Raw genomic sequence first — 143,558 nt, forward strand, 5'->3', positions numbered from 1 at the left:
GAACACTTATCTCCGATGCCCGGAATCTGCTCTTCCTTGCTTAAAAAATTTCAAGCCATCCCCCAAAGCTCACCTCTCCCATGAAACCTTCTCATAACACATACAACGTGTACACACAGAGTTAATGAACACACGGACATATTCTTCTCTGTCTGATGTGTGCTGACCTTTTCTTCCCCCCCAAATAGATGATAAAGCCCTTGAGAACAGAACGACATCTTCGGCTTCTTGACACCACATACCTGTTTCTATGATTTGGCAGTGAGTGCAGCTGGGAACACCTGAGGCGCTCAGAGCGTCTCTATGGTCTGGGGAATTTAAGGAGCCCTAAGCTGGTTTCTCAAGAGGATGGCATCAAATTGGCCTTGCTGTTGGGCCTCCACCAACCTTTCCCCTGGTTCTAGGAGCTGGCCGCACGCCTGGAGATTAAGTCCCTTTTCTGCGACCCTGGCTCCATCTCATTTGTTCTGGATTGGGTATGTGCTCTCCTTCTGTCAATCCGCCCCAAGAACGCAAATCCCACCTATGAACCATGCTTTCTGAGGCGCAGTCCCTGCTACCCACTATCCAGAGTAGCTAATTAGAATTTCAGAATGCCCAGACCTATGTGGGTTGTGCTCCACCCACCTGTAGCTCATCGCTCACCCTCCCTGGCACTAACCAGCTAGCCCATCTCTCCATCTGCCTCTTTCTGCCAAGACCTTCTGGAAATGCCTGCCTTGCTGCGGGGTTTCTGGCTGGCCTCTGAGTCCTTTCCACTCTGCCATCAACTGAGCCATCATTCCGAGGCTTCACAAAAATATTCACCTCAAAGTCGGAGACAAACACACACACACCCACATTCACAAATTCATTTATCAGTTGAGAAGATTTCCACTACCTCCCTAAATTAATACTCTCCGTCTTCTGGCATTTCTCATCATTGCTAAGTCTTCCAACATCCAGCTTGGAATTTTCTTTAAATCAAAGGAGATCATTTACTCCAACCCTCTTATTTTATTCCCAGTCTCTATTTTGCTACCCTACATTTATGCTTATTTAGAAGCCAGTGGCATAAGATTTTTGCTAATGATGACTTTAGCAAGGCATTCTCTTTGTCTGTTAGTAAATTGCCATGGGGCTAGAAGGCTTTATAGGAGGTCTCAACTTGGTAATCAGTTTCCGTCAAAATGCATTTATCCATTGCTAAAATGAGATAATTTTCTTCTCAGCTTCAGAAAGGAGACACACACAAGTTCTCTCTCCCTCCCTCCCTCCCTCTCTCTCTCTCTTTCCCCCCCTCCCCCCCCCCCCCATGCAGATCAGCCAGCTCTCTGTCTGGAACAATCAAAATACCTCCCAGCTGGAATGACAGCATCATTTTATTGACACCGAAATAGGAGAGTGATAAAGCAAGTTGCAGCAGGCACAGCAGAAATGCACCGCTTCTATGATTTGTATTTCAGAAATGATGCCATGAGACCAAAGATGCAAAACAGAGTTTGCTATGTGTTGGCAAAAAATGTAGTTAAGGGCAGTCACCTCAGCCGAACCTTTCACACTCTGGAGAAAGCAATACCACTAAGGATCTCCGCCCTCACTTCGAGGTTGCAACGGTCCCTCACTGTTCTCTGTGCTGGGAGCTGGCTAAGAAAATTGCGGTGTTTCCTAGGTGGTGATCTGGCTACAGCTTCGGAGGTACTAAAGAGAATCACAATGGAAGCATCACCAGGATTATGTCTCGCCCAGCCCCACCTCTTGACCAGGGGCTGTCTTTGTCCACACTCTGCAAACCCAGAATCCACAGCGGGGGGGCGGGGGGGGTTGCATCTCTCTCTGCTTTCCCCACTGTAGAAAACTCCTGGGAATTCCCTCCCCCTGCAGGTTTCTACACCTTTTTTCCCCACTTCTTACTCTGACATGTCTTCTCTCAGACCCAAGTAAGGAAAATGATGCTGGGTTGACATTTTATGAGCCCTGTAACTATAGGATGGCGCCGTTGGCAGGGAAACAGGCAGGATAGACTCACAAAAGACGGACCAGAGTCCTGGGACATTAGTCAGATCTTTGTCAGGGTCTTACAAACCCTCCTTCTTAGCTCCCAGCATCTATGGAGCACTTAGACTTCCTTGGATAGAAGCTGCTCTTGCCTGTAAACCTCACTGCCTCTGAAGTCTTATTCCTGGACATTGGTTATGAGTCAGTGAAAAACCCCAAATGATCTACGTATCAGGTGCTCTCCTGCACTTTCAGTTTATGTCACAAACAAGAAAAAGGACTGAGCTCAATTTGCTGGAATCTCCCTCACAACAGTTCATTTTTATTTTGAAACAAGTGTTGGAAAATGTTAACGCTAAGGGAGAGGCTTACAACACATAAGTAAAAATGAAAGCAGAAATGAGGCAGTTCACATGGTCTCCATTTCCATGACTCTAAAAACGTTGATCAGTCAGCAACGCAGCTCAACCAGGAAAACGAAAAGACTTTGTTATGGGCAGAATTCTCATGCGCTCACCAAGATGTCTGGCCCCTGGCATGCTCAAGCCTTCTCCTAGCTAGTTGGCCAAACACTTACCTTGGTCCTGCTGTGAAGAAATTTTGCAGATGTAATTAAGTGCCCAAATCAGGTGACCTTATGATAGGGAGATTGTTTGGGTGGTCTTGACCTAATCACCTGGCCTTTTTTTTTTTTAAAGATTTTATTTATTTATTTGACAGAGAGAGAGCACAAGTAGGCAGAGTGGCAGGCAGATGGAGAGGGAGAAGCAGGCTCTCTGCTGAGCAGGGAGCCAGATGTGGGGCTCGATCCCAAGACCCCAGGATCATGACCTGAGCCGAAGGCAGCCCCTTAATGGACTGAGCCACCCAGGCGCCCCTCACCTGGCCCTTTATATCTGGATCTAGAGATCAGAGACAGAAAAAGTCCCAGAGATTTGAAGTCTGAGAAGGATTCAACGAAAGGGAGACACGCCATTACTGGTTTTGAAGATGGAAGGGCCAGGAAGTAAGAAAGGCAGCAGTCTCTAGGACTGTTGAGAGCAGGCTCCCGGGTGAAAGCCAGTCAGGAAACAGGGACCTCAGTCCTCCAGCTGCAAGACACTGAATTTCATGACAACACGAATGTATGTAGACAAGAGCCCTGAAATCCAGATGAGAACACAACCCGGATGACACCTTGATCCAGCCTTGTGAGAATCTGAGCGGAGAGTCATGCTGTTCCCAGACACCTGCCCCATGGAATCTGTGAGACAATACTGGCTATTGTTTTAAGGTGTTAAATTTGTGACAATTTGTTACTCAGCATAGAAAACAAATACATACTCATAAATGGGTTAAAAGCTTTTTATCCAAGACCAAAATTCAACATCCTCTGGCGAGAAACCTATCAGCGGTGAACCAAATCCATCATGCAAGCCCCTTGCTGCTCAAAGTGTGATTCATGGGCCAACAGCATCCACATAGCCCGGGAGCTGGTTAGAAATGCAGCATCTCAGGCTCCATCCAGATTTTCTGAGTCAAATCTTCATTTTAAGAAATCCCCGGTGACTCACATGCATTTTAAAGTGTGAGAGGCACTGGTTAGCAGCCTAATTCAGAGCTGGAAATCTGGCATCAGCAAAACCTGGGTTCTCCACATGGCTCCACAGTTTTACTGGCTGTGTGGCCTTGGACCAGTTGCTTAGCCTCTCTGAATCTCTATTAATCTATAAAATGGAGCAAACAATAGTACCAACTTGTTAGGATTGTGGTGAAGATGAAATGGGACAGTATATAAAATGCGTTAGCACGGTGCCTCCTGGCACACAGTAAGGGCTTAATAAATGTTGGTCATTATTGGATTGGGCACTAAGAGCGAGCTGAGTCAAATCTAAAGGGGGCAAACCCCATCAATTGGAAACTGGCAGGACCACTGTGGCAAACGTCGTCCTCTGATGAAATACATTGGCAGAGACTCCTTAGAGGCTGCAGAAGGTCGTAACCTTACTTTTCTACCCCGGTAAGCATCCCCTAACCCCAGGCTTGGTCAGTCACGTCCTCCCATCACAAGCATGGACTCTTGTAACCACCTGTGTCTCCCAGCCCCTGCCCCTGAGAGGTCTCCCCTACCAGCGTTAACCTCTTAACCCCACTGGGCTCCACCTCACTTAGCTAATGAGATCTGGCCAGAAACCATGGAGACGGTGGTGTCCTGGATATCAATGACAGCTCACCCCACAGAAAAGATGAATGGATATGCTAACAATAGAGCACGAGCCATGTGGCTGGTTTAATAGAAATCTAAGGTTCTTTTCACTTCTGCTGAAGGGGGAATGGTGACAATGATAGCAGCATTGAGTGTGAGGACAAATGAGCATATTGACAATTGCAAATGGCCAGAACAGGAGAGAAGGCATCTGCCATAGGCCCTGAGAGGTCCGGCCCCCCCTCCTGGTTTCTCTGTTCCTGGCAAACGCTCCTCTCCCTTGCTTTATATCTTCTGAGCCTGAGCTGAAGAAATCTCTACAGTTCAATATAAACAATGAGGATGGTATTGATAATAATAATAGCCCTCATTTGTCGAAGTGCCAAGCACTTCTCATGAATTATTTATACTCCTTATAACAACTCTGTGGATAAGACATTATTATGTTTCTTTTTCGTCAAGGAAACAGGCTCAGAGAGGTTAGGTGGCTTGCCTAAGTTTACACAGCAGATAAATAGTTGCCCTTGGAGTCAAACCTGGGTATGCTTGGGGCGCCTGGGTGGCTCAGTCGTTAACCGTCTGCCTTTGACTCAGGTCATGATCCCAGGGTCCTGGGATCCAGCCCCACATCGGGTTCCCTGCTCAGTGGGAAGCCTGCTTCTCTCTCTCCCTCTCCCACTCCCCCTGCTTGTGTTCCCTCTCTCGCTGTGTCTCCCTCTGTCAAAGAAATAAATAAAAAATCTTAAAAACAGAAACAAAAACAAAAAAACCTGGGTATGCTTGACTCAGAAGCCTATGCTCCCTTCACTTTCTTTGTCTCCACAACTCTGCTGTTGCCCTGACTCCTCAAACAGGCTCTTGACCCTCTGCGCGAACCCCATCCTTGGGTCTTTGATGCTAGGGCCAGTCAGCTCCTGAAGTGCCTTTCTCCGTCCTTCCCAAGTGCACACCGCTTTTGGATCCTGTCTTCTCTGCTCAGATGCTCCCCCATCTGGCCCCTGGACAAACCTATTTCTTGTTATCTACATGGTTCTGCTCTCGGGGGTTCCTCATCTCACTGCTCACAGGGGTGCTGGCTGGGCCTGCCCAATAAGGGACTGGATTGACACTCCTAGGCTCTGGATAACTGTCCCTCCCCCTGCACCTCACCTCAGAAGTAGAGTCTCCTATATCCTCGAGCCTGGCTCATGATAACAGAAGAGTGTTTCCGGAATGTTCCAGGTGTTAAAGTAATTAAATAAGGAGTCCATTAGGTTGAAGTGACCCTAATGCTTTGGCAGCCTACATAAGGAAACCAAAATCTAAGCCAGAGTTGATGCGCTCATTCCCAAGAAAATGAAACTTAAGAACAACCAATTGCTAACAGCCAACCGGGCTTCCCCAAATAAGGCAAATGCTTAAGCTATAGCCAATCAAGTAATATCCTTGCTTTGCTTCTTCATCTTCTCTATAAAAACCTTTCCCCTAGCTTCTGTCAGTGGAGTGCTCATGACCATCCTTCGTTTGGTTCCCAGTTCGAAAGGATGTATGTTCAAATAAACTCTTGAAAATTTTAATATGCCTCAGTTTACTTTTTAACACAGGGAAACCTCTCCACTTAGGTTCTGCTTTCTGCTCCTGATCTGCCCTGTCTTGAATATTCTTTTTTTCTTCCAAAACCACATTCTATAGTTTAGTTCATACCCGATGCAAAATCCACTCTACTGTTCACAGAATAACTCCTTGATCTGGAATCATATCCCTTCACAATCTGGCCTCAATGACCCTTCCAAGTACCAATGCTATTTTCCAGCCAGCTGTTCACTGTCCGTTCTCTGTTATTTTCTGCTGGGCCTTTGCCCTTGCTCTACTCTGCTAGGAATGCTCATTTTCTTCTCACCATTTCTGTATTCTCCAAGATCTAGCTCAAAAGCCATCTTCAGCACAAAAATGGCTCTAATCCCCCCAGCCGGAAATAATCCCTTCCTTTTGTTGATCCACTATGGCACTTTATTCGCACTTCTCTGGTGACACAATAATTTTTATACATTTCACCATAAGTAAGTATGTATATAGTTTTTCTATCCCTTTAGGCTATCAGGTCTCTGAGACCTGAGCATCCAATTTTTTTTTTTTCATTTTGGTAGCCTTACAATGCCTAGGAAATGCCTTGATAAGTGCTTGCTATAAATCTATTGGTTCATCAGCTGGATGGTGGATGAATGGGTAGATGGATGAATGGATGAATGGATGGATGGGTGGATGGATGGATGGATGGATGGATGGATGGATGGATGGATGGATGGATGGGTGGATGGGTGGATGGGTGGGTGGATGGATGGATGGATGGATGGATGGATGGATGGGTGGATGGGTGGATGGATGGATGGATGGATGGGTGGATGGGTGGGTGGGTGGATGGGTGGATGGATGGGTGGATGGAAGGGAGGTTACAGGTATTGGGACTCTGGCTGGGGCTTTTCACCAGGCTGCTATGACAGGAGAAAGGCTGTGTCTGTCAGGTAAGCAGACCATCACAATTATGGAAGAGGAAGAAAAACTTGAACAAATGAACCATGCTGCGGTAAAGTCGGACCATACATATTCACTGTTTTGGTTTTTTTTTTTTTTTTAAATCTTTACCAGGCTGTAACAGTAAGATAATTTAAAATATGAATAAAAGAAAACCCAACTCTTCAACCTAGCTTCCATGGTCAATACATTTATTGGAATGAATACAGGAAGTCAAAGATAAGGGGAGGGATCCAGATTGGTGGCTTCAGTTGTAAATTTTATTTTATTTTTTTTTTTATCTGAGAGAGAATGGGAGACAGAGAGCATGAGAGGGGGAGGATCAGAGGGAGAAGCAGACTCCCTGCCGAGCAGGGAGCCCGATGCAGGACTCGATCCCGGGACTCCAGGATCATGACCTGAGCCGAAGGCAGTCGCTTAACCAACTGAGCCACCCAGGCGCCCTGCTTTTTGTTTTTATTTTTTTTTATTTAATTTAATTAATTTATTTATTTTTAAAGATTTATTTATTTTTTTGAGAGAGCGAGAATGAGAGAAAGTACATGAGAGGGGGGAGGGTCAGCGGGAGAAGCAGACTCCCCGCCGAGCAGGGAGCCCGATGCGGGACTCGATGCGGGACTCGATCCCGGGACTCCAGGATCACGACCTGAGCCGAAGGCAGTCGCTCAACCAACTGAGCCACCCAGGCGCCCCCAGATTGGTGACTTCAAAGCCTTTTTCCATTTCTCTGCTGTCCTGTCCTCATCCTAAACTTCATCCTAAGATAAGTTCGCTGGCATGGGGAAATCTTCTAGTAGTTATTGGGCTAACTGTCTCCCTTTTTATATTCTGCTAACTTTCTATGGCTCTTTTTTAAGAATAAGGAAGCATATTCTCCAGAAGTGCCTATAAAACCTCTCTTCGTGACTCATTGGCCCAAACGGGCCCCAGCCGGCTTCATCCAGACCCATTCACTGGTAGTGGGGATGAGGATGGGGCTTCGACCACTGAGGGCCCACTTGGAGCTGTGGTAGAACCCGTGATGGAGAGTCACTCCAAGACCCATTACACAGCAGACAGTTTTATGGGTGCTACTCCCATTAAGGACTGGTTCTTGTGAACTTATCATTTTAGACAAGCAGTAAACAATGGAAAATGTGTCCTCCAAAAGATCTCATTGCCCCAGATATTACAATATATCTGCTGGCCTAAGAATCCTTCAGAGCTTCTCCTGCAAATCCATGGTTAGTCAGTAGGGTTAATTGAACACATACTGTTTGGATAGTGCTATTCCAAGCACTGTGCAACGTTAGAAAAAGGATACAATGGAATGAATTTTTTAAAAAATAGAATGAGGGTTGAGAAAGAAGCTCTCTTTTAAAGGCAGTGTTAATTCTACTCATTTATTTTCCAGAATGTAGAAACTACTGAGGTCTCTTCAACGCACCTTTCTTCGTCCTCTCTCATTTAACTCTCTCTTTTCTTGTTACTACTTTTCTCCTCTTATTCTTTGCTCAATTCAGGAAAGCAACATAGTAGAGATTAAGAGTGTAGAATCTGGAGTCAAGCTTCCTGGGTGGGAATGCTGACTTTGAGCCCAAGCTATGACTTTGTAGCCAATGACATCATTGCTCCAAGCTTCCATGTTTCATTGGTGAATCATACCTAATTATTACACCTCCTTGGATGATGCACATGGAAAGTGGTTAATAAAGGTTAACTATTTTAATTTTCTTCCTCATTCATTCTCTTTTGATTGTGCCACGTTTTTGTATCCTCTTCTTCCCTGCTATATCCCAGAGTAATAGATGGTTCAGAAATAGAGTTAAGGTTAGCGTTATAGAATCACCTTTCTAGGGAGGAATAGAATGGAACCATTTCATTTGTCTCTTCTCCTCATTATAATCAGGGTATTTAAAGAGTGAATATAATTAAGGCAAGGATGAACATGTGCAAAACCAGTTGAAAGGCACACATATGTGCTACATATACGAGCAGGAGAAGAATGTCCTAGTCTGTGCAAGAATCTCCCAGCTGACAATTTCAAATTCATCTAGACCTAGTTTGCTCAACTGGTGAGGGCACTTTCTTATGAAACCAAGATGACGGCTTTACTTCCAGAATGTGGTGACCCTACTTTATCTATTTTATGGCTGCGGACTGCTCCCCTGGCCCTGGCCAGCCATCTGTAAATACATCCATTGTTTAGAAGATGATCAACTGGAAGAGTCTGATTAAAGCAGTGCAGATCGATCATCTCGGTAGAAAGCAACAACTACAACTGAAAGCGCACGCTATCCTTGTGGCGGGTTAGTGGGATGGTTGCGCATGAAGAGAACACAGACTGTCGTCATCCTAGAGGTCATAGAAGACCAATCAGTTGGAAGCCATAGATTCCACAGCAGTTGACAGCCCACAGCAAAGACTACTCCTGTGTCCCTTGCCTTCGGTGCCCCAGCTCTGCCCAGAGACCATTTGGAGAATGACCATCTACTGAGACCAGAACGTTGTAGACTATTAACCTTTCCTCTCCACGCCAGCCACCAATGTTTCTCCACCGACTGTTACCTCTGCCTGGAATATTCTTCCTCTAGATACCCCTAGGATTAGAACCATCACTTCTTTCAGGGTTTTACTCAAAGGTCACCTTCTCAGGGAGGCTGTCTAGCCTCCTGAGAAATTTCTATTTGAAATTTGCCACCCCTCCAACATTTAAAGGGCCGCTTCCCTGCTTTATTCTTTTTTCCTTGGGCTTTACAAGTATCTACCGCACAATATAGTTAACATATTTATCTTATTTATTTTCTACCTTCCCTAATAGAATATAAATGCCCTGAAGGAGGGCTTTGGGTGTCTTTTGTCGATTATATTATCCCCAGTGCCTAGCATAATGCCTGGCACATACTTCGCTCTTAATGAATATTTGCTGAAGAATGAATTTGGGTGATTAATTGATCAGTGTATCTGACTCCTCTCCGAGAATGTGAGCTCCATGAGACCAGAGACCAAGCTGTTTTTTTTTTTTTTTCTTCACTTCTGTATTCCTAGAGCTAATCACAGGGCCTAGCGGGTAGTAGATACTCAGTATGTATTTTTAAAATAAATAATTGAAAAATACCAATTATGCCAGAATCGACAGAAGGAATGTATTGGAGGGAACACGATCATGCAGATGTCCTCACAGCTATGAGGCTGCCTAAACAGTCTCCAAATTAACCTGAGAGCAATATTGGGGATCGTTAGGAGTCACTTTTCCTGTACACTTAGGGTCCAACAACTGGAAACGACACATGCTAGCCTGGGGCAGTGCCGCTGCCCCACGCTAGGGGCTGGGGTTCTAAAATCATATATAGAAAAAAATTACGTTAAAAACCTCTTTAATCACCCCTATGGTACAGATTACAGCGCTCCATGCGTTCGGTGCCATCTCCAGTGAGTTCAACAAGCCAGTTTTTCCCCAGAGTTGGAACAGATGGCCACGGCTGTTTCTTTGGTTAAGCACCAGATGAAGTAGTTGGCGTGAATTTAAGGGCCATATTGTTGGGGAGGAAATGACATATATGTATGTTCATCTGTATTCTTTTCTTTTACTGAACATATAGGTGACTTTGAGCAACTTACCTGTGTACATAACTCCACTGGACTATTTGGTCCTCAGTGGCGTCAGATGCTCTTTCCTATTTATCATGGAGATAGGGGTGAAGGAGGTGAGAAACAACCCTTTGGAGGCATTGCTGTAGTTGGTGTGACCCATAGGAAAATGTCAACCATCATGATTTTCCAAATTAAAAAGAAAAAAGTCTTCTATCGAAATTGTATACAGAGTCTAAATCCCTACAAAAAATAACAAAGAGCATGTATGAAGTGCTTCCTAAGTACTGGGTACTAGCTTCTTTATGTATATTGTCTCATTGACCTGCCTCATAGCAACCCTTTGAAGAAGGTATTATAATCCCCGTGACCCTGCTGTGATTCTTCAGATCAGCGAGACAGGTATGCAGGCGTGGCCTTATCTCAAAAGAACACATTTAGCTGTAGCCAATGATGGAGACACTCTGAATCCTGGGTATGATACAAACAGTTCTGTCCTTTTCTCTTGAGTTGTCTTTCCATCCACACCAAGTCTGCCTTACAGGGGTGCTTAGATACCTCTTCTCCACTTCATGAAATTAACTGGGGTAGGGGCACCTGGATGGTTCAGTTGGTGAAGTATCTGACTCTTGATCTCAGGGTCATGAGCTCAAGCCCCGAGTTGAGCTCCATGCTGGATGTGGAGCCCACTTAAAAAAAAAAAAAAAAGTGGGCGCCTGGGTGGCTCAGTTGGTTAAGCGACTGCCAGGTCATGATCCTGGAGTCCCTGGATCGAGTCCCGCATCGGGCTCCCTGCTCAGCGAGGAGCCTGCTTCTCCCTCTAACCCTCCCCCCTCTCATGTACTCTCTCTCTCTCATTCTCGCTCTCTCAAATAACTAAATAAATAAATCTTAAAAAAAAAAAGGTAACTGGGGTATTATCTATTAAAAAAAAGTAGTAAGAGTAAATCAACTTGTTCTAAGAGTTCTGCATGACTGGTAGGGTTGGAAAAGAAAAAAAATTCTATGTTGATCAGAACTTATCAGTTATTTATAAACCAACTCATTTGAGGGGTGGGAAAAAATGATGGTCATTTCCTGTGTTCCTTTTTTGAACATGTTCTCTACTCGGTGTCCTATTTTCTACATTGGATACATTTTTTCTTCAATCTGCTTTCAGTGAAAAGACCACTCACAGAGCACCATTGCTTCGGACATGCAGCACTGGACGATTCCACCCTGCTCATTTGTTATACCTCCTCTTACGTTTTTTCCCTTAGCTTCTTCAGGGATCAGAGTTTCTTCCACACCGTCTAAAAACACTCAATATCGATCATAAGTATAGTCCATGTTGTCAATATGTCTAAAATTTCTATCATTTTCCTCTCCCCTCTTCCTCAGGAGCCTGGCTTCGTCCAGCCACCAGACATCGTCTTCAAAGAACTCTACTTGGTCACACTGGTGAAGATGGGGAAGGAGCAAGGGGGAAGAGGAAGAGATGTGGTGATTCTGCATCTCACATTTACAGATGATGACAGTGGTTCTCAGGGACTTTGTGTAGCTTTCCCCTTGTTACTCAACTAGTAAGTAGCCGAGACAGGGATTGAACCTGGGTCAGTAAGGCTCCAAAACACCTACTGTGTCCATTCTAACACACTGCTTCCCAGAGGCAGCAAAACCCCATTAAATGCAAGTTTGGGGCAACAATAATGGCCAGACTTTGTGTGAATGGATAGAATCTTGTATGATTCACTAAATGGGTCTGGCAGTGTGACCTTGGAAAGAGGGACCAGGGAGGGAAGGACTTTTCTGAAATCATCAATGGCACGAATGACCAGTGTTTACTCTGTCCACGGGACCATCCTAGATGTTTTGAAGGAGACACAGGGCATCCTATAAGGTTGCACTCAAGAGGCAGTCTAGCTGAAGGGAAAAGTTATGACTTATAATAGTCAGGGCATTTCCTGGGAACACAGAACACATTCAAACTTCACAATTAAGAAGAATTTAAGGGACTGATATATTTATGAAGGTGCAGGTGAGGTTTAGGGAATTGGAAAAGGAACATGCAGCGCCCTGCGACCGGCAGCGGGGAGTTCTGTTACCTATCCCTCCACACATGCAACGGCAAAGGGAAGGAGCAGAGCACAGCTGCATGAAGAGGAAGGGATACTCTCCTATCCCAGGAGCTATGACCTCCAGTAGGGAGAAACAGCCAGTCTGCAGTACTCCATTGGGGAGGGGGCCACAGTAATAAATACCTCAACCTCGCTCTTCAATATCCTGGGGATGCTTCCCCTTAGCCAACCCCAACCAGAAGCTAGAGGGTAGGCATTGATTCTATTCATGGAGACCAGTCTCCCAGGCACAGCAAGGAGTGAAAAAGGGTAAACAGTGAATCTTAAAGGCCAAATGAAAGATAATTTTATTAAAAAACCAGCATACCATTTAAGTGTCTTATAGAGGTCGCTAATTACAGGAGTGTTACTTTAAATTATTTTGTGAAGTGATACACTCTTTACGCACCTTTATGTGCCATTTTCATATATCCTGTTGTTCTCTTACTAGGTTAGTTTTTTAAAAAGATTTTATTTATTTATATATTTATTTTGAGAGAGAGAGCACGAGTTGGGGGAGAGGCAGAGGACGAAGAAGAGGGAGAAGCAGACTCCCCGCCGAGCAGGGAGCCCAACTCGGGGCTCAATCCCAGAACCTTGGGATCATGACCTGAGCCAAAGGCTTAACCAACTGAGCCACCCAGGCACCCCTCTTATTAGGTTAGTTTCAAGTAAGAATGGCCCAAGTTAAATATTGAACTAAACTGGCTTTCTGGCTCACGCCAAGTGAAAGGCAAGGTGAGCCTAAGCCTTCTGAAGGAGCACATTTCAATTGCGTTGCATGAACAATGTTTTTGCTCAGTCCTTTTCCCATTCACTCAGATTTTTCTCCATTATTTAAAAACTCTTTCTTTCTTACATTTTTTGCCCTCTCCTTTCCTCCAATAAGAAAGGCTGCTTGGCTCACACCTCCATCAATAGATGCTTGAAAATAATGCACCATGGCAGCTTTTCAAGGATTTTCCTCTTTCCTCCCTCCAGAGAGAAAAACAAAAGGGTGAGGATAGCTCGAGGGATTGGATCGGAACGTTGGTTTACTGGAATTTGCAGCTGTTTCTGGATTGCAGAAATCACTGGAGGGAAACAATGTGCTTGGGGACTGAAGGAAATGGTTTGGCTCCAATCTGTCCCAAGTCATCTGGGGAGGAATTTTCTCATTGTTATGGAGGTTGCTACTCAACAAAGAGTTTGCATCTTTTGACGCAGAGTGCGTGGTGAGGGCAAGGGAAGAGAAATCCACGTATGACGTATGACAGGAGCAAAGGCAAAGAAATAACTGACCTTTGGTCAGTGTACAAACCATTCTGTAGGCTCTGGCTTAAATGTGTGGCTGACGAAAGGGTCACCGTTTCTTTCTGTCTTGTTTTTTGGTTTTTGTTTTTTTAAGATTTTATTTATCCATGAGAGAGCGAGAGACTGAGAGAGCAAGAGAAGGAGAGAGTATGTGTCTGCATGCAAATGGGGGGAGGGGCAGAGGGAGAGAATCTTCAAACAGATCCCCCCTGATGAGTGGGGAGCCCCATACAGGGCTCCATCCTGCCACCCGTGAAATCATGACCTGAGCCGAAAGCAAGAGTCTCACGCTCAAACGACTGAGCCACCAAGGCGCCCCTCGACATTTATTTCTAAGAGCTTGAGTCAATGAGATTTCCATTTTCACCCCACAGGCAAAGTAAAAATGGGGTTCATACAGGCAGGTGGATCTAGTTGATGAATGAATGAATAAAAACAGTCCAGTGGCAGATTTTCAAACAATATTTACATAAGAGAGTCATTGGCTTCTCATCAAGTGTGAAAGGCTAGATTTATATGCTTGAGTATTACTGACTCTAATAGATATATAGGACAAACAAATCCATATATATCTTTGTATTCATGTGTATGTATTTCTGGTACTATTTGAGGAAGCTTCTGAAACTCTGTTTTCCTCCTGGGTACTATACCTGCAATAGATCCTGTAATCTCTATGAAGGAGCCTGCAAAAACTTTTTAAGTTAGGCAAAGATCAGACTAGGTGGACAGCTATGGAGACCTACCCATCATTCATTCCAACTTCTCTTGGTAGATATTTCAGTTTACTTTTGGGTTCGCATATATTCCCCCTTATTGATTTTTGACAAAGTTAGTGCTATAAACTGAATGCGTCTCCCTAAAAACATGTGGAAGTCCTAACCTTTGAAAGTGACCTTATTGGAAATAGGATCTTTGTAGATGATCAAGTTAGACGAAGTAATCCATGGGTCTTATGTCCTCATGAAAAGGGCAAATTTGGACAGAGACAGATATAAAGGGAAGACAATGTGAAGATACAGGAAGACAGCACAAGCCAAGGAAAGCCTGTAGCTTCCAGAAGCTAGAAGAGAGACAAGGAATAGATTCTCCCTTAGAGCCCCAACCCTTCCAACTCCTTGATAAGCCACCCTTTTTGTGATGCTTTGTTCCGGCAGTCTAAGGAAATCAATACGGATTAGGTCTGATGAGATTTTCTGGCACAATCTTTTGATTTCTTCAATGAAGAACCTGAAGCTTAAAAAGTAAAATGACTTAGGAGTCACAGAGCCAGTCAGGGATAGCACACTAAATTCCCACATCATCCCTCTACCCATTGCTATAACTGGTCTGATTTGGATAAATGACAACAGGCTTCCACGGCTGCTCAAGACAACTGAGAAATGACATCCCTATCTTCTAGTACAGTTGCTACTAGACTTTAACAGTTGAAACAAGACTTTGGCATTATTAACATGGAGTAGAAATGTTTATTCTGTGATTCTCAGTGTCAGTGGATTTCATTCAATGCTCACTGACACATCATTTTAAAAGCTAAAGAAGCTTGAAGAGATTGTTAATGGGTTATACATTCAGATTACACCTTATATATGAAAGGAGGTAACTATGGGGGCACTTCTTGGGAAAGTCAAGGACAATTTCACCTACATCTGGTGGCTTCTCTTTTTTTTTTTTTTTTGGTGGCTTCTCTTATAAGAATCTAAAGCTCTGGGGAAGCTGCTGGAGCTCCTGAGCCAGGCAAAGTTGTGAATGGTGGGAGGCACAGAATAGGAAGGAGCTCAGCCTACCTGCCCCATTCCCCTTCAGCTTCTCCTGGGCCCCCAACATCCTGCCCAGTGCCACCCTTCCTTGGTGGTGGGGGATGGGAAGCTCCACTAATCTCTCCACACCTGACTCTCTGGTCCTTACTCAGTGCTCTCAGCGGCCTGTCCCCAAGTGCCCATTGGACAAGGGAGAGTCAATCCTTTTGCTTTTTCACTCTCTGGATGCCAACACAGCACAATGCTAGGAACACCAGTGAGGCCCTGCTGAAGAACAAAAATTCAGCTGAGTGAATTTGAAGATCTCATTGGCTTTATTTAAGTCCATGAACCCGGCAGCATCTCACCTTGCAAATAGAAGGGAGCTCCTAGCAGCTGTACAAAGCGGAAAGATTTTAGGAGTGGGGATGGGTTAAATGGGTGATGGGCATTAAGGAGGGCACTTGTGATGAGCACTGGGTGTTGTCAGTAATGGATCACTAAATTCAATTCCTGAAACTAATATTCCACTGTATTTTTGTTAACTAACTGGAATTTAAATAAAAACTTGGGGGAAAAAAGGGAAAAAACAAAACTGGAAAGATTTTATAGGCAGAAATGGGGCAAGACAAGGAGGTTATTAGCAAAAGAAAGGAAAGGATTATTTCAGGCAAGGTCACCTTCCTATGGGGGACCAAGAGAGGGTCTCATCATGCAGGTGACCTCACTCGTGCTGACCAGGAAATTTCAGACTGATTGGTTTCAAATTCCATTCCCAGGAATTGCCGAAACTGCAGTTAGGTTAGGTGTTCAGTGTTGTTGGGACTTAGCCAAATGACTCCATCTGGGGCCTGTTGTTTCTTTTTCATGGGATGGTGGAATTAAGGGCCACAGCTGGGATATAGGAGAAGGGCTGGGGGTAAACCTCTATCTTGGTCAGCTGGACAGAGCCAAAGGCATACATATGTGTCCATGGATGGGCAGACTCATGGACATGAGCCACCCAGGAAGATTCCTCTAAAGGTGAAGCAGTAAGAGCTCGAAGAGCTGGGGTTTTGTGTGCAGTTATGACATTCACCAGAAAAAAGAAAGAGGGAGGGAATAAAGAGAAAGACGGAAGAGAACGAGAGAAGGTCAACGGGGGGCTGGTCAGACATAGGGAAGACAAGTTTAGATCTGGTCTGCTTAATGCAGACATTATTTTTATTTTTAATGGGTTTGGTAGACAAGCTGACTCTTATATTTGCAATTTTCCTAATCTTTTATATGAGTGGTGCCATTGCCTTTCAGGTTCTGATGGAAAATTAGCTTCAGTTAGATTTTGTTAAATGAACTAGCTTCAGTGAGCTCTGTGAAGTCGGCCTAATAAATCAGCTGCTTCTTTCTTTAATCATTTCTTCTGCTCTTTCCTGGATTCTCCCCCACTTATCTTTTCCCAGCGTGGAGGGAGCCACGACCCAACACGGTGTCCTTGATCAGAGCTCCGACTCTAATTGCCGGTTCTCCTTCCTATCATCCCGCAGTCCTTTCTCCTCGTTCCTCCTCTTCAAGGCCTTTCCTCCAGTGGAATGTGTCTCTGTGGCAGACACTACTTTGTTCTCAACTCTGCCCCCAGACAAGACTCCAGGCCAGATCTTATCTAGGTACTTCTGTGGGTGTCTCTGTCTCTGCCTACAAACTTGGCAAGCATCTTCAGGCAAGAGTCACAGATGGTGCACTCCTGTGACAAGAAACTCCCACAGAAAGTGTCATGAAATGGGGGTTCTCAGAAGCTCCGGGGGCTGGAACTCAGTGCTAATGGTGAGAAAACTGTTAGGGAGGTCACAAGGCCAAACTTTCAAACTTAGACAAAACTGCGAAGCTGGCAGAATTTATCCTCAGCCCTGCCACTCTCCTTACAACTCCTTCCCCCCACGTGCCAAGTTTTCAATGTCACATACTTTTCCTGGATGCTCTGGTCTCCTTTCCCAGCCTGCCAACGCGGACAGCCGGTAAGATTCAGAATCGAATGTTCCATGCCTCTGCTTAATCGAATTTACATTTAATTAGCGCTCAATCAGTGATTAAGAGGGCAAAAGATTTGAACAGATACTTCACTAAAGAAGATATAAGGACGGCAAATAAGTACATGAAAAAGTGAGCTACATCATGAGCCATGAGGCAGATGCAGCTTAAAACCACAGTGAGCTACGACTACACAGTCACCCGAATGGCAAGTTAAATCACTGTCAAAAAACTGAATTTTTTTTTAATTAAAAAGAGTAAACATACTAAGTATTGGAAGGAATGTAGAGCGATTGGAAGTCCCATGCGCTGCTGGTGTATGTGCAAAATGGTGTATAGCCCCCGTGGAAAACTGTGTCAACGATTTTTTTTTTTAAGATTTTATTTATTGGGCGCCTGGGTGGCTCAGTTGGTTAAGCGACTGCCTTCGGCTCAGGTCATGATCCTGGAGTCCCTGGATCGAGTCCCGCATCGGGCTTCCTGCTCAGCGGGGAGCCTGCTTCTCCCTCTGACCCTCCCCCCTCTCATGTGCTCTCTCTCATTCTCTCTCTCAAATAAATGAATAAAATCTTTTAAAAAAAAAGATTTTATTTATTTATTTGACAGAGAGATAGAGAGAGCGTGCACATACAAGCAGGGGGTGCGGCAGGCAGAGACAGAGGAAGAAGCAGGCTCCCTGCAGAGCGGGGAGCCTAATGTGGGACTTGATCCCAGGGATCATGACCTGAACTGAAGACAGTCGCTTAACCAACTGAGCCACCCAGGCACCTGAGTGTCGATGGTTTCTTAGAAGCATAAATGTACGCATACCATATGACCCAGATACTCCCCTTCTAGATATTTACCCAAGAGAAACGAAAGCAGATATCCACACAATGATGTATGCAAACCTTCATAGCAGCTTCATTTACAACAGCGCCAAATTGTAAACAACCTATATGAGTCTAATCTAGCTGCCATAACAAAATCCCACAGACTGCACTGCTTTCACCACAGAAATTCATTTTCTCACAGTTCTCAGGTGGGAAAGTCCAAGATCAGGGTTCCAATAGGGTTTAGGTTTTGGTAAGGGCTCTCTTCCTGACTTACAGATGGCCACTTTATCCTCACGGCCTTTCCTCTAATGGTGCTTGGAAAGATGAGAAAGAGAGAGAGCTTTCTAGTGTTCCTTCTCATAAGGACAGTAATCCTATCCAATCAGGGCCCCACCCTTATGACTTCATTTTACCTTGATTATTTCCTAAAGATCCTAGTTCCAAATACAGTCACAATGGGGGTTAGGATCTCCCCATATTAACTGGGGAGAGGGGGAGTCACATGTCAGTACCTAGCACAACCCCAATATCCATCAACAGAGGACTGGCTAAACAATGGAATGCTCTTTAGCAATTCAAAGGAATAAACTATTGACGTACTCCACACTATAGATAGAACTCAAAATGATCATGCAGAGTGAGAGAAGCCAGACGAAAAAGAGAATACATACTAGGTGATCCCATTTATATAAAATCTTAGAGGGCCACCTGGGTGGCTCAGTCGGTTAAGCGTCCAACTCTTGCGTTCAGCTCAGGTCATGATCTCAGGGTCGTGAGATCGAGCCGGGCGTCGGGCTCCCTCCTGAGCGTGGAACCTGTTTAAGACTCTCTCCCCCTCTGCCCGTCCCCCTGCTTGGGTGTGTGTGTGTGCACCTGCATGCACTCTCTCTCTCTCTTAAAAGAAAAGTCTTAGAAATGCGAAGTTATCAATAGCAACAGGAAGCAGAATTGGTGGTGCTCTGGGAATGGGGAAAGGTGAGAGGAAGAGGCGGGAGGGATTACCAAGTGGCACAGAGCATCTGTGGAGTTGTACGTTCATTATCCTGATTCTACTGATGGCTTTGTTGTACTGACCTGCTGTTATCACAGTGTCCGCCCCTGGGCAGCTCACCGTTTCAGCCATACCTCAATGAGGCTGCGAAACTACGTGCATTTCATAAGCCCTCACCTGGGCAGGTTTAATTCATTTGTAGCGATATTGGCCCCTCTTCCCTACCCCGTGCAGAACTATTTCTGGCCCTTTCCTCACTCTCCGGGTGGCCGCCTTGCCTGAGCCAGGATTTTCCTGTGCGCCACCAAATATTGCGAACAACAGTCAAGGGTAGCAAAGTATTTTCTTCTAAAACATATTTTGAAATCTGAGGAAAAGGACTAAGCACGTTTAATACAGTTTTACTTATCACTGTGTATTAACGGGCCTTTGGAGGAATGATGGGCCATGCCCGGGGATGCCAGGATAGCACCTGAGGAATCACAGGCCCATGAAGGCGTGATGCCTGATCCGTGTACCTGTGCACTAACGTGTTTCTATATGCCGTTGTCAGGGGGTGAAAAGTTTAGCTACATATTTAGAGAGTGGGTCTGTTTTGATAGCTTTGGCTAATAAGATTTCTCTGTTGAGGCTGTCCTTAAATAGAATTAATGTCAGGCTGTTCTGGTTTTACTAGCAGACATTCTTCAGACTACTGATTACTGCCTCCTCCTTCTTGTCTACTCCCACTCCCCTTCTCCCCACCCCATGCCCTTCTTTGTCATCTTTGGGGCAGGAAACCTGGGATGGAGTTAGTGGTCTTTTATCCTTTTCATTTAGAACAGACTGTATCTTTTTTTTTTTTTTTAAAGATTTATTTACTTGAGAAAGAGCGAGTGCGCAAGCATGGGGGCGGGAGGCAGAGGGAAAGGGAGAGAGAAGCCCAAGCAGACTCCACACTGAGTGTGGAGCCCAATGTGGGGCTCAATCCCAGGCCTCTGAGATCATGACCTGAGCCGAAACCAAGAGTCAGACGCTTAACCGACGGTGCCACGCAGCTGCCCCTAGGACAGACTGTATCTTATTTCTACCTCTTGCTCCTAGCACAGTGCCCTAAATGTAATGAGTGCTCACTATTTGTTGAATGATGACACTATTAAACTGCCAATGCTTGGGTAGGAAGGCCCAAGGAAGGCAAAAACTTCATTATTTGATTATAAAGGGAAACTGCCTTTTAAAAGAGGCACCTGCCAAAACCCATGTTTGCATGGCTACAACACAGGACTTGGGGCAGATCCTGGTATGCAAGAATTGTCTTGAATTGGCTTTTTGGTTTCTTAAGACAAAATCAGTGGTGACTCATTTTCCTGGAGGAAGAAAGCAAATAGGATGAGTTTCCTGGCTAGGGCTTGGTCTAATCCCTCGTATGTGTTGACTTTTGGGGACAGGTTGGAGAAATATGCATTGAAGCCCAGGGACCCTACTTGAATGAGAGGGATCTATACTCAGACTACATTTCTTTGGGGTTTAATAGTATTCAACACTTCTGAAGCCTCAGATGGGCCCAGCTAAGGTCAACAGGCAGAAGGGGACACCAAGCCTCCCCAAAGGGCAACTTAAATCGGTGGTGAGGGGAACCTGGAATGGCAATTTGGACTCAACGCCAGCACTGAGATTGTCATATTGGGAAGGCGCATGTGGGCAGAGTGTGTGTAAGCCTGGAAGCCTTTCCTAACCTAGTCACCTGGGACTTGGAGTAAGCTTCGGAAACAATAACTGTGCATACCTGTGAAACACACAATGAAACTTGAGGTGCCCCAGCCTTTAGAGGTGTGGCAAGACCCTGATAACACCCGGAGTTTAAGCTCTGGCCCAGTGTACCAGTGAACGAAGAGATGACGTCTTCCTCTACCCCTTACGCCCTGACAACTATTCTCTCTCTGATTAAGGGTATGGGGTGCGGAGCTGAAGTCTCTGGGTTCAGGCCTCAGTCCTACCGATACTGCTTATAGGTTCTATATTAAATGAGGTGCATGTAACTTGCTTAGAACAATACTTGATGCAGGGTGAAAGGTCAATAAATGTTGGTCATGTGCTTTCACAGGTGCAGGCAAGGATGGTGCAGGGGTGTGCAGAATGTCTTTTTTTTTTCTTTTTTTTAAAGATTGTATTTATTTATTTGACAGAGAGAGACACAGCGAGAGAGAGGGAACACAAGCAGGGGGAGTGGGAGAGGGAGAAGCAGGCTTCCTACTTAGCAGCGAGCCCAATGCGGGGCTCAATCCCAGGACCCTGGGATCATGCCCTGAGCCGAAGGCAGACGCTTAACCGACTGAGCCACCCAGGCACCCCTGGAATGTCTTTTCTTCTTTTTCTTTTTTTTTGAGGGGAGGGGGGAGGGGCAGAGAGAGAGGGAGAGAGAGAATCTCTGCACTGGGTGTGGAGCCCAACACGGGTCTCGGGGCTCCATTTCACGACCCTGAGATCATAGCCTGAGCCGAATTCAAGAGTCTGACACTTAACCGACTGAGCCACCCAGGCGCCCCCAAAATGTCCTTCTTCTTCTTTTTTTTTTTTAAGGACTTCATCCATTTATTTGACAGAGAGAGAGAGAGTGAGAGAGAGAACATAAGCAAGGGGAGTGGGACAGGGAGAAGCAGGCCTCCCGCTGAGCAGGAGCCCGATGCGGGGCTTGATTCCAGGACCCTGGGATCATGACCTGAGCCGAAGGCAGACACCTAACGACTGAGCCATCCAGGCACCCCAATGTCCTTCTTTCATTTGTGGTCCCATAGGCAGCAATTGCAGATTCTCGCGCTTGCCCTCTGTCAGGCACTTGGAATGAGTGAGGACTGGCGTTTTGTCATGAGACCATCAACAGCTTGTTCCATTGTCTGTGGTGCTGTTTTCAGAGGGATATCATGTCCCAGGTGTGAGTTTGACACATCTCCGGCAGCCGATCCTAAAAAACTAGCCACTAGGGGCACTTTAGGTGTCCTTCAGCGTCAAGGTGGCTCATTTTGTTTCAGCTTCGAGGTGAGCACAGGAAAGAACGCATAGGATTTAGGACTATCACCAAAGGTAGCTCACATGGCAAAACTGGATGCAAGCTGTCTGATGGGACATTACAGAGAAATGTGACCTTGCTTTGGGTAGCTCAACTGGAGCGAAGTGGCTCATCTCAGTTACTTCTGAATTCCCTCTCCCACAGCGGCTCTCAAAGTGTGGTACTGGATGAGCAGCGTCGGCGTTATCTGGGTCCTGGGTAGACATGCAAAACATCAAGCCCCATCCCAGACTTCCTGGATCAGAAACTCTGGGGTGAGCCCCAGCAATCTGTTTTAAGAAGCTCTCAGGAAGGCTCTGGTGCTTATGAAATAATTGGAGTGCTCTATCCCTGACAAATGGTTGTTTGCCCAGCCTCTGCTGGACCTCTTGTGATGGAGAACTCAGCACCTCTGAGAAGTCCCCCTAAACACCTCCTGCCAATCAAACTCCTGCTCATTTCCTTTCCTTGGTTCTAAGTCTACCATGTAACCGAGTCACTTAGAGGAGTTAAAATACATACACACATACATACATTAAGTATCAGGTAACTTACTTTGTTTACATTATATTTAATTAAGAGTTGGACATGTTCAAATTGTGCTATTTGGATTCTGTATCCTTACTGCCATAATTTGTATAATTTATAGATCTCAAACCGTAGTGGAAGCAAATACTTTAGGATTTCTTTTTTTCTTTTTTTAAAGATTTTATTTATTTATTTGACACAGAGAGAGAGATAGTGAGAGCAGGAACACAAGCAGGGAGAGTGGGAGAGGGAGAAGCAGGCTTCCCACCGAGCAGGGAGCCCGAAGCGGGGCTCCATCCCAGGACCCCCGGATCATGACCTGAGCCGAAGGCAGATGCTTAAATGACTGAGCCACCCAGGTGCCCTAATACTTTAACATTTCTCTATCTAGATTCTTTGTCAAGTATTTATTGCCCAATGAAACATTTATACAGAGAGATCAAGAAAATTCTTATTCTTAAAGAAAGTGAATTGCAATGTGGAAGGAGACATGAAGTTGTGGAAAGGACTCTGGTGAGGTGCTGATAAGACCTGAACTCTCTCTTAGATCTGCTGCTTGTTAGCTCCCTGTTATTGAGTATTCCACTTACTTTCCCTGCACCTGAGTTTCCCAATCTGTAAAATAAGGTGGTTGGATTATGGTCTGTTATTAGGGGTTCTATGAGTCTTACTTTGGGAGACAACCTTTATGATATAAGGAATGCATTTTCTTTTTTTTAAAGATTTTTTTTTTATTTATTTGACAGAGAGAGACACAGCAAGAGAGGGAACACAAGTGGGGGGAGCGGGAGAGGGAGAAGCAGGCTTCCCGCGGAGCAGGGAGCCCGATGTGGGGCTCGATCCCAGGACCCTGGGATCATGACCTGGGCCGAAGGCAGACACTTAACGACTGAGCCACCCAGGCGCCCCAAAGGAATGCATTTTCACGAGGGATCTGTGTTGACTGGAAAGAATACAGAATGTCCATTAAGAACATTTATGACAGGGCGCCTGGCTGGCTCAGTTGGAAGAGCACTCGACTCTTGATCTCTAGTTTGAGGCCCACATTGTGGGTAGAGATTACTAAATAAATAAATAAACTTAAAAATGGTGAGGGGGAGCCTAGGTGGCTCAGTCAGCTGAGCATCTGACTGTTGATCTCAGCTCAGGTCTTGATCTCAGGGTCATGAGTTTGAACCCTGCCATGGAGCCTCCAAAAAAGAAAAAAAGAACATTTATGACAAAAATCACAGGCCTATCTCTTCAAGCATCACTGGTATCCTGCTCTGGAATCTGGGTCCTGATGCTTATTCTTTGTTTTGGAAATGAGCAATAGGTGGCTTGGCAGAATGGGGAACAGGTGTGAAAGGAGCTCACAGGGGCTTTGGAGAAACGACAGATTTGCTTTCCTGAAATAAGTTTGAGCCTTCAGCCACACGACATGTGTAGATTTCCATAAATAAAAAAAACTCATGGTAAATATAGATTCATTAAAGGGTCTTAAAAATTGGATCTAGGCTTGGGCTGTAGGCTTGGGTACGGAACACAATGCAACCCTTGTCTCTCTGCCCTTTCCTTGTCTTTTCTTCACTCACCCATGAGCTTTTATCTGAAAAGATGTCAGGACTCTGGTTATAAATACCCAATCGGCTAATTTAGTTCAAAAGATATTATTTTTTGAGTGATGGCTACTGGAGTGGCTACATCTTTAAAGGGACAACTGAACAATTGAGTGTAGGGCACGGGCTGCCCTGAGCTCAGCAGGGCAGCTGGGGATCTTTTCTATGTGGTACTGTAGGAGATGAACCTCTGTGTTTGTCTCAGCTCAAAATTCAGATTTCCCAGGAAGAGATTCTGATTGCCCAGCTTAGGTCCTATGTCCACCCTGTGATCAGGGGAGGGGTCTGGGATTAGCAACCTCACCAGCAGAGCGTGGGCTAGGGTGGGAAAGCCCCCCAAAGGTCTGTGTGTGGTAGGAGTGCAGTCTAGCAGATGCTGCCAGAAGGGGGAATGGGAGGGGCAGACAAACATCATAGTGTCTAAGACTCCAAAACTTCTGTGGGATAACTGCAAGTGACAACAAGTTCAGGCAACGCCAACATGTTCCCAGGGCACAACTGGGTAATTTCAGGAGCTTGGAGGGCTGGCCAGCCAGAAGGCTGACATCCAGTGGTAGTTTAAATCATAGAGGGTATAGCCAACTCTTTCTTCTTAGGAGGCCTGTTACGGATGGCATTCAAAAATATTCATTAACTGATTGGCTGACTGACTGAATGAATGATGCAACTCTTACATGGGCTAAGGGAGGACTTCTGTTTGACACTAGCCTGAGTTGAATTCGTTTAGAAACTGCTTAATTATGCATCTTTCAGTTGCAAGTGATTGAAGCCCATCAGAGCTATCTTTAGCAAAAGATGGTCCTTGTTGGGATAACATTGCTGGCAGGGACCGACTTGAACCTCGTCCTGAGTATCAGGGAGCCTCTGCCTCTTGTCTTCCCTCCTCTCTGAGCCTCTGCTCCCCTCTCCCACTCAAATGTGGCAGCTTGGCATTCTTTCATTTTCAGTCTACCTTGTCAGCAGATAGTGGTCCGTGCCTCCAGGACTTGTATCTCCTCTTCTCAAAGCCCCGGGTGACTAAGACCGACTTACCTTCATTCCCATTCCAAACCCAGAACAGGGACTCTCCGTGGCCCACCTTGGGCCAGGGGTCTGCCCCTGACTCAATCAACCAAAACGGCCCACGGTGCTTGGTGGAGGTGCAGCGGGGAGGGAGTGCCATTACATTATGAATTTGGCTCTAGGAGCAGTTCTTGGAAAGGAAGGGGGATGTGAGCAGACAACCCAACTGATGTCTCCTGCAGAAGCCAAATAGTGTAATCTTTGCTTATATTTGTATAGTGCTTTAAGAATACTCGATTCTTGACCTAACTGTGTGAGGGAGGCAAATCAGGTAATAGTCTTTCTTTCACATCTCCTTGATTTCACTCTGCCGTGGTGTCTGTTTTTCAATTCTTGTCTTTGACACTTGATTTTACATTTATTGAGGGCAGAGACCATGTCCTGTTCATCTTTGCTTCTCTATCCCCAGTACCTAGCTCTGGTCTCTGTACTGGATGGCATCTAATTGATGCTTATTCAGTTGAATTCCTATTTTTACAGGTGAGAAACCTGAGGTGCACAGTATTACAACACAGACGAGCCCTCAAGAGCTCCCAGTTATGCTGTGGCTTAGCCCAGCTTGCCAGCTGAACGAGAGGGTCGGCAACAGCTCAGAAAGATCAGATTTTAGGGCAGAGGGCCCAGGGCCTGATGCTGGATGCCTCCAGAACAGTCTCAGCTCTCCAGAAAGGGTCTTTGCCAGAGGAGGTGGACAAGCAAGTAAAAAAGGCAGGTTATTAACACTTTCATTTCCTTGGGACTTGACTCAGCTATCTTAGCTGTCTGACATTTGAGCTTGATGGGACAGAAAGGAGAAAGAAGCTGAGGGGGACACTACTGTTCTGGAATGCTCTCTACTAGATGACAGGAAGCAGTCAGGGACACCGACAAGGGTTTTATAGTCTCTGAACTGGGCTAGATCTTCCAGTTCTGCCACTCAGCAAATGACCAAGTCACCTCACCTCTTTGTGTCCATCCTCCCCGGGCTGTGTGAGGGCTCAACAAGAAAATGTAGGGGAAAGCCCTTTATAGATGGAAGATCATCATATCAATACTAATATCCCTCTCCATTCAAGGAGGACATACAAAAATTGTGCCGCACAAAGGTAAAGAGGCCAATCTTCTCTCTCAAAGGTCTGATGGTCCAGGATGGGGAGCAGACGGCAGTGCAAAATGCTGGGGGCTCTGAGTGTGGGTCAGTCCTGTGTGACCCCGAGAGGAAGCCTCCTGTGTGTCTTTAGCATACCCAGGAAAGGGTTCCCAGTGTGGGAAGCTTTGGAGCTCGGGGTGAAAGGAATTCGCTAGGCAGGAAGCGGTGGGATTATAGCAAGGTGATTATGAAGGGACGGAATTACCAAAGGGTCCCGAGGCTGATTATTACTATCGGACACTGTTGGGGCCCTACATTTATGCTGCATAGGCTACCTTTGGCAGTCTGCTTTCAGGGGTACCAACCAAGAAGGCTCTTCGAAATCCCAGGCTCTTGATTCCTCCTCCCCAGCTTTCTGGTAGCCTCCATTCCTCTGTTCAGCTTCGTTTCTTCAGTGCAGGGAGAGATCTTGAGAAACAATCTGGTATCGTCCTCTGCACCAAGGTAAGTATGGGTTGTGATCCTTGTTTTATGGAAAAGGCAGCTGTGGGCGAGAGAGGCTCCAGGTGCTAACTAGGGACATAGAAGCCAGGACGGTTTCTCCTCAAGTTCTTGGTCTCCTCTATCAAGATGCTTCTTTTCTTTGGTTCCTTTTAAGTTTCAAATCCCCATTTCAGGTAATACTTGGGTATTCCTTATTTACATGTAATGTTTCAAGTCCTTTCTTGGGCACAGGTTATAGAAAGGAGAGAAGCTGACCGGAGGGAGCAAACAGAAGGCGGGGTACTGGAGGCTCCACGGACAGAAAGAGAAACTTCCTGGGCTGTCAGTGGATTTGGTACATATAGCAATCCTACCCAGCGGAAAGGCTCCTTATCCAAACCACAGATCTTGGGAGCCCTGAGAACCAGGACCACTATTTTCATAGCTAATGAGGTGAAGGAGCCCAGGGGTATAATTTTAAGAGTTTCAAGGTTTATCAAAATAAATTGCTATTATTTTATTTTCCTCTTTCCTTCTCACCTAGCCCTGTTAGTGACTTAGTGTCACGGCCCCCAAAGAGAGGAAAGGAGTCAAACTGGAGGGCATGCGCAGGCCCAGCTACAGCTCATAAGGTGCCCGGATGGCTCAGCCTGTGCATGCAGAGCTGTTGGGGGGGGGAGGCAGGGAAGAGAGGGGGTCACGGTTGCTGTAATTGGAGTAACAGGAGATAAGTGTGCTGACTGTGGGTTATTAATAGGCACCAAGACCTATATTTACAACCGGTGGCTTAAATTAGGAGAAGAGTCTCACCTAGCCAAATCCTCACCCCACACCAAAGACACCTGAATTGTGCAAAGTGATTATTCTGAACCCAGCTCACCCAGTTCAATAAGCAGGTGGCCTCAGGTAGGAGTAGGAGATCTTGGAGATCTTCCGAGATCTTCTGTTGCCTGCTCAAGATGTCTATTGCAATTCTGCCCTTGGGGCGCATGCGGCAGAGCACAGAGCACCATTCTCTTTAAAGGAAGGGAGGAAGACAGGTAGGAGGGGAGGGAGGGAGGAATGGAGGTAAGAAGGAAGGGAGGGTTAAGAGAGAGAGGAAAAACAAGACATCAGGTTGCTCAAGTCAAAACCTAAGCTCAGGCCAAGCCTCTTGGAGGTTTTCTATTCCTCCTCCTCCAGCCCACGTCTGAATGGGGAAATTGTTCCATTTCACCATGAGAGAAAGCTTCTACTCACCGCCTGCCAGAGGCCCAGAGGTGGAATATGAGAATTTCAATGTCCAGAGGCCAGGGATAACCAACCCCCAACGCTGGCGCAGGAAGGTGGCTCGGAGGGCTGCGAGGACCCAGTCCAAACCTGACTACCTCTGCACTCTCCTCGGGCCCAAAAGGACGTCCCCAGTCGGCCCTCCGCGCTGGGTCAGAACCTCTGCCCTCGGGATGCTCTGAGGGGGAGGCTGCGCTGCATCTGCGGGGGTGGGGTTTGCACCCCAGGGCCCAGCCTCTGAGTTTGGGAGGAAGAAAGGGAAGGGGGGCTGAAGGGTGAGTGGGCTGCCCCAGGTGTCAACCTGGGGGAGATAGATTCCGAGTGGGAAAAGCTTGGGAGTCGAAGGGAATACTCATGACTGGGTCTAGTGTTTCTGCTACTTCCTACTGCATTATCACACTGAACAGCCTCTCTGAGCCTCAGTTTCCTTATTAGTGAAGTTGGCTAAAAAGAATATCCACCTTACAGGATTTATTTTGAGAGCCCAAATAGGTAATATAATCACTTCTGCCTTTATTGAGGGCTGCTTATGTCCCAGGCGTTGATTTTATTTTTAAAAGATTTTATTTGAGAGAGAGTGCGCATGCGTGAGCGCACAAGCGGGGAGAGGGGCAGAGGGAGAAGCAGGCTCCCCGCTGAGCAGGGCCCAGGGGGGCTCCATCCCAGGACCCCGGGATCATGACCTGAGCCAAAGGCAGACGCTTAACCCACTGAGCCACCCAGGTGCCCCTCGGGCATTGATTTTAATGTTTCCCATGTATGACCTCACTTAATCCTTAAAATCACCTTAGACCTCAGGTGTTTGCATATATCCAAACTGATCAAATTGTACACATTGAATGTATGCAGTTCTCTGTATATTAATTATACCTCAATGAAGCTCTTAAAAAAAAAAAAAACACTTAAGGGGGTAGGTATGATTTTTTTTAATCCCCATTTGGCAGTTGAAGAAACTGAGGCTTAGCAGAGAGTTTAATTGTCGTAGACCAACAGCCAGTCATAGCAGAAGTGGGATTCAAACCCAGGCCGACTGGCTTCAGAGTCTCTATTTTTAATCAGTGCGCCAGGGCTTATATGTAAAAGGGTCTTTGCAACTGCAAACCACCGTTTAAAGGTCAGTTGTGGTTATGATCAGTGGCACGGTTAGTAGGTCACACCCGCCAACTGTATACTGAGTGAGGGCATATGGATCAGTTCCTAAACTACTGCCCAGTGCTCAGTGAGCACTCAGTCACTCTGCCACCCCTTGACCCTGTCCCCAAGAGAGGACACGATGCAAAAGAAGGAAAGTCAATTCCACCATGTATGGAGTTATTGGGGATGGGTGTGAAGTGCAAGTAATAAAATAATAAAGAGATCACACAGCGGAAAGCAATTGCGCCTGACCTGGGCATCAGCAAAATCCAAGGAAGCAAAGAACGGAGGTCCTCAGACTGGGGTCTCCTTTACCTTTAAGATTTAATCTCTCTTTTTTTTTTTTTTAAGATTTTATTTATTTATTTGACAGAGAGAGAATGAGAGAGAGAGCACATGAGAGGGGAGAGGGTCAGAGGGAGAAGCAGACTCCCTACCGAGCAGGGAGCCTGATGCGGGACTCGATCCAGGGACTCCAGGATCATGACCTGAGCCGAAGGCAGTCGCTTAACCAACTGAGCCACCCAAGCGCCCCTCCTTTACCTTTAGTAAGACAGGAAGCCCAGGGCAGTTTCCCTGATGTTCCATAGGCCCGGGGGGCTGCCCTCTGGGGCTCCCACTGACCTCATGCAGGCTCCACCCCATAACCCAGGAAACATGCAGCCATCCTCCTGGCCTAACCAGTGTCAGGAGACTCATGTCTCATGTCTGTGAGCAAAAGGTTAACAGCTTTCCCCTATGCAAGGCAGAGCCACTTTAAAAGGTTTCTTTGGGTAGGAATCAGGAAAGCCCAATACTAAAACAGGAAGTATTTTATCATTGGGGCCTGGATGTTTTCTAGTCATTATGGTGCTCTTAGTCACTGGATGGAATGACTGACTGTTACTATTACTATTTAATGGGCCTTGGCTGAACTCCAGACCTATACAATCAACTGTGGGCCTGACATCTCCACTGCGGTGTGGACTCATGAGCCCACACTTAGCAGGTCTAACAGTAAGCTGCGGAGGCGCTCCTCTGTCTCCAGTTGGTAATGCTACGCTTCTAGATGCTCAGGCCAAAAACCTTGGTATCCCCCTTGTCTCCTCTCTTTCATACTCCTGGTCCATCAGCAAAGCTAGTTGCTCTACCCACGAAATAGATTTTTAAATGGGGCCACATTTTGCCATACCCACTGTCATCTCCCTGCTGGGTTGCCAGGGTCACCAAAGAGCCTCCTCGTCTGTCTCTACCCTTGTTTTCTGCAGCCCGTTGTGAGGCCCGGCAGCCTGAGTGTTTCTGTCCTTAAGTCTGACCATACCACCCCTCTGCTGAAAACTCCCAAATGGCTCCCACGTCACTCAAAGGAAAAGCCCAAGTCCTTCTTTGACCCAAAAGTCCCACATGACCTGCCCCCCCCCCCCCCCCATGACCTCTCCTACTTATAACTAGCCTGGAACTCTCATTCCTGCTAGGTTGTCTCCTCTGCCTGAATGTTCTCCCCCGTATCTGTCTGGCTGGTTTCAATTCCTTCAGATCTTTATTTCAAAAGTCATCTTGTGAAAGAGACCTGCTCCAGCCTGAAATGTGACCCCTTCTAGTCCTTCACCTCTCTCTCCCCCCAACCAGCACCACACCTTTTTTTCTTCTTAGCATTGAGCCCTCTTGAATACTGTATTATGTATTTTACTTGTTTGTTTGTCTGTCTCCCTGTTAGAAGATGTATGAAAGGATTTTTGTCTACTTTGCTCACTACTGTATCTCCAGGGCCTTGAACAGCACCTGACACATAGTAGACACATGTCTAAATACTTGGTAAGTAAATGAATGGAATAATAAACAAGGGACACAACATTAGCTGTGGATCCTCTAGCAAATCATTTAGCCCCTCTAGGCTTTGATTTCCTTGGAGGTAAAACTGAGTTTTTGCCTTAGATGGCTCTGAGCTCCCCTGCAGCTGACATGCAGACTTTCCTGGGTTAACACCTATGGAAGCAGCTGTGTGGCAAGAAAGGGTCTGAAGAGGGCCTGAAGATTTGGGCTCAAGGCCCCCGTTGGAAACACTTGTCTGGGTCTCCGTTTCCACAACAAATAGAAAGAGCTCCACCCAGTGGCCACTAAGGTTACTTTCGGCACTTAAAGTGTAAAATTTGCCTCCCTACCCCTCAACACCACACGGTGGCGCAGTTGTCTACCGCTGTCTCTAAGAGGGCGTTGCCAAGCCGAGTCTGACTAAACAGCCCGCCTTTTGGAAGTTATATTTTTCAGGGACACCTGTGAGAGCTGCTCATTCATCACATTTCTCTGGTTTGTTTCAGTAACAAATAACAAAAATCATTAAATTTTTTTTTTTTTTCAGGTAAGAAGGCATAAATCTCAAAAGCAAGTGAGTGGAAATTTCAGTTAAATCTTGGTCACCAGCGTTATTTAAAAACCAAGCTGAAAAGCTGGAAAACAAAAGAAGTCAATGCCAGTGTTAGGTGAGGCCCCAGCTCTATACTACATTAGTTCTGAAAGTAAGTGGCCGCATATCTGTCTGCACATAACCAAGAATATTCCCTCCAGGAGAGAGGAAGGCTAGGGCAGAACTGGATTGTTTATCCCAGGACCTTTTTGTTTGCTTGAAACAATCGTTAAAGATGCCTTCTTGTAGGGCGCCTGGGTGGCTCAGTTGGTTGGGCGACTGCCTTCGGCTCAGGTCATGATCCTGGAGTCCCAGGATCGAGTCCCGCATCAGGCTCCCTGCTCGGCAGGGAGTCTGCTTCTCCCTCTGACCCTCCTCCCTCTCATGCTCTCTGTCTCTCATTCTCTCTCTTGCAAATAAATAAATAAAATCTAAAAAAAAAAAAAAAAGATGCCTTCTTGTAAATAATAAATAATATAATAAAACAGGTTGTGAACAGTGCATGGCACACGATAAGCCCTAAGTAGGCACTGTCATTGTCATTAATATCATTATTGGGTTCTAGTTCTACCACCTCCCCAACAAACAATAATGCTTTTGGCTTGAAATTTACTTTAGATTACAACAAATAAAAATGATTTTGTGATTCTTTAATTACAAATTACCCATGTTCCACCACTCGGTGCAGAAATAACTAAGAAGGTTTTGATCTACCCAAATGCACCTGCACGCACATGCGTTTGTGGTCAGGTTGTATTGTTAAAAAACAAAATTTTAAATTTTAAAGATCTGTTGGCTTTATCCAGCGATTCATGAATTGGGCAGCATCCCACCTAGCAGAAGGGAGCTCTGAGGAGCTGTACAAAATGGAAGACTCTTATAGGCAGAAGGAGCAGGAACAAGGAAGTTAATTGGGCAACAAGTGGATTGGTTATGGCAAGATCACTCTCCTTTAGGGCGTGGCAGGGGTCTATCAGGCAGGTGACCTCACTAGGTGCTGACAAGGTGATTCCTGATTGACCAGATTAAGACTCCATTTCTGGGAGAGGCTGAAACTTTAAATGAGTCTCAATGTAGTGACATGGGGCTTAGCATAAGTGACTCCATTTGGGGCCTGTTGTCTTGTTTTTAATAGTATAAAGGGTTTTTTTTTTTCACTAATTTTTCATTTATCATTATACTAAGCACATTTCCACATCATTGGTAATCATCATTGATAATAACACACTTCTTTGATTAGCAAATGAGTACATTTTAATGGTAAAAAATACTGAATAGTACAGGACAAAGATAAAAAAGAAATCATTCCTAATCCCATCGTCCAGACTAGAGATAACTGTTCACATTTTGATATATTTCTTTTTTTTTTTAAGATTTTATTTACTTATCAGAGAAAGAGAGAGAGAGAGCGAGCGCACAAAGCAGGGGGAGGGGCAGGCAGAGGGAGAAGCAGGCTCCCCGCTGAGCAAGGAGCCCAAGACCCTGGGATCATGACCTGAGCCAAAGGCAGATGCTTAACTGACTGAGCCACCCAGGCGCCCCTGATATATTTCTTTCAATAATATTCATGCAAATGTATTTTCCATAAAATCAGGAATATATTACATATATGATTTTTTCTCTAATTAATTAATTAAGATTAATTAAATTTACTTTAAAATTACTTTAAGATTACAAGAGTTTTTTTTTCCTTCTTTTTTACTTTATGTGATCATTTTTCCTGTCATTACATGTTCTTCAAAAACCCCAGTCATAGGGATGATTTTGCTCTTTATTTTCTCTTGTTTTGATTGTTTGGGGCCCTTGACTAAAATGCTTAAGTGGAGGGTGCCTGGGTGGCTCAGTCAGCTCAGGTCATGATCTCAGGGTCCTGGGATCTAGCACTATGTTGGGCTCCATGCTCAGCTCACTCAGGGAGAAGTCTGCTTCTCCCTCTGCCCTCTCTTCCCCCGCTCATGCTCGTTCGCTCTCTCTCTAATAAATAAATAAAATATTTTTAAAAATGCTTCAGTGGAATCCTTGCAGAGCCCTGGCTTGGTTGTAAGAGGTAATTTCACAGAGGGCTGTCCCACGGGCTAGCCCTGCACTAGGCTGAATGGAGCAGAATTCTGTTTGACCTTCATTCCTTGATTCAAGGCTCTGCTCATAGTTACACTGCAACTCGCTCTCCAGAGGCATGACATTCTAAACAGCTGCCTCACTCAGTAGAGTTGTCTTCTGAATCGAGCTTTCATAGGAGAAAGGAGGAAACTTTCTTACCATTTGGATGTTTCAAGCCCATTAACTCTCAGAAGCCAGGAATTAAAACACTACTGATTGAGATAAGAACATTCACAATTTATTGAGTACGCATTAGGTCCTGCTAGGAGTTGTCCTTACTTCATCTGATCCTCACATCCAGCTCATTTTATACAAGGGACAAAACAGAGGCTCAGAGAAATGAAACACCTTGTCTAAAGTCACTGGTTGACCCAGGATGGGAACCCAAGTGTTTGGCTCTGAAACTTTTGTTCCAGCAGCCCCAATATACACCTTCCCAAAACATTTACTGAAAATCATATTTAGTGCAAATGGAGTTTATGAGGCAGGAACTAGGGTTCCTCTCCTCAAATGGTGAGAAGTGAGGGGGGTAGGTTGACCCAGAAAATTTCCATGTCTGCCTGAGGGATTTTAGCACCAAAGTACTGATGTATATAACACAAGAGTCCCTCCCTGGGATGCTTGGATGGTTCAGTCGGTTGAGTGTCTGCCTTTGGCTCAGGTCATGATCCCAGGGTCCTGGGATCGAGCCCCGCATTGGCTGCCTGCTCAGTGGGGAGTCTGCTTCTCCCTCTGCTTCTCCTCCTGCCTTGTGCTCTCTTGCTCACTCTCTCTCTCCAAAAAAAAAAAAAAAAAAAAAAAAAATCCCTTTATCTGCAGGAGATATGTTCCAGGACCCCCATGGATGCCTGAAACCGCAGATAGTACTGAATCCTGTATATAGTATTTTTTTAAAATATTTTATTTATTTGACAGAGACAGAGATAGCAAGAGCAGGAACACAAGCAGCGGGAGTGGGAGAAGCAGGCTTCCCCCCAAGGAGGGAGCCTTATGTGGGACTCGATCCCAGCACCCTGGGATCATGACCTGAGCTGAAGGCAGACGCTTAACGACTGAGCCACCCAGGCGCCCTAGTATGTTTTTTCCTATACGTGCATACCTGTGATAAAGTTTAATTTATAAATTAGGCATGGTAGGAGATGAACAATAAGTAATACTAGAACAATTATAAAAAGATACTGTCATAAAAGTTAAATGAACACACTCTGTCACTTTCTCTTTCAAAATATCTGATTTAACTGCACTCACCCTTCTGCAGCTTGCAATGATAAGAGATGATAAACAGCGTCCGAGGTGAGACGAAGTGAGGTGAAGGATGTTAGCGTTGTGATGGAGAATTAGGCTACTGCTCACCTCCTGATGACACATCAGTAGGAGGACCACCTGCTCCTGCTGGCAATGAGTAGCTAAAACTGCAGAAAGTGAAACCCAGGTGTGGGGGGGGGGCGGTTACTACTGAATTTCCCAAAAGAACTGAGGAGAGCCTGACATTCATTTAACAAATCATATTTTAGGCTCAAATAATAATAATGATAACTACTCTTTGATAGACTCTGTGCTGAGCATGTAAGAGACATCGTGTCATGTTATCATTCCAGGGGCCCGGGAAGATAAGTCCTAGTATCCCCAGGTTCCTAAAGAGCTATCTGGAACACCAGGGGGTTGCCTTGCCTAATGGCAAACAGCCAGGATGGATTCCACTTCTGTCAGAGTCCAAGGTCCCAGACTTAACCGTCAGTCTGCTTCTTCCCCCTTCTCCTTGTTTCCTCCCCGCCTCCATCCTAACTCCTTGTCTCCCTTGCCTCCTTCTTTCTCCCTTCTTCCTTTTCCCTCCCTTCTCTTTTCTAGAGGGAAAAACCATAGTTGACCTCCCAGTCAAGAAGCCTCTGCAGCTTTCAAGGGTGTGATGAAGAGTGTTTCTGACAGTGACGAGCAGCAGAAAGAAGCAAGTAAATACGTTGACTATTGAGCTGGCTCTAAGCAGCATGCAAAGAGCTTCTGGATGGCTTGTCTCTTTGAATCCTATAAACCTCTAGAAAAAGGAGTTTCTATTGCTATGCTTATTTAGCAAGAGGAAACTGAGTTTCAAACAGGCACCTTGCCCAAAGTCTCACAGTTTTGTGTTTTTTTAAAAAATATTTATTTATTTATTTTAGAGAGAGAGCACAAGCAGGAGGGGCAGAGGGAGAGAGAGAATCTCAAGCAGACTCCACACTGAGCAGGGAGCCCACACGGGGCTCCATCTCAGGACCCTGAGATCACAAACTGAACTGAAAACAAGAATCGGACACTCAACCGAGCCACCCAGGTGCCCCCAAACTCTGTTTTAATGAACAGAGCCAGGATAAATCAAGATTTGGTGTAAAAGTCTAGTGCCCAGCTGTACCACTGATGCTAGACTTTTCAGTGTGGTAGAGAAAATGGTCCTTTTTGGGGTGATATTTGTCAACCACTGCTCGAGAACTTAACAGTGGAAAAATCTTGGTAATTCCCTCCGGCTTTCAAAGTCTTTTGCTATCTGCCCCTCTTTTATTTAGTCAATTTCACTTCCCACGACTCCCTTTCTGCACTCTCTCCTTTTCGCAGGCTGGTATTTCTGTCACTGCCGTCTATCTCATTAATTTCCATGTGCACGCTTTCTAGTCTTCACTCTGCAAGTGACACCCATCCTTCAATGCCCAACGTAAGCACCTCTCTATGCATTCCTCATGGAATTCCTTCTAGTCCTAGGTGAAGGGATATTTCATCACCTCACAGCCCCGTGCAAAAGCTTTCAGTGATGACCTTTTATCTGTTAAACAAAATCCAGGCTTCTTCGCTTGGTATTCACATTCACCACTCAGTCACAAACGTGTACCGAGAGCCAGTTATGTCCTAGGCGCTCTCTAGGTGCTGGGAGAATTGTGGAGAACCAGACAGACAGGTTTCCACCCTATGGTGAACAAACTGGGCATTAAATAATTACAAATAATCAACTAAACAATTATTAGTATGATTCAAGCAATTATGAGGCCCTCTGGAATCTGGCCTCAACCTATTTTCAGTTCCTCCTCATCCTTTATTCCATTCAGATGAGCCTATTCATTCCATCCCACCTCTGTGGCTGTGCTCATATTCTCCCTTTTTTCCTTCGTGCAGAGTCTTCCCTGCTCCACCCCATACCCCTTCAGGACCAGCTTTGGTTCTGCCTCTTCCATGAAACCCTGCTAGACAACTTTAGCCCAAAGGATCTTCCCTCATTTGAATTCCTAGTGCTTATCCATCGGACAAATATTTACTGAATGACTTCTTGAAATGTTTGATGAATTGACTCTTCATGAAGTCCTAAACATATGCTATGGTATTAAAGATTTACATAATATGAGGAGTTAGACTTCTCCTACTGAGGCATCAAGGATTTTTTTCCTCTTCTCTGGGTGGGAGAGGAGTGGAGATCACAAAAGCTACAGTGAAACATACAAAATTACAAATAAGCAAAGTGACAATAAAAATTGCCTAATTACTCATAATCCTACTACACGAAAGAGATCTACCACTGACAACTTTCTACCTTCCTAGTTTTTTGTTTCTGTTTCTATTTCTGTGTGTGTGTGTCTAGGAGAAATTCCTTTTTCCTCCAAATTAAAATTTAATCAAGAAAATCTTTCTTTCACAGGGTGCCTGGGTGGCTCAGTAGGTTAAGTGTCTGCCTTCGGCTCAGGTCATGATCCCAGGGTCCTGGGATAGAGCCCCATATTGGGCTCCCTGCTCAGTGGGGGGTCTACTTCTCCCTCTCCTTCTCCCTCTGCCCCTCCTGCTGCTCGTGCACGCGCGCGCTCTCTCTCTCTCTCTCAAATAAGTAAATAAAATCTTAAAAGAAAATCTTTTTTTAATGGTCTTTTTTAAAACGGTGTACCTCTACCCCCACTCTCCTGCTCTTCTGCTTGGGGATGGAATAGTTTGTTCTGGATTGAACAAAACCTAGAGAATTTACTGACTTATCCATATCTTTTCCAGTTCACTGATCCTACGTACAATAAGAATCTGAACATTAGTTTTAGGGCATTTACTCAGAAGTCCTTTCTCAAAACCTGCACTGGATGCTCTTCAGAACAGTACTCTTAACCTCTCGCAGACTCCAAATGTGTGGGATGCCTAGGTATATAGTGTAGCCATACTTTTATGCAAACCACAGAATGTGGGGCCTACAAGAACACAGATCTTCCAGTCCACACCCCTCATATACATGAGGAGCAGACTGACCTACAGTGTTAAGTACATGCCCAAGATCAGGCAGCTGGTGGGGGCAGGGCCGAAGATGCTAGCCCTGATTATCTTTACAAGTTGCCTGTCTTCAGTTTGTCTAATGATCGACCTCAAACTAAAATGAAACCGAAAATACTCAGGGAAGCACTAACTCTTGCTAAACAAATCGTATTTATTCCTACCACTGAAGGGGAAAAGGTAACACAGTTTGGTGGAGGTTGGGCTAGATCTTTCAGGATTGACTTGTTTTGAAATGTCAGAAAACTTTCTCCTTGGAAATCTACATTACTATGATAGGATTAAAGCAAAGAAGAAATATTAGGACCCACTTATCTCATTCATTCATTTTTTTTTTTTTAAAGATTTTATCTATTTACTTGAGAGAGAGAGCACAGAGGGAGAGGGAGAAGCAGACCCCGGCTGAGCAGGGAGCCCAGTGCTGGGCTCAATTCCAAGACCCTGGGATCATGACCTGAGCCCAAGGCAGACGCTTAACCGACTGAGCCACCGGCGCCCCTATCTTATTCTTTCTTAATGTTTGAGAAATGAAGATAACAAAAGGATGTAGGAAAAGATTGGCCCTTGATCATGAACGTAGCATTGGCTTGTATGCATATTCTACTTTGGTTTTTAATCCGATTTCTAGAGGTCATCATGATCTGAGGTACAATTCCCTCAAGCAAAAGAAACCCACAATTGTAGAAAAACTGAGTCTGTTCAGAGAGGCCAAGCCCCCTTCACGGACAACTTCCCCAAACTGAGCTTTCCAGCCTCAGTTTGAAGCCCCAGTAAGGTGGTCTCTCATTCTCTCTTTGGAATCTCCTTTTACAGGAACCCAGCAACGAGGGAGCTGTGGGAAAAGGCGAGTACTGTAGTTTTAAGAGTGCTTCTAAAGAACATTCCAATGGGCCTAAAGGCCTTATGGAGATGAAAGGTTTCGCAGGTGGGCGTGGGGCCGGGAGCGGAAGCTGATCCACCTGCTTGGACCGGGGCAGAGGCACATCCAAGAGCGGGGAGAATCCAACCGTAGGAGAGAGCTGGAGAAGAAAGGGCTCTGGCGGGGGACGTACACGCCAGCTCGCTTTTCCTCTGCTCACTCTCAAAAGCTCACTTCAGGACCCAGAGCACGGGTGCTGCCCAACGGGTCCCTTGCCCTACCACAGCAAACAAAGGGCGCGGCCCCCTCCAGCCTTTTCGGTCCGAACGGAGACTCGGCCTTACCTTTGAGGATCCACCCATCCCTTCTGATGCATCCAATGAGGCCGCAGACTCCTCCTGCCAGGAGGTGTTGAACTCTCGCAGGAAATGGACAGGTACCACGGACCAATGGTTGGAGCTGCCGCGGGCCAATGGGAGAGAGGAATGGGTCGACCTGGGGCTGAGAAGGAGAGCCCGCAAAAGGGGCGGGCCCCGGGGGGCAAGACACGTAGGCGCAGGGGGTGGAGAGGGGCGGGCCAGTGGCTGGCGGGGCAGCCCCAGCCGCGGCGCGAGGAACCTGCGGGCGGTCGGCAGCGACCAATGGGAGGGCGGGTTGGCGGGGGGCGGAGGGGGGAGGGCCCGGCGCCGGGCGGCCCCGCCCCTTCGGGTCCGCAGGGCTGGGGCGGAGCCAGGCCCGCGTCAGGTGGTCCCCGGAGTGCGGGCGGCGCTGGGGGCGGGACGCGGGCGGAGAGGGGAGCTGCGGCCAGCGGCCGGCGGGCGGTGGCGGGCACCGGCTGAGCGAGCAGGTACCCGCGGCGGAGGTGGCCAGGCCGCCCCCGGGGGGGGGCGAGCACGAAGGCGGGGGCTCCGGCCCGCCGCGCCCCCCATGCCGCGGTGAGCACTCCCGCCCGGCGCACTTGTCGCCGCGCCGCGCCAGCCCCAGCGAGCCGGGTCTCCCCGCCCCGCCAGCCCGGACCCTACCTGCGGCCGCCGTCGGGGAAGGGGGGTCCCCCCCAGCTCTGCGGAGCCGCATGAACAATAGGCGGCGGCGGCTCCTGCGGGCGGCGGCGGCCCCGCACCCTATGGATCGGCCGCTCCATGGAGCCCTCCAGAGCGCTTCTCGGCTGCCTGACGAGCGCCGCCGCTGCCGCCCCGCCGGGGGAGGACGGAGCGGGGGCCGGGGCCGAGGAGGAGGAGGACGAGGAGGAGGAGGCGGCGGCGGCCCCGGGGGAGCTGGGTCCCGAGGCACCGCTGCCCTACTGGACGGCGGTGTTCGACTACGAGGCGGCGGGCGAGGACGAGCTGACCCTGCGGCTGGGCGACGTAGTGGAGGTGCTGTCCAAGGATTCGCAGGTGTCCGGCGACGAGGGCTGGTGGACCGGGCAGCTGAACCAGCGGGTGGGCATCTTCCCCAGCAACTACGTGACCCCGCGCAGCGCCTTCTCCAGCCGCTGCCAGCACGGCGGCGAGGACCCCAGCTGCTACCCGCCCATCCAGTGTAAGGCGAAGGCGGGGCCGCGGAGCCGGGCGGAGAAGGGGGTGGGGGGCTGGAGGCCTACGGGTGGTCGCAGGGCGGGTGGGGAATGATTGACCTGGGAGTGGGTGCGCCCGCGCGCTCGGGCTGCAGGGGCTGCTCTGGTGGGTGCGATGGGTAAGATAGAGACGCCGCAGGCCTAGCCTGGAACCTCAGGCGCTTGGGCTCCTTAACCTTCATCTGACCACCTCAGCAGTGGCTTCCGCTTTCCACATCCTGAAGCCCCAGCATGAGAATCTCCCCATTTCGCACTCCCCGCTTCCCCAAATCTGGAAGGATTGCAGGCCAGCTGGTAGTTTCTGTCATCATCTTAGTCCCCAAATCGGGGACCTTCCCGACCTCTTCGACCGCCTGTCCCCGCCCCTTCAAGGCATTTGCTTTGAAGCAGATGGGGGTGTCTCGCGCAGGGCTGGCTGGGCTGGCTCTTCTCATGTCCCGGAAGCCTGTGTGAACTCAAGGCTGAAGTGTCTTTGAAATGTCGTGTTGATTTCTTGGATCGCAGTCTTGTGTCAGAAGTTGTACCTTTAGGAGTCTCACTGAATGAGGTGCTGAGAAGGGTGCGAGTGTGTGAAGAGGCAGGTGATGATGGGTGGAGAAATGATTGGAGAGGGAAAAGTATGTCCTTCCCCCATGAGAGATCAGGAGCACAAGGTACAGTGGCTAAGTCCCAGTCCCTTGACACCCAGGCTGTTCAGGTAACACATTTTCTCCTTTCTTCTCACCCTAGATCCTTGCCTATATTTGGTATTTGCCAAATCTCAAGGGGACCATGCCCATGGGTCCCTCCCAGGGCCTTTCTTCCAGTGTCCTGGTTTTCACCAATTTCCCAGGAGCCCCCTGTTCCACACCCTGCAATGAAATTTCCTTTGTTTTTATCAAAGGAGTTAAATTGCCATTGGAATCCCTTAATCAGTTCTGCTAGGTGGTTTTAGAAGATGTAAATACCTTCTTGTGCAGTTTATACTGTTTTATATTTGATGATTTCCATAATTTCTTCCCTGCTAAAAGGTATTGTTAATACGTATTTATTATTGTTTATTCCATATTTTGTATACTTTACATTTTAGTTAGTTAAAAAAAATTGTTACCAAGGGCCAACTTTAGGCATTTAGTTTTTAAATTTCATTTGTAACATTTATCTTTCGGTCCTTTAACTTATTTTCATCTGAACAGTTGTGTTACTTTATTTAAGATGTTTTCTTTAAATACCATCACTTAATATGAAAAGCATAACCTCTTTCCTTATTTTTCTATTCTTCTTTATTGGTGTTTTGACCATCAAATTGATGTTCAAATCCTTAGTTCCCTTTGTTTCTGTCTCCCTCTCATTCAGTGTAAAACTTCTTGTTTTCTACATTTTGATCTTTATAATGCCTGGAGGCAACAAATGATTTTAAATGGTTTCTGGGTGTTAAATCTGGCTGTAGTACTGGGAGGTGGAGGTTAATGGTCCTAATGTAGTATCTGAAATAGCGCTGAAGATGAACTTGGTCACATGCTGGAAGAGATACTGGAAGAATGGCCTGGCATATTAGACACAGTGCAGTTTTTTATACATAAGTCAAAGGTTTGAGGTTCTTTATGGGTGACGTTTTGTGATTTTTTTTTTTGTACAGCTAATGTCAGAGTGGGAGAACTGTGTGAGGCTCTTAAGCAGGAACTCTGTTTCTCCCGTCTCTGTGCCCAAGCTGTCAGAGCAGTCAGGAGTGAATGTGACTTGGGCTGGAAAAATTCATCTGCCGAACACCAGCCAGGGCCACAGTGTGCTATGTTAGCAGCCCCTTCTCCCTTGGGTGCCCAGGACTTAATCTTTATTGTGACAAAAGTTACCTTAGATAGACTAGCTTCCTGTATCTAGAACTCAGATGTTAAGGAAGTAGGAAGTACTTTGTGCTTATTAAAAGAATTAACTTGAAGAACATGACACTTGAAGGCCTTGGTAAGTTATTTAGTCTCATCAGCAGTTCCGAACTTGAATGGAATTAATTCTTGATAATTCAGAAAATTTAATTCCATTCAAAAACCAGTTAGAGCACCTAACAAAAGATAGATACTGTATTAAATACCAGGAGATAGGGGTGCCTAGCTGGTTGAGTTGGTGGAGCGTGCGACTCTTGAGCTCAGGGTCGTGAGTTTGAGCTCTGCCTGCGGTGTAGAGATGACTTAAATAAATACAACTTTAAAAAAAATACCAGGAGATAAAGAAATGATAAGATAAGGAGGTGCTTATAAGTCACAAATGCTTTGATAAAGATGAACTTGGGAAATTGCTAACAGGTGCTCTGATGGGTGTCCTGCGTCCACCATTTTAGTTAGTGTCACTCGGAAAATAAAGTGATTGACAACCTTGTCTCCAAAGACTTGGAATGAAATTGAGCCACTGACAGCTTTTCCCTAGTTACCCTTTTGAACTTCTCTTCTGGGGTATGAATTGTGACATTGGATTATGAATAGCAGACAGTCAGTTAATTAAGAATGTTTAGTTTTAGTTTTAAATATTGCTTTTTAAGTTGAAAATTTTGTTTCAAACTGTACTCAAATCTTGTGACAAATAAAAAATATAATAGATATTTAGAAATCATCTAATATTTATATAGTGCCTTTATCCCCTCCAATGTAGATATGAAACTTTAGCTCTCCATGGGGCTGACAAATATAAATAACCTAGGAGCTCACTCATCTTTTTTTTTTTTAGTGAAAGAGGAAAAATGTACAGTTCCAAATTCATCATCTTGGGACATAGTCCTAGGTATTAAAAAAAAAAAAGTTTTTCTTACAGGAGAATTGTGTCTGTTTTCAAGCAGGGTATTAATTAAGATTTTTATTAATTTACATTCTTTTCCTTGCATCCACTAGAAATATAAGGATGTGTTTTCAGGTGTACTTGGGATTTTTAAATGAGTGAGGTATGTACCATTCACTTGTCCAAAACCCACCAGAATGTGCCTATACGTTTAGTTTTCAAGAATACAGTTGAGAGAGGATAACATCCTGACTGCAAAAATGAAAGAAATAAGGTTTTGTTCCTGATATTCTTGGAAATATCCATCCACAGAAACTGAAAAATGTGCTGAATGTGACTTGACCTGATTCTTACTTAAAACCAGGTCTTGACTGGAATGAAAAAGGAGAGCCCCACGTTCTCTCAGCTGCAGCTGAAGGTCTAGTTCCTACCCAAAGGGACGTCTTCACAGGGAAAGGAAAAGAAAGTACCCTCCCCCCAGTCCCCACTCTTCTGTCTTCTATCTGCTTGCAAGCTGTGTTCTAGACTTTTCTTGAAGGCTGGTCATAATATTTCCTTAACTAGTTAGCAAGAACCTGAGGGTTTCTGTTCTACCCAGAGAGAGATTATTGCTCTCCCTTCCCCACAGAGGTTTTCTGTCTTTGAAATGCCATCTGAGGAGCTGTCCCTTCAGCACCCAGGTTCAGCATCACTTCTTTTAAAACCTTATATGTTTAAATAAATACTTAACACATCCTGTATGTTCACAACTATGCTTCAGACCAGAGGAAAGAAGGAACGGTATAAGAGAAAATACAACAGTTAATTCTCTTAAGGAAAATTCAGATAGTCAGTTGAGGAAATAAGATGTGTGAATGCAAACTTCTTAAAGAGACAGGTATCTTTTCATCAGTGTAAAAGCTGTTAGAAAAAGTGAATGTTCCTTCCTTCCATGACCAAGGAGACTCCTAACATAATTTACGTATTTCTCCAAGAGGGTTTCTTATCACTCCTTAATATATGCATTGTTTTTCTCATTGATGTAGACAAGATAAGACAAGAGTTAGTAATCAGGATTCATTTTAGGACCCAGAAACATTTAAGCTATTTTAAGCAGAAAGTGATTTAACACAGCAAAGTGGATGCTTACAGAATTGTTGGAAGGGCAGGGAGAAGGGGCTCTTAGCTGGACCTATAGGAACAACTCCCACAGCATTGCAGACCTGGCTCACCCAGCAAGCTACCACTTCTCTAATTGCGAACCTACAGAATCAGGAGTTGACATTGAAGCTGTCCATTTCAAGAACACCCTGTTGTAGTTGCTGTCCAGAGATTAGGCAACCACTTGGCCTTGCAGCATTCCTTTCTACAACTGCCCAGAGCTAATGATTAGACACCGACATGCAGAAAAATCCCACTTCTCCACAGCCATGCTTGCCAGGAGAAGCGGCAAGAAGATGGTGTCCAACTCACTTCTGCCTTCCCTATCTTGTGCATCTAATTGGCAAAAGCAGACCTGTGGTGGTAAGGGAGTCTGGAAAATGTAGTTCTTAGCTTTCTGGCCTCTGTACTGCAAGATATGCTGGAGGATTTTAGAGCGGATATTGATCATTATTCTGTAGGACCAGCTGTAACATTTATTCTTTAAGAGGAGTGCCAGATGAGGTGAGAGCTTGAACAATTGGAACTTTGGGGGGTCGAGATGGGCTATACTTGTTGTATATATTTCTGTATTCTTTTGTGCAGACTGCCAGTTGCATTGTAAAATACAAATGAATATTAGCCCTAGATAAGATAGGAATACTCTAATTAAGCAAGAATATAGAGTTTTGAGCACCACGAGCATGTGAGTGGAGGTTGGAGTCATCCTGGAGCTGGCTGAGGAAGGAAGAGAACAGCCAGCAGTAGCCAGTTCCTCTTTTGGTCTTGCCAAAAGTTCAGAAATATATCTTTGTTTTCTTAGTTTTTTGTTTGTTTGTTTTTTAGCAAACCAACTATATTCTCTCTGTTTCAGGAGGTCCAGTGCATTTTTAAAAAATTTTTCAGATCTGAGTTTGGTTCATTTCCTTCTGAGATAGATTGTCCTCCCATTTTACTTGACTTCTGCTTACCTGCTGAATGTTCAGCAGGGTGAGTATAGTGGTGAATAAAGCAGACAGACTCTGCCCTTGTGGATCTCACAGTCTCGCAGGACGGCAGGCACTGAACGAGTAATTAAACCTTGTTGGGTCTTGCCAAACAGAGACGGTTATGGACGTGTTTGATGGGGGCCTGACCTCATTCAGGCGGGGGTTAGGAAAAGTTCCTCTAGGAGATTTTGTTTAAGCTGAGACCTGAGGGTTGAGTATGAGTCAGCCAGGTAAAGACAAAGAGACTGAGAAGACAGAGCACAGGATTTTCATGAGAGAAACATAAAATAGCACTTTACTCCTATAGCAACACCTTATCTAGCCCGAGATTTGTAATCACTGGTAGCTATTATGAACTATCCAAGTAAGCCTTTCCAAACAGCGCTGAAGATATAATCAGGTACCCTAGGTTCACTCTGCATTGGAAAGGAGAGGAGTGGTTGGGTGTGGTACTTCGGGACATCAGGGATGGAATTGTGGAGCAGGTGACTTCTGGAGTGAGATGTCCCCTGGGAGGCTCCTCTCCTTCACGTCTTAGTCACCAGGTCAAGGTAGCACCACGTTTTGAAAATATCCTCCCAATTTACTCCACACACTTCGTCTTACCTGCTGCTGATGTTCAGACCCTGTGCTTGCGTGCCTGGGCTACTTCAATGGCCTCCCTAGTGGTTCCTTTTGCAGTAGGCTCCCTATCCTCCAGGTTATATTCCCCATGGCTGCCAAAATTGATGTCCTTTCTAAATCGCCGTCTAATAACTCTCCCCTACTTAAAAATACATGAGTCCTATCATTCACAGCGTGAAGTTCAAGCCTCTCAGAATGACTTTAAAACCATTTCACAACCTAGCTGACCCCAGCAAGACCTTGAGCCTCATCTCCTATCCTAATGCATATAATCCAGCCGCACTGGACTCCTTGAAGTTCTTAATATGCCGTATATTCTCATACCTCATGTTCTTGCTCATGACCTTCCCTTTGCTTGGTTTGTCCTTCTCCATCCTGATCTTTGCTGCCTGATGCGATCCCTCCCGCTCATTCTTTCTTTCTTTTTTTTTTTTAGATTTTATTTTTAAGTAATCTCTACACCCAACATGGAGCTGAAACTCACAACCCCAAAATCCAAAGTTACGCACTCTACCGACTGAGCCAGCCAGGCACTCTCCCTCCCACTCATTCTTTAGGGCGCATTCCCAGTGTTGCCTTCCCTGAGAATCTCTTCCCACTCACCCTCTTATATCCTGTCCTGCAGTGGGAGTTGGTGGTTTTCCTAATCTGATCATACAGCTACGAAGGCTCTTTTAACACTGTGGTTTGGTTGTTGTGTGTCTGCCTTGTCACTGGATTGTATGCTTCTCACCCTCTAGTACACAGTAAAATGAATAAGTCTTCTAAAAATGATCTCCCTCTATGTTCCCTTTTGTTAAAATGGTTTGTCATGGTACGACATTCTGCATGATGCTCCAAGTAGAAATTATTACATGAATATTTATTGAATGCTCACTATGTGCTAGTCATTAAGAATAATGCAACAGAAAATAGGTTAGCCACATTTCTTGCCTTGATGGAGCTTACCTTATAGTGGGGAGACAAGCCAAGTGAACAGATAACTTGCTATGTTTAGCCATCGGTAAATGGGTGATTCAGTGGTATTTTCAGAATGTTTTTGACTTCTTTTTTTTTTCTCTTTCTCAGTGTTAGAGATTGATTTTGCGGAACTAACCCTGGAAGAGATTATTGGCATCGGGGGCTTTGGGAAGGTCTATCGTGCTTTCTGGATAGGGGATGAGGTTGCCGTGAAAGCAGCTCGCCATGACCCCGATGAGGACATCAGCCAGACTATAGAAAATGTTCGCCAGGAGGCCAAGCTCTTCGCAATGCTGAAGCACCCCAACATCATTGCCCTTAGAGGGGTGTGTCTGAAGGAACCCAACCTCTGCTTGGTCATGGAGTTTGCACGTGGAGGGCCTTTGAATAGAGTGTTATCTGGGAAAAGGATTCCCCCAGACATCCTTGTGAACTGGGCTGTGCAGATTGCCAGAGGGATGAACTACTTACATGATGAGGCAATTGTCCCCATCATCCACCGCGACCTTAAGTCCAGTAACAGTGAGTATAAAGAGATGGGGCTGGAGGGCTCAAGAACACTTTTATACTCAGTCCATGGCTTTGGCGGGAGTGGATTCCTAAAGGAATCTCAGTGGGCAGTGAAACTCCTTGGTTAAAACCATTCCATCCTTGAGTTGAGATATAGGGATGGAATGAGTGCCAGGAAAAATTGGTTTAGAAAGAGAAGAATGAGGCAGCCGAGGGGTTTGGAATAATTCTGAGCTCATATTAGCAGGCAAGGTTGGCAGTGTATAATTCTGCTCTGCTGTGCAATATATATCCACATATATATATAGGTAGACAGATTTTTCCACTTTAGGGAAGTGTGTCTGTAATCACAAAAGGGGTTTCCTTCTTTGGTGGAACAACAGGTAATTATAATGCCTATTTGTGTTCTACCTGACCACCCCAACTTGAGCTACCCCCCAGAGAAGGGGCTATAAGGAAGAAGAGGCATGTTGTTCAAGCTATGGAGCTGATTCGGGTGACAGTGTCCACTGGGAGAGCGTGACCTGGCTGGTAGTAGTATAGACTTCTGATAGCCTGCGGGTCTTATTAATGAATTGTTGTAACCACCTAGTGTTTAATAACAGGGAACCGAGAAGTAACTGTTTATGAAACATCCAAATCCATAAACTGGATTGTAAAGCAAGTGTTAGACATAATTATATGGTGAGTTGGTGGAAACCAGTCTCTTTCCTTGGAGGAATCTGCAGGCGCTGGGACTATGCTGCTTTTGTGTGGTAATTTGTGCTCTCTCTTGCCTGCACTGTGTGGTAGAGAGGATAGAATTTGTTAAATAGGATATGCTTAAGATGATTTTGAGCATCCTGTCTGGAGAGGGGGCATTAGGGTTTTGGAGGGGGTGGTGTGGGTCCCAGGAACTTTGCTCTCTGTCTCCTTCAGCATTGAGCCCAGAACTCCTTTGGACTTTGTTTGGTTCTGAGCTGTTCCAGATGTGGTTATTTTTCTGTCAATACTACTGTGAATGTTTACTTTTAAGAATATGGGTTTTTTGTGTGTGTCTTTTTTTTTGTTGTTGGACAATTATAATTATTTTTATTTTATAATTCCTTATGATTTTATTTTTTTTAATTATTAACATATAACATATTATTTGTTTCAGGGGAAAAATACATTTTAAAATTATTTAAGTAGATGTTTTTGTTGTACTAAAATTAGTAGATAAAAAAGAGAAAGATAACCAATAATGTTTTCCTTCAGGGAGTACAACTATTACATTTGGCATATCCTCCCAGACATTTTTAAAGTAAATATTTTATATATATATAAATGTATATATACATATGTTTGTACATACAGACACACCCATACACAAATAGACTTTCCAATTTACTTTAAAATAGCCTTTCTTACCCTTATCTCTTCTACCTGAGCCCTCTTCTCTCTTAATAATAGAAACATTCATCCTTGTAAAAGCATGGAACATTATATATAATTCATGTGAAGGATTTAAGTTCCATAAAATAAGATTATTCTCATCCCTCCTCCCATATTCTATTCTTTAAATATATTAAATTAAAACTTTTGGTGATCCCTTTCACATTTCTGCCTAGACATTGCTTCGGATGATGGGGTAAGAATAAGCAGATGTGTTGGTAGAAAATGTGATGTAGAAGCTGACTGTTCTTTATTTTTTCTTATATCCTTATGCTGGAAGAAGTAGGCAAAGTGCTCTAATCATACGTATTGAGTCCTTTGAAAAACTTGGGCTAGGATGATGGAATTGTAAAAGTCAATCATTTCCTCCAGGAAGTTTCAAATTTGGTTGTAATTTCAAGCTGTAAACACCAGGTTTTACCTTCCATGAGATTTGCGTTTGGAAGTCTAGGCTCTTTTGAAAGAAAAGTTACCTTGCTAAGGTTCTGCCATTTGCAGGAGATGGCAAGAGACCTCAATGTCATTCTGTCACTGGGGAGACAAAACCCTATTCTTCCTTTGTCTTTAGTGGGCTTTCAGATTGCCAAGGTGGATCCCTCAGGTACACTGTGCTGTGGTGGGAGTTGGACTTACATGTGGTACAGTCTGACCCTTGACCTCAAGGGGGTCGCGGATGCCCAGAAATGTGTGGAGTCCACTGGGCTGCATGGTTGGTGCTGATATTGACGCCTGCTATAAACCTCACAGGGGAGTTGGGGTAGCTCCTTCACATTTGTCTGTGGTGGCTGTTTGCCTGGGATTGTGTGAATCCAGTATGAGTCTTTTTTTTTCCTTCCCCTCCCCCCCAGCAAAAGTTTTTATTTAAATGGTAATTTATATGACCATTAGTTATATTAACTCATGAGGTGAGTGTTGTTTTATTTTATTTTATTATGTTATGTTAGTCACCATACATCATTAGTTTTTGATGTTGTGACCCACAATTCATTGTTTTCGTGTAATACCCAGTGCTCCATGTAGTATGTGCCCTCTTTTTTTTTTTTTTTAAGATTTTATTTATTTATTTGAGAGAGAGAGCACAGCAGGGGGAGCGCAGGCAGAGGGAGAAGCAGGCTCCCCGCTGAGCAAGGAGCCGGATGCGGGACTCGATCCCAGGACCCTGGGATCATGACCTGAGCCGAAGGCAGACACTTAACCGACTCAGCCACCCAGGCGTCCCTCCAGTATGAGTTTTGATGACACTGTTGTTTTTACTCCATTGCTCTGTGTGCATGACTTGAAAATCATTTTGGAAATGTTATGCTAGTTTTTACTCGCCATTTGGAGAGTCACAACTTCTCTGTGTTTTGCAGACCTAGGGATGCTGGCCTGTTTCTCTTGGGTTTTTTTGTTTAAGATGTTATTTATTTGAGAGAGAGAGTGAGAGCATGAGCAGGGAGGAGAGGGAGAAGGAGGCTCCCTGCTGATGCGGGGCTCCATCCCAGGACCCTGGGATCATGACCTGAGCCGAAGGCAGCCACTTAACCGATTGAGCCACTCTGGTGCCCCTCTCTTGGTTTATATTAAGGGTTCTAGAGAGTTGGATTTTGGCCACTATCATGTGAGGGCAGAATTCTAGGAATCATATGTGTTAGTTGACTTAGATCCACTAGGGAAAAGACTATGTACATATGGGGGTTGTCTTTGTGGAAAAAAGAAAGTAGTTGGTGATAAACATCTGTTATAAAAGCCTCAGTAGAAAGGTGATTAATTAAAATGCTTTACTATCCTGGTCACCTACTTTAAAAAGTCACGTGCTGTTAACTGGCAATGGAAGGTGTACAGCATCCTATGTTGATATATAATCCTCAATAAGTTTAGGTTTGACAGCACATAACCTAAAAACCAAAATAGCAGTGGCTAAAACAAGGTGTAAGTTCATTCGTCTTTGAAAAGAAGTCTGCAGAGTTTAGGACATCCCAGTGTCATCAGGGATCCAGGCTCATTTTTCACTCCATCCCAATACATGGCTTGCATTCTCAGGCTTGCCTTATGTTCTGAGATGGCTGCTGAAATGCCAGTTATTCGGTCCAAGTATCAGGCCTGAAGGAGGAAGAAAAGCAGAAGCACAGAAAAAGGTGCTCCTGGAGCTGAGTTGGCTCCCATGATCCTCCCAGAAACCCAGCAAAAACACATCTGCTTGCATTAATTGGCCAGAATGTAATCATATAGCCATGGCTGGCGCAGGGGAGGCTGGGAGATGCAGGACTTTAATCTGGGTGGCAGTGAGCCCAGCTAATAATCAGGGGCTATTACCAAGGAAGAGGGAGAGCAGGGCTGGTGGGGGAAGCAGCTGGTAGTCTTCCCATGAAATCTTAATGTGGGACATGCATTGGGAAGAACTGTTTATTACAGATATTTGGCATCATACAACTAAACAAGGTTAGCCAGGCCCGGGGATGTGTGGCTCAGACCCCTGATTTAACCCATGGCTTATACTCCTTTACCACATTGCATCATTAACTCAAACATCACTTCTTAAAACTACTTGCAAAAAGCCCTGGCTCTGATAATGGATTTGTTTCTGCTCCGTCAATTGGGAAGAACCAGCTACTTGATTGTTAGCAAAGCGTCAATGAAAGATGGTCTTTTAGTGGAAAGATTGTCCTTTTGGGGGTTAGGTAGATGGATTTCAGGATTTTGGCTTGAAGGCATTGGGCAGAATAACAGTTCAATAGCGGTCGTTAAAACTTAAATTAGTGTAAAAACAAGGTCGTATGAAAAAGCTTCGGAAAATGAAAAGCCTTGCCCAAAGTGAAGGTTGTGTTATTACTTTTATTTTATTATTAAATAATTTCTTCCCTCCTCTTAGAAAACAGAAAAACAGAGAGGTAAAAGCAGTGTGTTTCTCCAGTTTTTGCATTTATGGATATTTGTTTTTACCCAGAATCGTGCACGGGAAATCCTAATAACCATGTTGCTTGTAGCATGCTTTTGTGCCCCCCAACTTGTCTGTGTACTATGACTTGTTATGTAAATAAAGTCTTCCACCACAAGATATTTAAAGATTGCACAGGATTCCACTACTTAGATATACTCCAAACCAAACCCCTAAACTAAACCAAACCCCTATGCAACAATAATAGTAATAGTAATAATAATAATAATAATAATAATAACACAACTGACACTTATGGAGTGCTCTCTGTAAGGTTAGGCATGAAACATTTCATGTCGATTCACTTTTCATTCTCACAGCAGCCCTGCAGAGTAAAGACTATGAACGTGTTTATTTTACAGAGGAGGAAACTGAGGCTCGGAAGGGGTCAGCCATTTGGCCAGGGTCTCGCCGCCGCCGGGCCTAAGGGCGGACCTTGTGGCCAGGTCTGGCCCCTTCGCCTGTGTCCCCAGTTACCACACTGTTGCCAGCACGCTGCCATTGGGTGGCTGGGGCGCTTCACCTTCACAGAGCCAGGGCCCTGGGGTGCTTTGGTTTTATAGGATTAGGAATAGTATTATGCTACTCATAGAGCCACAGCATCCACATTTCCTTAAGGTCTGATCGACTCACTCTTAGTTTCATAGCAGAAAAGCAGAGGAGGTGAGTGGTGAGCTGCACGTGGTTGGGACTCGGCACACAGTGCCTGAGAACGTGTAGGAGAACATGCGGGTGGCAAGGGACTCGAGCCGCTGGCCCAGCGGCTGCAGGCTCCCATGCCTTGCGGTCGGGGTCCATCCATTCGTGAAGGGGTCGGCGTGAAGCTTGGGAGGAAGGCCGGTGAAGTGAGCGTGCGCGCCGTGCAGCGTGGGCCGCTGAAGGATCGAACACAGCTCAGCCGGCCTGCATCCTCTGGCTCCTCTTGTTGATTCCATGATTTCAGGAGCACCCCCCAGGCCTCCAAGTAGATTTTGTGTTTTTAGTGTCCAGGGACATGAATGAATGCGTAAATGAGTGAATAAAGTATCCCTTGAACTGGTCTGCTTACAGGATCTCAAAGTGTGAAACCTCCCCCTCTCTCCGAGGAGGAGGTCCTGCATCCTCCGGGACTTGCGCGGTCGTCTGTTTCATCACCTGTTTAAGCTCCAGGCCCTTGCCCCAGTCCTAATGTCCAAGTCCACCAACGCTTCGGGTGCCGAGGGTGGTATTTTCACAGTGTATTTGTTACCAACCTCCAATGCCTCTGCCCTCTTTTTTCTCTGCACCCTTCCCAGATGCCGGCCGCAAATAACTCACTGGCAGTGGGCTGCCAGGTGCTAGGGGAGCAGGCCACCCCTGCCGCCTGCACCCACCACCAGTCCGCTCCGTCCAGCCTCAGCGCCCCTTGTGTCCCCGCCTTGTCAATTCCCCGTTGTGCCCCTCACAGTCTCCCTTCTAGTTTTATGGACTTGTTTGATTGGCTGCTCCTCTTGGCAACCAGAGGCTGAGTAGCACCCCCCCCTCCAGTTTCTGTGCTCACCTGTGTTTGTGCTCTTCTCAACCTTCTCTCAAGAGTTCACAAGATATAGAAGCAGAAGCCTTGCTTTCTTGGAAGTGGAAGGAGGACAGAGCTCCCATCTTGCCCTTGACCTCAGACTGGCTGTAATATTCCAAGCCCTGGATTATACCTGGACTGGACACTGGCCATGGACCCTGACTGTGTTTCCTGGGGAGGATTTCTCTGGGCTGAAAGTGTGCTGTGGAACTTTGTGACCCACTGGATTCCACTCACCAGTGTCCTTCCTGCACACTGAGGTTGAGCACATTCCAATGTGCAGGAATGAATGAATGAATGAATGAATGGAAGAAGCACGTAGGGCACAGGGATCCTGGCCAAGAGCAATGTGGCAGGAAGGACTTGCCTAGAAAAGGATGAGGAGTAGCCCTAACAGCAGTTTTTCCTATAGGAGAATAAAAGAAACTATAAAACATTCCCAGGATGGATCTGGGAGGCAGCAAAGTGTTGGCTGTTGAACCCAATTCCTAGTCCTTTGTAAGAGGTGCGTAAGTGACTTTTTTATGTCTCATGAAGGATCCCCAAATGAGATCATTCTGACAGTACTTGGCTTAGGTACTGTTGGATCTCTCTCCCCATTTTCCTTCCCATTTCTGGTCTTTGTAGTTCTTTGTTTGCTACAAGTGCCTTCTTTCGGAGTTGGAGGGTGATGGACATGTTTTGAGGATTTTTCCTGGCAAAAGCATACAAGCGCTCAATGAATTGGACATTTTGGTTGTAGAAGGCAATACCTAAGGTTAGCCAGCAGCCACCAGGCATGTACCAGAGGATTCTGTTCATTGATGGGTAGCATTTAGCATGAACACAGAGGCATGTTCTGCAAGTCAAAATAAAGACATAAGTAAATAAAGCTGAAATGAAGCAAACGATTGAACCTGCACCTGCGAGGCCTGACCTAGAGGTCGAGCTGCAGCTCCCATTTCTTTAATGTTGCCTGGGAACCATGCTTTTCCCTTCTCCCTTGGGCATGGCCATCTCTTGCACAAAGACAGTTCTCCTTTATGTGTTAATTTGAGTGCTTGGTGTTGAGAATATAATAGTAAGCACACCTGCCCTGCCCTTAAGGAGCTCCCTGTGGGGTCACAGGGAATGACCTAAGTCAGGACTATGGTGCATGCTGTGGAGGGAAGGAGTTGGTGCCTGAGAATTTCCTGAGGGAGCATAGGAGTTAATGAGACAAAGCAGTGAAGGTAGGTAGGGCCAGGACGGTCCAGGCAGGGAGACCAGTAGACTCAAAAGCCCAGTGAGAGCATGGCCCCCCAGGAGGTAGGTGATGCCCTTGACGTTCCCAGGGTCTTTTCCTGGGCTTGCCGGGCCTGAGGAGGATCAGGAGGGAAATTGGTCTCTTTGTGGCAGATTTGCCATCCTTACCCCAAGCTTGCTCTGGAGTGCCTTCCTGCATCTGTGGTGGCTCTGGGGGCTTCTCTGCAGCATACTCAGTGGTGTAGGAGGTGGCTTGGGGCCCTGGGCAACATTTAGGCACCTATAAACCCTGTGTTGCAGTTGGAGCAGAAGATGGAGGATCTTGGTGTAGGTGTTCTGGACCCTGAGCCATTATCTTGGGGAAAACAGGCTCAGTGAGGGGGCAGGTTCAGGGCAAGAAGGGCTTTTTTTTTTTTTTTTTTTTAAAGATTTTGTTTATTTATTTGACAGAGAGAGACACAGCGAGAGAGAAGGAACACAAGCAGGGGGGAGTGGGAGAGGGAGAAGCAAGCTTCCCGCCGAGCAGGGAGCCCGATGCAGGGCTCGATCCCAGGACCCTGGGACCATGACTTGAGCTGAAGGCAGACGCTTAACCACTGAGCCACGCAGGCGCCCCCAAGAAGGGCTTTTAAAGATGTGTGGGCTCTGATTCCAGATGATTCCTTAATGTCTTCCCCTTTATCTGTTTCCTCTGATTTGAGCCGCTGTTGCCTTGAAGGTCAAATCATGATGTCTTTTCTTTCCCACAGCTCTCCCAGGCAAACCTGGCAACAACTAAGTAGTGATGTCCACCTTTTTCAGCCAGTCTATGACACTGTCATTGTTCAGGGTCAAGATCTGTGCTTCAGTATCTCTAAGGAGACAAGAGCCTGCCTGTCTCTCCTTTCCTCCTTGTCTCTTGGAAACATTTCAATTCCTAACTTGGTTTTTTACTTCATTCCTGTGAGGTAGCTCAGGACTACTTGTGGTTCAAGAAAGTGAGACACAAGGTGATGATGTGAGTGGTCTTGTGTCAAGAAAAAAATGTAGCTTCTTCTCCAGGTCGCCCGTCTCTTTACCTTGGAATCCCCTTCCATTCCTCATCAGCTCCATGGAGAGCCATACTGTTCCTCTTATTAGGGAAGGGCTGTTAACATAGCGCCCTTGAACCCCTTGAAATCTATGCAGAATGTGTGCAGGTTCATTTTGGGGGACAGGGTTGCTACTTTGACTAATCCAAGACTCTGAGAAGGTTATGAGTCAACACTGTTATAGAGAACTTCTTCAATTGGGCATCTGGGTGAGAGGAGAATCGGTGGCGTAGAAGGAGCATTGGCCCACGTACCACCCTTGGCACTGACGGGCCGGGTTGCCTTGGGCACATCTTGAGCTTTCTGATCCTCAGATTCCTCATGCGTGAAGTGAAAGGTTTGGATGAGATGGTCTTCGAGGTCCCTTCCAGGACTGACCTTCAAATGCGCATGAGTGTGTTTGGGAGAAAGCGGCGACTGCATGGCCTGTCTGTGCGTCAGGCCATCACGTGCCCAGGTTCCCCACTTTCTGGCTTCTGGTTGCAGGGGCCGCAGCTCCTGATGAGGGGAATATTCTCCAAGTGGTTTAGGGAGAAAACAGTTGACAGGAGGTCCCAGGTGCACCCCTCCCCCTTTGCTGCCCAGGGCATGACAGATGGCCTCCGGAGAGAAGATGCTCTGGTCACATGAATCATGAGGGAGATTCACAATAAACGAAGGTCAGCCTTCATCCTGGAGGCAGGATGCAGTTAGTCAGATGCCACTTCTGTCCTTGGGGCTGACTGAGGGGCATCCTGGTGTCTCGGAGCTTTGCTTTTGCCTTCCCACCCACTTCTCTGAATCAACATAAGGCTTTTTCAGGTGGGGCTCGAGACCACTTAGGTGTTTGTGTGCCTCTGCCCCCCTCCCCAGCAGAGCTGCAGGAAGACTCTGTGCTTGTGCAGCTGCCGGAACGTGACAGTGAGGTCTAGAAATGAGATATAATAAAGCTGAGGATTGCTCATCCCTGGATTTGTGCTCTCTGTAGGAAGCATGGAGGGTTTGATCTGAGAAGAAAGCATTTCCCCTTAAGCTTGGCTTTGGGGGTCTAATGGAAGGACAACTGGCTTGGGAGTCAAAGAGACTTGGATTAAAGCTACTTCTTGAGCCCTGACATTGAGCATGTGGCTAGCCTCTGGGAGTTCCAGGATCCTCATCTGTAAAACGTGGGCAATACAGAAGAGCTGTGTTGTTTGAAGATGGTGTGAGACGGTGCGTGCCACATGTCACACGGGAACCACATTCACGAATGGGACTGCACTTCTTTCCTCTTTCCAAGGAGTAGAAGAAACTTCTTTCTATTCCTTGGTATTTTAGGTGTACACAGGATAACATTGGGTTTCCCTTTTTAAAGTAGCATGAGGATTTTAGGCAGCCCTGAGCTTCCCTTTCCGAAGTCGGCCAGGGGTAGCTTTACCGCTCCCACTGACGCGGGCAGATTTATTTCAGCCGAAGCCACAGAAGGGATCGATACCTCCCAGCCCCATCCAACTATGTCTGGGCTTCTTGTGGAAAAAGTCAGTGTCTCTCGCTCTCTTTGGACCTGCGTTAACTCACAGCGCTTGGCCCCCTGAGAAATGCTGCCTTGTTTTGTTACGGCCTTTGGCCTGATTGAATGGGACAGCTGGCCAGTTTTATGACTGCTGGCCTCTCAGCTGATAATTAAAATGCTTTTGCCTCAGGAGGAAGGCAATATATTTCTCTTTTCCCCGCTGCACCAATCTACGGCCAAGGTCAAAGGGAATGCCTTTTTCACTCCAACCACCCCCCTCCAGCTTCCCCAAATCAACTTAGCATTTTTTTTTTTTTTTTTAAAGATTTTATTTATTTATTTGAGAGAGAGAGAAAGAGGGAGAGACAGAGGGAGAGGGAAAGGAAGAAGCCGACTCCCCACTGAGCCGAGAATCCTACATGGGACTTGATCCCAGGACCCTGGGATCATACCCTGAGCTGAAGGCAGATGCTTAACCGACTGAGCCACCCAGGTGCCCCCCCTCCCCAACTTAGCTTTCTTATTGCACAGTCTTTTCTAAGACTGGAATATTCAGGGTGGGCCAAAGAGATTTTATGTTGAGTTTTGTGGTCTTCCTTTGGCAGGAGGATGGAGCATGATTGCCCCTTTTCCATCTCTATGCAGCAGCTTTATTCCAGATCTGGCTGGGCACAGCACTTAGTAGGTACTCAGGAAATGTTGGTGGGTTTGGTCATCACAGATTCCAGAACTCTGTCTGTGCCCATGCATTAACCCTCTGCCCCCAACCCAAGACATTAGCTAAACAATGCCCAAACTCTCCTTTAGAGCCCACATTTAGGATGTGAACCCTCTCTTTCATTGGAGATGAGCCCATGTGAGCTCTGGGTGAGACGTGGGTTGTGTCTTGGCTCTATTACTTGCTAGCTGGGACCTTGCGCAAACGATAAACTCTTTGTGCTTTCGTTTTTGTTAATGTTAAATGGGAATAATTATAATTCTACCCGTCTCATTTTATAGGGTAGAGGTGAGGATTCAGTGAAATAATCTAGATATAGCTTTTAGCACCGTCTGGCACATGGTAAGTGCTCTGTATATTGATCATAATTATTGTAATTCCAGAGGCTGCATTTATTCCCTCAGTCTTTAGATCCACAATTTGTGATCTTGTACTTTCGAGTATAAATTGTCTTGTACTTATATTCTCAGTGTTTTAGTCCTGTTCTCTCCAATTGCTCTATAGATATTTAAAATTCAAAATGGGATATGTCCATAAGGTAAGAATAGTTCAACACTGAAATACAGAGGAAAGTTAATCTCCTTCCTCCCCTAAACCCTAAGTTTACTTCTTAGAATCAAATGAAATTAAGATGTGGGTTGGGTTTTTTTTTTTTGTCTCCTTTGATAATTTTTTTTCTGTAAAAACACAGGAATCCCAGAATTCTGGACAACAGAGGTAGTGTTTTTCTTTCTTCCATCTTCTCCTGCTCCCTACCCCCCTCTCCCACAAATTACGCACAATATAGGACTTTGCATATATCATTCCCAGTGTTTGGCAGCAATTCCTTGTTGCTATGAAATCTTGCCTTTTCTTTTTTTTTTCTTCTTCTTCTTCTTCTTCTTCTTCTTCTTCTTCTTCTTCTTCTTTTTCTTCTTTTTTTTTTTTAGAGTGGGGGAAGGGGCAGAGAGAGAGGGAGAGAGAGAATCTTAAGCAGGTTCCACACTCAGTGCGGAACCTGAAGCAGGGCTTGATTTCACGACCCTGAGATCATGACCTGAGCTGAACTCAAGAGTCAGATGCTTAACCCACTGAGCCACCCAGACGCCTTGAAATCTTGCATTTTCTATCCCTAGTCCCTTTCTAGATGGACTCAAACTCCTCTACTGAACAAGCTGGAAGGTGTTCCTTGGACCTCAGATAGTCAGCAGCCTAATGTTTGCCTCTGGAATTTTGCCAGCTATGGAGGCTCTGACTCTCTAGCCATCTCTCTACCATGGGACCTGAACCATACCAGTGGGGCCACGGGGCCTTTGCACTGACTGATCTTGTAACTCAGACCTTTCTCTGCAGATCCCTGTGACTATTTGCAACCTGATGTGTCTGATAAGGCAATGTGACAGGGAAAAGTATTATTGAAAAAAGAAAAAGTTACCCCAGATTCCATAGTGCAGATGCGACTGCTTTTTCTTTTTACGTGATTTGCCTATTCCTGTCCGTGTACCTCATCCTCTGCCACTTCAGTCCTAGAGTACAGGCCATCTGGATACATTTTATTTTTGTTTGTTTCTGCATTCTGGTGACCTTCAGAATCCAAGAAGGAGGAGAAGATTGTAGTTGGGGGAAACAGTGAGTCTTCAGTTTCCAGTCATTCATAACTCCTTTTGTGTTTATTGATAAGATCAGAGCTTAGGGACCTTAGAGCCATGACCCTGAGGTGCTGAGTAATTTGCCTAAAGTCAGGCTGTTGGGATGCCTGGATCTCATGACAGTGTCCTTTCTTTCAGGCACTCCCAGCCCCTGACAGTGGGGCCTGTTACTCTGCTACGTTTTCCAGCTAGGTCCCAAGAATTGTGGACGACAGCAGAATGAGGATCTCCACACCAACCGAGGGGTCAGAGATGCCTTGCTTTTGCCCCAGAGGTCACAGCTGAGCAGCCAAGCCTGCATCTTTCCTGCCCACGAACACAAACTCATTTCTTCACTGGGTTATATAGAAGAGACCAGTGTTCAGGCTCTGCCAGGTGTTTTAGTTTTCAGGAAGAAAAAACAGTAAAGACTCCCCACTGCCCCCTCCCCCTCAGCTGTATTGAGATATAATTGACATATAACATTGTGTAAGTTTAAGGTTTACAATGTGATGATTTGATATACATATATATTGCAAAATGGTTACCACACAGGCTTAGTTAACATATCCATCACCTCATATAATTACCATTTTTTGGTGTGGCGAGAACATTTAAGATTTACTCTTCTTAGCAGTTTTCAAGTATATAATGCAGTATTGTTGTGGTTTTTTTAAAGATTTTATTTTATTTTAATTATTATTTTTTATTTTATTTATTTATTTGAGAGAGAGAGCGTGAGAAGCAGGGTGAGGGACAGAGGAAGAAGCAGGCTCGAGCAGGGAGCCAGATGCGGGGCTCAGTCCCAGGACTCTGGGATCATGACTGGAGCCGAAGGCAGACGCTTAACTGACTGAGCCACCCAGGTGCTCTTAAGATTTTATTTTTAAGTAATCTCTGCACCCAACATGGGGCTTGAACTCAGAACCACAAGATCAAAAGTCGCAGCCAGCCAGGCACCCTACTACAGTATTGTTCACTATAGTTAGTCACCGTATTGTATGTTAGACTCCCAGAACTTATTCATTTTTTAACGGGAAGTTTGTACCCTTTGGCTAACATCTCTCCATTTCCCCTACCCTTCAACCCCTAGCAACCACCATTCTGCTTTGTTTCTGTGAGTTTGCCTTTTTTAGATTCCACATGTAAGTGAGATCACACAGTATATATCTTTCTCTGTCTGGCTTATTTCACTTCACATAATGCCCTCAAGGTCCATCCATGTTGTCATAAATGGCAGGATTTCCTTCTTTTTTATGACTGATACTCCATTGTATGTGTATATACGACACATCTTCTTTATCCATTCGTCCATAGGTTATTGTGAATAAAGGCTGCAGTGAACATGGTGGTGCAGATCTCTCTTGGAGATAGTGATTTCATTTCGCTTGGATATATATCCAGAAGTAGGATTGCTGAATCATATGGTAATTCTACTTTTAATTTTTTGAGGAACCTCCATATTGTTCTTCATAGTGGCTGCAGCAATTTAAAATTGTACCAACAGTGCACAAAGATTCCCTTTTACATCCTCACTAACACGTTATCTACTTTTTGGTAATCGCTATCCTAGCAGATGTGAAGTAATATCTCATTGTGGTTTTGATTTGCATCTCCCTGATGATGAGTGTTGTTGAGCATCTTTTCATGTGTCTGTTGGGTATTTGTTTGTCTCCCTTGGAAAAGAAGGTCCTCTGCCCATTTTTTTTTTAAGATTTTATTTATTTATTTGACAGAGACACAGTGAGAAAGGGAATACAAGCAGGGGGAGTGGGAGAGGGAGAAGCAGGCTTCCTGCTGAGCAGGGAGCCCGACGTGGGGCTTGATCCCAGGACCCTGGGACCATGACCTGAGCCGAAGGCAGATACTCAATGACTGAGCCATCCAGGCGCCCCACGTTTTTTTAATCAGATTAAAAACATTTTTATTTCTTAAGTAGTCAGCTCCTTGCTCTCTGTGCTTCGGGATAGGAATCCCGTGGTGGATCAGTAACAGTCTCTCTGTCATTGTCAGTTCTCCTCTCTCCCTCAAACTCATAAAATTAACCATAAATTAGCTTGTCTTTCCCAAGTGCATGGCAGCTGGTGACAAAGAAGGGTGGCCCATCAAGTCCCATAGATGGTAATGAAAAATCAACCTAAATGTTTCCAAAATAAGATGATTTAAGATTATTAGTGACATTATCTGATTTTTTTCCTTAGCTTATTACTCATGGTGACAGCAATAAATGGCCTTCCACTTTCCCCCCCCAGGATTCCTAGAGATGGGATGAGGAATAATCATATTTTGCGTCTGGTGCTATAGAATTGTATTTGGAGCAGATCTAAGGCATTCCAGGCAGAGGTGGTGGTAGCCCCATTTTACAGTAGAGGAAGCTGAGGCTCAGAGAGGTTTAATGCATTGCCCAAGAACACATAGCTAGAGAATAGTGGGGCCTGAACTCAAGTCCAGGCTCTCTAGCACTCGTGCGGTGGTCTTTCTTCTCTGTTCTTTAGGAACAGATTGTAGTAGGAGACCCTATTCTAGCAACTTGTTCTGTAGGATGGACCTTATGACTCATCAGAGTCTGGGTGTGCTGGGGCTAGCCCTGGCTTTAAACCTCGTCTTGGGACCTTTGTGGGGCAGATCATCACAGATCATCCCCACATCTGGAATTGCAGGGAGGGGATCCTTCACTCTTTCAACCCAGGGGCCTGGCATCCCTAGGCCTGATGGTCCTCAAGTGCACAGGAGCTGAGGGCTATTATCTCATTTCTTCTTTCCCCAGGACCCCTGCAGAAGCACAATATGAATCTTAGCCATCATTCTGTAGCCTCAGCCTTACCTCTTGTTAGTGTTTCTTGTGAACCAAAACTATGCATATATACAGCTGTCTAAAAGTTGGGCTGTAACAGAAGTTTCCACATTATTTGACTCTTGTTTTTGCTTATGTTGATATTGTGGTTTTGCCTTTGTTTAAACAAGGGAAATATAGACAGATTTCAGATAAATTCACAGATGCATATTTATGGAATTAAAAAATTTTTTTAAAGTTTTATTTTAGAGAGAGAGAGCAAGTGCGCGTGAGTAGGGGGAGGGGCAGAGGGAGAGGAGAGAGAGAATCCCAAGCAGACTCTGCACCGTGTGTGGAGCCTGGCATGCGGCTCGATCCCACGACCCCGAGATCATGACCCTAGCAGAAACGAAGAGTCGGACGCCCAACCGACGGAGCCACCCAGGTGCTCCTTGGAATTTTAAAATTTTTAACCAGAAAAGTAATGTAAATGTTCAAAAAGGGTTTGGACACATTTGTTAATATCCGAGCCCCCTGTGGTTTATTTAGATGCCATGGCTTTTAGCCTCCTGTCCTCTTGGGGGTGAGCAGGCCCTCCAGAGCTGTTGCCTCTGCAGCCGAGTTTGTAACCGGATGGACTGGGTCGGACCAGCGTGGCAGTTGCATTCCCCCATGGAGGACAGCTAGACACGCTAGGGATACCCACTTCTATTTTTAGATTAATGTCGTGACAGAGACATTTGACTTTCTATCCTTCATCCCTTAATGCTCTGAGCTGAATTGATTGCTTATGGAACAGCCCCCAAACTATTACGAGTAAAGCTTCCCAGCTGTTCCCTTCTGCCTTATGAAGAGAATTTTGACTTCGTTGCCACCAGTATCTTTGAGGTGTTATGATGGGAGGAAAGCAGAGGGGACAGGACAGGAATTGTGCAAATTCATCCTAACAGAAGTGTTTTTTAGAAAGACATTTTCAGCAGGAAATTCATGGGTTTCTTTTTGTGAGGGCAACGAATGGGAGAGAAATGGGGGGTTTGCAGAAGTGTTTTTGTGGGGCCTGTGAACCCTCTGGTGCTTGGCAAAATAAGTAGAGAGTCCAACTAATTTTGATTTACTTTCAGATCCTGCCACTCCCCCCCCCCCCCATTGGACACATTCTACCCTGTGATCATTACATGTAAGGCTGGCTTTATATGCAAGGTTCTAGGTCATATGGGCCATGAATCTGGCCAATTTTAGGCTCCTTATAAGTTTTTTTGGTGCTTGATTTGATATGTAGTATATGGAGGAGAGGCTGGGAATGGGAAGGTCACTAATAATGACCTTGTAGGAAAAGTAAGAATGTCCCTGCTCAGGAAAAGGGACATATTCTAAGAGCTTTCCTCACTGGGAGGTTTCCTAAGGGCAGGGATGAAGGCATTTGAGCATTTTCCCAGCAGTTTCTGGGTATGCCCATTATGCCTACCTGATGTAGTTTTGGGATGTTGGTGAGGTCTGGAGCCAACAGCCAAGAAAGAATTCTTGAGACGTCTTTGGTGCAAAAAGAGTGATCTTATTAGAGCATGGGGACAGAACCCGGGGGCAGAAAGAGCTGCTGCATTGGGGTTGTGAGGAATGGCTGGTTATATACTTGGGAGTTGGGGGAGGTAAGGAAAAAGGGAGGTGTCCAAAAGGACTTTGATGTGCTAAGGAAGATTTGTAGGATACTGGAGGCCTGGCTATTGCCAAGTTCAGGTGTTTTCCTTCTAGTAAGGTACTAACATTAAGACAGTTGGGAGCTTCCTGGAGGAATCTCATACTCTGCCTGTGGGCTGCAGGTCATAAAGAAATTTAATTTTGTTTACTTTCCCTTTTGTCTCTGTTTCCCACATCACTCACGGAGGGGAGGGTGATGTTAGGGCTCCAGGAAATGGAGTTATGGGTCTTTGAAAGTTAGGCTATTGATAAGAATGCTTTTTCCCTGTAAATCACTAAGACACTGACTGCTACACTGGATGGAGACTCATGTCTCGCGGGACTGTGATCTGTATCAGTTAACCCTTTGTTTTCCCCTTAGTTTTAGGGCAGCCAGGAGTGCCTGAGGAATGTGACACAGATCCCACGGCTGGGGCGGGGGTGGTTGTGGGGTGTCAGCTTGTGCTTTGTCCTCTGTTTGCCTTCTGCTCCCTCATCATACCTTTCCAGGTAGCAGGGAAGGAAGCAGCCACAGACCGGCTCCCCTCTGGAAGCCCAGGTGTACCACCTTGAGAATCTGTGTGGTTTTGAGTTTGCCCGACCTCAGTAAGATCCTCAACTCCGTCACATGGTGGGTAGGATTTGTAGAGTCATTTTTGGAGGTAGGCCAGGAAGGTACAGGCACAAATCTCGTCTCACCCATCCCAGGGGGCATGGAGGTAGAAGGAGGGTACTCAAAAAGGCAAGCCGTAGCATCCACAGGAAGACCGAGAGTCAGAACAAAGCTAGTCTTAGCCTGAGGCGTTCCCTGAGCTTGGCCTCTCCCTACTCTTAGATGAGAGGTTGGGGAGTGACTCATAGGAAACTTTAATGTGTGTTTCCAAGCTTTCCAGGACTATTAAGGACTTGTGGTTCAACATGGTAACTCCCATTGTTTTGATCCTTTGTGGTTGGCTTCCTTGCCTGCAAGGTGATGGCGATGGTTTTCTGTGGTGGGTTGTGCTGCTTCTTCCTCCACCCTAAAATCTTTTCTCCTCTGTGATGCCCTGGGTGAAGCGCAGAGAGCCTCGGGTGTTTACATTGTGTGTGGGTTATGATTCTCAACCAACATGTCCTCATGAGAAACTGACGTGCCCGTGATTATGTAGATGCTGTAGGAAATACAACACATCACTTTAGTATATACGTAACGTAGCCATCACTTCCACCACATTCTTTCCATCCTCCGGAGCCCTGCTATGTAAACATGCCCAAACAACCAGAACAGGATGATGCCGCATGGAATTGTGTGCCAAGGGTGCATGAGACGGTGTACAGAGAAGGCAGAATTTTCTGGCAGCGTGATGGAGGAGTTAGGTCTTAAAGAAGGAGTGGGGTTCAGGGGGAGTTGGTAATAGGGTGGTGGGCCACAGTAGTGACTTTCCAGGGGAAGGGGCTGCCCCCTGTTCAGCCATGGCTAAGTGTTTATCAGTGCTGTGCCTCTGTTGCCCGGGTTCTTTTTTTTTAAGATTTTATTTATTTGAGAGAAAGAGCGCGCACAAGCAGGGGGAGGGGCAGAGGGAGAGGAAGAAGCCAGCTTCCTGCTGAGCAGGGAGCCCAACGCGGGGCTCGATCCCAGGACCCTGAGATCATGACCTGAGCCGAAGGCAGGTGCTTCACCAACTAGGCCACCCACGTGCCCCTGTAGCCCGGGTTCTTTAGGAATTTCCCACGCTGGGACTGTTGAACAGGAAAGCCATGCCCCCAACTAGTCGAGTCTTCCATGTAGAAACAGCTCTTGTCTTTAAGTGGCTGGGGAGCAGGGCTGGGGAGCAGAGCGTGGTATAGTGTTATAGGCTGTGAGTCAGGCAGATCTGGCTTTGGGCAAGGTCCTCAACCTCTGGGCCCATTTCCTCTTCTGTAAAATGAGGATAATCCTAGTATTTACTCATAACACTGTAATGAGCATGAAATGAAATTATGCACGTAAGCCCTTCGCATAATGCCAGGTACAAAGCAAATGCTCAATAAGAGGGAGCTTTTCTTTTTGTAGGAATACTGTTTCCAAGAGCAGCTGCTTCCCTGCTAGCAGTGGATATGAGAATAGACTCACAAGTGTGCCACCAACTGTTTCCATTACTGTTGCTTCAGAACAAACCATCCCAAACAAGAACCATTTCATTATGCTCATGGAAACCAGGCTGGGAATTTGGAAAGGGCTCAGCAGGAATGGCTTGTTCCTGCTTCTCCGTGTCTGCAGCCTCAGCTGGGACAATTTGGAGGCTCTGAGTGAGGCTGCAGATGGAGGCAGGCAGCATCAGAAAGGCTCGTTCACACGTGTGTCTGGTACCTGGGCTGGGAGGACTCGAAGGCCAGGGCTGCTGATGGTGGTGCCCATGTGTAGCCCCTCCAAGTGTGGCTGGCTCAGGGCTCTTGGCCTTCTTATGTGGCGGCTCAAGGCTTCAAGCACAGATGTTGCACTGAACAAGGCAGAAGCTGCATCATCTTTTCTGGTCTGGCTTGGAAGTCACGCAACGTCACTTACACTGCATTCTAGTCGTTCCCGTGAGTCTCAGGCCCGCTGAGATGCAGAGGGGACAGAGACCCGCCTTTCGGCAGGAGGAGTGTCCACATCACGTCGGAGCAAAGCATATCAGCTGGGAGGCGGTGTGCTGTTTTGAAAACCTGCCCTGCTTGCCAAGGGAACTCTGGTGGCAGAGCGTGGGGCCACGGGGTCGTGGAGAGCCCGGGCAAAAGCAGCACCCCAAGCCCACCTGCGAAGAAAGAAGAATGGCTTTTTTGTTGACAAAAATCATCAAAGGTCTGACGTGCTACCTCTTTTTGGATTCTTTTTATCCAGTGTGTAGCCGGGTGTTTCTGAGGCACAACAGACACCTGGCAGCCCTTCTAGTCAGTGTGAGACCCCACGGTGGGACTGGTCAGGGCAGGCGGGCGTTTGTGGAGAGGCTCTTTGGTGAGGAAAGTGGCAGCACAGACGCTGTGCGTCTGCCTTTCGATTTCCTGGTGGTGACATCTGTGTCTGGACCAGCTCGGGGCGAGTGTCCCAGCTATGTTGTCTGAGCTTCCTTTGCACAAGATGGCAATTGCTGTAGGTGCCCAAGTTGAAACAGTCCTATTTTAGAATGTTGGAGAGAGGAAGGTGTCCTGCAAATACACGCTGGGAAGTTTGGCATGAAAGAAGGCACCGATCTGTCTGTTTTAATCACAAGAAGCCTGGCTCTAGGAAAACCTTTCCTCAGCAGCAGGAGAGAGGTGGGAAGGGGGTCCTGCATCCCATGGAAAGCCGGGGCTGGTTAAAGGGGTCATTGAAAAATAGCTTGAAGCAGGCCGATGAATTGTGCTCTGTCTCTTGAGACCAGCCGCTGTTAGTCTATAAATATGAGTTCCCTGTCACGTCCCCTCCATCCTCCGGGCCAGCAAGAGCAGCAGAAGTCTAACCCTCATGCTGTTGAATCGCGTCGCAGGCACAGATGTGGGCCCAGCATGAAGAAGGCTGGTGCTTTGAGTGGTTTCCCGAGTGCTGGTTTACGCATATACATCTTTTCCCTTGGTCCCCGTGGCACGTATTCACGGAAAGCCAGCCGGAGTTGGGAGTGGCCTGGAACCCTGGACACTCTGCACGTTTGAACCGAGGCACCAGTTTCACGGTCCCGTTAACTAGCCTGTCTGAACACCGTGCTTGCGGCCCAGGTGCCTGAGGACCGGCTCTCCAGAGCAGCACGGTAACCAGCCCCGGGAAGCCCGTCTATCAGTGCTGTCCTCTCTGGCCTCCTCCTTAGCCGTGTGCGTCATTCCCTGAGCTCTCTGCTGCATGCCCTTGGCTGGCGTGGTGCAGCGCAGTGCACTGGGATCTGGGGCTTGCCCGCTGTCCCACACGAGTGCAGGACTGAGCTTTGGCACCTGGTGTCTGGTCTCAGCTCGTCGGGACTGTGGACCTGCCTGTGGTCCAGACAGTGGCAGCTGGTCCTGTGTGAGTTGGTGGCTATACCTGGAAATGTTCCAGGTGGTTACGGATCGCTGGAAGGGGACGGGAAGCTTTGGTTCGTACTGGAAGCCAGGAGTGGGTGGGTGTATGTTGTCACAGAGGTAGGGGGAATGGAACCTCTAAAAGCCCCTCTACTCCCTGAATGCTCATGCCTTCCCGTAAGATTGATGATAGGCAGGTGCCCAGCCGGAGTGAATGGGTGATGTGAAGCCAGAGAGATTTCCTAGGACTCGCTGGCTGCTCCTTCTCCCTGTTCATGTGATTAATTGCTCCATCTTGTTGGCCCATCATCCCCATCCCCAGTACCGTGGTTCGTTCTTCACCACCCCCGCCCCCAACCCCCATCCCCGGGTAATTGTAAAGGTTACTGTCACGTCCTTGCTGCCTGTCTCACTGCAACCACACCACTTCCTGCTTCGAAGCTGCCTGTCACTCCAGGGTGGAATCCAAGCTTCTCCACATGGCCTGCAGTCCTCCCGTCCGGCCCCAGCCCTTCACTCCTGCATCGTCTTCTCCCTTTTCCTTTTGTGAAGGTTCTGCTTCAGCTACAAGGGACTATTTCCTCTTTCTTAGATGTGTCAGGGTTTTTCCCCTTTGGCCTGAAACCACATTATTCCCTCCAACTGAGAATGGCCTTCTGATTCTTCCCCTTGCACCAAACCCTGTCCTTTCCTTACAGCTCAGACAGCAGCTGTGTATTCTGTGACTCCCTTCCAAGGAGTTTCTTCCTCTCCATATCTCTTGTTTCCGTAATTCTCCACAGTAGATGCTTAAGCAGGATGGGCATGGGGGGGTAGAATAAGATCGTCATTAAGAGCATGGGAGTGAGGGGTGCCTGGGTGGCTCAGTCGGTTAAGCGTCCAGCTCTTGATTTCAGCTTCAGTCATGATCTCAGGGTCCTGGGATCAAGCCCCACATCAGTCTCTGTGCTCAGCGTGGAGTCTGCTTGAGGATCTCTCTCCCTCTCCCTCTGCCCCTCCGCTGCTCGTGTGCTCTCCCTCCCTCTCCCTCTCTCAAATAAATCAATAAATCTTTAAAAAAAAAAAAAAAAAGAGCATGGGTGTGGAAGCTAATCGTCCCAGCTTTGCCACTTACTGGCTCTGTAACTCTGAGGAACAGCCTTGCTTTACTTGGCCATAGTGTCTTCATTTGTAGCCAGCGATGAAGCAGTACCCATTGCGTGAGGTTTTTGATTGGGATAGTACGTCTAAAATGCTTAGCACAGTGCCTGGTGTGTTGTTCGTGCTCCATGAGGGAAGTTCCATCCTGTTTCCCCGTATAGGAGCATCTCTTCATCTCTCCCTCTCCTTCTCCCTTTCGCCTGTGTAGGGCACTGCTGCCCTTTTCCAGTAACTAAAGCAGTTGGTGTCCTTAAGTGGCCAAAGTCCGTAGATTCTCAGGCAGGAATGTTAACAGGGAGGAGTCTTGCTCTCTTGAGTAACAACCTGGAGTCTCTCCTGGTGACAGTTCTGATCCTGGATATTATATAGCATTAGTTGTATTTTAGAGGCTTTAGCTAACCTCTTTCCACCTATGGTGTGGTGCCTTCTTTCCAGAGAGGAAGGTGGGTGCTACAGTCAGGCAGGGTGGGGCCTCGTGGTCTGTGGGCCAAGCCCAGCATCGTAAGAGTTGACCTGCTGGGACCCTCCTCCTGTGAAGGGCTGGCCCTTGTTCCTCAGAACTCCACCCAGTATCCTGACCGCTTTGAATAGCACCAGGCTAGTCTTATAGGGCAGACTTTCTGGCCCTTGGGCTGTGATGGAGCAAGGAGAATCTTCATCTTTAAAGTAACCCTTCCCTCCATTTTGGGATGGTCCTTCCTGGGGTGAATGAGCAGTGAACAATGTTTTTCCCATTGGTTGACTGTGGCTCTTGGTGAACAGGGGAGCTGAGGTACAGAGCTTTTGGAGTGGACCCTTGTTCTTTGCATTTCTGATCTATGAACCTCGACCTTTCTTCCCCCTCTCTGGAGGCCCTTTATACTCTCCTGGTAAGACGCACATTTTAGAAAAGGAGAAAGAGATGAGGATGGTGATGTGGTATGGGTGGGGACAGGAACGGAAGATTCCACGGTGAAAGGGGTAGGACATAGGCACTGGACCAAGCAACAGGGCTCTGGTGACAGATGGGAAATTGGAGATGGTCAGTCAAGGGTGTTTCATGAAGGGCCAATGGGAGAAGATTCTGTAAGTCAAAGCAGAGATCCTGGATTAAGAACATTCTGTGTTGGGCTCCACTGACAGCTGCTTTGGACCTTCCTGGTACTGCTCAGCAGCAAATACACACCTGTTTGGAGGGTGAAGGTCCAGTGGAGAGAGTGGGACTTAAGGTCCCGGGATTCCTCTACTTTAGTAGTTCTCATCCTTGTACGTTTGAACCTTTCACACGAAGTCCGCTCTCCCCCACTGACTTCACTGCCGTGCCCTCTGGGGCGTGTGACTTGAAGGTGACCAGTGCTATCCTGGGCTCGCAGGGTCCAGCCTGCATGACTGCAAGCAAAACTCCCCACTTCTAGAATGGTTTCAGACCTGGTGAAGGAGGGTTACTTGTCTCGCCTGTCAACACCTTCCTCCCTGCCCCCAAGCTAATGTACTGTCTCAGCCATGGTGTTTTAGCACACATTTGCCCTAATTTATGCCTGGTGAGATGTTGCCCACCAGCAGGCTCTTGCCACCACTCCTTGCTGAAGCTGCCCTGGTTTGGGTGTCTGCAAGCTTCCCAGATAGACGGTCTTTACTTCTAAAGCATTCTCATTTAAATAGAAAAACCCGGTTCTCTTCCCTAGAAGGATGTAGAACACTACTCGGGGGGTCTGGCTTGCGTCTGAGACCCCAGGGTTCTAGTGAGAAGGGCAGTTTACTTACAGGTAGACTGGACTCCTACTTCGGTGGCTTCTCTGCCCGTTCTCTCCTGTTCTGAATGCACGTATCGCTCCACGCCCCCTCCCTGACACTAAGACGCCCCATCAACTTGACAGTGCTATAAGGAGACCACTCAGTGGCTCTTCCTCTATACAGGACACAGGATTAGGTGAGGTTCCTGCCCTCCTTATGAGATGACACTGCCCCAAACACATAAAATGAAGACGTGGATTGTACGCCATGACGTTGGAGAGAGCAGCACTGTAGAGACGTGATGACCAGACATTTGAGCCCTGAGTGGGGAGGCAGCATGGTGTGGTGCAGTGTGGGCACAGAAGCCAGAGCAGGACCAGATCCTGCCTGTGTCTCTTCCCACATGTGGGGGAGTCACCCGTGAGCCCCAGCTTGCAGGGTTTCTGTGACAGCTATAGGAGCTGTCACGGGTGACATTCCCAGTATGGTGCCTGGGACGCCGGAAGAATGCAAGAAATCGTAGCCGCTGCTATTATGTATTTTATTAATGACTTAGTTTTTAAAATATTAACCAAAAAACACCTATTTGATGTAGACGATTTTGACAGTCTAGATGAGTATAAGAGAAACTTAATCACCCCAAATCCCAGTGCCCAGAGATAACCACGGTTAGCATTTAAATATATATATCCTCTGGGTAATTTTTCTATGTGATAGACAGCATATTCTTAAGAAAAAGAAATCTGAAAAAAAAAAAAAGAAATCTGATCAAACTATGTATTTCTGTGTACTAATGTTTTATTAAAATATAGCCATATATATTATTAAATTGCCTGTTACATCTTTTTTATATATGTTTTTTAAAGTGCATGTATACTATCTATTAAAAAGCCAAATCATATCACAAGGTGTACAATAAAAAACAAAGGTCTCCTGCTCTATCCTTTCTTACTCCCTGAGTCTTCCTCCTGGCTAGTGATCTTCTTGAAGGGAGGTGCTAGTTTAATTTATATTTGAACACCGTGTACTTAGCACAGTGCATATGGGCTCTCTTTACAGGGGGCTCTTTAAAAAAAAAAAAAAAACACAACAGATTTAAGTCAACACTTATTATAGAACATGACATACTCCTTAAAAAACATGCAGCTGAAATGTGTCAAGTTGATTCATTTTATGGAAGCTTAGAGAGGCTGTCCAAATCTTTGGCTGTATCGTATGGAGATTTTATTGACTGGAATGTTGCTTTTTGGTTTAGATTTTCAATTTTAATATGTCTTTTTGCTCTAAGAGATGTTGTAGTAGTGGAATTGAGCTTTGTTATCTGTTAGATTAGGTTAGCTAACGAGAAAAAAAGATACCCAAAGTAATAATGGCTGAAATAAGAAGTCTTTCTTTCTTGTATGTCAAAGTCTGGCAGTAGACAGCCCATGGTTAGCATGGCATCTCCATTCCACAAGCCCTCGGCTCCTTCCCATTCACAGCTCTGCCAACTTTGGGGCAGGATCTTACCCTCAAGGTCCAAGGTGGTAGCTAGATCTGCAGCTATCACATCTATGTTCCAGGCAGCACAGTGTAGGGAGGGATGAAGAAGGACCAAAGGCTGTGAGCTGGGAACTCTAAAAGATAGGTTACAGAAAGCAGCCACTTGATACTTCCGAGCTACCTGGTTGTGCTTTGGAACAGGGAGGATGGGAAGCATAGTTAATGTTACATGTGGCCAGGTGCCCATCATGCACTTTAGGGTTCTGTTACTATGGGTTGAGGGGAGAATAACCACAGAAGGGCGACTAGCAGTCTGGGTCACAGCTTTCAGGCCCTTTTCCTATCATTAATCCCTTGTTAGTCCTTCCATGATATGTTGCCAGGATTGCTAATGTAGCAATTCTTTTCTGCTGTGTTTTCAATTTGTTTTCTCTTTCTCATGGAACGCTGCTGACTCTGTCCTTCTGTTTTAACCCTTCCTTGGAGATTTCTCTCTCATCCACTCCTCTGGAGTCGGGGGCTTTGAGACACCTGCTTGGATGTGAGATGGTGGCCAACAGATGGATCTTTTCATCAAGGGCGGTAGCCTTCTGCTTTCTGCCTAGAGGGCTTCCGGTCATATCATTGACATCACTGGTTCCCAGTGGTGGCTGCAGACCTCTGGGGATGGGGCTGCTGTGAGGTCTTTTTGAATCTAAGTGTGTGTGCAGAAGAGTATAAATATTCATATGTCTGTTTTTCAAATGTAGGCACTGTTGTGTTGATAAAATACAAATTGGATTAAAAGTGCTTTTCTCAGTGGGTATTTTAATGGCGGGGTGGTTGGGGCACAGCTGTAATTTCATTCAAACCTGGGTTATGTCCTGGCTCTGCCTCTTACCACCTGTGGACCAGCCTCTCTGAATTTCAGTGCCCACATCTAAAAGTGCCTCCCTGACTTACTGGGAGAATTCTGATTACGGATGCAAATCACTTAGCCCGGTGCACAGCACACACCGAAGCCCCCATAAACATTAGCTCTGATGAGTGTTTTCTTCTTCTTTTTTTTTTTTTTTAATTTTTATTTATTTATTTTTTTATTTTTAAAGATTTTATTTATTTATTTGAGAGAGAGAGAGAATGAGAGACAGAGAGCATGAGAGGGAGGAGGGTCAGAGGGAGAAGCAGACTCCCTGCCAAGCAGGGAGCCCGATGCGGGACTCGATCCAGGGACTCCAGGATCATGGCCTGAGCCGAAGGCAGTCGCTTAACCAACTGAGCCACCCAGGCGCCCAAGTGTTTTCTTCTTAACTCTAAAAGTACATCGACCATTGTAGTAGCATTTGCTTTAAAGCTGAAAGGACCTGTTTCAAGAGGTTGGGAATCACTGCTGTAGCTTCTTCGGTGATTCTGATGTCGTCAGCCCTCAAACAGGTCTGGGGAGCACTGTCTAAACGGATTCAGTCAGAAACCTTTGGGGATGATTTGTATTCATTTGTTGACTCCATCAAGAAAAGCACTTCCCGAGCACCTTTATGCCTCCTCGGGTTAGAGGCGTTGAAAGGGAGGCCATCGTGGTCGGGCTGGGCTCTAGCTCTGGGTCACAGGACAGGGTCACTGTGCTGAGTGTTCTTTGGCTGCACCCAGAGCGCTTTCACACATCCAGTGGTTTCCTTTGCTTTCCTCTTCTGTACCCAGAGAGGGTGGATCCTAAATCCACCCAGTTCTCTCACCTTTCTGTCGCTCTTCTGCTGGGGCCTTCGGGCTGCCCGTGCTGAGCATCGCCGGGAAGCACGGCTCACCGGCTGTGCCAGGGGAACTCGGTGGAACTCTGTTGAACCGGCTGGGGCCTTGGCGACTGTGTCTCCTGGCCATCTCCAGCCTGCACTGCACCTGCTGAGGCCGAGAGGCGGGGAGTCTAGGCGGTGAATCATTTGCCTCGGTAAGCAAGTCTGGCCTCTCTTGGCCCTGCCTGGAGGGACAGAGTGGGCTGAGGGCCAGGGGCCAGGAGAGGCCAGGAGATGCTTGCCGGTCATGCTCCCACTGCGCACTAATGGTCCACAAGGCAAGCCCTTGCAGGTGGCTCCTGCCGCGTCAGCACGACGGGAAGGCTGCTGTGTGTGAGCCACCGACCTGTTGGCACTCTGGGCCGCTGGGTGGGGCTGGAGCCTGAGATCTTCCTCCTTCCTCCACTGGAGACAGCGGGCTGCAGGGAGCAAATGTCTCTAGTGCTGACTCAGGTGCCCTAAGGCCGGGCTGTGTCTAGTGAATGGGGCTTTTCTCTGGGGTGGAGTCATCTTGCCTGACTCCTCTTTGCCCTTGGGTTTAGCTGTTATTCAGCTGGGACGGGTGATGGAGCTTGGCTGGCCCCAGGAAAGCCTGACAGTGCTTTTAGGGGACTACAGACTCAGAGAAGGTCAGAAGTAAGGGGATGGGGGCCTGGTGCAGATTGCACAGTGGTGGAGCCAGAACCCAGACATTCTAGGCCTTCAGCTCTTGCTCTTTTCTTTCTGTCTAGTTGCCACTCAGAGATTGTTCTCGCTGTGGTGGAAGGGAGGGGATGCCTTGGCGTAGATCTGGTGGTTGAACTGAGCTTTGGCAGGAACAAGCAGGAGCACAGGTTTTGCGTAACTGGAGAGATAAGAGATCTAAGCCAGGGAAAGGTCCCTTGCAGGGTGCCCTTGGCTACAGACCGTACCAGTTTCCTTCTCCCTACACTGAGAAAACAAACACAAGCTGAGGCAGGATCCTGGGCTAGGATGGCAGATTGAACGTGTACGTGGACTGCGTCTGCTGGTGCTCACTCTCAAAACCCGGCTAAAACTGCAGGAGCTCACAAGGCCAGAGGGAGAGGAGGCCACGGCAACCGAGTTCGGGAAGCTGGAAAACAGGTGGGTGAACGGTAACTAGCTGACTTAGGACATTTGAAAAAGATCATTTTAAGCTGACAGTGAGGAAAGCAAAGAACCCATCCATCAGTTTATATCACAGATGCCTAAAAAGTCTAGCAAGTGGCAGCACCAGGCACCTGGAGCTGGGGCGAAGTGGAGTCCTCAAGTAAAGAAGATTGGGTAGCAGTGGTACGACGTGCAGTGGAGTCCCATGGATCTTTCTTCTCCAGTCCGTGAAGCCACCTGACCTCCCTCTCCTTTTGGAAGGGGTAAACGGTTTCTGGACGGGGACACCAGGCACAGTGGAGGGTATGGGTACTTTAGTACTTTATAAAGAAAAGGAGGGATGAAGTAAGTGTTTACAGGCTGACGCCTGCATTCCGAGACTACCTCGGCCCCCCTCGTGACTGGCTTCCCAGCACACTGGCGGCCAGGACTTCCCTTTCCTAGCCATTCGGGAGAGTACTGCTCCCTGAGAGCACGTGACCAGCTCAAGAGAAGTGACCTCGAGCTATTCTTGCCTAGGCTGACCCAGATCCTCCCACTGTGAAGCTCAAAGTTGACAGATTCCTCCTATGTGCTGGGAGGTTCTAGTCCGCTTTGGGTTCCTCATGCCTTTCCCTGCCTACTTACTATGGAAAACTTACAAGCAAGGAGAATCCTGACAAGTGCCCGTGTACTCACCAATTCCAACACTGCCCAACTCGTGGGAAATCTTTCTTCTGTCATCCCACTCATTCCCCAGCCTTGATTATTTTGAAGGAAATGTGTAGCATCATTTCACATTTTTGGTAAATGTTTCAGTAGGTACTTTAAAGTATAAGGACTTCTTTTTAAAACCAAAGCACAATTTGGTTCTCAATCATGAACATACAACAGATTGCTATGACTCTGAGCAAAAGAGCATTAGAGGCCAAAGCACAAACAGGAAAAGCAGCTAAAGCAAACTATGCTGGGAGAAAACAAAGAAGTAAAAAAGGACCATCAGTGATACATTCAGGTAGAAGAAAAGATACTGTGCCCGTATTACAAAAACAGCTGTTACAGAAATACATGCCACTTCAAAAAAAAAATTTTTTTTCAGAGAAGGAAAGAGAGCTTCCTTAGCAATTAAAACCATGATAGGGAAATGAAAAGCACAATAGAAGGGTTCAAAGGTAAAGTGATGACATCTCCAAAAGAAGAGCAAAAAGAAAAAAAACAGATGGGAAAAATAGAGGAGAAAAGATCAGAAAATTGGAGGACCAGTCTAGAAAGTCCGATATCCAGATAACAGAGGTTTTAGAGAGGGACAACAGAAATATAGGCGAGGAAATTAACAGTATAATACTTCAAGAAAATTCTCTGTTACTGAAAGACATGAGCGTGCAGATTTCAAAGTACTCACTAAGTTCCCACCTCAAGCCACATCCCTCTAAGATTTCAGACCACAGGGAACTAAGAAGAGAGTAGAAATTTCCCAAAGGAAAAGATACATCATTTACAGAGCATCAGGAAGCAAAATGGCTTGAGGCTTCTTAACAGCAGTGTTGGAAGAGAAGAAAATGATGCATAGTGTCTTCAAAATTATGGAGGGAAATCTCTAATCATTTTTATACCAAGTATAGGGATGGAAAATAGGCAATTTCCCAACAACAAAAAAGAACCTTCCATGCATTCCTTTCTAACGAGCTACTGGAGAATGCACACCACCAAAGCAACAGAAGAAGCCAGCAGAGAAAGTGGGGTGCAGGACACAGGGATTAACACAGGAGAGGGATGAGGGAAAAGCTCCTCAGACTGTGAAGGGGGACTCCAGGAGCATGGCTGAGCACCAGACCTAGAGGTTGGGCAGTTGAAATCCGGCACTGTGACTCAGGGCTGTCATCACCAGCTCAGCTGCTGGTGGTGTTACATTGATTTAACCCGAGGACTCACGGCCTGGGGGAGCCTGGTCCAGATTCTTATCTGTGCTTGGCCAGCTTGCTCATGTGCTGATGAAGCTCCTGCGCACTCCTTCTTGCCCCACTTACCGGATAGACGAGTGTTTGCTTTGCCCAACCCGAGAACCAGAGGTAGGCCAAGGTCAATTCAGAGCAAGGAAATACAGAGGAGCTCACGCCTGTGTATGTGACCTTATTTGGAAATCGAGTCCTCGTAGATGTAATCAAGTCAAGATGAGGCCGCGCTAGATGAAGACTGGCTCTAATCCAATGACTGGTTTCTGTATAAGAGGAGGGAAGTTTGGATACAGACACACAGAGATGAGCAGGCCATGGGAAGACATGGAGACAGACACACAGAGGGCACACAGCCAGATGAAGACGTTGGAGTTAATGCTGCCCTGAGCCAAGAAGCACCAAGAATTGCTGGCAGCCACCAGCAACTAGAAGAGGCAGGGAAGGATTCTTCCTTCCTGAGAGCCTTTGAAGGGAGCAGAGCCCTGCCCACATCTTGACTTTGGACTAGAAGTCTAGCCTCCAGAATGGAGAGAGCATAAGTTTCTGTTGTAAGCCACCACATTTGTGGTAGTCATGTTATAGCGCCCTAGAAAACTAGTATGCCCAGCTCCATTTGTACTTGCCCCTCACTCTTTCCACACTAAACAATATCTTATTTAGGGATGTATACATAGGTGGTAAAATTTTAAAAAGAAGGAAAGGAATGAATGACAAGAGTCAGGAAAGGGATATGACAGGGAGGGACACACATAGCTTCTAAGGGACTGGATGGAGTCACAGGAGTTTTCATCTCCTTTTCTTTAAACCATACATACATTCTTCTATGTGTATATACATTTGACAATAAATTGGGGGGAAAAAAAGACTAAACCAAGCAGAACATGACCTTCAGAAGAGAGGTAGACCAGTTGCTTTATCTGGGACAGCTGGTGCTGATTTATTCGAACTAAAAAGGTCTGGGGACAGGAGTCTTGGCGCCAAGGTAAACATTTAGCAAATCAGAGCCCCTTGTGCTAATGGAGATGAATAATAAATAAGAAATCTCAAAATGATAAATCATCAGCCAAAGCTAAATTTACCATTACGACATATGGGAGTGTCTCCTCAGTTATGCCAAGTTTTGAGAGCCTGGCCTCCAGCTAAATGATATTAGGTCAGACACTGAGCCCTCTGTGGCCATCCCCGCCTGCCTCATTTCTCCCTCTGATAACAGGAGCTGGCCTTTTCGGTGGTCTGTATGAAATACCACTGAATCCCGTAGAAAAGTCACTCCACCTCTCTGTATTCATGGAGGTTCGACATTCATTTTGTCGCAATTTGCCTTTATTCCTCTCAACACTTCTAAATTTTTTTTTAAAGATTTTATTTATTTATTTGACAGAGACACAGTGAGAGAGGGGACACAAGCAGGGACAGAGGGAGAAGGAGAACCGGACTCGCCACTGAGCAAGGAGCCCAATGTGAGACTTGATCCCAGGACCCTGGGATCATGACCTGAGCTGAAGGCAGACACCTTGGGATCATGACCTGAGCCGAAGGCAGACACCTAACGACTGAGCCACCCAGGCGCTCTAAATGTTTCTTTGTAACAGACAGAAGGCCTTAGGCTCAGAGTTTGACCTGTGACAGGATCTACTGAAACTTAGTTATTTTTGTTTTTATTTTATTTATTTGTACAGGTTAACTGATATTAGAATAGTTGTGTTTTTTATTTGTAATATAAAATTTCTTTTACTAATTTTTAAAAAGTCAATGTAAAGAAAAATATTAAGTAAATGGTGGATAGGTGGTATCCTGATCTGGATATAATCATGAATAATGTCTGTGGGTTACGGAGGTTTGGAAAGCTGGTTATCTTCCTGATTGTAGCAAAACGTAGGCTCCTATTGATGTACACTTTGTCTTGACCTAATATTCAATTTTGTCTTGTATCTTCCCATACAATATGTACAGAAGGCCCCTAAGGGCAGAATCACTAGCTTTTCTTCCCTGCGTTCCCCAACCCGACCTGGCAGCAGCTGGGTGTGTGAGTCACCAGGGAGCCCTGGCTGTGGTGTTTCTCTCTCTACAGTCTCAATATCTTGCCTGGTACACGCTGGCTCCCCTTCGTGCCTCAGGGATGGATCGCACTGGGGGGATGCCCCCCTCCCCCGGCACCCATAGGATGGGAAAGTGGGTAGTCTGAGAAGATGCACAAGATACTTCTTCAGTGAAATAAGTGACCAGTGAGTGGTCAGTTCTTTCAGAGAGGCTGGTTCTGTGCTGGTTCCTGGAGGGAGAACAGTGTGGGTTCCAGAAGAAAGAGAATGGGGTTTTTGCCCTCGAGGAGTCCTGTCCATCAGCTTCCGGAGGAGATGATGAGACACGCATGCATGCAGCACTTGGGAATGATTTAAAAGAAGTATGTAGTGTTAAATTGTATGATAGAGGTTTTGGGTGCTGAAGGAATAATTCGGGAAAAGGGGGAGCAGTGAAGACTAGTTAACCAGTGACTGTGTGGGGATCTGACGGAAATTGAAATAAGCCTGAAAGACAATAGGATTCCTTTCTGTCCTCTGGATGGCACAGCACATGAAGAGAGATCTGGCTTTGGAGCCCATCTCCGTTCCTCTCTCACTGCGGGCAACTGACTTAACAGTTCTGTGTCGGATTCAGCATGGGTGACATAGGGAAAATATTTGCACCTACTTCAGAGGGTTGATTTAAGGATTAAGGCATTGTACGTGAAGCTCTTTACATACATTATGCAAAGAGCATCATGCCACTACATAGCCAGGGATCAGTAATGGGTAGCTAGCATTATTAATTTATCAACCATTCCATTTATTCTACAGCAAAAAATTATTGCATGGTTATCGTCTGTCAGGGACTCCCAGGCTTCCCACAGTGTCCTCAGTACCTTGGACACTGAGTCCCATGGCTTACACTTATGTATGAGACGCTTAATCATCAGAGTAACAATAATAGCTGTAGTGTCCCGAGTCCCTGTTTAGGTGTCAAGCATTCTGCTAGGTGCTTCGTTACTACATCACCTTTATTTATTTATTTATTTATTTAATATAGGAGAAGGAAGTTTTTTTTTTTAATTAAAAAATTTTTTTTTATATAGGAGAAGGAAGTTTATTATTTAAAAAAAATTTTTTTTACTACATCTTCTTTATTTATTTATTTAGATTTTTATTTATTTATTTGACAGAGAGAGACACAGCGAGAGAGGGAACACAAGCAGGGGGGAGTGGGACAGGGAGAAGCAGCTTCCTGCCAAGCAGGGAGCCCAACACGGCGCTCGATCCCAGGACCCTGGGATCCTGACCTGAGCCGAAGGCAGACGCTTTAACGACTGAGCCACCCAGGTGCCCCTACATCGTCTTTAATCTTTATTCCCATTTTATAGAAGTGAGAGTAGAAATGCAGAGTTTATAAAACTTGTCCAGGGTCACATGTAGAGTGTCAAGGCTAGGATCTAAATTGTCTGCTTTTTGGGTTTTTTTCTGATCCATTCTGACTCTTGTTCCTGTCGCCGTATACCCATTATGTCCCAAATTGAACTTGGCTTCCTCAAAGGGCTTTGCCTTTCAACTTCAATCAGGTGTGCCACCATTCTACTTGTCACCCACGTCTGAAAGTCTGGGAACCTCTGCCTTCTCCATCAAGCCTCTCTATTGGGTTAGTCACTAAGGCTTTTAGTTCAGATGCACCTTTTCCTCCCTGTTTCCCGTACCTGGCTAGCCCCCCATTGACTTAGCCTAGACTTGCTCCACTGCCCTACCCGTGAGAGGTGAGCTTTACACAATACGCTTGGATGGACTTCATTAGATTTTGATAAAACATTCTTAAATTTTCTAAGAAGTAAAGCACAATGATTTGTTTTTGCGCTGGCTGTTTGTCAGTGGTAGAACCTCAGAAGGGTCTAACTGCCATGGTACAGAAGAGTGAGCTGCTATGATTAGAACCCTTCTCTCCCCAGGGAAAGTGTACTGGGAGGGAGCTACTCCATTCTGTTTTTACAAGTAAAACCTTTTTCTTTAACAAACGGGACAATTGGATAGTCACATGCCAACACATGAGGTTGAACACCATTATGTGGTACACAAAAATAAACTAAGAATGGATCAATGACCTAAACATTAGAGCTGATCCCGTAAAACTCTTAAAACATAGAGGTGAATCTTCATGAACTTGGATTTGGCAATGGAATCCTTGATGTAACATCAAAAGCATGACCAACAAAATAAAAAACAGATAAAGTGGACTTCATCTAAGTTAAAAGCTTTTGTGCATCCAAGAACATTGTCAGGTAAGCGAAAAGACAGCATACAGAAAGGGGAAAAATATTTGCAAATCATACATTTGATAAGGGTTTAGTGCCCAGAATATATAGAAAGAAGTCTTATTACTCAAAACAAAAAGACATTTCTTGAAAGAAGATATACAAATGGCAAACAAGCACTTGGGAAGATGCTCAGCATCATTAGTCGTTAGGGAAATGCAAGTCAGAACCACAGTGATACACGACTCCACATCCATTAGGATGGCTATAATTTTTAAAAAGTAAATAAAAAGGAACATAAGTGTGGTGAGGATGTGGAGAAATTGGAACCCTCATACATTGTTGATAGGGATGTAAAATGGTGCAGCTGCTGTGGAAAACAGCAAACATAGAATTACCAGAAAAACCTAGTAATTCCACTCCTAGGTACATATCCCAAAGGACTGAAAACAGGTCTGGAAGCAAATAGATGTACCTGTATGTGCATAGCAGCAGTACCTCACAATAAGCAAAAGGTGGCAACAGCTCAAATGTCTATCGTGGACAGATGGATAAACAAATTGTGGTATATACATACAACGGAATATTACTCAACCATAGAAAGGAGTGCCATGTGGGTACAAGCTATTATATAGAGGAAACTTGAGAATATTATGCTACGTGAAATAACCAGATGTATCACTACCGCATGATTCCATTTGTATAAAATATCTGCAACAGGTAAATCCAAATCCATAGAGATAGCACATTGGTGGCTGTTAGGGGCCGGGTGGAGGGAAAATGGGGAGTGATTGCTGATGAGTATGGATTTCCTTTTGGGGGTGATAAAAAATGTTTTGGAACTAGATAGAAATCAAGAGATGTAGCCAGGATTACTAGCTGGCTTCTGATTACAGCCTCTTCTCTTTGCTGAGGTCAGGACCCCAAGGCCAGGGATTTCTAACTCTGATGCCTTCAGGGGTCCAACATATGGGGAAATTTGTTTGAAGTCCACTGGATTTAAGGCAGCAGGGAGTGGTGGGTCTAGGTGGAACTGGGCTGGACCTGTACTATCTAAAGGCATTCATATTCAGGCAGATCTTTCCTGGGCTGATTCTTGCCCCATCTCTGTCATTCTGCCATCCCTCTTGAGCCATCTGACAGACTAATGTATTTAAAATATCATCTTCACCATGCCATTCGTTTTCTAAAAATCCATTTCCTGTAACAGAACCAAAACTTCTTTGCTCCCCCTTCCAGCGTAGCATCTGTGGAAGCTCAGCTGGTTCTGTATGTAATCTGAAACTGTTACCCTCCTCCCACTCACCCCGTCCCAGCACCTGGAGTTGGGGGTGGGGGTGGGGTAACAAGACCAAACCCTACTGGCTGTGTAATCGGATGGGCTCACTCTGAATCTTTGGTTTAAGGGCGGCTTAGAAATGGTCAGCGGCTGGTGGCTGCCTCTCTACAGGGAATGGTGAGTTTCTTTAGTGCCACTGGCCCAGCATATTTGTCTGTTATCTCTGCTGGCAGAGATGGGGAGAGGGACACAGAAGAATCTGGGAAGATTTTTGTTATTCAATGAGATGGAGAAAGTTGGGTTTTGTTGTTGTTGTTGTTGTTGTTGTTTAATTTGCCCAAACCTTTAGAGGCTTGGAAGGTCAGAATGGGGAGGGGTGTGTCAGGGGAGTCAGAGAGGGTGTGGAGGAGGAACACCGAGTCCATTAGATCTAGGGAGGGGCTGGCACTGTTTTCTTTGTGCTTCCAGCTCTATAGCTCCTTGTAATCCCTCTTCACTGCTGATTTTCTGAGAAGCACGTAGGACACACATCTTTGGCCCACATCCTTCTAGTATGTAGCAATTCAGTGGACGCTTGCAGGCTGGGGGCAGAAAGAGGAAAGTACAGTGTGACTTGAGGGACCTGCCTAAGGTCCTTGCCCTCAAAGGCACCCCGGAGCCCCTCCTTGGTGCCCAGAGCACCACCATCACAGATCCCTTTCTTTAGATATTTAAAGAATTTGAGCTCTCCAGAGAATCTTAAATTTCAAAGGCCTCTCGGAGAGGTAAAGGTAAAGCCATCTTAAGAGCCCCTCAGTGGGAGTCAGTGGAGAATCAACCCAGGAAGGGTGTAACCCGGCCCACGTAGGGCTCAGAACTCATTTTTTCATTGTTTACCTAGACAGAATGGCTGGAGGAACTGAGTCAACCTTTTCTTAGTTGTTATTCTGTCTTCAGTGGATTCCTTTCTCCACCCTCCCCATTTGGACTTGAATAGCAGGGTTGGGGAGAGACTCCTTTCTCCTCTGAAATCCTGAGTATAGAGCTCTGAGTTCTGGGCGGTTCAGTGTCCAGCCCACAGGAGGTTGTGCTTGCATGGCATCTTCAGAACCATCCTACTTGTGGAAATGGAGATCTGGCTTGCATGCCTCCACCGCCCGCTCAGAGTTCCTTGGCTTAGCCTACAGCACTTTAGACAATTAGCGTTTTTGCTCTTTTTAGGAAGATTGGCTCCTGCAAGGGGACACATATCCCTGGAACCGTCCTGTAGGGGAGGTGGCCACCTCAGCTACCGTCCTAGGAGAGCCAAGATGGCTCCACATGGTGGTGCTTTGGTGTTAGACAGGCCCAGAGTATAACTGGTTTGGGGCACTAGTTCTTTCTTCCTGGGTCATATCCACAGAGATTCGTGGGTGTGAAAGTGTGTGTGTACGCTCTGACTTCTCCAGCTTGTCAGCCAGTTCTCGATGCCTGGGGTTGAGTTCCCAGCTCAAAGGAAAATCTCTATGCCCAAAAGACATGTTTTCTTATAGGCTTAAGTGAAGTAACTTGGAGAGGTTCATGGAAACTGTCCAGGCACAGTCTGAAACCTTGGAAATTCACCATGCACCACCATTCCTTGTGGTCTGAGAGTGGTTATGGCCCAGGGGTGCCCGGGCAGACAGGAAGCCCAAGTAGGCTCTCCTCAAAGAGGGGGTCAGCTGTGACCTCATGACTCCTTCCATAGGGTATGAATGGGCTGTAAGCCTTGAGGCTTAAGAGAGAGGGCTCTTGAGTCTGGCTGCCTGTGTTGCAGTCCTAGCTTATTAGTTGGTGCTGTATCTCAGTTTCCTCATCTTATAAAAAGGATGTGGCAGTGATACCTACCTCCTAAGGTTGTTATGAGTTAAAGATAATGCCTATAAAAGACTTGGCACAAAAATGGATGTATCGTAGGTGCATCTTACCAAAAATGATGGTTCCTACCATCAGTCCATGGTAGCTGCGCAGGGAGCCCGAAGGAGAGGACAAGAGTCTGGCAGGAGGGCTCTGTATTTGCTGGTTTTCCTATGATTAATGCAGACTTTCTGGTTTCTTCTATGTCCTTTCCTTGCCCAGTATTGATCCTCCAGAAGGTGGAGAACGGAGACCTGAGCAACAAGATTCTGAAGATCACTGATTTTGGCCTGGCTCGAGAATGGCATCGAACCACAAAGATGAGCGCAGCAGGGACATATGCTTGGATGGCACCCGAAGTCATTCGTGCCTCCATGTTTTCCAAAGGCAGTGACGTGTGGAGGTAAGGTCCAGAGGCTCAGGGTCAGTGCTTCCCAGGTCTGTTTTGGCTGCACACACGTTTCAGGACTTGGAGAATTGAAGATGTGTAGACTCCCAGGCACGCCAAATAGGTCTAAGTGACCCATTCAAAGCAATCTACAGTAATTCCCAGGTTGGCATGGGGCTGTTTCTAATGCTTTCACCTACCCAAAGTCCCTTTAGTGCTGTGGCAGGTACCACCTCTGTGTGTTGGTGATTGCTCCATAGGAAAGACCAGTAGATCTCAGGGGCAGTGTGCACTCACATCTCTGACGGTAGGGTGGTGAGGGCACCCGGTCATTCCTCGGAACCTTCTCCAGGGTCATCCTAGCTGCCTTAGCAACTGTGGCTGTTACTGCTGGACCTGTCCGCACTGTAAGCTCTTCACCTGATGAGTATTCTTTGTGCGATCTCTTTTATTTTGGTGGGTTGGAAATGAGCCTTTCTAGTTGTCTGGTTAACCTTTTAGTCGGGGCTCTATCTGTTGAACAGTGATATAGAAATGGGAAAAGATGGGTCTCAAGCAGGTACCCAGAACCTCAGAGTCACAGATTCGACCAACCACCCCACTAGTAAATATCAGCCAATAGGTCATAAAGACATGGATCTAAAAATCTTGTACCCCCAAAATAAATAAATAAATATATAAATATCTCTTGTATCTATCTATCTATCTATCTATCCATCCATCTATCTATCTATATCTTGTCTTCGCTGATGGGAGGATGAGCTTCTACAGAGTATGCATCCTCATGGCTGTGAGATAGTAACATCACCATGGTAATACCAAAGGAAAAGACTATAGGTTATCATTGTACTTGGTCCATGAATTTGTTTCTTCCTGATGAGTTGTAAAGTGAGCCTGTGTGTGTATATGATGAGTGTGTATATATTTTTTTAAAGATTTTATTTATTTGAGAGAGGGAGAGCGCGCACGAGTAGGGGGCAGAGGGGGAGAGAGAGGAAGGGGGAAAGAATCCCAAGCAGACTCTGTGCTGAGCCCGATGTGGGGCTCAGTCTCACGACCCTGAGATCATGACCTGAGCCAAAACCAAGAGTCGGATGTTTAACCAACTGAGCCACCCAGGCACCCCGAGTGTGTGTATTTTAAATAACAGTTTATTGGGATCTTACACACGTATTACAGAGTTCACCCTTTAAAATGTATAAGAGGGTGCTTTTTAGTAAATTTACCAAATTTGTACCAATCACCATTGTTTAATTGCTAGGGCTGCTATAAGAAATTACCAGGTGGCTTTAAAGAATAGACATTTGTAGTCTGGAGGCCAGAAGTCTGAAACCAGTATTTACAGGGCTACACTCCCTCCAGAGACTTTAGGGGAGATTCTGTTCCACATAAGGATTTTGCATATTAGGACATGGATATATTATTTTAGGACCACCGTTCCAACCACTACACCTGCTGTCTATTTCCAGAATATTATTATCGCACCAAAAAGAAACCCAGGGCCTATTAGTAGTCATTCCTGAATCCTGCCTCCCCCTACCCCCAGCAACTACTAATTTACTTTCTGTCTCCATGGGTTTGCCTATTATAGACATTGCATATACATGGAATCATACAATATGTGGTCTTTGTGACTGGCTTCTTTTCTCATGTTTTCAGGGTTCATCCATGTTGTAGCATGAGTCAGAACTTTGTTCCTGTTTGTAGCAGAATAATATTCCATTGTATGGAAATATGTTTATCCATTCATAAGTTGCTGGACATTGGAAGTGTTTCCACTTTTTGGCAGTTGTGAATAATGCTGTTATGGACATTTTTGTACAAGCTTTTGTGTCAGCATATTTTCAGTTCTCTTGAGTATATACCTAGGAGTGGATTTGCCAAGCCATATGGTAATTCTGTGTTTAATTTTTGTGTGTGTGTGTGTGTGTTTAATTTTTTGAGGAACCACCAAACTATTTTTTATCACAGCTATGTCATTTTCCATTTTCATTAGCAATGTAGGAGGGTTCCAATTTCTGTGCATCCTCTCAACACTTACATGTCTTTTTAATTACTGCTATGCTGTTAGATATGAAGTGGTATCTCATTGTAGTTTTGGTTTTATTTCCCTAATGACTACTGATGTTGAACGTCTTTTCATGGCTTATTGGCCATTTGTATATCTTTTCTGGAGATATACAGGTCTCCAGATATAAAGGTTTATTGAAATCCTTTACCAATTTTAAAATTGAGTTATTTGTCTTCTTATTTTTAAGTTGAAAGAGTTCTTTATATATCGTTAATACAAGTCCCTTATCAGATACATGATCTGCAAATATTTCCTCCCTTTGTGCGGTCTCTTTACTTTCTTGATGGTGTTCTTTGAAACACAACATTTTTAATTTTGACGCAGTCCAATTTATCTGTTTTTTTCTCTGGTTGCTTGTGCTTTCGGTGTCATATTTAAGAAACCATGCCCTGGGTTATGAATATTTATACCTGTTACCTTCTAAGAGTTATAAAACTTAGCTTTTACGTTTAGGTCTGTGTTCTTTTTTGAGTTAATTTTTGTATGTGGTGTGAGGTAAGGGGTTTAACTTCATTCTTTTGCTTGTGACTACAGTAGTCCCTCCTTATCAGTGGTTTTGCTTTTTTATGGTTTCATTTACCCATGGTCAACCATGGTCTGGAAGGTCAGACCTATCATCAGAATACCTAACGCTGTGTCACAGCGCCTACATCATTCATCTCACTTCATCTCATCACATAGGCTTTTTAATCATCTCACATCATCACAAGAAGAAGGGTGTATATAGAACAGTAAGATTTTGAGAGAGAGAGAGCATATTTATATAACTTTTATTATAGTATATTATTATAATTCCATCTTATTATTAGTTATTGTTCATTTCTTACTATGCTTAATTTACAAATTAAACTTTATCATAGGTATGTATGTATAGGAAAAAACATATATAGGGTTCTGTGCTACCTGCAGCTTCAGGCATCCACTGAGGGTTTTGAAATGTATCTCCCATGGATAAGCGGGGACTCCTGTATTTGTTGAAAAGGCTATTCATCTAATTAAATGGTCACCCTTGTCAAAAAGTAATGTACCATAAATGCAAGGGTTTATTTTTGGACTCAGTTATACTCCATTGGTTTATGTATCTATCCTTATGCCAGTACCATTCTGTTTTAATTACTGTAGCTTTGTAGTAAGTTTTGAAATTAGGATGTATGAGTCCTCCAACTTTTTTGTTATTCTTCAAGATTATTTTGGCCGTTCTGGGTGCCTTGCATTTCCAAATGAATTTTAGGAGCATTTTGTCAATTTCTCCAAAATAGGCAGCTGAAATTTTGATAGGGATTGTATTAAACCTGTAGATCATTTTGGGGGGTATTGCTTTCTTAACAACATTAAGTCTTCCAATCCATGAACATGGGCTATCTTACTATTTATGTAGGCCTTTTTCAATTTCCCTTAGTGATATTTTATAGCTTCTGTGTATTGCATCTTATTTTCCCACACAATAATTACAGGGTGAAGTAGCTATTATGAAGAAAAGAGTTTTCTTTCCTTAAAATATCTGACCAGATTTCATTAGGTTGAACTGTGTAGGGATATTCCAGTATTTTCGACCTACAAAAACAGCAATTTCATAGGCTTCAATTTAACGCTTTCATTACTTGACTATAGGCTAATGAGAATAGTTAATATATTAATTAAACTAATCCTGTTAAACAAAGAGACCTACATAGGCAGTGGCTTAAATAAGGTAGAAGTGTGTTTCTTTTTTAAAGAGTCCAGGCTGTGGGTTAGCTGTGCCCCATGAGATCATTTAGAAACCCAGGTTCTTGGCGCACCTGGGTGATTCAGTCTGTTAAGCATCCAACGCTTGGTTTTGGCTCAGGTCTTGATCTCAGGATTGTGAGGTTGAGCCCTGCGTCAGGCTCTGCACTGAGCATGGAGCCTGCTTGAGATTCTCTCTCTCCCTCTCCCCCTCCCCTGCTTGTGCTCACTCTCTCTCTCTCTCTTAAAAAAGAGAAAAAGAAACCCAGGTTCTTTCCGGGCCCCTCAGTGCATTGTTCTTGTCTGAATGGTTACATCTGAGTGACTGTTACTTCAGCATTATATTCTGCAGAAACAGAGAAAGAGCTTATTCATTGCAAGCAGCTTGTCTTTAATTTGGAGACAATCCAGAAGTTGTGCACATCTCGTCTGTACACACCCCATTGTGTGCCCTTGGGTTATGTGGGCACGCCTGGCTCCAAAGGAGGGAGGCAGTGTAGGCTGTAGCTGGTGAACTGTGTCCAGCTAAAACTCTTATTATGGAAGAAGGGGAGACTGGATTTGGGGGACAGTCAGCCACTTGCCACACTCAGCTTCCGTGCTGCAGCATTTCCTGCAAGCAGCAATGTATTGGAACCCATTAGACGGGCCTTTAATCCCACCTTCCTTGAGCCTACTTACCTAAGGGGCTCCAAACGATCTTGTACCTTTACCAGAGGAAATCTTGTGCCCATTGCTATATGTACAATATGCAGGCACTGGTAACAGTATTTACCACCTACACAAATGCTTATGAGCTAGGCTCTGTGCTAAAATGGCTGTGCCTCTTTTTTTTTTTTTTATCTCATTTGTTCCTCACAAGAATCCCCAAAGTAGAGGATATTATTTCTGTTTTACAGATGAGGTGACAGAGGCTGCTATGGTTTAAGTCACTTGCCTAAGTTCAGCCAGGTGGTAGAGGTAAAGCTGTGAGTGGAACTAGACATGTCTTGGGGCGCCTGGGTGGCTCAGTCGGTTAAGCATCTGCCTTCGGCTCAGGTCATCATCCCAGGGCCCTGGGATTGGGCTCCAGGCTCACTGGGGAGCTTCTCCCTCCCCTTCTGCTGCTCCCCTGCTTGTGCTCTCTCTTTCTCTGTCAAATAAATAAATAAAATCTTAAAAAAAAAAAAAAAAAGAACTAGATATGTCTCTTGGAACTTTGTGCTTATAGTCCTATTGCCATTGGTATACTCTTGTTTCTGCACTTTGGGCAGCCTCTTCCAGGATGATTGGCCCACCATGCCTGGGGCCCAGCAGGATGTGCCAGAGAGGGCCCAAGCATGCCTAGGAAGCTGGACAAAGCTCATTCCCGAATTGACTTATAATTCATTTACTCATTCAGGGATTGTTTGTTGAATACTAACTCTGGGCCAGGTACTAGGCTGAGCCTGTGTCCATCCCCCACCCCTCCTGGAACTCCTTGGGGTCTGGGGCTGCTCGGCCTCTGCTGGCCAGCTGAGTTTGTCTTACTGCTTTTCGAGGGTGGTTCTCTGGGCCTCTTCCATATGCTGCGAATGGAGGATATGATGGTCATGGCCCAGATCCTTAACTTTGTACGTTTCCTGATCTGCTTGGATTTAGACCGCCTCAGGAAGAGTAGTTGACGAAACCTTTCCCTCTGGTTGTGCCGTGTAGGGAGCGCAGTGGTTAGTGGTGTCCTGCAATGACTTCTCGCCTGGTGTGTGTGGGATGAAGTGGAGGCATTTTAAGTTTTTAAAATAACAGAAGTAAAATATGTTCACCATAGAAAAAAATTAGAAAATATAGATGGGGAAAAAAGGGAAAAAGAAATCACCGATTACTCACTTCTGAAGATAACCTCTATTAATATTTTGGTGCATTTATTTCTGTTCACATGCTCATCTACCCATTCTTTAAAATGGGATCATTCTGTTTTGTAAGCTGCTTTTGGAATATAATTTAGCCTGAGCATATTACCATATCAACATCTATTTATTGTGTCAATATATTCATGTATATATTATATATATTAATAAATAGATCATCATTTTGAATGAGGTCTAGTTAACAACAAGAATAGTTTTATGTTACTGTACAGTTTACAGAGTGCTTTCTCATGTGGTACTTCACCATCTTTGCTAAAGATCTTTTTTTAAAGATTTATTTATTTTAGAGAGAGGGAGAGGGCGAGGGAGAGTCTTAAGCAGACTCCATGCTGAGCACAGAGCCCAACTTGGGGCTCCATCTCAGGAGCCAAAATCAGGAGTTGGATGTCTAACCAGCTGCACCACCCAGGCGTGCCTTTGCCAAAGATTACTAAACAGTGTGGTTTCTGGAATGTGGGGTCACAGCTGATTACCAAGTACAGAAGCCCATTCGAGGGACACCTTCTCCTTTCAGTGTGTGTCTTGGAGACAAGGTAGGTTAATAAGAAAAATCGTCCCAGTCCAGCTCAGGTGTGGGTTTGCTGTGCCTTTGGTTGGGCCGCTATCCACTCTGATGCTTTTCCTCACTCTGCAGACATAGAACACCCCTCACCGACCTGTGACCCACCACACAGTGGGAAGGATTTCCATAGCCCTGGAGGTGGTTAATTACTGACCCAGGGTGCATTCCGCAGGGTTTGGGGCGAGGTTGCAAGGACTCCTGGGAAATCACTGACAGCACTATGGGAGCTGGGAACTGTCTGCTGGGGGAGGGGCTGAGGCAGAGTCTCAGCTGAGCTGGTACTTCCAGGTTGCTTGTACCCAGTCTTGGGTCTACGGCCATACCACCCTGAACGCCCCCGATCTCGTCTGTACCCGGTCTTGGAAGGGCCTCTTGACCTTCTCTCCATCCTGGGAGGGCATCAGAGTAAGTCAAACCTGAGGTAAATCACGTGGACTGGTTCTGCCCACCTCTCCCTGGGGCTCAGACCCATCCAACGTGTAATTCTTTAGTTCCTTTCTTGGACTGTATTCCTGCCAAAGGAACGCCAAGGCTTCACTTACATTACCACCTTCGGTTACAGAAATAAAGAGGAACGTTGGCAGAGGAAACCTAACTGGTCCACTCATTCCCAGAAAGGCTACTTGCCTGAACGCTGGTGTCCCTCGGCAAGACTCTCAGCCGGCATGGCGGGCTTTCCCCAAATCCCACCAGAGGCTTTCTTGTTTCGGGCCCTTCCCAAGGGGAAACACATAGCGTTCACTAGCCATACGTGGAAGCTTCTGGAGAAGTGGTAGCCTTGTTATTTATCCCTTGCCGTTACTCTGTGAGGTAGAAGTGCTCTTTGTTGCGCAGGTGAGGAAAATGAAGGAGCTTCCTTTCCCAGGGCCACACCGCCCGCCATGAGCGGTAAAGCAGACATTTGATTCAAGTCTGTCTGAATCTTTCTTGAGTAGCATTCGACCGGCTCCTCTTAGTTGTGGGGCCTTTCAAACGGAACGAAATGCAGATGAACAAAGAAAGAAGCCAGGTGAGAGCAGAGCTGCCTTCCTGGAAACTGAGAGGGGTGGAGCCCTGGCTCCTCCCTCTTCCAGGTGGCCTGAGACATCTCCATGGAAACCATGGGCAGAGCTGATGCAAGGACACAAACAGGACACATGTTTAGATCTTTGAAACACTCTACTGTCTTTCCAGGTAGTTAGGGCTCAGACACCCATCGTCTTCGCCTAGATAGAAGAGAGGGGTTCTTTGGGACCTTGGGTTTTTATTGTCCAGAGTGGAGGTTGGCAGGAATGCCAGGAGCAGACAACTGAAGATGAGAGTCACTGTAAGCTAGGAATCTCGTCGGCAGTGCTGAGAGTTCTTAGAAGTCACGGTAAAGGTTTGGCAGGAAGAATAACAGTGCAATTCTTGGTGTTCGGGGCTTACTCTAGGGCACACAGTGCAGCCTGCAGGACCGTCTGACCATGCACGTTTTCCCACACCCACCCACCAACTCATTTACTATATGAGGGCCTGTCTCTGGATCTCTGTCTTCCTTTACCTAGCAGTCAAGGTTTAGTTGTCTCCTGCCCCCATCCTGATCTGGCCAGGAGCCCATCTGGGTCTCTTTGTACACTCATGGTATCTCTCTTGTGACTCATCTCTGTGTCCTAATTGACATCTTTTCTGTTCCTCACATTAGTGTCTTTGTGGACAAGATCTGTATCCTGCATCCCAGTGTCTGACATTGAGCTTGATGCATGGTAAATCTTTATAGATGTGTAAAATGAATGAGTACATGGTGGTGCATTTGAATTTGATCTTGAAAGACGATTAGAGTTTACTAAGCAGAGAAATGGTGGAAGGGGATCCTAGAGAGAAGGAACTGAGATTTGGTCCAGGGTCCACCATGACTTATTCCATGTATGCCCTAAACTTTCTGAAACTTGCTTTCATCATCTGCAGAATGGTGATATTTATCTTGCAGGTTCATGGTAGGGATTCAAGATGATGTTATAAATGTCTTAGCACCTTGTGCATACAAAGTACCATGATGAAATAGATACTGGGCTTACTTTTTTTTTTTTAATGAAGTAATCTCTGTGCCCAACATCAAGAGTCACCTGCTCTACCAACTGAGCCATGTGTTGTTTTAAAATAACATAACTTTGTTGGTTGTAAACTCCTGATGAGTATTTTTTAAAATTTGAGGTTTGTGTTGAAAATATAAGGAGAGCCAGTCTTCGAACTGTTCGTGGCCTTATGGTTGCTTGTCCTGGGAGGATTGTTGTTCCTGGAAGGATTGAACACTACATGATTTTGCCTTGTTCTAATTGTGAATTCATAGAATAATTATTCTAAGCTTTGTTCTCCCCATTCTCTGACTCACAGGACATGTGAAAGGAAATTCTTCATGTGGATTTGAAAGGTTGGGAGGAAACTGAGGTCCTCACAGCTGACCCACTGCTCTGCTCTTCCCATGTAGGCCGCCCCTTGTGTGACTTTCCTCTTTGAATTACACACAGGTCTCTGTTAACCGATCAGGAGTGGGAATCTATCCAACCTAGTGGGCATTTAAAGAAACCTGTTACAAGAGCAAAATCCATTTGTTGTAAGTAGTCAGCTCTCTGCTTTTCTAAAGCTGGAAAATGTATCTGTGACGAAAGCTGAAGTTTTCTTAAAACAGGAAAAAAATGTATTCTTGGGAGGCAGCCTCTTCTTCCAGAGTATTACATTAGCAATAACAACAACAGAAGAGCTATGGCTGGTGAGCGCCGATTTAAACCCTTAGAGTAGCTCGGTGAGACTCACGGCATCCTGGTGAGCCCGGAGTTGTTGTTCGCACTCTGTAGATGAGGAATTTGAGGAACAAGACTTTGAAACTAAGTGTGCCTGACTCCAGAGCTTTTGCTTTTAGCGGGTAGCCTCCTGGTGTCCTGTCAATGCCCCACGGGTGCATCTGCTCTGTTGGTCTCCCTCCATGCCAGCAAGAGTGTGGCTAGCTCGGAAAGGCCTCGCGAGCCCTGTCGGTGAGATTGCACCTGTCGCAATCTGAGACTGCTTCTGTCTTCTTCCTCTCCTCAGCTATGGGGTGCTGCTTTGGGAGCTCCTGACTGGTGAGGTGCCCTTCCGAGGAATCGATGGCTTAGCCGTGGCTTATGGAGTGGCCATGAACAAGCTCGCCCTTCCCATTCCTTCTACGTGCCCAGAACCTTTTGCCAAACTCATGGAAGGTAAGTGGCCCCTGACTGGAACAAAACTGGAGGGTTTGCCTTCTGAGCAGCACTTGGGTAGATGTCAGACGATTCTGCTGAGTCAGTTACGGAGAGAGGAGATGAAGTACAAGTCAGTCAAGGAGGAATCCTGTGGGTGGGTGGAAGAGCTACTTTCAGATGATGTCAGCACCTGCCATGTGGATGACACAGGTGCTCCTTCTGTCCATCTCAAGGGACTGTAGAGCTCAACTGAGTAACTAAAACCCGCTATCCAGCACTTCAGTGTTTTATTACTTAATACAAAATGAGAAGACACAGCAGCTTTTATTTTCAGGACCTCTGAGTGTATTACATCTAGAAACGAAGAACATCCGAGAAGAAAGGAACTCTAGAAGTCATCTGGTCAAACCCTGTAGTTCCCTGAGTGAGAAATCCTAAGCTGAGAGGGGCAAAGTGCACTCCATTAGCTAGTGCGGGAGCTGAGAATAGGTAGAGTTCACTTTTCCCGACACGCAGTCCAGTCCTTTTTATCTTTGCCTTATCATCATCCCGTTGAGGTGGGGAAGGCTGGCTCATTTATTTGTGGGAAATCGAGGCCCGAAGTCTAGTTACCCACTGTCAGGACTGGACTCGCGTAGGAACATAATAAATCGTGGCTGTTGAGCCTCATGCCAGCAAACTCTTCGGACTTGCTTTTCTGATGCTAAATCAGCAAGCAGAGTCGGATGGGGGTAGAACTGCTGCATTCTATTTCCACACTCACTCTGTATGATCGTGAGCTTGATAAGCTTGCTTTACTTCCCCAGCCCTATGTGTAGTTGCCAAAATCCCCGTGTTTCTGTTTCTGGAAGGAAAAATGAGAGGCACCTTTCTGGTAAATGAGGTCACGTAATATTCTGTCTTATGCTTGTCTCTGTCCATTCATGCTTTCTGTCTACTCCCGTGTTCCATGCAGACTGCTGGAATCCTGACCCTCATTCACGACCATCTTTCACAAATATCCTGGACCAGCTAACTACCATAGAGGAGTCTGGCTTCTTTGAGATGCCCAAGGACTCCTTCCACTGCCTGCAGGATGACTGGAAACATGAGATTCAGGAGATGTTTGACCAACTCAGGGCCAAAGAAAAGGTAAATAAAACAAGAAAAAGGCGTGAGTTGAATCAGTGGGCCTTCCCCACTGGGGCCTCTGGACAGATTCTGACACAACCACCTTCCTGCTTAGTTTGAGGTAAACAGAGCAGCTTTTTCTTCCCAACTTTACATGGAGAGAGTTCTTCAGGCCTCAAGGGTGAGCTGATGTAGTAGAGACGTTGTCTTTCTTTCTGGGATTTGGCAGGAACAAGTAGGGGTGTCATGAGTCCAAAGTTGTCCACACAGAGTATCTCCTTCATTGTCCAAACCAGAGGAAGAGCACCACTGGGCAGGTATCAGCAGAAAATATGAGAGGGTTCTAGAAACGTTTCTTGGTTCCGTAGTGGACTTCCAGAGTGGGGGTTAACTTAAGATAGAGATTCTTCAACACTGAGCACAGTTATCAGCACATCCTGCCACTGTCTTTGGTATCAGAAACAGCAGATGGGCTAAGAATACTGTATGGTTCTGAAATTATGTGGTATTTTGTATGTTTTTGTGAAAAAGGCTCAAGCCCGGACTGACTGAGGAGTTCAGATGTTCTTAGCTTACTAGAGATCCGCCTTTCGTTTTGGTGGCCCTTCCTTACGTGGCTCCTCTCTGGGCCCTTGGTGTCTGGTGAGCAGTCCGTGTCCACCGAGGGGAAGTGGATCGTGAGCACTTGCGTTGCTTCTCCTGCAGGGGCTAGGCTGACTCCAAGGGCTGCAGCTGGGGACACAAGCAGCGTCCACGTGTCTCTTGGTCAATTTCTTTTTTCCCTCCTCATGGCCCACTCGGGGCATTTGGGAAGCAACATGATAACAGCAGCTGAACTTGTATACATCTTCGTGGCCTCCCAGTTCTTTCCCTTGGAAGATGCGGTGATGGAAAGAACCTTTCGTCCTTTTTATCCAGGAGTCTCGTGGCCCCTGCCCCAGCATGTAGGGCAGGTGTTACTATCTTTCTCATCTCAGGGCCAAGGGTCAGGGACTTGTCACACAGCCTGTACGCGGGGAAACAGAATTTTCAACCTGGGTCTTCTGATTTTAACACCATCTTCTCTCCAGTATTGTTTGCCTAAACAAATGACTTAAAAATCCTTTCTGGAGCGGATTTGAAGAGATAAACCTCTTCTTATGCCACATAGCAATCCTAAACCTGGTACTATTTGGCAAGTCAATAAGTGTTCCTCAGGGGAATGGAGTGAGCTTATGACAAATCTTTTAGGACCTGGGTGGGGGGAAGGGACCAGCACTGACCATTGGGCAGAATGATTGAAAGAGGGTGTTTCTTGGGTGCCTGGGTGGCTCAGTCAGTTAAGCATCTGACTTTGGCTCAGGTCATGATTTCAGGATCCTGGGATCGAGCCCCATGGTGGGCTCCCCGCTCAGGAGGGAGTCTGCTTGTCCCTCTCCCTCTGCCCCTCCCCCGCTCATGCTCTCTCTCTCAAATGAGTAAATAAATAAAATCTTAAAAAAAAAAAAAAAGAGAAGAAGAGGGTACTCCTGTTACTAATGCTATTCCAACAAGAAGAAACCTAGAGTTGCTGGCCCTTTAGATTGTTGAATCACTTGATTCTTGGTTTTCTTTCTTTTGATTGATGAAATTACAAGGGTACCCACCAGTAAGAAAAATGAAAGTTGGATTTTGTTGTGGATGGTTACTAGGAGAAGCCAAACCCATTCTCGTAACAGCTAACATTTATAGAGCATGTACTATGTGCCATGCTCTGTTATAAAGTGATTTATATGAATTCTTATGTAATCTTGCATAATAAGATAATAATTGTCTTATGTAAACAACTGTGATGTCAGTGCGGTTAGCTCCATGTTACGTATAATGCCCCTGGTAACTCGCCTCAGGCCATGATTCAGGCAGTGTGTTCCAGAATCCTTGCTCTTAACCATTGTGCTATGATGTCTGTCCATTATAAGACTCCTAGTTGGGGAAGTGAGGGTGAGGGATGGATAATGAGCTTTCTCTCTGGGGAGATGCCTCTTAAATCATTGTATGCAGGTGATATGATCTGCATACTAGGAGGCTGATCCCTAAATGGTGTTTCACAAGAAGGAAGAGACTCACCGTGTTTGAGAGCCTTGCCTTGCCGACACATGGTGCCATTGGCGAGTACTCCATAAATGTCTTGGTTTCCCATATGATTCAGCTCATTCTCAGCTTGTCTCAATTTACCACTTCCAGGTATAGTGACGATGGATTTGTCTCTGGACTGGGGTCTGAGTTCCCTCAAAGGAAGGGGCTATAACACAAACCATCCCCTAGATAAGAGCAGGTAGGAGAAGAAGACTTAGGAAGGCTGAAATTAGCTTGAACTTTTTAACTTTCCCATCTAGCAGCAAAATCAACCAGCCAAGAATGATTTTTCTGAATCTTCCATGTTTTTCTTCTCCTGATGGTGAAAACAAAGTAGTGGGACAAGGAGAGCCAAGGCTTTGGGGGTGGGGGTAGGGGGCATACAACAGTGAATCTGTTTGGGGCTTATTTCATCGAAGAAGGAGAAGTTCAAAAGTTCAGGCTCATCTCTCAGACACTTACGATGAATCTGGGTTCCCGTAAAGGATTGCATTTATAAAATTGAATTCTGTCTTCCCTTCCTTCTTTCTCATTCATTCATTCATTGACACTGAGCACCCATCGTGTACAAGACAATTTTCTTTTTCTTTTCTTTTTTTTTTAAGAGGGAGAGACAGGGTGGGGTGGCAGAGGGAAAGGGAGAGAGAGAATCCCAAGCAGGCTCCAGGCACAAAGCCTGATGTGGGACTCCATCTCATAAACCTGAGATCATGACCCAAGCTGAAACCAAGAGTCAGACGCTTAACCAGCTGAGCCACCCAGGCACCCCCAAAGACAATTTTCAAGGTGCTAGTCCTTTTCTCACTTCCCCCCCTTTCTATCATTTTTATTATCAATTTATTTTTATTATCAATTTTGATACTCTCTTGAGCATGGAGGGCAAGTTGAATGAAAAGTTCCTAACATCAGAATATTCATTCCCCTCTTGTCTCTGTTCTCTACCCATTGCTCAGCTTCCCCAATATGTGCTCACATACTTTTTCCTAGCTCTCGGCTCCCTTTCTACAATATTTTGTTTTAGTCCAGAATGACTTCTTACAGTGGAGCATTCCATGGAGAAATTCTAAGTTTCGGCCGCAGAAGTGTTGCTCTGGCTGCTTTATTGAAGAAATTCCCCACTTTTAAGTTTTAGCGCTTCATCCCACCACACGTCAGTCTTACATCCTGGGTAAGCAGCGCTAATAGTTCAGATTCCAGATTTGACAACTGTATGCACATATTCAGTTCTCTTTCCTGTTTGCTCTCCTGTTTCCTGATTCCATATACCTCCCTCCTCCCCCGCCTCACCTCAGGAGCTCCGTGCCGATGTACATATATAAATTCATGCGGAAGGGAAAAGGGGAGGCAGGGAAGAGGTTCTGCTCGTCTAATACAGCGGCGGTCCTACAGCAGCACCTGGCAGAGACTTCGGGAAATGTTTTCTCTTCTCTTTGCTGTGCTGTCACGAACCTTCCAGAGCACATGGTTGTCCTTCAAGATGAGAGTTCAAACCACATGCTTTTATGGATTCACTCACCAACTGAATAGAGGTTTAGAAGACATGCCTCACCAGCTTTTGAACAGTCGCTCAGGAAATACATTTTGATTTGAATGTTAGGTGATTGAGGGCGATTCATTTATAGTGGGCACATTTTAAGCTAGGTCGCATCAAGTTGACTCTGGCTTAAAAAGCATCCTTTATAAAGTGGGAAAAAATGAAAATACCACCAAGTCTGTAAAATTTAAGTACATGATGATATTTTCTGCCCAAACCCCTGTTTTTTTCCAGTCATAGGCAGTCATAATCCATAATCAAGGAGCAACTAGGAGCTCTCAGCCCCTGTCTCCAGGGCTGCCATAGCTATGTCCTCGGTGTGGCTGGGCTGAGCCTGCCCCTCCCCGGCATCCAGCCTCCAGGGTGGTCAGGGATTCCTTTACCAGCGCCTCCGCCTGGGACTGAGGGTTTGGAGGCATTGGCCCTCAGGGGCCCTCGGCCTCCCCGCCTGCGCTGAGCACCCTCTCTTCGCTGCCATACTTCTGCCCCTGCAGGAGCTCCGCACCTGGGAGGAGGAGCTGACGCGGGCCGCGCTCCAGCAGAAGACCCAGGAGGAGCTGCTGCGGCGCCGCGAGCAGGAGCTGGCCGAGCGGGAGATCGACATCCTGGAGCGGGAGCTCAACATCATCATCCACCAGCTGTGCCAGGAGAAGCCCCGGGTGAAGAAACGCAAGGGCAAGTTCAGGAAGAGCCGGCTGAAGCTCAAGGATGGGAACCGCATCAGCCTCCCTTCCGGTCAGTGGCCGGGGACCTGCTGGGAGGTGGGAGGGCAGGGTGGCAGGCTGTGTGGCCAGGGACCTGGGGGAGCTGGGGACGGGCTGGGAGGCAGGAGGCTCTGGGTCTCCGAACGGGGCGGGGTCGAAGTGGGCTGTTCCATTCAGGGGGGAAGACTGGCCCACGGCCAAGCTACCCTGCTCCGGAGGAGTTGTTGAGTGTGACTAAACACAGACCGGGAAGGAAGACAAACCGGTGACGGGCGAACCTGACAGGCAGGCATGGTCCAGACTGCTAGCAGCGTGGTGGCTCACATGGAGAACTCAGGGCTCTGCAGAATAGCTCATCTCAGGGTTTCTCTAAATAACTAGTTTCTGCATACAGTTGAGATTAGGATTCACGGGTAGGAATTTGATTTGCATACAACCTTTCAGAAGCATGTTAGGTGAATAAAGGTACATTTGTAGGATATTCAGCCTTGGGAAAATGCAAAGTAATAGGAAACTATGAATTAGAATCTTTATGGGGAGGTGAGTGCTCAAGTGTGTGTTTATTGTATTCTAAGCCTATAAGGTCCTGGGAAGCAAACTCAGTTAGGGGTGTAAGGACACCAAGGGAAAATAGTGTCATAGGGGCAGTAGCGGAGGATTTTAAGCACCGGGATGATGGCTTCAGCACAGACAAGGGAATTCATTCAGTGAAATTCAGTGGATGAATTTGTGCGACATGTTTACCAGTGTCCTTGTTGCACATTTTTCTGGCCAGGCAACACAGAGTCTGTGAGCCCCGCTTGGCATGTCGCATGTGATGTCAAGCTGCTGTGAGCTGGGGAAGCTCAGAAGGAAACAGTAGCTCCCTCCTTCAGGGAGATCACGTCTAGTCGGGGGACCTACGGGCAGACACTCAGCTGTTTATTACACCTCTTGATAGATGAGGACACTGGGACTTAGAAATCCAGGGCTATAAGATTTACCTTCTTTATGCTGTGCTGTGCCTGTCTTTGGAAAATGTCACAGTTTGGACCATTAGCCCCATGCGCTCACTTCCCTAGGTTCCCACCAAGGATTAGTCCTTATTACTCTGCTCTGCCTGCCCTTAGTGAGAAGCATCCGTCTCCCTGCTTTGGTCCCTGAGAAAAGGGGGCCTGTCCTAATAGATTGTAAGAAACAGAATTGTAAGTTAGATTTCCTAGAATAATCAGCAAGTCTCCTGATCTTAAGAAAACTATTATAAATCTGTGATTACTACACCTATGTACACTGTAGATGAGGTTGACTTGGAGAGTGAATTTTCCTTCTCCTCATACGTTCATCTTGCTGTCCTGCCATCTTTGCGGAGAAAGAGATGATTCTGAAAAAGAACGTTTCCCAGGCGAACAAGTCACTTCTTAGGAAACAAGGGCCTGTCCCTCAAGCCTGCCAGGACAGACCACTTTTCTCACAGGACCTGGGTTATGGGAAAATTCTAATGCACACACATGTCTGTCTTTCCCCAAGCAGATTTCCAGCACAAGTTCACGGTTCAGGCCTCCCCCACCATGGATAAAAGGAAGAGTCTCATCAACAGCCGCTCCAGTCCTCCTGCGAGCCCCACCATCATTCCTCGCCTTCGAGCCATCCAGTGTGAGACTGTTTCCCAAATTAGTTGGGGCCAGAACACACCAGGGGCATCTGTCCCCTGCTCTGTCCAGCCACCGACTGGCCCAGGCTTGCTCCATCCATAACTTCTGCCACCTCTCCTCGGCAATGTGTATATACATGCACATATGTACGCAAACCCTTAGCCCTCCTTCTTGTCTCTCTCCATTAGCTTTATACTACTGCTCCCCTGCTTTTCTTCTTAGAGACCAGCAGAGGGGTTTGTGGGTATTAACGGGATCTTTCGTGAACCACAAAGCTGGTTCAGAAACTGGTGTGTGATATAGATAACCTGGTACCTGGCCTGGGTTGGTTGGTACCCTGGCCTGGGGACCCTGTGTGTGCTCTGCCATATTTGAGGCATCGTTGTTTTTCTTTTGTTCATGCTTCCCAGGGAAGGGTGTTTTCAAAGTGTAGATCCTAAAGGAACTTGCCAAATACTTTGTGATAGGCCAAGTCTGGACCAATTTTATTTTTACCACAGTGTTTATTAAAAAGAATTTACACACACATGTGTGTGTATGAATGGAGTCGTTTCCCTAACTTAGAGATTTCACTTAAAAACAAAAATAAAAAACAAACCCTAGCTGGCTGTCCTTGGAAAATCCATTCATATCTGTGGATTCCCATTTTTCATGTGCCCACAGTTGACTAGAAGCAATGGCGGCTTCCATATGCTCTGTATTTTGCCTCAGTCCCCTCAGCTCCTGTTTTTTTGGTGTCTGAAACCATCCGGTCACTTATGATGTAAGCCTAGTCTCTGAAGCATTTGGGTTTCAACTTTTGCTATAAGGTAGCAATGTCAGAAGAACGTTCCTCCTCTTATCTGTTGTATTTCTCTAGGCCTGTTCCTTCCCCTTCTCCTCCTACTCCTGACTTCCTGCTCCATAGTCTTGAGCTCCTCATTGTCTTCCTTTCTTACCAAAATTCTTTTCTGCACTTCCAAGTCTTCCTTACCCCCTTATCTTTTTTTCTCTCCTACCTATCTCCTTCCCTACCCACTCCCAGTCCAGTTCCACCCAACAAAACAAGTTCCTTAAGTCAGATCTGTTTGGAACTCTGATGTCTGGCTGGCCTGAGCTCCAGCTTTGCGTTGGACGCAAATTAGGAGAATCTGGGATGTTTTTCCATGTTTGGTACTTTGAGAGTGCTCAGTGATTGGTACCTAAGGACTTGAAGGCTCCACTTGGGCACAGAGTTTTCGAGGAGGTGTGACTTCTTCCCTGCGACTCCATATATGTGTGTGTATGTCTGTGTCTGTCTGGTGAGGTAGAGGCTAGTTTTGGGGGGACCCTGTCTATCTTTTTTCTAGGTCCCATCCAACTTTTGTTATTCACAGTGACACCAGGTGAAAACAGCAAAACCTGGGGCCGGAGCTCAGTCATCCCGAAAGAGGAAGGGGAGGAGGAGGAGAGGAGGGCCCCGAAGAAGAAAGGACGGACGTGGGGGCCAAGTACGCTTGGTCAGAAGGAGCTCACCTCGGGAGATGAAGGGTAAGAGCCAGAATGCGGGAGATTCTTTCTGCTTAAAGATGGGTATTCCCTTTTAAAACTATGATGTGAAGTACTTTTTCTCTGTTGTGTGTCCCATTGCTTTCTGAGAAATTACAAGCCTCTTGCTCTTTGCAACGGTTTTCCAATCTCCTTGCTCCCTGGAACCTCCCCTAGGATGGGGCTCAGCATACTTTTTGTGTAAAGGGTCAGACAGTAAATATTTTAGGCTCTGAGGGTCCTACAATCTCTTTGGCAGTCCCTCCGCTCCTGTGTTTCAGTACCAAAGCAGCAGGCCACGGGCCGTACATAAATGAAGGCGCGCGCCTGTGTTTACTCAGTAAAACTTTATAAACAGGTGGTGGACACGAGTTGGCCCTCCAGGTATAGTTTGCTGACCCCTGAAGGCGTCTGACTCAGAGCAGCAAGTAGATCAAGCAGTAACCGAACGTGGAGAGTTCTACCAGATGTTCTACTTCTGTCTGGCTCTTCCCCTTTGATCATCCGCTCAGAGCCAAGAGAAGGAAGAGTAGGGCTTACAGGACTCTCTCGACTTGGAGGCTTATCCCGACGCAGGGGCGGACGGAATAATCCAGCCCTGGTAGTCAGTGCACTCAGATGTTAACTCCAAGGCCACCGGAACTTCTTCTTTTTATTTATTTATTTATTTAAATCTAATTAATTAACAGTTTCAGAGGGTAGAGTTCAGTGATGCATCAGTCTTCTATAACACCCTGTGCTCATGACATCACGGGCCCACTAGAACTTCTTTTAGGCCTCACCTCATAGCCACCCTGACAGGTGTGAGCATGCCCTCTGGGCAAAGCACAAGACCCAGCTTTGTGCCTGGGATGTGCTTGTGTTCTTCCTGTGGCTTTCAAGTTAAATTCTCTCAAGTCCCAGTTCTTGGGCGGCCAGTCCCTCATAGTGAGTTAAGCAGTGGCGAGCGTCACCGCTGACCCCAGCCTGCCTCGCCGTGTGGCCTTATGTTTTCTCGTCCGTAAAACGGGGGTTATGCCAGCATCCCCCTCGTGGAGTTGATGCAAGAATTAAATAAGTTCCTCTTTGGGAAGTGCTGGCACGATTAGCTGGCTCGTAGTGAGCCTATGTAAATATCTGCCGTGATGGTTCTTCTGCGCTTCTCATGCAATTTCTGTTTCACACCTGAAGAACGAGTGTAGTAGTTTGCAGTTCTTATTCTTGGTGTTAGAATCTAGAATCCCCTTTCTTGACTTTTCTAAGTGTGAGAAGAATCAGCAACCCCCTTCTCCCTTTTCAGTGACTTTCCTGAGCTTGTGCCTGGACCTGGACCTGGCTCTGGTATTCCTTTGAGTCCTAAGATTTCAGATCCCAAATCTGTTTTCTCATGTCAGATCTGAGCTAAAGGTGAAAATACCAATTTGGTGCATAAAGGATTGACTCTTTGAAGCCAGGCTTTAGAAATCACTTAGATGCCTTGGAAGAGGGAAAAGGAAGAAAGGAAGGAAGGGGGAGAGGAAGAAAGGAAGAGAGAGAAAGACAAAGGAAGAAAGGAAGGAAGGAAGGAGAAGGAGAAAGAGAAGGAGAAGGAAGGGAAGATTTAGGTATGTAGGGCCAACTGCCTAAGCTCCATGAGAGTTCCGTGACTGAGTCCTCTATGAGTCCTCGAGGAATGGTAAATTGCTCTGCTGTAGTAGGTTCTGTAGGGGCAAGAGCTCCTCAGTTTGATTTCCCTTGAGCCCTGGGGTCGAGTAGGGTTGAGGTGGGTCTGAGAAGCTCAGTCACCCTGAATCCCTTGGTATTTCTGACATTCGTGGGTTTCCTGATAGGATTTACCAGGTTGGCTGTGGGTCCCAGTAGTTTCTCTAGTTCTGTTTCATTTATAGATATTTTTTTGTCTTGCTAGTAAATTAACTTTATTTCACATTCCAAAATATTAATTTTGGCATTTTCTTCCCCCTTGCATAGATTTGTCCTCAAAACTGTTGAAACAGTTCAAAATACGACTTAATTTTTTATGATTCTCAATTCCTATTCAAGAAATAAAGTCTATTCCATTCATTCTCGAGTAAAGACCTCTTTAATGGCAGAAATTTTTGAGAGTCTCTGTGTGACAGTATTTCTAGTTTTAGTCCCTATTAACGGAAGAAAATATGTAACAATAAAAAGCTATATTGAATTCAGTAATGTTAAGTGAATTTGCATCTCCATCCTTTTAAAAAATAGTATTTATCTTATAGGAAACATGTACTTGCTCCTAGACAGCTTGGGTGTCTGTGGATTCACGTGGTCTCTGCAATTACGCTGTGGTGGCTTGGGGACCTTTGTCCCACAGATTGGGAGGTCCTGGGCCTGTGGCAGCTCAGGCGCGGCCACCTCATTAAGGTTCCTGCATGGTGTGGGTTGTGCTGACCGGGCAGGAGGAAGGCAGCTGGCCACATGGCTGGAGTTCAGCCTTAAGGGCTCCCATGTGGGAGAGGCTGAGTTGGATGTACCCACTGTCGCCTACTACTGATTTTCTTTATTCGTTGAAGATCCCCTCAGAGACGTGAGAAAGCTAATGGTTTAAGTACCCCATCAGAATCTCCACATTTCCACCTGGGGTGAGTCTAATCGTCACCCTTCCATCAGATGTGTTCATAATAGTCCCCCTTCCATTTCCTTGTTCTCACGGCACACCCCGTAGAATCGAGCGTCATTATTGCCAAGGCTGTGCTGACTTTTTTTCTTTAAAGCGGTACCCTCGTGCACGCTGGGAGCTTCCTGTGTTGGTCTGACTTTCCCTTTTCTCCCTTCCCTGACCACTCCTGTTGTTGGGGTTCTCCTGGCACCCCTAGTTATAGGGCGATGACACAAGGCTATTTATCCTTTCATCTTTAGCACTGGCTTTGACTTTGCTAATCTGGATTCCCTTGAACCCAGAGCTGGAGGTGATGTTAGAAGATTATCAGTTAGAAGTCCCAGGCTGTGGGTTTAGTAGCATGCTTATCTCTGGCTGTGTATTTTGGTGGAAACCACGGGTGGCTGGAATGTACTTGAATTCGCTGGTATTTCTGATAGCACTTGAAACAGAGATCTGAAATGAGGGGAACCATTGGTCCTTCTCTCTCCCTCAGGATGGACTGGGAAGAGTGGGCTTTATTTGAATAGCTTTTTCTGGCCCTGAAATGAGAGCCCCTTCTGATTATAATCCTGGTATTTCCAAGGCAACGATAACCCACAGATTTCCTCAGTCTTCCCTCTTTACTGTCCGTTAGAGAAGAGACCAGTGCTGCTGGGTCTCTGACTCCCCCATCATATGAGGGGGTTGGTGGGGTGCCCCGTCAGGATCCTCAGAGTTACTGGCTTGTGAGTCTGAGCTCATCACAGGGACTTGAAAGCAAGCTCTTGCCCTTTTCCTCTCCGTTCCCAGACAAACCAGGGGCTCGAGGATGGTATTATGTACTCCCCACGTAGGTCTGTCCCAAAGTGCACTGGGTTGGTGCAGCTTTGTTGGCTGGTTTTTGTTTTTAAAAAGTGGCTGGCAAAAAAAAAGAAAAAAAGAAAAAAAAAGTGGCTGGCTTTGAAAGTTGCCTAAGCATGCCATAAGCTTGGCAGGAGTGGAGGATGCGGTCTGAGTGGAGTAGCCTGGCCCGTCCATGTCTGCTAGCTCATCTGCCCGGGGCTTGCCTGGCATCGCAGTGTCCCCTGATGTCAGCACTGTGCTGTAGACAGCGTCCCGGAGTGATGGCCTCTCGTGGAAGATGGGCTCGGGCAAGACCTGGGCCAGTGCTGGGCAGCCCTCATTCTTCCTGTCCTCTTGCCAGCCTGCCTGCTAGATCTTTCCCCAGCTCCATAACAGCATGTGAAGGGGTGGGTTCATGGCCCTGCTTTTCTTTTCCTAGAGCATGTGCACTTCTGTTTGTGATGCGAGGGGACTCAGTTATGTTTGTTGCCTGTACCCCAAGGCTCTTGGGCTTTGGTGGAATTAAGCTCACAGGGAGAGACTTTTGCACAGGCCCGTGGAGGTGAGAGTGGAGTAAGGGAAGTAACCAGTTCTCACAGTTTCCTCGTTTCCTCCCATTTAGCCTCAAGTCCCTGGTAGATGGATACAAACAGTGGTCGTCCAGTGCCCCCAATCTGGGGAAGGGCCCGAGGAGTAGCCCAGCCCTGCCAGGGTTCACCAGCCTTATGGAGATGGGTGAGCATTGCCTTTGTCCTGACTGTCCCTGTTTCCTCAGGGAAATTTCGGCCAAGCTTCTGGGACTGTTTGAGGACCCCTACTGCCACTTCATGAGTGTCGTCTCCTCTTTTACCCAACTCCCAGGCCCCCACCCACTTCCTTCTTTGCTTGCTCTACTCCCATTTCATCGAACCTTCCCAAATCACAATTTCTTCCTACTACTGCCATGGGGCCTGCCCTTGGCCTCCTATCCCAGGGAGCCAGGTATAGTCTCCTTAGGGCAGTGCAGAGGGTGAGGCCTTGAATCAGGCATTTTCCTTTGCTGGGTCACTTTCCTTTGTATCTTAATGTGGGGAGTCTGCAAAACAGGAGATGGTTTCTTCCTTTCTCCAAGGAAGCTTTCCATTTGCCTGTGCTTGCTGAATGGGTAAGGTCTCCTCCAGGCTCTCTGTCAGACAGTAAGTCCTCTTCTCTCTGAAGATCTCCAAGGTCAGAGTAGGTCAGTTTATAGAGTAGATGTACCTTCACCTGGGGAGGGGATTCCAATCCATTGCTCTTAGAGGGGTCTCTAGGCCATCCTAGAAATTCAAGGCCCCTTCCACTTTTAAGGTGCAAAAAAGTTAGGAATGTTTCTGTTCTACCCACTATTCTAGGAAATTCACACTGTACCTCTTGTGTTGAGGGTCCCAATGAAAGAAGTAGAAAAGTAGCCGATTTCCTTTTCTGAAAACAGGAAAAGAGGCTCTGGAATGGAGAGTGATTTCCTCGTGTTGGTCACAGTTGAGTGTGGAGGACTAAAGCTCTGTGGGTTCAATGCCTGGTTCCTTATCCCACCCATGAGACTCTTAACTTTGAATTCCTGACGCTCCACCAGGAGGCCCGGGGCTGGGAAGAAGGACGAGATTCTTACTCTTGCTGCTTCATTCCCATTTCCTGTTTCCCTTCCTTTCCTCTCTTCTTCACAGAGGATGAGGACAGCGAAGGCCCAAGGAGTGGGGAGAGTCGTCTGCAGCATTCACCCAACCAGTCCTACCTCTGTATCCCATTCCCTCGTGGAGAGGATGGAGAGGGCCCCTGCAGTGATGGAGTCCACGAGGAGCCCACCCCAGTCAACTCAGCCACCAGTACCCCTCAGCTGACGCCCACCAACAGCCTCAAGCGGGGCGGCGGCCACCACCGCCGTTGTGAGGTGGCTCTGCTCGGCTGTGGGGCTGTTCTCGCGGCCACCGGCCTGGGGTTCGACCTGCTGGAAGCTGGCAAGTACCAGCTGCTCCCCCCGGAGGAGCCTGAGCCCCCAGCCCGGGAGGAGAAGAAGAGGCGTGAGAGTCTTTTCCAGAGGGCCAGCCGTCCTCGTCGGAGCACCAGCCCCCCATCCCGGAAGCTCTTCAAGAAGGAGGAGCCCATGCTGTTGCTAGGAGACCCCTCTGCCTCCCTAACGCTGCTTTCTCTCTCCTCCATCTCCGAGTGCAACTCCACCCGCTCCCTGCTGCGTTCGGACAGCGATGAGATCGTGGTGTACGAGATGCCCATCAGTCCGGTCGAGGCCCCACCCCTGAGCCCTTGCACCCACAACCCCCTGGTCAACGTCCGAGTGGAGCGCTTCAAACAAGACCCTAACCAGTCCCTGACTCCTACCCACGTCACCCTCACGGCCCCCACGCAGCCCAGTGGCCACCGGCGGACTCCTTCTGACGGGGCCCTCAAGCCAGCGGCTCTCCTAGCCAGCAGGAGCCCCTCCAGCAATGGGTTGAGCCCCAGCCCTGGAGCAGGTGAGTCCTGCCCTCCTCCTCTTTTCTCTTTCCTGCCTTTGTGCCTCCCCCTGGAGTGCAGTACTGGAGTGGATGCCATCCCTCCTTTGGCTCGGCCCACCGGGACATGCTGCCCTGGGGTTGGAGAGGTGGCCAGGCTGGCTACCTTCTCTCTGGGGGGAGATGCCTCCGTCGGGGGAGACAGCTTCTAGGAAGGATCAGGCCCAAGGCTCCCGTGGGAAATTCGGGCTCTGGGTCTTGGAGTGCACAGCGCCGTGCCTGCAGGGTGTGTGGGGGGGGTGCGGGCAGGGGCCTAGCCCCCTTGTTCCCGGAAGTGGAGACCGACGTTCCTGGAAGGAGTGCCGCACTGCACTAGGAGGGGTGTTCGGTGCCACGTGGCTGGGCTCGTGCCTGGCATACTCACAGGCCAGCTTCCTCCTGTGCATCCTGCCCCGCGTCACTCGTCCCTTACTCATTGCTGACTCCCCGGACGTGGAGAGGGATGCAGGTAAATTGCTGAGCCCGGCATATGCCTGCCTTCTCTATCTGACACCCAGCCACCTGGCTGTAGGTAACCCAGGTTGTTCCCACCACCATCCCCTGCTCCCTAGAGACCTACATCTTACTCGGAAACCCCTCTCACCCAGTAGAAGATGACCAGATGGCAACTGAGAGTTCAGTGATCTTTTTTTTTTTTTAAGTTACCAACTTTATTAAAAATAATTTTAACAAAGGAAATGATAGGAACAGACATTTGACAGGAAAGTAAAATATAAGAATATAAAGAGGACAGCTCCTGTATTAAGGTTCTTCAGAGTAATAGAACCAATAGCATGTGTCTGTCTGTCTGTCTATAGAGAGATTTATTTTAAGGAATTGGTTCACATGATTGTGGAGGCTGGCAATTCAAAATCTGCAGGGTAGGCTGGCAGGCTGAAGATCCAGGGAAGAACTGATGTTGTAGTTCAAGTCTGAAGGCAGTGTGCCGACAGAATTCCATCTTCCTTAGGGAAGGTCAGTCTTTTACTATTAAGTCCTTTAACTGATCAGATGAGGACCACCCACATTATTGAGGGTAATTAAATGTTATCAAAACTATGCCTTCTCTTCTTTAAAAAGTGACAGCAGTTATAAACTGGAAATTCACTTAAGAAATACCAAACCTCATCCACAAGCATAACTATACTAAGTGAAACAGTAAGGTATGTTTTACCAATTACATTTGGCAAAATTTATAATTTGGTAATATTTATTTTTTAAGAGAGTTCAGTGATCTTTGAGTGTAAACGACAGTTGTATTTTCCCCTTCAGCTTGCCCCTCCCCTCTTTAGATTTTTTTTTTGTTGAACTCAGATGTATGTCCCCTTTGGGAATCAGACCTTATGACTCATCTTTGGAATTCTGATGCCTAGATTTGTTCCTGCCTCCCATGTTTATTCACTGAACGAACTGGGAATAAGCAGACCCTTCCTTGAGTCTCAGGGGTCGGCGAACTTTCTTAGTAAAGGGCCAGATAGTAAATATTTTAGGCTTTGTGGGTCCCGTGGTCTCTTTGTAACTACTCAGCACGCCACCCCAGCGGGAGAGCGAGTAATTGGTTTGGCTGTGTTACACTAAAGCTTTATTTGTCAACACAGGGTGGCCCGTGGGGCCTAGCTCTGCCTTAAGCTTCTTCATTACAGATATGACCTCCATATGTCCCGTGATTGTTTTTATTATCAGATACAGTGATCATGGCCTTCTGGTTCACTGCTGTATCCCCAGTGCCTCCCAGCACACTACACGGCACACAGTAGGTGCTCATTAAACATTTGTTAGTCGGGTTAGTCCCAGTGACTAGAGATGTGGCAGCTGGGGGCTGGGGAGCGGTGTATACCTGGCCCAGAAATGTGGCGTTGTCCTCTGATGCTTCTCCCTCTGTCTCTTTGACCAGGAGTGTTGAAAACCCCCAGCCCCAGCCGAGACCCAGGTGAATTCCCCCGTCTCCCTGACCCCAATGTGGTCTTTCCCCCAACCCCAAGGCGCTGGAACACACAGCAGGACTCCACCCTGGAGAGACCCAAGACCCTGGAGTTTTTGCCTCGGCCACGTCCTTCTGCCAACCGGCAACGGCTGGACCCTTGGTGGTTCGTGTCCCCCAGCCACGCCCGCAGCGCCTCCCCAGCCAACAGCTCCAGCACGGAGACGCCCAGCAACCTGGACTCCTGCCTTGCTAGCAGCAACAGCACTGTGGAGGAGCGGCCTGGACTTCCCGCCTTGCTCCCGTTCCAGGCGGGGCCGCTGCCCCCCGCCGAGCGGACGCTTCTGGACCTGGACGCAGAGGGCCAGAGTCAGGACAGCACTGTGCCTCTGTGCAGAGCTGAACTGAACACACACAGGCCTGCCCCTTATGAGATTCAGCAAGAGTTCTGGTCTTAGCATGAAAAGGGTTGGGGGGTGGCCAAGGGGGAAGCAGGAGGAGATCGGGGGAGCTGGCTGGCACAGCCCTTTCTCAGAGTTGGACCCCCTGAAATCCAGCCCCACTTCTTGCACTGATAATGCACTTTGAAGATGGAAGGGTGGAAGCGGGGCCACTTCAGAGGGTCCCCTGCCCTGCAGGGCCTTTCTGCCCACGTCCACCGGAAGGGGCTGTGGCCATCAGCTCTGGCTGTGTAGGGGAGGGAGGGGTGCGTGCATGTCCCCCAGCCTCCACACTCTTCCTCGCCTTTAGGGTGACCCCACAGGGTCACTCAGCCAAATCTGTCTGCTGCCCCCTTTCCTCGGCCCCCCCTCCGGGCTTGAAAAAAGCCTGGAGCCTGTCCTGGAATCCTTTTGTTAGCCCTGCCGTCCGCCTTCCCAAACACCAGTGTTGGAGGTTCTGTGAGTGATTTTCTTCCTCTTCTACATTCTTCCCCAACACCCATGAATCAGAATCTCAGTTGGAGTGAGATAGTTTTTCTGCGTCCTCAGCCCTTATGTGCCAGCTGGGGGACCGAAGGCACGGTGCCTCAGCGTGGGGCACAGGAGTTAATGGACCTGGCAGTGACCTGCCTGCGCTTCCAGGTGCCCCCTGATTTAGTTGAGCCTCGCAGGGGTGAAGGGACCTGCCTCAGTGAGAACTGTGAGGGGAGGAGAAGGAGTCAGGAAACCCAGAGTCGAGTGGCAGCCAAGAGGGTCACAGAGTCTGTCCTTGTTCCTTTTGGAAACATGCAAATAAGGGCAGAAACCAGCACCTGTTGATGGCATCCAGCTCCCACCTGGGGTCTGGACGCAGCCAGACCTGTGTCTGCCACAAACATGCTCATCCCAGGGATCGTTTCTTGGGAGGAGCACTCCCCGGTGCCAGTCCTGGAACCAGAGACAAAGTTCCTGCGCTGGTCCATTTTGTTGTCTGATCTTTATGTGTCACGCCCTTCCCTTGATCTTTCCTCCCATCCCTGGGATCAGTGGACTTTGGGTTATGAGTTTGGCTGGTAGAGACTTTGCACTGCTCCGAAAGAGCATATCGGTGGGGGATGGGCTGGGGGCTCCTGGACACTGGGAGCTGGAACTGGGAGGATTTCTTCTCAGCCAGGCCATCCATTCTGGGATACCCTTGAAGGAAAACGGAGCCTTAGTGGTACCTTCCGCAAACGGATACGGTGAGGCCATGATGTTTGTAAGGTGCTTAGTGAGCCCCCAGTGTGATGCAAGCTTTGAGCCCCAGGCTCTGCAGACTGACCACGGCCTCTTGTCTCTATGCACAGGTGGCCCCTGATGCTGGGCTCTGGACCCTGAGCTGGGTCAGAAGGAGAGCAGAGGCCAACCCCGACTTTTCTGGAATTTGTTTCCTTAACTTGAATGTTGAGTTGTTTCTGGAGCTTTCTCCTGTGTACCTTCACTTTTCCACTTACCTTGAGGCCTCCTGTATTGAGTGTGAACAGTTTTCTTTGTGCGAGACACACACATAAACCCGATGGGGAGCAGAGCCTTTGGTCATGCTCCTCTCCCCTCCAGACTCTCCAAATGTTGCTTCACTGTCCTCTATCATGGAATAGTTCCCTGGAGATGTTGCAGGACAGCCCGCAGGCTCCCTGCCTTTGCTGCCTGGAGGTCAGAATGTGGGGAGCGACAGAGCTGGCTCAGGTAATGCGTTTGGTCACTGCTCCGTCTCTCTCTCTAACTGATAATGTCCCAACCTGGGAATGAAAAAAGGGGTGACCTTGGTTTTCAAATTGCTCCTTGTTTTATGAGCTCCCTGGCACTTTGTTTCAAGGGCGCCACCTCATCTTGGGTGGGAGGCACTCTCAGTGTGTTGCCTCCCGGGGCTTTGCTGTTGTGTCTCATCTCTCCTTTGCTTTGTGCAGGGAAGACTGTAAGAGAGGATTTTTGCCTCCATCCCCTCACTCCTTGGCCAGAAGGGGAAAAATGGGAATCTTAGCCACAGTTCCAGCCAACCAAGCGACTCCCCTTCATTCTTGATGGGGAGAGGGCTGCAGATGGTCTCTTCTGTGCCCTTCCCTGGACTCTCCATAGCCCCAGTTCCTAAGTCACGAATGCATCTATGAACGCTTGGCTCCACTGAATGGCCCTTCGGTGGGGTGCAGCATACAGCAAAATCCAAACCCTGCTGGCTCTGGACAGTGCTCTGTGCTGTGAGGCAATTGACTGTTTTCTACTTTTTGTTGTTTTTTTGAGGCTGCAGCCATCTTTTTTGGAAGTGGTTGTGTAACTGTTGGCAGTGTAGGCTGAATGGTGGCCACTTGGCATTGAGTGAGAGGTGGAACCTGTTTCTTACTCCCCCATCCAGAGGGAAGACAAGGGAAGCCTGGGTCTGCTGAGGGTAGAATTGCACATGCAAGAGGCATAAGCAGGGTTAGGCTGAAGTTGCTTCGGTGAGCTTGCATGAAGATGGAGGGGTTCTTTCTCAGCTCCTCCAAACCCTGTCTCTGATGGGCCCCTGCCCGCCACACTCTCTCTGTCTCTGTGGGGCGAGGCTTGGTTTGATAAGGATCCTGTATAGTAATGGGTTTGAGTTGCTTTGTGTCCACTTCGGCTCCCTGGTGTCTGTGGTCATGGTCAGGAGCAGGACTTGAAGCTGGGATCCCCTGCAGTGGCATTAACCAGCATCTCCTGTTCTCTTTCCTCAGGAACACTTTCCCTCTGCTCTTGGCAGGTGCTCACTACTGGAAGATGGTGATAGAAAGCAGATACTGCTCTCTGCTCTTCCTCCTTGGATCCTTCCACGGATTCTAAACAGGATTATCCTCGATTTACCCCCTTGGGGATCCAGGCCACTGCCAGGGGCTGAGTGGATGTCCCCATTTTCCCAATATGTTATTTCTAAGAGGCTTTGGTGGATGTTCTTCACTTCACATCCTTTAGTATCCCAAGGGTCTGGTGGTAATGATGAAGGTGGTGATGATGAAGGTGGTGATGATGATATTTTACATGGGTCAACTCAGAACAATGCTAACCTTTCCTCCTGACTTTACAAAATTGCATCATTGTCCTGGTATACTTGCTGGTAGAGAAGAGGAAATGCTTAAAGAGGAAGAAATTCAAAGGAAGAGAAATTGAAAAGCTGCTTGGGCTGGCTGCTGAGTCAGGCACCGAGCTCTTGAGCCCCGAACAAGGTGGCTCTCTCCCACTTTCTGCTTCGGTCTCTGGCCTCAGGCTTGGTTTTTAGCTCCTCTCAAATTTCCTTGCCTGCTTCCCTGTCAAGGGCAATGAGGACATGTATCCGAGCAGGTCAGCAGAGCACGCAGCTCCCTGCAGGCCGTTAGGATGGACTGCTGACATTAACAGTGTGGTTCTCACCACTTTTGCCTCTAAGGGACTTGCCTACTGTTCCTTCCTTTGGCTTCTGGAAGAGTAGTGATTTGGAGTTGGCTTAGCATGGGGGCCATGGTCAGGCACATGTTCTTCTGCATTTGTGTAGCTCCTGGTGTTTATAAGCATCCTTTCTACTCCGCCCACTTGTCAGGCTGGCCCTCACCATTAGTGTCTTAGGAAGGAGGAACTAGGAGACGGGGAGGTTGGAGGCAGCATTGGAATGACAGTTGGGGGCCTCGGGTTTTTTAGGAGTCATTCCCAGAGTCGGCTTTGTTTAGAGACTGGAATCAGGCCAATTCCTGGAAGAATCTTCGTGAGAAGGTCCGCTGAGCCTTGAGACCCGTGTCTTAATGTGAGGCTCTTTACAAGGCCCCTTTTCCCTCAGACCACGGTTGCTCAGGGACACAAGACACCCCAAGGGCACCTAGGTGTGGCTTGTTGTCAACGCTCTTACTCCTCAGTCCCCACAGTGGAGACCCCTCCTCCCTCCGTCCCCCCGCAAAGAGGGAGACACCTCCCGAGCGCTGCCAACTCTTCAAGCTTGCTTTTAGCGAAAGCGCGGAGCAGCAGGCTCCGAAGGCCGGATGGCTGTGAATGGTGTGCTTTGGGGAGCCTCGACCTTTTCCTCGTGCGTTTAATTAAGCCTGTGCTTTTGACTCAGGGATGTGAGGGCCCCCCTTCAGGCAGGTGAGAAACACTCCACTGCCTCTTGAAGGATTTGGGGGACAGAGCAGATGTTGCCCTTGCTGTAGTGCGAGGCTTTTCCCGAAAGCTCTGCCAGAGACTGTGGCCCCGGGTCAGAGGTGAGAGCAGCCCGCAGCGTGCTGTGATCCTAGGGGACTGTGGTGGCGGGAGTGGCAGCCTAGTGGTAACCTGAGCTGCCTCCATACTAGCTGGGTGAAGTTGCAAATGTTTCTTCCCCTCTCTGGACCTCTGGGTCCAACCACGAACTGAGGGGGATGCTACCTTCTTCCCTACCTGAAGCACGAAGCCCTTTAATTTCGAAATGTATGATCCTGGAACCCAAGGTCCAGCACTGATGAGCCTCACCTTGCTAGATCGCTTCCCTTTGTGGAGAAAATTGTGTGCGTGCATGCGTGTGTGTGTGTGTGTGTGTGTGTGTGTGGTTGTACGTCAAAACCAGTCGAATATTGGCAATTTCCTGTGGTTCAACCTACTAAGCCACCTGCCTCTCTCCATGGCTACAGGCCTGAGGATGACTCCTTGTCAAGCTACATTTGTTACTAGGAACACATTCTCAAATGCTCTCTTCTTTCAGACGAATCCTTGCTTTCTCAGATCAGGAATCCAAATTAGTGAAAATCCACATTAGAAAGGAGAACACACTGCTGCTTCTGGGAGTCCCTAGCACCTCCCTGGCCTTGCCACCTGGGCACTCGCCATCTCAGGCACTGGCGTTTGAAGGCAGGACACAGAGACTGGAGTCCTGGCTAATGAAGGCTAAGTAACGGGATTTAGGTGCCTCGTTAACCTGACCCAGCTCTGGGCTTCTGGTTGGCTGTACAGGCCAGGTGAGCCTCTCATCAGCTTCTCAGACTGTTGACTATTTTCCATTGATCCTGATGAAATACCAACAGCACCCCCCCTCCTTTATTCATTTCCGGTCTTGGGCCCTGGAAGCACCGTGGCCTCGCCCTAGCATTTGTTGTTCTGAAGGTTGGGCTCCTTCCTTAATCTGGAGCCAGGAGGACTGCTCTTCCTGATTCCTTCTGCCTGTGGCTGCCTGCATCCGCCGCCCGTAGCCTTCCCCTGAGTCTCTCGCTCACTGCCACAGCTAGACTAGAGAAGAGCCGTTGTGATGAGTTACATGCCCTTGGTCCCCAGTTGTAGCAAAGAAGGGAGGTGATGAACTCATCAGCTTTCTCCTCTGATTTTCCTCACTGTCCATCCTAAACACACACACACACACACAGACTCGCACACTCACACACTCACATGCTTGCACACAGATTTAAACTATCTTCTGGAGGATAAAGGAAAAAAGTTGGAGATGGGTTTTACTTGGTTTGCAGAAATGCTTTCTTTGGGATTTTCCTCCCCATTAGAGCCTTTGAGTCTAGGTAAAGTGAAAGTTCACATTTGTGTTTGTTTTGTTTCTCTGGAATTAGCTACTAGTTTTCATCCCTAGGCTCCAGTGTCTTGTCCATATGTCCTGAGCCTGTGTCCTTGAATTCCCATTTTGCTTTGGGATTTAAGTTATTGTAATTTGTCAACAATATTTAAAAATAGAAAAGTCCTGAAGGAAACTTACCAGGTTCTTTTCTTTGGCTTTTTTTTTTTTTTTCAAGGTACTGTAAATTGTTAACTAGGGATGCCAAGCAGGCTTGGTTCAATGGCTAAACCTCTTATCGTATTACAGTGTAATGCTGATTCAGCCTGGTCCCACCACCAGAGCACACACAGACTTGAATAAAACTGTTACAACAATGACTTCTGGTTTGCCGTGTGCTTTGTAACCTTATCCTTTCCCCTCTTTTTAATCAAACAAAATGTCCAAGTAACTGGCTCTTTCTGGGGATTTCCGTATGTAGGGAAAAATAAAATCTATGGCTATGGAGCAGGAAGGAGGAGGAGGGTGAAGAGGCTCCCTGAAGGCCCTGGAGCCCCCAGCTGGACCACAGGGACCCTACCGGTACATGGCGCTGAACAGCACCACCCAGATGATTCAGTCTCTTCTCACAGCCGACTTCTGCAAGGGCCACGGATTTGGGCTTTCAGAGCCCCCGGCAAGCATGTGCCGTCTCCCACCCCTATCATCCTCCACCCTGATGTTCCTGGTGAAGTGGTAAATGGGGCTAAGAGGATGAACACACATGGAGTTGCACACTTGTAGACAAGATGTGCCGGCTGTGAGGAAAATCTTGGGCTCCTTGTCGTCTTGATATTCTCAAAGGCACTTGCCAGTTGTGAGTCCTCGGGCAAGCCACTTCACCTCTCTGGGCCTCTTCTGGAGCAAGCTGATCACCAAGCAGCCTTTGTGCTTTCCCTTCCAGGATTACACGGGTGGGGATGAGGGTGAGAGTAGACGGAAAGCCTCGTGGGGGCTACTCTTCGCTGCCTCAGTCCCCTATCCCACCATTCAGCGGCATGTGGAAGACAGTTTCTGAAACTTCGATACTAACACCCTCTCGCTTTAATGCTGTGACCTCGTATCATGCCTTACGGCTTAGCTCCATCCTCTGCAACCCAGGAGGGGTGACCGAGGTGGGGTTCAGTGCTGGATGCTGAGACTGAGAAGAAAGATGACCTTTGGCTGAACTTCAGGGTGGGTTTGCCCGGGGCCCACATAATCTTTGGAAGGAGATTGGGCAAAGATGAAAAAATGACCGAACTCTTTGCTGGAGAAGATACCATGAAAGGTACCATATGCTGTGTACAAGGCATGTAAATTGCTCCATGTTTCTGGAAAAGCAGTCTGGCCATGTGGCATTAATTCCATAACATGGGCCCACACATAGCATTTATTAATAAACACTAGGTACAATATACCAACTATTGTGTTAAGACTTGACCTACGTTATCTTATTTACAACATCTCAACGTCTTTAAGAGTAGACCGCATTTTATCTCCATTATATATTGAGGCAAATGAGGATTAGACTCAAGTAACATGCCCAAGGCTGCACAACTATCAAATAGTGGGGCTGGGATTTTTCCGAGTCTAGCGTCTGCACTCATATCACTTGTGGGGCGCCTGGGTGGTTCAGGTGATTAAGCTTCCGACTCTTGATTTTGGCTCAGGTCATGATCTCAGGGTCATGAGATCAAGCCCCACATCGGGCTCCCTGCTCAGTGGGAAATCTGCTTGTCTCCCTCTCCTCTGCTCCTCGCCTTGCTCTCTCTTTTTCTCTCTCTTAAATAAATAAATCTTTAAAAAATAAAAGTGTTCCTTCCTTTGGAATTTTTAAGACTTTTCCTTACGATGAATATATGTTACTTCTACATTCAGCAAAAGAATGATGAATTCCGTAGTTTGGGGTATTTTCCCATGATACCAGGTTCTTCTGCAGATGTCCCAGAAGCCTAGGCCACTTGCTTCAGGGCTGCTCCCTGACCTGAGCAATACAGCAAGGTGACTCCAGACCAGGGCCAGGACCAGGACAAGCTTCCAGGTCCTAAGGGAATCTCCCCTGACCCCTCTCCTTATTTCTTCCTCCCAATTGAGAGATGGTGCTGAAAAGGTGAGTCACTTGCAGAATGCAAGCAGAACCTAGTGAAGACACATGAACAGAGAAAGTTCTGGAAGGAGGTACCACGGAGGTCTCCTAGAGGGCATAGCTGGTTAGGAGTGCCATTTCTTGGGCGGGCACACAGTGTGCTCTTAACATTTGCAAAACACGTACACAGCCCTCCATGCAAGGAGCTGGGCTGGGGTTGGGTACAACCACACCCTATTGACTTGATCGTGGAATGTGCTTCATTCAAGGCTGGGACCGATGTGCTAATCCTCTGATCCCTGCAGTCCCCACCCAATCTAGTCCGACCTGCTCAAGTTGGAGAACGTGTTTTGGCTTAGGTGGGTGGAGTCGGGGGTGTCTGCTGCTCAGCCTCCCTCCTCCTCTCCGACACTGGCCACACGGCGGCCACCCAATCAGGAGAGCCTCTTGCACAGTCTCAAAGGCAGACACAGGAGGCTCTTTTGTGTTCAAGGGAAAAGGGGAGGGTTGGGACAGAAGATCAGCCCTAGGAAATATGCTCATGGAACACAGGTCTGGTCATGTTACACCCCAATGTCTGTAGGAAGAGATCCGCATTCTTTAGCATGGCCTTGAGGGCCTTTCACGATCTGGTCGCAGCCTACCTTCCCGAACTCCTAGCACAATTTTCCTGCCCCCAGCTCTTCCTCACCCTAAGACTGTACCCTTCCTTGTTTCCCGTAAGATTTGATCTTCCAGGAACTGAGGCCTCCTGCTGGAGAGAGCATTGTCTTCTTTCTGAGCAGATGCTCTGCTACCTCCCCAGGTGTCTAAGCTGAATGTAACCTGATTAAGTGGTTGGCAAATTAAGTGGTTGGATTTGGGGTGGGAGGACACCAGGGAGCAATAGGCCAGAGAAGGAGGGAAAGAGAAGAAAGGAAGAGAGATGGGACCCTGTCCTCTGGAAGGCCACACATTCCCTGGAGAGACCGAAGATGCTGGGATGTACTGAAGCAGATTACCAAGCACAACAGGACTCCTGTGACAAAGGCAGGCCTGGGCGCCATGGGCAGTGAGTGGCAGCCAGTTAAAGAGACACTGACTCCCATCTTGTTCTGTGCTTTACCCAGCCTGAAAAGAGAAGAATCATCCTTCTGACACATACTGACCGAGGGCCTACTCAGGGCTGTGATTCAGTGTGACCAGCAAATTCCAGTTCCGTTCAGGCCCAGGCAGGTCAATGAGGGACGCATTCTTGAGATGGTAGGATGCGGTAGAGGGCGGCGGTGGATGGAGAGGCCTGTCCCATCTGAGGGCATCCACTTAAAAAAAGAGTGCATAAACACATCCCCTCTGTGCTTGAAACTTCCTGAGAGTGAACGAAAGAGACAGAAAAGGGCTGCTGCCTTTTAGGAATTTACCATGTAGTGGGGAAAATCAGGTGAGACCACAAGAAGGGCAATGGGGGAGTACACATGGGGCTGGGGGCGGGGGATGGGGGAGAGGTGGGAAGCCATTGTCTAAGCTGAGGCCTGAAAGAGAAGTAAGACTGAAAGGGTCCCTGGGTGGTGATGATGGTAGCAGGGATCCCAAGGATTATTTGAGCAGCCCTTGTTTTTTTGTTTTTAATTTAAATTCAATTAGCCAACATATAGTACATCATTAGTTTCAGATGTAGTGTTCAATGATTCATCAGCGTTCATCATATCATGTGCCCTCCTTAATGCCCATCCCCCAGTTGCCCCATCCCCCACCCCCCTCCCTTCCATAACCCTCAGTTTGTTTCCTGGAGTCAAGAGTCTCTCATGGTTTGTCTCCCTCTCTGAGTTCTTCCCATTCGGTTTTCCCCTCCCTTCCCCTATTGTCCTCTGTGCTATTTCTTATGTTACATATATGAGTGAAGCCATATGATAATTGTCTTTCTCTGCTTGACTTACCTCACTTAGCGTAATCCCCTCCAGTTCCATCCACGTCGATGCAAATGGTGGGTATTCATCCTTTCTTTTTTTTTTTTTAAAGATTTTATTTATTTTTTAGAGAGTGAGCGAGAGAGAAACAGCATGAGAGGGAAGAGGGTAAGAGGGAGAAGCAGGCTCCCCGTGGAGCCGGGAGCCCGATGTGGGACTCGATCCGAGGACCCTGGGATCATGACCTGAGCTGAAGGCAGACGCTTAACCATCTGAGCCACCCAGGCGCCCAGTATTCATCCTTTCTGATGGCTGAGTAATATTCCATTGTATATTTGGACCACATCCTCTTTATCCATTCGTCTGTTGAAGGACATCTCTGCTCCTCCCACAGTTTGGCTATTGTGGACATTGCTGCTGTGAACCCTGGGGGGCAAAGTGCCCCTTCTTTTCACTACATCTGTATCTTTGGGGTAAATACCCAGGAGTGCAACTGCTGGGTCATAGGGTAGCTCTATTTTTAACATCCTGAGGAGCCTCCATCCTTTTTTCCAGAGTGGCTGCACCAGCTTGCATTCCCACCAGCAGTGTAAGCGGGTTCCCCTTTCTCCACATCCTCACCAACATTTGTTGTTTCCTGTCTGGTTCATCGAGCAGCCCCTGTGAAGGGGCTTTTCATCCTCTGTCAGACTGCTTAGCTTGCAGTCCTCCCCTCACAGGACACTTTGTTCTCGTAGCCTTTTCTTTATTGTAAGTGTTGGGCTTAGGTGCTCACCGGGCCAGAAGCAACACAGGTGAGAGGAGGAGTGGGTGCTTCTGGCCGGGACCCCCCCCCCCGTGCTGTCTAGTCTGCCCTGGAGTGAGGGGGACAGTGTGTCTCGAAGGAGACTTTCTGTGGAGAATCAGAAAAGGGTGCGGGCCATGGAGAATAGCATATGGGGTGAAGGGTTTGGGGCACAGGGGGTCTTTTTCTTGACCCCATCTCTCCACAAATGATATTAATGACAGCCGATAACAGCGCCTCCCTCTCTCCTCTGGCAGGTAGAGCAACGGTCTTCAAAGCGTGGCCCATAGACCCCTGGGGGTCTGCAAGGTCAAAACCATTTCCCAATGATATTAAACTGTTATTTACTCCTTCGCTGTGTTGATATCTGCACCAGGGGTGCAAAACCGCGGTGCGTGAACTCCCAGCACCTTCGCCCCCGTCACGGCAGTGACACCAACTGTAGCCTCCCCGCCACGCACTCACAACAAGGGAAACGCGTTTCACTGAACAATGTCCCTGATAGAACAGGAAACACTATTAATTTATTTACATCTTGATTCGTGAGTCCATCTTTTTAACGTCCTATGTGAGGAAATGTGAAGTTTACAGAAAGCCCTTCTGCGGCAGATGGAAACCCCAGGGTTGTCTCGAGGGAAAGCACATGTGGGGTTGAGTCGCCAGCTGAACGAGCTACTGTTTGTTCATAGAGCGCTGTTTTTACTCGAAACGCTGATCGTCAAGCAAACTATGGGTATTTGGGCTTGACTACTTGGCAGATATTTTCCTAAAAATGAAGGAAGTGGGACTGTTACTTCAAGGAAAACAGCCGACGTTATTTGTTCCCAATGACAAAATTCAAGTTTCCAAGTGAAAATTATGATTTTGGAAAACTGGAGTCTGTCATGAGCTTGACAGCTTCCCCACACTTAAAGCCTTTTCTGATGAGATCCGTAGCAATATTAATGAACGTGATTTTTTTTGATGTTCTATGATGAAATGTGTCAACATTTGGAAGTTCTCCATAACTCATAAACCGATAGTTTTCCATATGACAATGAAGTTATAAAATCATGCATCAAAAAATCTATTCAAAGTCCAAGATAGACCAATGGATTTTATTTATTTTTTTAAGACTTTATTTTATTTTTTTAAAAGATTTTATTTATTTATTTGACAGAGAGAGAAGGAGAGAGAGAGAGAGCACAAGCGGGGGGAACTGCCGAGGGAGAGGGAGAAACAGACTCCCCGCTGAGCAGGACATTGATCCCAGGACCCCGGGATCATGACCTGAGCTGAGGCAGACCCTTAACCAACTGAGCCACCCAGGCGCCCCTAGGCCCATGGATTTTAATATAGCATTGTACAAAATTCATGGATCTGATTTTAGATTCTACATTCCAAATAACCTTTAAAAAAAACATAACTTGTTGAGTGTTGACATAGTATCAAAAAAGAATGCCCACAATTATCTGAAAAAGCTATTAAAACACTCCTTCTTTTTCCAACTACATATCGTCTGAGGCCAGATTTTCTTCATATGTTTCAACCAAAACAAGATATGGCAACAGATTTAATGCAAAAGCAGATATAGAGTTTGGCTGTCTTTTATTAAGCCAGACATTAAAGAGATGTGCAAAAATGTGAATATCAACACTCTGTTCATCGAATTTTTTTGTTTCGGAAAATATGGTTATTTTTCATTAAAATATGTTATTTATGTGAAACTTTTAATAAGATAATTATTTTCTTTTTTTTTTTTTTAAGATTTTATTTATTTATTTGACAGAGAGAGACACAGCGAGAGAGGGAACACAAGCAGGGGGAGTGGGAGAGGGAGAAGCAGGCTTCCTGCCGAGCAGGGAGCCCGTTGTGGGGCTCGATCCCAGGACCCTGGGATCATGACCTGAGCCGAAGGCAGACGCTTAACCGACTGAGCCACCCAGGCGCCCCGATAATTATTTTCATTTTTAAATGAATCAACAAATTAAAACTTTTTTCTTGGTTTTACTTTCAAATAAGATAGATAAATATTGTAGGTATAATGCACATACATATGCAAGCACTCTTTGGGGTCTAAAATTACCAGAGGACTTGAATCCCCACCAGATGGCGCTAATGAGAACAAAGAGAAGGTGGGAGGCACAGAGAGCGGGAGAGAGGAAGGGAGGGAGAAAAAGAGAGGAAGGGAGGGAGGTCATTAAAGTGGGATTTGCAGTAGTGAGTTTCATAGTGTGAGATGTCCTAATAGCAATGATATTTGTAGACTCTGTAGGAAAAAAAGTGACAGGCCCAGGACTTAATCAGTGGGTTTTCACAATCTAAATTAGATAGGCAGATTTATGCCAAATAATACACTGGATTTTTTTTTTTTTTTTTTTACATCCCCTAACAAAAGCCAAGCACATTCCTTGGAGAAGCTCCCTGCAGCCCCGGGAAACTAAGCAGATTAAACTGAGCGAGCTCAGTCTTTTCCATTTTGTGTTGCTAATAAGATAACATTAATCTCTGGGGTTTAAGAGTGAAATTTAGGCAGATTCATTCCAGCAAGGAGTGCTCTGTGGAACCTCACAGCCAGCCGCTTCTTCCCATAGTGGAGGAGAACGTGGTTGGGGTGAGGGTGGAGAGAAGGTCACCTCTGAGGGACTTAACTGGCCCCTGGGGACAAAATCGTATAAACGTCTGGGCGTTGTGTGAGGAACTATAAATGGGCGTTGGGAAAACTTGAAGCCAAATTTATTTTTCTTTCAAGGGCAGTGTGAAATAGCTGGCAAAGGATAGAAATCTCTTCCAGAGGTGAAGTTTTTAACGGCAATGCTCTTTTAAGGGTCACCAAAAGAAGCTAGAGCCTAAATTGGGGGCTGGCTTTCTGAATGGGTGCATCAGCTACTAGAGAAGTGGGTGTAATGTGGTATCAACTCTCCTTCCCCACTAGGCTGGGAGTTTACATGTATCCTCTGACCATTCATTCATTCATTCGTTCATTGACTCATTTCTATGTTGCTATCCTGCTTCCTCTGAGTGCTGGGTCTACTGTGGAAGCTGAAAGAGACATGGTTCCTACCTTCAGGTGGATTTGTTTTGAAAGAACAAGTCAGGGGCACCTGGGTGGCTCAGTTACTAAGCGGCTGCCTTCGGCTCAGGTCATGATCCCGGGGTCCTGGGATCGAGTCCTGCAACAGGCTCTCTGCTCGGCAGGAAGCCTGCTTCTCCCTCTGCCACTCCCCCTGCTTGTGTTTCCTCTCTTGCTGTCTGTTTCTCTGTCAAAAAAAAAAAGAAAAGAAAAAGAAAAAATACCATTTAAAAAAAAAAAAGAAAAGTAATCGAGACCGGAATCTGAAGTCTCACTTTCAACTTTCAAAGCCACTGATGATGCAAAATCCACTTCGCATCCCCAAAGCAGCCCAGGAACCTTGTGTTTCTCCTTTGGGAAAAATAGTAGCACAAGGACCCGGAAGCTCAGGTTGCAAGCGAGCAAAACTGTTGGTGTGAATGGCGCCTGACCGAGGGCCTCTTGGCAGAAGTTGGAGAGTGATAGACAGGCATTAGGGAACAGGGGACTGTTTGGTGACAAGCATTAGTGTTACCAGGGAGGTGGGAGAAGGGCAGGGACAAATTCTAACAAAATATTAGGAGCCTGTTTGTTCATTTGTTTTTAGTTGCATAGCACGTGGTTGCCAGGATTTTAAATTGTAGTGCTCTAGGCATGTAATTAAGTGAGAGAGCTTAGTTGGCACCAACTGGGACACCAAGTTGTTGATGCAGCTTATGAGAGTGACCTTCTGATATTAAAATGCAGGGGCTGAGTGTGTGTGTGTATGTGTGTGTGTGTGTGTGTATGTGTGTCCTTAGCCCTATTTGCTGCTTTCCCTCGGGGCTTCCAAGCTCCAAGTAAAAAGGACTAGCCCCTTTAATATCTTTGTATTTCGTTTTGTTACGGGTGTGAACCTTCCCATCTAGGTCTCAGTCTGGCCTGCGGCAATGATGCTCAGCTGAAAGGGTTTCTGGATCTGAAACAAAGGTGGATCATCTCAGCTCAATCAATGAGCCAGCCCACTCATTACAAATGCCCCATGCCTTCGCTTCTTCTGCTTAAAATCACAGAATTTTAGAGCTGAATGTGAACTTAGCCTTTAGCTTCTCACTTGATAAATGAGAAATCTGAGGGCCACCATGGTGAACTGACCTGCTCAAGGTTGCTCAGCTGGTGGGTGCTATCAGAAAGTGAGCAGGACTGGACCTGCACAGGGTCCTCTCCGGGGTAGCCCTGAGGCCCGCTTTGACTCCAGAGCAGTCTCTTCTCCTTGGCCATGAACTCCCACCCTCTGACACGCATCCTGTTTTCCCCGTCGTGGTGCCTGAAGCCTGGTGACTCGTCTGCAGAGGTCTGACAGAGAAAGAAGAGGAATGGACTAGCCAGGTAACTGAAATGCTTTGTGAAATTGTAGAAAAGAATCACTTTTCGAGTCGTGGGGGACCACTGCACCTTGGCGAAGGCCACCTTCCACCTTCCCAGTGGGCCGTGAGGGCCCGCAAGAGTTCCTGCCCCTCCCCAAGGTGAGCAGTTTCCTTCGTTCGGCTGGGCCAGCACAGGCCCCTCAGGTCACGAAGACCCTGTGGGCTTACCTGGCAATTACCAGGAGTGGGAGCCAGCCCTTTCCAGAGGTTCTTTCTGATCCTTTCTAGCAAGTCCCTCAGGCAGGGGAGGAGGGCAGATGGAGGTCCTCTTCCTATAGGATGGAAGAGGAAGGCACTCCTGAGAGTGACCGGAAGTCAGGACCTGGCCAGCCTCCCCTGGCCTCCCCTGGCCTCCCCTGGCCTCCCCTCCCACACTCTGTCCATTTGGACCCTGCTGCTACTGCAGCAGATGGAGGCTTTAAAGGAGTCCCAGTTTTCCATTCCCCAGGCCAGTGCAGGAGGAGTTTCTCCAGTGCTCTTTATTAGAGATGGATAAAGGTAAAATAGCTGAGGCTCTTTGGGATTAAAGAACATCTGTGCTTTTTGTTTCAAGTGACCATGTTCCTGTATGTCTTGGGTGCCCTGATCCCAAATATTCTGTCCTACCTTCTTTATTAAGTTCATGTATTTATTAAAACTTATATTCTGATTTTTGTTCTGAAGATAGAGATATTATTTGGAAATGGAATTCTTCACCCCCTTCTGGTGTCTGACTTTGAACCATGCAAAGCCCTCTTTGGAAAGAACAGAATCAACCCTGCTCCTCCCCACCCCCAATCGTACCAGCCAATCATCTAGGGAGCCTGTGATGGGGCCCAGCAAGGCAGGGGGTGTGTGTGAGCATGGGTTTAGAAATCAGTTCCGGTTCAAATCCCAACTTCCAGCACCATGATTTACAGCGTTTTCTAACTTCATCTCCTACTGCACCTCCCTGTACCTCTCTGCTTCTGAGCACTACCCATGTGGTCCCTCCAATACTTGGTGCCTGCCTCAGGGCCTTTATGCTTGCACTTCCCTTGCCCTGGAATTCTTCTCCCAGAGACCTACATGCCTATACCTTGCCTTCTTCAAGGCTTCCGTCAATGTCATCAGGTGGAGGCCTTCTGCGGCCAGTCCCTAATACTGCAATCCTCCATGCCCTTACCCGGTCTCTTCCTTGCTTTGTTTCTCCGTAGCACTTATGACTCCCTAGCCTAGCATGCGCTTCACTTAGACTTTTGTTTATTGTCTGTCTTACCCCAGCTACAGCAGAAACCCCATGAGGGCAGGGATTTTCATCAGCTTTGTTCACTGCAATATGCTCAGCATCTAGAACAGTGTCTGGTCCTTGGCAGGAGCTTAACAAATTTGCATGAATACATAAATCTGAGCAAGTAACCTACCTCTCTGAGCCTATAGTCCTCCCTCTCTTAAAAAGAAGGTGTGAGTGGTTAAATAAGACAACTGCTGTAGATAAAAATAATAGCCAACATACATTGCATCTTATTCACTACCAGCTCTCAAGTATTCCAGTGCTTACTATTATACATGGATTATTTTATCTAATCCTCTCCCCAGTCCTATGAGGTATTCTGTTTATCGTCCTTTTATAGAAGAGGAACCTGAGGCTTAGAGAAGTTGTGTCACCTCCCCAGGGCCACACAAGATTCAGGTCCACATAAGTCTGAGCCGCAAGCCAGGACTCTTAACCTTGCCAACATGGTGCCCAACTGCAAGGTACGTAGCCACGGCCCCACCAGTGCTAATTCTCTTCTCCAAATCACTCGGTGAGTGACGCTTGTTGTCTGTCTGCCCTTCTTTTGTGTGTGTGTATGAACCTTCCACTGAAGGACACACAGTCCCTGCCACTGAAGCCTGACATTTTGGAAGCATCCCCTGTCCTCAGGAGACAATGTGGTGCTGTTATTTAACATAGTACTGGAAGTCCTAGCCTCAGCAATCAAACAAAAAGAAACAAAAGGCATCCAAATCGGCAAGGAAGAAATCAAATGTTCACTATTTGCAGAAAACACAGTACTCTATGTAGAAAACCTGAAAGACTCCACCAAAAAATTGTTAGAACTGTTACACGAGTTCAGTGAAGGCGCAGGATACAAAATCAACATACAGAAATCTGTTGCATTTTCTATGCACCAATAATGAAGCAGCAGAAAGAGAAATCAAAGAACCGATCCCATTTACAATTGCACCAAAAACCATAAGATACCTAGAAGTAAACCTAACCAAAGAGGTAAAGGATCTGTACTCTGAAAACTATAGAACACTTATGAAAGAAATTGAGGAAGACACAAAGAAATGGTAAAACATTCCATGCTAATGGATTGAAAGAACAAACATTGTTAAAATGTTAGGGGTGCCTAGGTGGCTCAGTCAGTTAAGCGTCTGGGGTCCTGGGATCGGCCCTGTGTTGGGCTCCCTGCTCAGGGGAGAGTCTGCTTAACCCTCTCCCTCTCCCCCTCCCCCACTGTTATGTATGCTCATGTGCACTCTCTCTCTCTCTCTCTCTCTCTCTCTCAAATGAACAAATAAATAAAAATTTTAATGTCTCTATTACCCAAAGCAATCTACACATTTAATGCAATCTCTATCAAAACACACAGCATTTTTCACAGAGCTAGAACAAACAATCCAAAAATTTGTATGGAACCAGAAAAGACCCCAAACAGCCAAAGCAATCTTGAAAAAGAAAAACAAAGCTAGAGGCATCACAATTCTTGACTTCAAGGTATATTACAAAGCTGTAGTGATCAAGACAGTATGGTACTGACATAAAAACAGACACATAGATCAATGGAACAGAATAGAAAACCCAGAGATGGACCCACAACCATATGGTCAACTAATCTTCAACAAAGCAGGGAAGAATTTCCAATGGAAAAAAAACACTCTGTTCAACAAACGGTGTTGGAAAAATTGGATAGCAACCTGCAAGAGAATGAAACTGGACCACTTTCTTATGCCACACACAAAAATAAATTAAAAAAAAAATTAAAAATGGATGAAAAACCTAAATGTGAGACAGGAAACCATCAAAATCCTAGAGGAGAACACAGGCAATAACTTCTTTGACATTGGCTGTAGCAACTTCTTACTAGATTCATCTCCTAAGGCAAGGGAAACAAAAGCAAAAATGAACTATTGGGACTTCATCAAGATAAAAAGTTTCTGCACAGCAAAGGAAACAATCAACAAAATTAAAAGCCTGCCTAATGGAATGGGAGAAGATATCTGCAAGTGACTGATCTGATAAAGGGTTAGTATCCAAAATAGATAAAGAATTTATCAAATTCAACACCCAAAAAAACAAATAATCCAGTTAAAAAATGGGCAGAAGACATGAACAGATAGACATTTTTCCAAAGAAGACACACAGATGGCTAACAGACACATGAAAAGATGCTCCACATCGCTCATCATCAGGGAAATACAAATCAAAACTACAATGAGATATCACCTCACACAAATCAGAATGGCTAAAATTAACACAGGAAACAACAGATGTTGGCGAGGGTGCAGAGAAAGAAGGACTCTCTTACACTGTTGGTAGAAATGCAAACTGGTGTAGCCACTCTGGAAAACCATATGGAGGTTCCTCAAAAATTTAAAAATAAAACTACCCTACGATCCAGTAATTGCACTACTAGGTATTTACCAAGGATACAAAAATACTGATTTGAAGGGACACATACACCCCGGTGTTTATAGCAGCATTATCAACAATAACCAAATTATGGAAAGGGCCCAAATGACCATCAACTGATGAATGGATAAAGAAGATGTGGTGTATATATACCATGGACTATTACTCAGCCAAAAAAAGAATGAAATCTTGCCATTTGCAACGAAGTGGATGGAGCTAGAGGGTATTATGCTAAGTGAAATAAGTCTGTCAGAGAAAGATAAATACCATATGATTTCACTCATGTGGAATTTAAGAAACAAAACAAATGAACATAGGGGAAAACGAGAGAGAGAGAGAGTGAGAGAGAGGCAAACCAAGAAACAGACTCTTAACTCTAGAAAGCAAACTGAGCGTTGCTGGAGGGACATGGAGAGGGGATGGGTTAAATGGGTGAAGGGAATTAAGGAGGGCACTTGTGATGAGCACTGGGTGTTGTATGTAAGTGATGAATCACTAAATTCTACACCTGAAACTGAATATTACACTGTATGTTAACTAACTGGAATTTAAATAAAAATGTGAAACTAAAAAAAAAGAAGGCAATGTGTTGTATTTATAGTGAGATGGTAGGTTTGTTCTCTGGGGGACCTAGATTCTGGCACTTCCTTTGCATAAACTTACTGTGTGATCTTGGGCAATCACTTCTCTCTAGCAACCCGCTTCTACTGTTATGATGAGCACTGAGGTCTCTTGCAGCTATAACAGCCTTGGGCCCAGGGAGGACACCTCAGGGTTGTGTGGTTTATGAATCATCTCAGGGATCCTGCCCCCAGGCTGTAGCCTTGACCTCACTCTGCTTAATAATGCAGTATACCCAGCTTTGATGATTATTGGCCTTGCCCCTCCCATGCCTCTTGAGCTTGGGTCTCAGGCTGCTGGATTTGAGTGGGAGGACAGAGGAGGCAGTATTTCCAGTCATTTTCTAAGCACTTCTCTAGGGGCAAGACCAAAAGAAAGATAAGGAAGATTTGAGAGCTTTCCCACCCAACCAGAGACCGAATCATTGCAGTAAACAGACTTCTCTTGTGGGGGTGGTCACGGGGGAGACCTCCTCAGCTCTCTGGAACCTCTGCGGAGGGGCTTGGGGACTGCTTGTATAAACAGGCATCTGCCCAACAGCCCCTTCCAATTTCCCACCACGCTTCCTCTCAAAGGAGTCCCGACAATCCCCTTTTGCCAAGCCGGAAACTGCCTCACTTCAGTTCCAACTTCTAAACTAGGGATTTGTCCCCCTCCTTGTGAAATGGGGGTGAAATGGAGTAAGCTGAGCTAGCCAATGGCTTAGGTCATTCTCCTCATTTAATTCATTCATTTATTCATTCAACATTTATGCGATGGACTCTTTGCCAGGGATTCAAAGAGTAAATTAGTCACGTTGTGGCAAACTTAAATTGGGTAACTGGTAATTTGAAGAGAGGTTAAGAGATTATTTTCAACAGTGAGGTCAGAGTACCGGAAAACAAGGGATAGTGGAGTACCCTGGAGCTGGTAACATCAGGAAGAGGTTATCTGTCCTGGGCTGCAGGGATAAGAATAGAGAAAATTCCCAGAATTCAGGAGAGAGCCCTGTGGATAGGACCCCTTGGCAGGAGCTGTGTGACCTTTGTTTGATGGACTCATCCAGCTGGTGAAGGAACGTTTTCATCTCCCTTTCTTCTCTCCATTGGCTGAATTCCATTGATGTAGTTGGTATGGGCCAACCTCTTGGGGCTCACAGCAAAGCAGAGAAGGACAAACAAATTTCTAGCACAGAAATCAGACATGGCCTGTGTCCTCAAGGAGCTTGCACACTAGCAGGGGAGAAAGGAGTGCAAAAGTAGATTACAGCATGATAAATGCTTTAATAAAGCTATGAACAAAGTATAAGAGGAGTTCGGGGGGTTAGGGAATAGGAAAGATCTCTGCCAGGGAGGGTGTTACTGTGTTTGTAGGTTGGGGAAGGAAATTGGTTCCTGGGAAGCAAATGTGGAGGCGTTGTTTCTCAAAGGAAAATCAGGCTTCTTGGAGGAAGTAATGTCTAAACTGAGACCTGAAATGTGAATAAGAATTAGTGAGGAGAAGAGGAGGAAGTAAAGGAGTTGAGGCAGAGTGAAACATGTGTGAAAGCTGGAGGCTGAAAGAGACTGTAGAACTCTTTGGGAAACTGTAAGTAATGTGATATAATAAAGTAATGTAATATAATAGTGTTTAGGAGAACAGGTGAGGGATGAAGCTGAATAGAGAAGGGCCCAGAGCATGAAGAATTCTTTTGCCTGATTAAGGAATTTGGAAGGCCAGTGGTAAGTCCTTAAAAGGTTTTAATCAGGGGAGTGATGTCATTGTTACTTGTTTTAGAAAATCACTTTGGGGACGCCTGGGTGGCTCAGTCAGTTAAGTGTCTGCCTTCGGCTCAGGTCATGATTCCAGGGTCCTGGGATCGAGTCCTGTGTCAGCTTCCCTGCTCAGCGGGGAGTCTGCTCTCCCTCTCCCTCTGCCTCTCCTCCTGCTTGTGCTCTCTCTCTCTCTGTGTCAAATAAATAAATAAAATCTTAAAAAAAAAAATCACTTTGGTTGAATAGAGGAGAGTATATTAAAGGTAGGGAGATTAGAAAGGTTATTTTTGTGATCTAAGTGAGAGGTGACAGTGCCCCAAAGTCAACCTGATGTGGTTTGAGCTGTTGGGGTTCAGAGCCAATGGTCAAGAAAGAATTCTTGAGACATCTTTAGTGCAAAAGTTTGGTTTTATTAAAGCACGGGATCGGACCTGTGGGCAGGAAGAACAGTACTGCGGTTGTGAGGAGTGATGATTATATAAGATTTTCTAGCCTATGGAGGGGAGGGTGAGTTAGGGCTCCAGGAAATTGAGTCTATAGGTTTCTGGAGATGGCTTTTTTCTTGTAAATTGTTAAGACGGTTGCAAACTGATGGAGACTGATGCCCTGCCTGAGTGAGATCTCCATCAGTTAACCACCTGTTTTTCCCTTTCCTTTGTTCTTGGCCAGCCAGGAGGGCCACATATCCCACCTTGCACTGTAGGTGTGGCCATGTGACTAGGTTCTGGCCAATAGAACGTGAGTGGAAGTGATGTTGCCAACCTCCAGTTGTGCCCGGATAAGGAAGAGGCGTGTCCTCCCCAGTCACCCTTCTTTCCTTCTCCCTTGGATATTGACAACATATGGCCACCGTATTAGCCCTGGACTGCTTTTATTTGCCCTGTTATTTGAGAGCTAACCCACCATTATTTTATCCCTTATGACAAAGATATAGTCTAACTAATACAGGATGGCGCTAAATGGTGGTAGAACCTCTGGTTTGTACTATATACAATGGTAATTATCTTTTGGATGAAAAAATAGAGATTAGGGAAAGGAACAAATATTTACTGAGTGCTTATCATGTGCTAGGTATTCTGTTAAGTATATGTTCTGTGTTAGAATTATTGTGTAATTCTTACAATGGCTCTATAAGGTAGGTATTATCAGCCCTCTGTTAACGTCAGAGAAACTGAAGTTCAGAGAAGTTATGTCACTCGCCCTGGGGAACACAATTAGTAGGTGACAGAGTCAGGATTTGGAGCTGAGTCAGTGGCTCTTAACCAGAGGCAATTTTGTCCCTCAGGAGACGTTTGGCTAGAGAAATGTTTGGCTGTCTGTCACGAGCGGTGCGGTGGGGGGTGGGTGGGGATGTGTCACTGGGTAGCAGGAATGCTGCTAAGCATCTAACAATGCACAAGACACCCCCCCCCCAGATAAAGAATTCTTTGCCCCAAATGTTAACAGCATTGAGGGTGAGAACCCCTGAGGTCCATTCTACAAAAGGCTACTGTTCTTTTCCATTACACCAAACTGGGGGGCGGGGGAGTTGAAGAGGGGTTGATGAAAAACCGATACGGTCTGAGACGAATGGCATGGAAACGTTATTTGGGGGAGGGTAAACCTAGAGTGGTAAAGAGATGAGTTGGAGGAACTGATGAAGCTGAGAAAACATGAGCTGGGAGAAACGGAAGCTGAGGACACCAGTGGGCACCACTGACCTGGTCCAGGTGACGGGTAGGGCTTGAGGGGCCAGGCAGGGCTGACAGAGGGAAGACAATCTAAGTGTCAGTGCCAGAAGGACCTGTGACCAGGAGCATCTAGAGAGTGAGAGAGGCAGGGGGAAGTGAAGACAGACTAGTCAAGGATGACTCCACTTCTACCTGCCCTCCCCTCCCCTCCCCATCTCTCTCCCCTTTCCTCCCTCCTTCCCTATCTCCTCCTCTCTCCCTCTCCTTCCCCATCTCACCTTCTTCCCTCTCTTTTCCCTACAGTCTCCTCCCCCAACTGCCTCTGCTTCTCTCCATCTTCCTTCCTACTCGCCCCTTTGTCTAGCGGTGTACTCTGTTTTCCTCTGACCCCCAGTTCTAAGCTGTGGGTCCAAGCTCCCCCCAGCAAGTGCAATGCAGAAAGATCTGTATTTCCTCAGCTTATCCCCCTTGAACCGGCAAGCTCTCGCAGTGACAGGGACAGACAGACTTGTCTTTTCAATCTTGCTTCCTTCACCATTTCCTGTTTGCAGGGCGGATTAAAAAATTTGACCAGTGTCTAGGATTGTTAAAAGGACAGACACATGGCTCCTGAAAGACAACCCCCCACCCCACCCCAAGGGAATTTCTGACATGCCAGAGGAGGAAGGAAACCCTTTGTCTCATTTTTGCCGTTTTCTCTGCAGTGTTTTCCAAAAACAACTGGCCTCCTGACAAGCTATTGAGAGGGACTTGGGGTGGCCTCCCTCCTTTTCCTCACCCCTGGCCTGTGCCTGTCCCGGCAGCTTCAGGACCAGGGCACTGGCATCACCCGGCAGGCCCTGAGCCCTGCTGGCAGAAGCCTAGCCGTGGGGAGCCCCTTGGAGAGGCCACTGGCACCTCACGCCTTTGGAAAACTTGGTCAGGAAGAAGGCTGCCGCGAAGAACCGAAGGCTTTTGGTATAGGTTCTTATCTCGCGGAGTCAAAGAATGAATCTCATGGACACAAAAGGGTGAGGTGATCGTTTATTAGGTGAAGGTGAGAATAGAAAGAAAGCTCTCTAGAGTGAGAGGGGTCCCGAGCCGGTTGCCACTGAGGTCTTTTATGGTCAGTGTTTTATAGAAGACTGACCAGGGAACTGAGATCTTCTTGACGTCAACACTGATAGATAGCACCATGATGACTTCTCCTTCAAATATCTCATCTCTGATGTTTAAGGCAAACGAGGTGGTCTGGTTCTGTTCCCTTATCTCTGGTTTCCTTACGCCTCAGCATTTCTGGGATTTTTGGTGAGCCTGCTCACGTAGCCCCCTACCTATCTCTCCGTACCTGGCCCTTACTCACTTTCAGGCCTTACAGCTGAAGTCAGAGGCTGCATGGGCCAGCCTGGAATCAGTCATCCAGACAGAGGGGTCAGAACCTAGGGGCTCGAGGGAATGATTGTCTTCAGGTTTGTCCTTTTTTTTTTTTTTAACTTCATTTAAAAAACCTTCGGTGCAATGTTAAAAAGCAATCCAGCCAGCTGGAACGACAACCACCAGAAAGAAAGAAGGTTTGGGAAGGCCCAGGGGCCCCGTCCCAGCTGTTCCCAGGGGCTGGAGGCCAAGGGCAGACTGGGATGGGGCAGGGGTCGTGAGGGAGAGAGAAAAGGGCACCCACCAAAATGAACAGGCAGAGCAAAACATGTATATAGGAAACATCTGGCTGAACCCAAGAGGATCTAGGCGAAATAGGAAGCTCCCATTTTTTTTTCCAAAAATGTCCTACACTTGGGGGAGGATTGGCCTCTGGGGGTGAAATGAGCAGGCCCTGTCCCACCCCACACTCCTCTCTCATGGAGTACAGGATGTGTGTATGCTGGGGAAACAGGGAGGAATACCTCCTCCCTGGAATCTGTTATGAGGGCTGAGATGGTTCCATCTCCCTGTTGTTCTCCACCCTGATCCTCCGGGCAGAAGGTGCTGTGTGGGGTGGGGGTGAGAGGAGAGGAAGCCAGGGCGGGGGAAGGAGAGAGAGCAGAGGGGGCCTAGGGGCGAGGAATGCACCCAGGTTGAACCGAGGTCGGTCCAGGCGAAGCACAATGGGAGCTGGCTAGGAACACCCTCCAGTCTGGACTGGAACCTGGGCTCGGCTCCTCATATGCAGCTTTGTGTACATCACTAAACATTTTTGTTCTGGATTCTTCAGTCCGGAAGTCGGAGCTAACAGTAGCATAGACCTCGAGGGGTTGCGAGAGCTCAATAAATGATTGGGGTAAATGCTCAGGGCAGCGCCTGGCACCTAAGAAGTTTTATAAAAATTAGATGTTGCTAACTTCAGGAATATAGGTTGATGTTCTGTGGCTCAGTAAGAGTTCTGCGTGTAGGACAGGCCCCCTTCCAGCCACGGCAAGCTGGATCCAGGGTCATCATGGGGTGAGTGGACCATGGGAGGGGCCGGGCCAGCACTGGCGATGCCCAGGATGGGCTGAGCCAAACCCCCTGTCAGCACAGTGGGCCTGAGACTCCGGCAGGCGTTGTGGACAAGAGCAGTGGAGGTAGGGAATTAATTGCAAGGGGTGGGCGGACATCCTTCCAACGATCACTGGACCTGGGGGTGAGTAGCAGGTCAGAGCAGGGAGCACCTGCCTCTGCAGCTGGGGGACCTGAATGGTTAAAATGGAAATGCTTCAGTGCCATTCATGGTCTCTCCTTTCTTCTCCTGGGAGACGCCCCTTGAAAAAGGCTCCGAGAGCAGCCACCCCTGAGGGGGAATAAGTTAAGGTTATCTCTGTGTCTTCTAAGTATTTTCCATATGGCAGGTTTTGGCTTTTATTCAAGAAACAGTATCATCACCCAGTAGGAGGGCAGATGGTGGAGGTCCAGGAGCCCCTTCCCACCGCTCCTGGCTCAAGGGTGGGCTGTGTCCCCAGTGAGGAGCAGCACCAGGGGCACAGGGCCCCCACACTCATCTGACCACCACTCACATCTGACCTCTGGAGTCACGCCGTGGGCCCTCCCTAATCAGGGACCCTGCCTCAGATCCCTTGTTCCCTGTTCTTGGCTCTTTCTCGTGAAGGGCTGGGGACAGGGAAGGGGACCGTGGGGAGCAGGAGTAATCAGATTGAACTGCGGGGCCGAGATATGTGATGTTTAGGGCAAAGAAGAAAAGTTGCAGCAGAGTGGGGCGCAGGCCCCAGCTTCTAGTCCCCTGTCACCTCATGCTTCAGGGGGAGCAGAACTGCCTTGCGTGCACATGATGAATCGGGAGTAGAGCAAGGAGCAATAATGTCCAACAGAACCGGCTCTCCATTGGCTCATTAGGAAGAGAAACGTCCGAGCCAAAACTGCCAAGAACCAACTCTTTAGGATTGTTTTTTTCTGGCACCTTCCACAGCATTGCCAAACGAATGGAGGGACCAGGCATATCCGATGCTGGAAGCAACAGGAAAACTGGGGGCCCGCAAGGCAAACAGACACATATGTGTCTGGGTGGTGACAGTGCCCAGCGTTCCGATGTGGACCCTTGCGATCTCCCTGGGCTCTGGAGGGGACTCTTACAGGATCTGTACCCCCAGCCTCCCAAATCACACAGCCACATGGCTGGGCAGGCCTGCCGCCCCATGACTCAGCAGGAAGAGAGTCCGGGCAAGTCTCCCTCTCTTCTGCAGGGATCTCGCCCTGACTGTAGGATCTGAGGTCAGTGTGTCGTCGTGGGGTCTTCTGGCTTTTCAATGCCCCCCAGCAACCGCCCTGCCCACCTCCCCATTCACGGATACAATCCTTGTATTTTTCCATCTTAAAGAAAAATGTTGGGACGCCTGGGTGGCTCAGATGGTTAAGCGTCTGCCTTCGGCTCAGGTCACGATCCCAGTGTCCTGGGATCGAGTCCCGCATCGGGCTCTCTGCTCCTTGGGAACCTGCTTCTCCCTCTGCCGCTGCCTCTATCTCTCTCTCTGACTCTCATGAATAAATAAATAAAACAAACAAACAAAAAAAATTAAAAAAAAAAAAAAGAAAGAAAAATGTTATGCAAAAGCATCTTCAAGCCAAGTCCCCTAGCCCCAGGGGTGATTTTCAAGAGTGTCAAACAATCCTTTTATAACATGTCAGGGAGGTTCAGGGGTCCCGGGGAAGGGGCCTTCAGTGGCTCAGGGCAGTGCCATTTACCAGCTGTAAGGAAAGCACTTTTATTATATTTGGGGTGGTGGGGTAGTATTCACTTTTTTTTTTTTTTACTTCACTATAAAAACATATAACATTAAATTTACCATCTTAACCTTTTTTAGGATTACAGTTCAGTAGTGTTCAGTATATTCACATTGTTGTATAACAGATCTCTAGAACTTTCTCATCTTGCAAAACTGAAACTCTATACCCACTAAACACTAATTCCCCAGTCTCCCTCCCCTCAGCCCTTGGCAACCACTGTTCTGCTTTCTATTTGTATGATTTGATTACCTTAGATACTTTATAGGAGTGGAATATACAGTATTTGTCCTTTTGTGACTGGCTTATTTGGCCTGGCACAATGTCCTCGAGGTTCAAAACACGTTAATATTTTAATGACGTGTATCTATGCATGGGTGTTGGCTGAATGTCAGCCCTGCCTCACCCCTACCTCAAACATGCACCTGATTGCACAGGAGTTCTGGAAGTTGCTCATGCCTGAATATTAAAGAAAACCCATCCACATCCCCAAATCCTTCCTATGGTTCTTTCCCTAGTGTGAGTTTCCAGAGACTCTCAGAGTGTGAGAAGTCTCTCTGCTTTGGCCAGTTTTTTGGTCAAGGTCTCATTTATTGAAGCTGGTGTGTCTCCTTCCTTTCTAATTCATTCCCAAGTATTTCCTCTTATATGCCACACACTATCTAAATGGAATTCTTACTCTTTTTTTTTTTAATGTACCCTAAACATCCCCATCTTCATGACTTTGCTCTTCTACTTTCCTTTTTTTTTTTTTTTTTTAAAGAGAGAGAGACAGAGAGTGAGAGCGCACATGGGGGAGGCGGAGGGGAGTGGGAGAGAGAGAATCTCAAGTAGGCTCCAACTTAGGCCCAACATAGACTCCATCTCACCACCCTGAGATCACGACCTGAGCCGAAATCAAGAGTCGGACGCTTCACCGACAGCGCCACCTGGGTGTCCCACTATCCCACTTTCCCTGACATGGGATGCCTCTTTCTCTTTTCCCACTGTGTCCAGCTCACACCCATCTGCTAAGGCTGCCCAAATGGCACCATCTTCATGAAAGTCTCCAACTACTCCCTTGTTCAGAAATGATTTCTCTTCACTCTGACACCCTAAAACACCTTTTTCTGAAAGTTTAGGATAGCACTTACAATCTCATCATCATGTGGTAGCATTTATCCACAAGCCGCTGTGCGTCATGAAATCTTCTGTGCTTCACATCACCATTTGCTTTTCTATCTTGTCAAAGGGTTACTTATGTGCATTTTCTCCCTTGCTAGCTTGTCAAAATAAAGCAAGTGGGATTCAGCATCGGGCAGACTTGGGCCTGGCCCCGGTTCCGTTACGGGCAGCAGGACTTTGGGCAAATGAGTCTGCCTCTGTCCCTCTCGGCTTTCGCATGGGGGAGGCACGGATAATTAGTACTTCACATCAGGTAGTTGTATTGCCTGAAAAAATGGTCATAGCGAGCATTTACTGAGTGCTTATTATGTGCTGGGCAGAGCTGCTCCATGCTTCGTAATAATCGAAATCCTTGTAACAACCGTATGGGGGACATTTAAAGCGGGAGAATCTAAAGCGAAGAAGGTTTAAGGCGGTAAGTGGAAGAGTCAGAATATAAACTTCGTCTTCGGGATCCTTACTCCTCAGCATTACCAGCCCCTGCCTCCCAAGGGTGGACAGCGTGCAGCGTGCAGCCCAGGCGGGGTAATATCTGTAGGATCCTCGGCTCAGCACCGGCGGACGTTTCGTAAGTGGCAGCTGTGACTCTTATTCCCACTCCTGTTTCTGGGGCCTGGGGGCTAGGGGCTGGGGGATGTCTGTGCATTCACTTCCCTGCAGCACCTCCCAGAAGTAATAGCATTTTCCTGGAATATGCATTTGCCAGGAACCGCGGGAAGTCTCTAGCACTAGTACTATTCGTGAATGAGTGATGGAACCAGTGAGTGCTCTCCAACGGTGGGCAAAGGCAGTCCGAAAAGAGGGGTCATCCCTGCCGGGTGGTTGACCAGCCAAGAAGATCCTGCAGTCCCAGAGAGGCCTCCCAGGGGTCTGACTTGTGCCCAGTATTCATCAGTGTTTTCATTAATGACTCCAAAGATGGAGTGCAGAGTATGCTAATCAAATTGGGGAAGCCTGGGAGGCGGGATAGAAGCTGAGCACTTAGGAGGCAAGCTTGAGCTTGCAGACAGTGCTTGACAAATTAGAGAAATAAACAGAGGCAATAAACAGAGCTCCGGGAGCTGCAGGGTTCAAGTGGCGCCAAGGGAGCAGCTACCTCGAATGGATCTGTCCAGAGAAGCTTTTGACCTACTTTCCTTTGGCCTCACCTGGCTTGATTGCATATTTGGGGCAAGTCTAAATGCAGTCCCTTGATGAGGCATTTGGGCCCAGAGGCCTCATGGACAAAGGCCCCACTCCAAAGGCTAAACTCTCCCCATACTCCTTCCTGGCCTCTGTCCTCCTAACCATTGGCTTTGCTGGGGCTCATAGAGGGAAGGACAAGGCTCCCTCTGCTCCCTCAAAGACCTGCAACTTGACAAAAACATAAACTTAACCATGATGCCCCCTTCCTACCCACCAAAATGGTGCTGCCCTTCTCTACTTCCTACATTCTTATCATTGAGTGACTTCCTTCCCCATTTAAGGTTGCCCTGGAGGTTACTGTGACCTCAATTTTCTTTGGGCAAAATGAATCAGGTGGGAAAGGAGGGACAAGGACACAGCATGATCTGGTAGGGAGTGCCCTCTATCTGCCCTTCCCGCCCCTGGGAGGAAGATGAGGTCTGGGTGGTTTGGCAGTTACAGAAATGTGCAGGCTTAGGAGCTCCAGCCGCATCCTTCTGGAGCTCTGTAGCATCAGGGAAGTTACTTAACTTGTCTGAGTCAAGTCCCTTTGGTTATGAATAATTGAAAACCAGTTGGTTTGTCTGAATTGAAATAGAGTGCTCAGTTGGAAGAATAGGACAGATTCCCAGAAAACCTGGGTGCGGTGGAGGAGGCACCATGGGACCACGGCATGACCTCTCCCTCCTTCTCCTTCTCTGGAGTTGCAAAGTTCTAGCTCCTGCTTGTCTCAGCACATCTGATTCCTTCTCCTCCTCCTTCCTCACCCCCCTTCCTCGCCCTCCTCCTTCTCCTCTTCTTCTTCTTTTCAAGATTTTGTTTTTAAGTAATCTCTACACCCAACATTGGGCTCGAATTTACCAATCCTGAGATCAAGAGTCACACATTCCCACCGACTGAGCCAGCCAGGCGCCCTTCCTTCTTTCTTAATTGGCCTTCGTGGTGCATGCCCCAGTCCGACCTTTAGAGGGGCCTGACAGTGAGGACAAACATCTCTATGTCCAAGTCCTCATGTCTGGGGAAAAGAAACCTGCCCCACTGGGGTCAAGTTTCTACCCTGGCCCCCCTGGCCTGAAGAGTTGCTGGTGTGTGCTTGGTAACAATATGCCAACAGGAGCCCACCCTCGTGGGTAGATGGAAAGTTCTCAGAGAAGAGAAAAAGTAGGGTTGTGGTCTCTTAGTGTCAGTTTTGTCATGTGAACATGGGAATAATGTTACTGACCTCATAAGGATGAAGTACTCCACGTAAAACGCTTAGCATCGTGGAAGTTCTGTCACTCATTGAACAATTGCTCTTATTCAAGGTACAGGTACTCTGGATTTGGCAGGAGGGTCTCTGAGCTGGGCTGGGCCTGGGTGGGGAAGGAAGCTCAGAAGGGACGGGCTGTGGGAGTGTGAGTAGAGGGAATGTGTCTCCGTTCATCCACTATTTGGGCAGACAGAGTTGTAAAAAGCTGGGGATGGGGATGCTCGAATGTTCTTGTTTTAGGAGGCCTGACTCCTAATTCCCAGCTGGAGGGCAAGTCAGCGGGACCATGTCAGGGGCTTAAGCTTTCAAACTATGCTTTCACTCATTCTCTCATTTAACCGACGTCAGTTGAATAATACTGTGCACCAGGTACTATGCTGGTTGCTGGAGGTAGAGTAGTGGTCCCTCATGGTATTTGCGTTCTAGTGGGAGAAGACGACAGTAAGTAAGATAAATATGTAAAAATATGTAATATATTACCAACAAGTGCTAAAGAGAAGAAATAAAATGGGAAAGAGGTATGTGAAATGTCAGGCAGGTGGGGTGAGTGGTGACATTTAAAATGGAGGTAGTCAGGGAGGGCCTCACTGAAGTGTCTTTTGATTAACCTTGAAAGAAGCCAGAGAGCTAGCCATGTTATGGGATGAGGGAGAGGATCCCAGATAGAGGGAACAGCCAGTGCATAGGCCCTGAGGTGGGAGTCTGCCTGCCCCCATGAGGGAATCACAGGGAGGCCAGTGTCACTGGAACCGATGGAGAGTGGTAGTGATGAAATCAGAGTATTACAGGACCAGATCTTGTCAGATCATGTAGTTCATAGTAAGCACTTCAGCTTGTACTCTGAGTGAGAGGGAAGCCATCAGAGGGCTTTAAGCAGAGGAGAATCAAGTTTTAACAGAATCGCTTTGGAATGGACTGAGGAGGTCAAGGACAGAGGTAGTGAGTCTAGTTAAAATATTGCTAGGGGAGTAGAGTTCATGTCTTAGACCAGAGTGGTCATAACAGGCCTGGAAAGAAATGGTCAGATTCCAGATATATTTTGCAAGTAGCACGGACAGGATTTGCTCAGCTTAACTACTGCTTTGTTCTCCTAGCAGTGACATAAATTCCAATTCCGGGCCCCAAAACATAACTTGGCACATGGTCCTTCTTCCTGCCAGCCAATCCTTCCAATGCATGTCTCCGCAGATATGTTCAGCTCCTTTCAAGTTCTAAAGGCCTGTGAAATTTGTGCAATGAAAGCATTTCGTTATCTACAAATATCTGAGATATTTACTTCTCTGGATTTGGCTTCTTAGAGTCCTCATTCTTTTAAGTTTAACCTACTATAAATCAAGAGAGATAGGTGAATGACATTTTTGCAAAATGGCCTGGTGACAGAGAGGATGCCTTTGAGCTAGGTGACCAGGCTAAGGCCCAGAAAGCTCATCACCCGCCTGCCAATGGGCCTCACTTGGGAGCCTGAGCTAAAGATGCTCATCTCTGAAGGGAGAAGTAGTGAGTCAGCAGAAATGAGGGGTGAGAGAAGGTGACATCTGCAGAGTTTAGTTTCCTTCCTCCCACTTGTCTTTATTCTCATGTTTCTTGTGAGTTGTCTTTCAGAAGGCAAACGAAAGTTCTCTGTAAGCTCCACGGCTATATGCATGACGTGTAGGCAACAATAGAGCAACTTTTAGTTGCCAAGATGCAGACCCATCCATTTCTTGGGTGTCACCCTTCCCTCACTAGTTCTGGTGGGAGCCATCAGCATAGTAGGAGGGGCTGTAGAGAAAGAATTTGAGCTCTCCTCACTTTGGAAGGGGGGTGGGTATCTCTGTTCTGTGGCAACACAGGGCCTGCCATCTGTATTTAAGCCAGAATGGGGGCTATATTCCCTTAAGCCAGTGACGTGAAAACCCAGATTCCTTTTTTCTCTTTTTTTAAAGATTTTATTTATTCATTTTAGGGGGGAAGGGCAGAGGGAGAGAGAGAAAGAGAATCTCAAGCAGATTCCCCGCAGAGCACGGAGCCCAACATGGACTCAATCTCAGGACCCTGAGATCATGACCTGAGCAGAAATCAAGAGTTGGCCATTCAACCGACTAAACCACCCAGCTGCCCCTAGAATAGCTAGTTCTTTGGTCACTATCTAAACATTCTGTGGATGAGAACCTTTCTTTTGTTTATCTGGCAAGATGCTCAGCTGGTTAAAAGATTTGGTTCAAATACTTACGATGCCTTATCCCACGCTTGTTCAGACTTTTCCTTCTAAATATCTGTGCTAACACATTCATCTTGCCCTTTGTTCTTATACATAGGCTCTTACTGGTGAAGCAGCCCTGGTTCCCAATGCAAGAAGATAACGGGGAAATGTTTCAGAAGATGATAAGAAGGGAACTGGCTATTTGTCTGGGCCCTTATTTCTTGGCCCATA

The 143,558-nt window shown here is 46.8% G+C and overlaps 1 protein-coding gene across 2 annotated transcripts; it reads left to right on the forward strand.

The window, feature by feature from the left end:
* The first annotated feature begins 39,801 nt into the window (after positions 1-39,801).
* Positions 39,802-116,885, forward strand: MAP3K9 (mitogen-activated protein kinase kinase kinase 9). Of its 2 annotated transcripts, XM_034992223.1 has the most exons (12): positions 39,802-40,490; positions 47,070-47,483; positions 84,609-84,789; positions 94,043-94,191; positions 95,129-95,304; positions 99,406-99,646; positions 101,125-101,247; positions 102,602-102,755; positions 105,266-105,334; positions 106,799-106,911; positions 107,859-108,662; positions 110,575-116,885. In XM_034992223.1, exons 1-12 carry the CDS (start codon positions 40,091-40,093, stop codon positions 111,057-111,059), a joined length of 3,309 nt encoding a protein of 1,102 aa, XP_034848114.1. In that variant the 5' UTR covers positions 39,802-40,090; the 3' UTR covers positions 111,060-116,885. The 2 variants fall into 2 exon arrangements, with proteins under 2 accessions (XP_034848114.1, XP_034848113.1); XM_034992222.1 differs by lacking the exon at positions 105,266-105,334.
* Positions 116,886-143,558: the final 26,673 nt, after the last annotated feature.

This window comes from Mirounga leonina, unplaced genomic scaffold (genome assembly GCF_011800145.1).
Source record: "Mirounga leonina isolate KUSES-001 unplaced genomic scaffold, KU_Mleo_1.0 Mir_82, whole genome shotgun sequence".
Taxonomy (NCBI): domain Eukaryota; kingdom Metazoa; phylum Chordata; class Mammalia; order Carnivora; family Phocidae; genus Mirounga; species Mirounga leonina.

Coding starts and splice junctions, on each gene's coding strand:
- MAP3K9 (XM_034992223.1), top strand. CDS start 40,091: ATGGAGCCCTCCAGAGCGCTTCTCGGCTGCCTGACGAGCGCCGCCGCT. Junction 105,335..106,798: donor TCTCCACATTTCCACCTGGG/GTGAGTCTAATC, acceptor CCTCCCATTTAG/CCTCAAGTCCCTGGTAGATG. Junction 108,663..110,574: donor GAGCCCCAGCCCTGGAGCAG/GTGAGTCCTGCC, acceptor CTCTTTGACCAG/GAGTGTTGAAAACCCCCAGC.